The 144,179-nt window shown below is 37.8% G+C and overlaps 1 protein-coding gene across 1 annotated transcript; it reads left to right on the top strand.

Moving 5' to 3' along the window:
* Positions 1-24,508: 24,508 nt before the first annotated feature.
* TDRD3 (tudor domain containing 3) lies at positions 24,509-118,336 on the top strand. The gene is made up of 14 exons (XM_058043620.1): positions 24,509-24,659; positions 65,923-66,007; positions 69,726-69,791; positions 73,022-73,182; positions 75,268-75,409; positions 80,554-80,625; positions 81,095-81,244; positions 81,931-82,071; positions 82,972-83,128; positions 83,763-83,888; positions 92,067-92,905; positions 94,863-94,988; positions 114,208-114,344; positions 118,075-118,336. Exons 1-13 carry the CDS (start codon positions 24,619-24,621, stop codon positions 114,325-114,327), a joined length of 2,226 nt encoding a protein of 741 aa, XP_057899603.1. The 5' UTR covers positions 24,509-24,618; the 3' UTR covers positions 114,328-114,344; positions 118,075-118,336.
* Positions 118,337-144,179: the final 25,843 nt, after the last annotated feature.

The following is a 144,179-nucleotide window of genomic DNA, read 5'->3' as shown; positions in this document are numbered from 1 at the left end:
GAGTCACTCACCCCGAGAGAGAGCTCTGTATTCCCCTCAACCACTCTTGCACATGTCTTCAGTATCAGTCCTCTCCATAGCACACTGGTACTGTTTGTTATATTTTATGAGTAAATCTTCCAGCCATGGGAATTTACAATGAAAATAATCTTCACGTTGAGGACATTTCTGGTACTAGCTCTGTCCCTCATTATCCTACTTCTCTTTAAGCCTCTTAGATGTGAAACTGAAATGGTTAGTTATACGTGGTAAAACAAGGAAAATCTATTTTTATTTTCAAATGATGAAACTTTCTGGTACATTGGCTGGGACTAAACTTGAGGGTGGTAAATTTTCAGCATGGTATGTAGGGAGTTAGCTACACGACTCATTAACATTAATTCCCATCTGTAAATAATTTTGAAATACTTTAACCAGCAGGGGAGCTATTCCATTTTTTATACTTAGCTGATTGTAAAAATGTATGCTGAAACCATCTGGCCTTAGTGCTTTGTTGGACTTCAAGCTTTTAATAGCCAGTCTGATTTCTTTCGCTGAATTGGGGTTTTCTAATCCCTGGCTCAATTCTCCTTCCAAACTAGGCAATACTGTGTTGCTATTTGTTTGTCAATCAATCCCTATCTCACCAATTGAGATGAATAACAGAGTTGGTATAAAAACTTAGGAAGGCTTTGGGCCTAATTCTCATTCATGTTAAAGTTACTTTACACTACTCTGGTTGCTCATTTACTGGGTGTAAATGCAATTTACTGCCTGAGCAATATAAAGCGACTGTAACATAAATGAAAATCAGGTCCCCTATGTTCAGAGCAGCTAACAAATTCAAATTGCTGAGTACTATTTTCCCACAGGAGCCAGTGTACTAGAATTTCAATGCATATAAAGAATGCAACAAGCCAATTAAAAACGAAGATATTAAACGAGAAATTGAATGGTTATTTCTAAGGTCTGTTTAGAGACAGTTGATCCAAACAATGAGACTGACTTAGGCTGGCTGTTTCAAATATGTCAACTTCATCTAAAGTTCAGCCCTGCGTGGTGCTTGGAGATTTGCCACAGTACATGGAACAGACTATTTTTATTACTTAGAGAAGGAGGACTACATTTCAGAGGTGCATGCAGGGCTTCCTAAATTACCTGATAGCATTTCCCTCCCAGGGACTATCACTGAGATTCAACTGTTGTTAACTACTGATGCACAACAGTGTGTTTTGGTAATGGCTGAATGAGGGGATTGTGGCAGAAGTATCTTGAAACTGTATGTACAACAAATGCCAAAGCTGACACTGCTCCCTCACTGCTTTCCCCATTTCTGAAGTCATGGTTTTTATTGCCTAAAATCTGTCAAAAATGGGCTTCCTTGTAGTGCTCTGTAATGATGGTGATGATCTGAGCCGATGCTGGTGGTCCACAGGAAGGAAGATATCTGATGGCATGTAGACTGTGGAGTGCGCTACTCCAGTTTAGACAGAGGTCATCCCCATGTTCTCCTTACACCTCTTACCCCTCTCTTACACCTGCATATTCATATCAGCATGAACATCCACTTTGATGTGAAGCTCACATTCCTGTCCCTCTCCTCCTTTTCTTTTGGTCTGCTGAAGACTCTTTAGTAACCCCATACTAGTAAGGAGTTGTTCTATTGAGAAAATCACAGGCACAAGAAGACTGATTTGTGATTTGCTAATACATGAATCCATATATGCCATAATTGCCCTCTGTTCTGTTCAGTACTTCAGACCTATAAATCTGTGCCCATTCTTCTCCCACCAGCTGCTAACCAGCTGATTTCAATCCTACCTTCACCTTGCTGAAGAGCACAGGGGATGTAGTGCATGTATCATCTTATACAAAGGTTAATAGCCTTCTGTGGTTGCTAATAACAGCCTGGTTGTCTAACCTGGGGCTGTGTTGAGGTGTGCACACCACAGTCCAGATCCTTCCTCTGCTTCAGCAGCATTCTCAGATACCACGCTGTTTTTGCAGTACTCCTCACGATGAGCAGCTCCTGAGGCTGGATCCTGTGAAGGAAAACCCAGGTTGTTCCTGTCCTGAAGTAGCAGGTGTGTTCCTGTTGCACAAATAAATATTGACCAGCTTTGTACATTGAAGAATGACTTTTGTACTTTCCTAAGGACGACCTTAGAAAAGGTCTAAAATTGTGCCTAAAATTACTTCACTGATTTTTAAATGAAATGTAAAATTCAGCCTATTGCTCCCATAGTAGACAACAGGCTTTGTGTTTATGGCTGCTAATTAACAGAAACCTCTTAATCTTTGACACTGAGTGTTGTGATTTACACCATTGTAATTGATAGGGGAATATTTTCCTAGTTCTCAGTTCAGATAAATCAGTGTAAGAAGTAAAGTATTTTTGAGATGTTGCTCCTTCTACCGTAACTTTCCATTTTACCGTGAGAAAAAAAAATCTATGTAAGTGTTTTAGAGCTAAGTTGATCATCATATATTACTTAGGCAGTCATGATTAGTTTTGCAAATGTTAAAATGCTATAACATTATTTAATGTTATCGTGAATATAGGAATTTGTAGTGCCATCTATTGTTGGAAGATGTAGACTTGTAAAAGTTGATTTGCATATTCTATGGTAAAGAAGCATTAAAAATTTAATGTTTTACTGAGTTTTATTGCAAAATGAAATTGTTTATGTAATTGTGTATTTGGAATGTTTGTACTTTGCATTCTTTGAAATTTGTCAGTCTTCACAAAGAATATCTCTGAGTTTTATTTTCATTACTATCTTCCATTTGAAACCAGACTCTATTTCAGTTTAGACACTGAGTAAAAGCTTGTAGTGATTTACTGTGCAATAGGAAAGAAACCAAATTTTTGCTTGTTGAATACAGTTAAATTTGATTGGAAGATTCTTCAAAAGTGCACAGTAATTTAAGGCTGTGTTGTCATTCCTAAGCAGTGCTGGGATCTGTTTCACTGATTGAGAAACACAGGTCCACTCTCAGGCTCTTTCCTTCACATCTTTGTGGTGTTTGAAAGTAACCCTGGCCTTTACTTAGAGCAGAGCGATGTGAGGCGTGCAAGCTGTCTGTGCTGGAGGGGCTCAGGGGCTCCAAATACACCTCAGAACATCTGAATGCCATTCCTACCTTTCACCACTGATGCAAAAGGAAACCTCTGATGAGCAAAGCTGAAAGAGCAGATGTAGAGACAGGGATTTTCTCACTCTCAGCATGCTTGCGAGCTGCTGCCTTGGGAGTTGCAGCAGTGATTTTTTTCCTGAGGGAAAGGTGAGACCTGTTTTCTACCACTGTCAGAAGCCCTGAAGAATTGCCACAGCATATCTAGAGCTCTGTGGTCTCTGGCTGCCACAACAGGGGATATTTGTCTTGGTGACATTTGAATGATGATTTCTCAGTGCTATTTTCCTGTATTGCAACTGTTTGCTGCATTGCTACACTCCATAGGAAAAATCTTTGTCAAAACAGGGCCAGTTTTACTCCAGAGTGTTAATCTGCCTTGGAAATGCCTCTAGGCCACACACTTCATCACCTGGCTTTTGGGGACACTCCTGCTTTTTGGCTGCTGTTACTGTACAACAAATATCAAAAAGATTTTATCTGTGGGAAAAAGGCAGTGACTATCTACATCAATAGGTACATTTGCAGGATGCTGACATGATCAGAAAGAATACAGTCTAGCTAAACCCCCTTTATAAATGAGGCTAAAAGTCAGCTACATTGCCCATAGCCATCCATTCCAACTTGGTCTAATCCCTTACTCACTCTAATTTGGTGACGGTGTATTCCTGCCTGTCACTTCATCCTCCACTGCAATCCCCACATAGGCAGGCATTCCTTTGGCTCCACCCAAACCCCCTCAGTATATCCTGATTTTCAGACACGAGCACATCATCACCTATGCACCATTGTGCAGCTCAGCATACAAGGACCACGTGGAAAAGCAGAGAAGCAAAGCCTAAATACAGGTTTGTGGATAAAGGAATCACCCAAGAGGCAAGAGAGCACCAATTTCCAGACAAGGCTTCTTGAACAGGAATGCTTATGTTAAACTGTGTTTGTTTAAAAATACCAGCAACCTTCAGAGCAAGGACCAAAGCTTCTTCCCCCTGTTCCAGAATGCTCAGAACACTTCCTGTTTTAGCATAAGAAGATTGGGCAGTCTGTGTTTTTTCTTTTTGAATATGTTTTCTTCATAAGAACAGAAATGTAAACTTTGAAAAGTTGTTTTATTGCTTAACCACTGACAGGATTATTTTTACAAGTTAAAAATAATAATGCAAGAAGAAATAGCTGTATCACAGAATGATCAAAATAACTCTAACTGAAAAATATTCTATTTCTGTGGCAAAATGGATTTCTTATGACAAATCAGCATTGCTGTTTTTGCTTGGGGAAGTCGCTTCATAAGAAAAATATAACATTTAAATATAGAATGATTTACTTTTAAATTACAAACTGTATGTTTTAGCTTTAAATGAATGTGCAATAATCCTTCATCGCCTCACAAATATATTTTTGTTTTTCCTTCAGTTTGTAACTCACAAAATATAACATTTTGGAAATAAAACCTTCTTTTCTCTTACAGCTCTATAATAAGAATAGCAAGACACAATTCCACAGAGATATAGCTTGAGAAGTTAAGCAGTTTGAGACCTTTCAGATTGTTTTATTTTCCCCTGAAATTGATTTTGCAATCAGAAATGTCTTTGTTGTAATCTTGTTTATTTTTGAAAAATGTACATGGAATCCTATTTTCCTGAATATGGTGGAAAATAAGAAACAGGAGACACATCTTTCATCTGATAACATTTTACTCTGAATTCTCTTGTTTGGATTGCTTTCTGACTTAATTCTCTTGCTGTTTCCTGTGTTTTCCTTCTGCTGCACACACATGTATACGTAGTAATTTCAACTCTGGTCATCCATTAACACTTAGTCTGAATTTAGAACACAAGTCCTCTGGAGGAGCAGCTGAGGATTTTGGGTTTGTCTAGTTTGGAGCGAAGGAGGCTGAGGGGGGACCTCATCGCTCTCTGGAGCAGCTTCCTGCAGAGGGGAAGTGGAGAGGGATGCTCTGATCGCTTCTCCCTCCAACCCAGTGACAGGACAGAAAGGAATAGTTTCAACCTGCACCACAGGAGGTTCAGACTGGATTAGGAAGCATTTCTTCATGAGAGGGAGGTCAAACACTGGAACAGGCTTCCTAGAGAAGTGGTCCATGCCCCAAGCCTGTCAGTGTTTAAGAGGCATTTGGACAATGCCCTTAGTAGCATGCTTTAACTTTTGGTCAGTCCTGCACTGGTCAGTCAGCTGGACTGGATGATTATCCTTTTCTAAGGTTCCACTGCTCTCTGCCATCAGTAAAACAGTCAGAAATTGTACTGCTTCCTTGTTTCCCTTAAATGAAATAGCTGGCCTTGCTAACAACACAAGCTTTCTAAAATCTCTGGTCCTGTATCAGCTCAAGACCTAAGAATTATAAGCCATTCAGCTTCCTGCATAACAGCTGAATCGTGACAAAACATTAAATTTAAGCTTTTTAGTTGAGATATTTGCCTTCCTAATGTTTTTATGGCACTTGGGGCAACCAACAAGGTCAAGACTCGAGTGTGTACAATGGAGATTAATAACAAGTTATGTTGTGCCAAGTTTCAGAAAGAAAAGACTCACAGGCAAAAATGAGTTGTTAAACATGAAATAAAAAGACATGATAGTACTCTAACTACAAATTCATAACCTTTTTGAAGAAGCTTATCTACAAACTTTAACTTCATTTTTAGCAATATGTTGAAATTTTTTGCTTTGGTTTGTAGCAATAGATGAGCCACTGTCATAACTATAGAGGAACTGTTAAAAAAAAAATCTTATAAATGGCCGCAAGCAATTTAAGAAGTATAATTCCCAACTGCTTTGATGAAAAACATCTTTGCAGATTTTCAGTTGCCAAGTATTTTTAACACCATTCTGAAATTGGATAGAAGTTAGATTGAGTTGATTCTTCACTCAGAATAAAATTACAAGTCTATAAGCACATTCTAGATCTGCTAGCTCAAATAATTAGGTATCACAAGGCAAAACACAAGTCGGTGAGGAAGCTGAGTTTTATAGATCAGATGTGTTCATAACCTCTGTGGGGGCAATCCACTTGACTGAACACTGCATGTGCATAAGATCCATTAGAAACACTTCCAGATACCGTAAATATATTTTGGAATGTTTAAAGGTACTTATAGATATTGAAATGTCTAATACCATTTGCAGTATTCCTTGTATTATACAGATACAGCTTATATTGGTTCCAAAGTTCAACCATACCACCTCTTACATACTGATTTCCAAATTTCAGAGCCCTGTTTATATTTGTCAATATCTGACATCTTGAGTTGTCAGAATGCCAGCTGAAGCCATGTATGTATTCATGCTTGATTGGAGGAGATAATGGTAGAGAGCCTGAGCTGTAGAAAGAAAGAGGAAGGTACAGAAGACTGCCTTGGCTCTGCTTGGCAAGTATGATGCCCCAGCAGGGAGTCCTGGATAAGACATTAATGTCATTATGGTTATGCATTCATATCTCGACAAATGCTACTTTGTGCATACATCTTACAGATAGAAAACATGTAGGAAGAAGTGGAATTAGTTTTCAAATGTTATTGGGGTAATTTGAATTAATTTCCAACCCTTCTCTGTAATTAAAAATGAGAAATGAGGAAAACTACTAAGAATAACTTTTGAGAAATTAAAAAATTATAAGGCGTATATACATGTCCTTTGCTGGAATGTCCAGTTTTACCCACAAAGTGGCAACCAAAATCTTTCAGGTGCTTAATTTTAAAAAGTGAAGTTATATGCCCATATTTTTCTAGAATTGTGACTTTTTGAATACTCTCATTTGATACAGATCAAATTAGAGATGCTACAAAGATGATACACTAGTATGGTAGATTAGCCATGGCTAACAATCTCCTACCCTGCTGCTCTCTCCCTGCTCCTCCTCAGTGGGACAGGATTAAAAAATAACATGAAAACAACACATGGGTTAAGATGAGGGCAAGGAGATTGCTCACCAATGACTGTTGTGTGCAAAACAGACTTGATTGAGAGAAAATGAGTTAAAATTAACAATTAAAATAGAGTAGAATGATAAGAAAAATAAACAAAAACTAAAGCACTTTCCCATAATCTTCATCCACCCTCTTCTCAGGCTCCACATCATTCTTTCATTCCCAACTTGCTCCTGCCCCCAGCCTGGTGAAGAAAGAATGGGGATTGCACTCAGGCCATAAGAGCTCCTCTTTCTCAGACCTGCCTCCACTTAGATTTCCTCTGCTCCAGCATCTGCCCTTCCATGGACTGCTGTCCTTCAGGGTAAACCTGCTTCTCCATGGACTCTTCAGGGGCTGCAGACTCTAAAGGGAACAGGATCTGAGGCTAATACTTTTGCAAGGGTTTAAAGATAAAAACTCTGATATAACTTTTTATGTGAGCAAAGCTACAGATGGTGGTGCCATTTTGTGGCCATCTCCGTGGGTCTAGTTTTCAAGAGGGATATAAATTAATGGAGGTGGGAGAATTTCAACACATTGACTCAATGGTATAGCTGCCATTCCTTATGGTTTTATTTGCATGCATGAAGTTAGTTTGTTTGTTTTAAATAAATGAAGACAGAAATTATGAGCAATGAACAACTGTCTAATTCTAGTCTTGGGTAGACCTGTTACAAGGAAGGGTATTATGGAAACCCAGGAGGAAAGACACTTTGGCCTCTGAGAAAAGAAAATATGTTGAAAGCTGCAAAAGGGATGCTTACCAGCCAAAGGACTTACATAAATGCCCATGAGTAAACAATTATTCACAGTCTCTAAAGATGGCCAGTGTCAGAGCACACATTCTTTGGTGGAAGAGGACGTTTCTGCAAGATCAGCAATGGCCATTTGTTCAGTGTGGGATGGTTGTGATTGTGCTGCTATTTTGTCTATTTACTCAGAAAAGGTTAGTTTGGAGAAGTATTTTAACCAGTAATATGGTGGGACCAAAGTGCCTAAGGATCAGAATCAGACTGAGATTTCTTTAGCTACAAGGAGAGATTGTCTTTGTTGCTAGTCCATTCATTTCTTTTAATACATGATAGTGCCTTGTGAAATCCATGCACTGGAACCTTGTGGAATATCAGTGTTATCCTCCCTTTCCTCGCTCAGAGTATGCAGCCATAACGTGGCCCTCACTGAGCTTGTGACAAGGGATATCTGCTGTAGTTATATTCTACAAAAGAGAGGATAAGATGATACTGTAAGCTATCTGCCAGGTTGTAGAATTTAATTTGCAACACCAAACTTCCACAATATTGTGTTTATGTTGCAGTGTCATTTTCTGTTTAATAGAAACATTCAGAATGCTCTGGTTCCATCTGTTATAAATAGTGAAAGCTGATAAACAGTCTGCAAACACAAGATGCAGCTTTGTGGCAAATTATGTTTAGTACAGCCCCCAAACATAAAGCAAGATTTATAATTTTTGCATCGCTCTTTTTTTTATTTTTTAATTTACTCCACAGTAATTAAACTCCAGAGCTTTAAGTAGGTGCATAAATAACACTCAAAGTTTTACATTAAGTTATGGTGTGAGAAGACAGGGACAAGTGTATGTACACACACATACACATTTCACACCGTCTGCTGTAATGCAGTTAAAAGTCTTGTTATGGCTGCAGAATCTTTGATAAAACTACTTGCAAATACATTTTTTATCATATCAATAGATTTGAAAGGCAAGTCCACACACCATTATGCATTGTATGGGAAAAAAAATCTCAGTTTTCAGTTAAGAAAATGGAGATGAACCAGATGAGTAGGAACAGAATTGCAAAGGGCTCTGAGAGAATAACCAAAGATAAAACTACTGCTGTTCTCTGCTCTCACAAGAAATTGTGTGGCAGCAGAGCGAGTGAGTCACTGAGCAACACTGTTAGAAGATGTGGGTGAGCTGTTGTAGCAAAAGAAGGATCCTGGTAATGCTATTTGGGTCTGATCACTTTATCACCTGCCAAGAATGAAAATCAAACCATTATACACAGTTAAAGAAAAACTAACTTATAATGTGAAACACCTCACACAGTCTACAAAGACACTTGAAAAGACAGAGTTTTAGCAAGTTTATGTCTTCCTTTGCTCAGGCTGGATTCCAGCAGGTGACTGATGCATCCACTCAAAAAGTGGAAGAAAGATTTTTTTGCTTATTTTTGAAGCCAAGATATTTCAAAGAAATTAACTGGAGAAACCTTACTGCAGTCATTAAGACTATTGGACATTTCATCTGCTGCAGAAAATGTTTATTTTTCCAGTCAGGTTGCCCAACTTTGACTTAGCTGCCCTTTCCAGGACACTTCATACCACTTAAAACTTCTGGCTGTGTGACCAGATGATCTTATAGACTGAACCTTTTGACAGCTGAGATAAAACAGCTGCTTTTGGAAAAAACAGTAAAAAGTTCTGAGATTAGTTTTACACATTCATCTCCTCAATTATAATTGATCTTGGAGTAATTAACTGGAGACATATTCTTTAAGGCCAGAAGTATATTTCAGAAAACAATTTTTCCCAGGGTGTTATCCCTGTGCAAGACATTTCTTCCATATCCACAGCCTTAGCTGAGCTACCCATACTGCTCATATATTCACAGTTTGATATTCTCTTTTCCCCATTGTTTGAAGTATTGACTTCTCCTGTCAATACAGGATGTGGCTTTGATATGACCCTCAAACTGGAGATGAAAACAGCAAAGAAAATGTGTATATTCACAAGCTACTGGCCAATGTACCTGTTGTTTAAACCATGAACGCATTTATTCCTCACTTTTTCCTGCAATAGAGTACGTTTGGTTCCTGCAATGAAAATGCAGCATTTTAGGATTCACATGAAAAGGGGAGATTTCCTTGACCCTTAGTGTTTGGTTTGTCTGTCAGTGCTCCAGGAAAGCCAAGACTCTTGTGCCCAACATTCTGTCAGCATCTTGTTATGGGGACCCTTCACTGAGCAACCTGCTGGATCTGAGGGTGGTTTGGCTGACTTATTCAGGGACACACATGGACACCATAACAGAGGCTCCTCAGTGAGTCTTCCCTCTATTCCAGCATTTCCCTCTGATGGTGATTGCCAGCACCCATGAAGGATTCACACCAACAGTTTACAGAATAATACACTTTATTAATATAAAACTGTGACAGGTTAAGGTTCAAGGATTGCTTGTGATGGTACCTGACTGCAGAAACATGTTCAAAGTGATGCACAGATGAACTCTAATCCCCAATGAAAGTGTTCAGTACACTCAGAATGTGGTTCTTACCTGTCCCCATGAGTGAGAGGACAGGTTCAGCCCATCAACTAATCCCAGCAGTTACTGTGGAGTTTTCCCTAACTTTCCCCCACTCTCAATGTATTTTTATAGCATTTCTTTATGTTTAGGTGGAGCTTGAACAACTCTAGTCATACAGATGTTTGTTACTGGTTGGTGCAAAATTTCCTTTTTTCACTCTTCAAGTATAGCCAATAAAATTTAGACTCTTGCTCCGCTCCATGAGAGGTGGTCGTACCTTGTGGGCAGGTAACTTGGGATGCAGCTGTGTGTCGTATTTAGTTAGGCTGTAATGAACCAAGTTCATCTGAGGAGAGAGAACTCTCCAGAGCTGCTGTCCTGGCAGCAAAGACACCTTCTCCCCTCTGCCCTGACTGACAGCTGCTACGGGGTTTATCAGCTGCAAAGTGCCATCAAATTCACTTCCCTGCAAGGGTTTCCACAGAGCCTTGCCCACAGGGTTTCCACTCTGCTCCACCCTCCATTCCATCCCCATGAGCAGTGCTTATGGTTGCAGATTTGGTGTGTGGGGAATCTTGGTGGAATAGGTTTCGAGCATACTGATCACATTCCATCCAAGGAGTAGCAGCTGCATTTTGCCATATAATTTCTGTACCATTACAACTTCTGTTAGGATGTGAATGTAACTCCTCTGTTGTCTCTAATTTTACCCCCAGTCATCTTTCCACATAAGGCATATCAAATCAGAACATTTAACAGAAAGTATCCTTAATCTGGAATACAGTAAAGTGTCAAGGAAAAAGATTTTTTCAAACAGACAGAAACATACAAAAAAGGCAGGCCTCTTATCCCTCTGGCCATTATTTCTTTAAGTTCTGGTTTTAAGTGTGCATTCTTCTTATTCTTTCTTTGTGACCTTTCTCATAAGGACAGGCATTTTCTTATCTTCTTCTTCTTCTTCTTCTTCCTGGAGTCAAGTTAATTTAATTTACTGATCATATCAAAGACCTTATTCCTATGTATGTGTATTTCACTGGATTAGTTTAACTGGGTGTAAAAGAATGTTAAGTAAAGATAATAGGATGATTCCTTTGAACACAACAGGTACAAATTAAGTTGTTAACTATATTATATACCTTGCATTTCTTATCGTGGCTGATAAGCAAGCTCAATAACATTTAGCTTTGGCACAGCATGTAGCTTCATCAAGAACACAAGTCTTTGGACCAATTTTTAGTTGCAATGAAAACAAAAAAGAGGGCTGCTGATTCAGAAATTGTTTTTACCCATAGTTGTGCTTCTTCTCAATCATCTGTTCTACACCTGCCATGGGGGAAAGTCACTGTTTTATACAGGGGCTACCTACTATATTGCTGGAAATTATGGCATGGTATAGCATGAGGAACTAAAACTTGTCTATTTTGTAGAACTGGAATTTATGCTAGTTTATCATAACAGGCTGTGGTGTTAAGTGAAGTAGTTTAGTTCATGCAGGAGAGACAGGGATGGCCAAGACAAGCACAATGAATGGTTGGATGAGGTGGACATTGAGCTGTTGTCTGCTGAATAGCATTTTGTTTGTATGAATCAGCACCCTGATAAAAAATCTCTGTTCCTGTCAAATACCACATAAGGTCTTGTGCAAAGAAAGATCTGCATTTCAAGCCTAAATTACAGCATAGCTTCAGTTACACCACTGAGTTAGGCCAGCAGACCTAATTAATTAGTCATAGAGTAATGTAAACTGGAAAGAACCTTTCTCTGAAACAGATCAGCTCTGATCCACCCTTCAGAGTAGGTCTGGCAGGTTGATCAGAACACTCAGTTGAGCTTTGAGTATTTCTAAGGATGGTGGTTCCTAATGGTGGAGATAGCTGTGGCTCCTTACCCTCAGTAGGAATAATTGTTTTTTCCTCTTAGTGTTTTACTAAGAAATTCTTTTGTAGCAGTTATCTCTCACTCTTCCTCATGCTTTCACTCTGCACCTTCAAGGAGAGTTCAGCTTCATCTTCCCTACACCCCCCAAAGGGCTTTGTAGACAATGACTTCCCCAGCCTGTTCCATGCTAAACAAACTCAGTCCTTTTAAGCTTGTCCTCATAAGTCATGTACTTCAGGTTTTAATCACTGAGAGTAGATAAATGGTTTATCTAAGCTTGTGTGTTGAACGTCGTATAGAGTTCAGCCCTTGGAATTCAAGTCCTAGACATATAGCAAATTCATCTTTGTGTTCAGGAGACAGAGGACCCAAAACAAATTACAAGATTTATCTTAGATGCATGTAAATTGGCAGGAAAACCTAATATCCAAAGTGTTTGAATTAATTGCTGTGATCCTTAGATAAATTAACAGTGGTGCATTTCTATGCTTATATATGGCTTTACTTCAGAGAGGACTAAGGAATAACATTACTTTCTTCTGTCTGGTCTTCAAAAATATACACCAAATACTTTTAGTTTCTTGAGAATCTTTTTCAATTTTCTAAGGTTTAAAATCCATACCTTAAAGCCAGAAGAAGTTAATGAGTTTTATTTAATAAGTTTAGGCAACAGGAAAGTCAGGGGTTAATTGATTTGTTTGTACAGTGGGATGAGACAGATCAGAGAACTGTGGAATCAGTAAGACAACATAAAAAAGTTCTGTAGCTGGAAGAAAAATTCAAGCTAATATAATGTACACCAATTTAGCATGATAGCAATTTACAATCAAAACAGCTTATCTTGGGAATTAAGGAATTTATCACAATGCAAAGCCTTTAAATTATGACTATGTCTCTTTCTAAGAGACATTCTCCAGTCCAGTTAGAAATTATAGGTCAAGAATTACCAGGTGAAGTATTGTGACTTCTGTTATGCAATAGCTCAGAGTAAACTGTCTGCATATTTATTTCAAGTTTGAAGTCTGTGGACCTATAAAATGGAATCAAAGTGATGTGCTCCAAGGTCAATCCCCAATGCTTCCTAGACTGGAAGAAACCATTTCCTTCTGTGTTAGGTACTGCTATCCTCTCCATTTTACAAACTTCTTATCACCTGCGTTCATTATTGCAACATCTGTTCCAAAAGATGGATGTCTTATTTTGGTATTTCAACTTGGGTTGTATCTCCTATTGCAATTAACTAGATTTATTTTAGGGCAGTTTCTGACCACTAAGCATAATGAAAATGAAACCCATTAAATAATCTTGGTGGATTAGAATCCTTAATAACATTTCACTTTCAGATCCTTTGAACTTACATACTAAGTTCATCTACTGCATATGAAAATCTCCAAAACAAACAAAATCGATGCATATAACTTCAGAAGAGAACAGTGTTCCAAATCTAGGAAATAATTTGCCTCTGTAATATTGGAGACTTGTGGAAGCAGAGAAACATTTAAATCACCCATAGAAAGCTCAAAGGACAATTATGAGCTAAAGCTTCTGCACTTCATCTTTCAGTTCCTAGTCAGAAAAGCATTAGGTTTCAGTTTGACATGGTTTTCTCTAGAAAGCCCTCTCTTCTCCAATGGAACTCCTCCTGCTTTGCAGGTCTGGGCTCTTTGTTCCTGGAGCTGTTCCTTCACTGCTGTAGTATCATACCATGTGCATTCTTCTACCTTCTTACACAACAGATACTTGTAAATCTCCAATCTATTATCCTAAACCTTTTTTTTAATAGAGCATAGAAATAAGCTTTCCTTCAATAAGTGATCCTTCCTCAGCTTTCCAAAAGCAACGACTAAGTTGAGAAACGTGAAGTAAATTGCATGCATGTTCTGTAGAAATCCTCTAAACAAATAAAACTCAGAGACACTTTATAGCAGTAATAATTTCTTACTTGCAAGTGTTTCAGAAGACTCCCACAGCAGCAGGTGTTAAGGAAGTATCCATCTGTTCTTGTTTCTCTGCACAGAAGTACATTGAATAGATAAGAGTTTCTAAATGTTCAGGGTTGTCATTAAAATGGGTTAGCTGTGATCGTCACTTAAGGCATTCCTGATATTGAAATTAAAATGAAGACAATCTCTGGCTCTGTTGCAATTTGAAAATGCGATCAATGGTTCCCTGAAGAAACATCCTGTCAACTGAGTGCTTTTTAAATTATCTTCTGAAAACCACTTCAGTATTCCTGTGACTGAACTGGAAATGCTGTATCAGCAACATTACTGTTCTCTGAAAATATGGATCAAACCCCAGCTGTTGCAGATATGTTAATTGATGAATAAAGTTAAGAGATCTGAAGCCTTTATACTACACTTGAAACTTATGTTTCTATTTAAATATTGAAGGCTTTTCAGCTTTCTCCGCCAAATGCAAAAAAATTACTTGAGTCACTTCTAAGGAAGGCTTCAGAATCTCTAAACTTGAATGCTACAGTATAAAGACCAGAGGACTGGAGCTTCATCAACACAGCAGTGAAATCAGCATGAGAAAGGGGAGATGGCAAACAAGCTGTGAAAAACAACACGACAGTTTTTGTGGAGCTCCTTTGGACAAAAAATATACTGGGCAATAGAATGAATGAATCTATGATCAGCTATAAAACTTCTACACACTCCAAGGTGTTTTTATACCTTAAGTATTATATAAGCTACTACACCGTCCTATATTCAGATCAGAAGATGCATCTTGGCAAGCAGCGTGAAAGTATTAAGAATGAACTCCCTCTCTGCTCTTTCAGTATTGTACCCCACTCAACAGAAGGGAAAAAAAGAAAGTTTTTGCATGTTACACATGTAACAATTATAATATCTTTAAAGCTAAAATAATACTAACTGAGGTATTAAGGCTTTGGATTAGTTTGAGATTTGCAAAGTCTAGTAGCTTCCACCTAAGAAAAGACTAGCAGTACCTTGCTTGCCAAAGTTTGATCTCTTCATTAAGTTTTCACTTTCTATATTTCTCTGATACTTTCTCCTCTCGGGAAGGCACACTGCTTTAAGTAATTTTGCTGTTTGTATGTGAATTAGTTGGTCTGGATACTTGCAAGGGAAATATTCTCATACCTTGATGGAGCAGTTTTGGTAGTATCAACCACAACTGTTTACAGCTGAATCTATCTCCAAAGCTTCTGGATCTCAGAATCATTATGCATTTGCAATCATTAGTTAAAAAAAAAATACTGACCTTTGCATCTCCCAAAGAATCCCCTCAAACAAATAATACCTGGCCAGCCCTCAGCTGGCATGGGATATTTCCAGATTTTTAGTCCAACCCTAAATGTAGTTATCAATATAGACTTCACATTGAATTTTTGTGGTTTATGCAATCTTTTTTTATTCCTTGGTTGTTATCTTTATGGCGATTGTTGGATCTACAAAACTGTGAGTAGAGGAAACAGGGTGTTTCTTTTAGAAAATAGTTTGTTTGCAATGTTATAGCTGAGAAGTGGTAAAACTTTGAGAACAGCATTGTTATTCAGGAAAAAAAAACAAATGGCAAACCAGAAACAACCCACCCTACCACGACATGGACAACAGAGCCTGTGATATACTAATTTGTTTGATGGAAAAGTATAGATTGTGTGCTAGGATTGCTTTGGCACTCGGCATTTTGCTAAGCCACCTGCCAGGTTAAGCCACCCTAATCACGTAACCATGGCGATACTGCTGGCGTCAGCGTGAGGAACTGATTTGTGCAGCCAGCAAGGACTGGGCACCTTAATGCACTAGCTGGAGCTGTTGGGAGCTGTTTGGAAATAAATATGTAAAATAGGAATAAAAGGTTCTTTTAGATTGTTCGGTGTTTTGCTTCAGGCAATATTTGTTAGCAGCAGGCCGCCGTGTTTATCGGGCTAAGAGAACATGGTTGTGAGCACTGAAATAGATAACAAACTGCTGGTAAATAACTGCTGGTTGATTCTCCTCTGCTGCTTTGCTTTTTGTGTTTGATGGGAAACAACTGTTTCAGTTTTATCAGGAAGGGCTAGTCTATCCTTGTTCTCTGCTGAGGTAAACTGACAACTTACAGCAGTATCACAGAAAATCTGAAAATAAGAGAAGCCCAACAAAATTTGAAAGCTTTAATTAGGTTCTATAAAGATGCTCAGAGAGCTGGTCAAAGTGTTGCTACCATATATTACACCTCTTCTTCCTATCCCTCGGTTGTTTTCCAAATGCTTTTCCCACGCAGGTTTCCTGTCCTTCTCACATTTGCCTTTCATATGCCCCTCAGTTATGTGTTTTCCTAACACCTTTAATTTGCAGCTACGCTGCTCCACAAGTAATGGGTTTGTTTTTTTTTTTTCCAGAGAGGCAATGATCTGATGATATACTGTCTCCAGCATCAATGCTGGCTTAATTGATTTCTACCCCCATGTCAACAAGGCGCAGGACTGTAATGTGAATTAGACCAGAAGAGGGATCCACTTCAAAGTAAAAACTTCAGCATCCCTTCTCTCCAATTTCCCTTTTTTCAGCCAGGTGCCTGGTCCACACAGCAGCCCCACAAGCATAAGCATATGTAAACATAATTAAAGGAATGCCTCAGTGAATTTTATAGAGGGTGGAACAGAGTACTGATTATTTCTGATTTTGTGGCCAGATGAGGGAAAAAGATAAACTCATAAAATCTGTACTCACTCTCCAAGCCAAAAACCTCATTTGCAGGAGAAGAAAAGGAGAGTCCTTAGTGACCTCTCTACACATTTTTAGGCTGTGTGTACTTTGGTTTGCTTACTAGTAGCATTACTTGATATATTATTTTCATGATAAATTATTTTCATTAATGGCATCTTCTTTTACGGGTCTGAATCCCAGTTGACACAAGTAGCCCAAATTGCTGCTCTGTGCTGTGGCCCAGTTGTTGCCAATTTTTCTTCATTCTCTCAATTTTTTTATGGTCTTCCTCCACAACTTCTTCTTCTAATCTCTCATTCCTCCATTTTTTTCCCTTTTGGTAATTTTTCATGGGGATTGCCAGTTTTCAGTGGTTCACTAATCTGCCAAACAGCACTGTGCTTTCTGGAGTATATTTGTGTCTCCCAGACTGGCAACTGTTGGACTCTGTACAGGACAGCTGCTGCATTAACACATATATTCGCTTTTGTATTAAATCACAATTTTTCGTAGGCTGTGAAAAAAGTGGAGTTATGATTTTGTACTGAAATAAAGGAATGAACACTTTTAAAACAACTGTGGCTAGCAGGAGCCCACTTGAGGATATGGGGCTATGAATATTTTTAAGTACCTGAAACTCTTCACTTTGCCCTTATGGCCCCATTTCTGTACGGACTCCATTTGAAATGTCTTAACTAGTTAGGATAAATATGCTAGTCAGAGAAGTTCCAAGTGTATCTTTGCAAATAGTAAGAATTTGTTCAGGGCTCTAGCATTTCTGTTTCTTTTCATCCTTCATCTTTGAGAACAGCATAATTTAATCAAAAAGTTAGCTGAAACGTAGTCGGAAAAAGAAAATGTTGCTTTTAATAACTTAAAATATATAAAGGCTGCTTTAAGGATGATTCTGTAATTAGGTAATTCCCTTCATAATAATGCAGTTACTCAGAAATAGGGCCCAGTTCTCTCTTGAAAGAAGATTAAAAACCTGCCATGAAGATCAGATGATTCACATTCTTCTGGTTTGTTGTGTTTTACTAATAGGCAGGAAAGAAGAAGCACAAAGGGCAGAGCAACCAAAATCAACAGATACAGCAGAGATACATAAATAAGAATTAGAAAAGAAAGGAACTGAATCACTCATAAGTGAAGGTCAGCAGACAGCATGCCCAGTTATTGCACTTGATTGTTAGAAGCATTGATTTTGCTGCTCCTTGAAAATTCTTAAGAAATTTAGTTATTTTTCCAAACTGTACTGCTTTGGACCTGCAGACTCAGGGCAAGAGCAGCTGTAGGCAGAAGCTGCCACATCTGAATAAAAAAGATGCTTAACACAGTATATTTTCACTGCCAGGAAATAACAAAGAAGCATTCTTGCCTGTTTAGTGGGTATTAAATCATGGATAGAAAGTCAACTGCTTATCTGGAGCTGGCATAGATTTCCAATAACTTGCTTTTCCTCAAGCACAAACATACAACAACACTTGAGGAAAACCACAGAGTGAATCTTTTATAATCCAAAAATAATCTTTTTAGATTTCCATGAGAAAACAGCACTTATTTATTCACTTATTTTTCTCTCACCTTGCAATTAAGTCAAGTGCTGACACAGATTACTGGGTAATTTATGCCCCAAACTGTTCAACAGAGATGATGCCTTCTAGTATTGTGGACATACAAAATAAAACCTTTATGACTTTTAATAGCAAACCCAATATACAGAATTCCTGCACAGCCACATACAGGTGATGAATAGGTAATAGGTGGTGCATGTAATAGGTGGTCACACTAATCACTGTTTTGCTGCACAGCTGTGCTCTCCAATCTAATCTGTGTTTATAGTTAAGGACATATCCTGTTCGTGTACTCTGCAGGATGATGGTGTCTGTGCCTGTGTGGCTCTGACAGGCTGATCTACAGCCTCCATTACCATGGTGTTTGGGGTGTTGCTGCCCTACCCTAGAGAGTTTGGCTTAGTTTTAACAGATGTCCATGTGGCTTGAGAGGCAACCCTACAATGTTCCATCCATGCCCACCCTGCAGGTTCTTACATCCTGCAGAAAGCTCCCTGACACTGTGTGAGGTGTCCCCTTGCATGGCACTTACTCCACAAGGCCTTTAGCCTCCACAGTAAAAGTGGTGTCCCTAACTTGTCTGCTCACACATAGGCCACAATTCCTCAGCATGCAGGCAGCCCTTCACGAGCAGCTCTGCCCACTAGTGCTCGCAGGCACTGGCCTTAATTTTACTGAGACAAGCTTTCAACTTGAAAGCTGGGGAAGCATGAGGGAAGCAGAAGCCTGCAGAGAGGACCACACATTCCCTACTCGCTCTCTTCCTATTTGAGGGCATTGTCCTGTCCTGTACATAGAGGGACTGTATGGCCAGCAGCTGGCCTCCAGCAGTGTCTCCACTGTCACTGAGCTTTGTTCAGTTGCATCATGTGTACTGATTTCAGACACCAGCCAATGGGCCACTAACTTCTCCATGCAACAGCACATGCATGGCTCTGGGATAGCAGCTCTCAGGAAGCACCAAGCATGGGCTGTCCCACAGGAGAAGGAAGCCAGGAGCTGAGGCAATAGCAAAGCAGGCAGGGCAATGATCCCACCCAGAAGGGCACAGTCCCACAGTACCTGAGCAGGTGCCATGCTGGGGATCAGGGTAGGGCAGTACTCAGCGTTACAGTGGTCTGCACGGGGGGAAGCAGGTGTGAGGTCAAGTTAGCAAATTAACCCAGGGGTTCAGGATCACCAAGGCACATGGACAGGCACAGGCAGACCTAAGACAAGTCTCAAGGATGGAAGCCTGAGCTTCAATGCAGCTCCCAAACAAAGAACTGGAGGGCCCCATTAGGCTTCCCATAGCTCCTCCTCACACAGCTCTGTCCCCAGCACCCTAATCCAAGGCTACACTGCACCATATCAGAGCTGCAATGGAGGATGGGCAACCAAGCCGCAGGGAGCAGGGAAGAGGCTGCAGAGCCTCTGGTGCACTCAAAACCCTGACAACAACATGCTTATTTCCAGATTTTCATCCAGTCCAGAAGGTATCAGTCTCTTAAAAGTAATCTTGTTAGAGACAAGGCACAGCTGTTCAGGGCTGGGATGTTTACTGCAGCCCAGTAAAGTCTGCAAAGCCATATGCTGTTTGATCCTCTGCTCCCTGGCTATTTACCAAGTCAGTGTCCAGAGGGGCAATAGGTTGAGCTCTGCCAGAACGGCTGACAAACACCAGCCCTTCTGCTGGCCCACAAGGGGCCCTGAAAGCATCATAATTATATGGAATTACATTCTGCAGTACTTACTGATTCATCATACCCTAGCAATCATTGCAGTGGTTCATCTGCACTTTGAGGTCTGAACTGCTGAGATTTTGATAGGCAGCCATGCACAGAGCCAACAACAGCATCACTGTGCCATATATAAATGCCCCAATCCTGACAGCCCCAGTGCCTCGCCGAGTGTGATGCTTTTTGACTGACGTAATGCCAGTGTGAACTATACCTTTAAGATGCCTGACATACACTTAGTGATTTGCAGGAGAAAGTGGGGAGTGTGGTCAAACTGAAGGGTTCCAGAAGAGGATAGTCAGGTGGCAAAATCAATTAGAGCAGCCTGACAAAAATGTTAGCCTTAACCTTTAGTGGAAATTATCTCTCCTTGCAACACCACCTTAACTACAGTCTGTGGCTATAGGTGATGGCATTATGTCCAAGACTTCATAATCCTTTCCCACTTCCATGAAGGATGTGTACTTGCTGTTTGTCTTTCCTCCATCCCACTCCTTTCCAAGCCTCTCTCCTTCCTCCCCCTCATGAAGAAAATCTTTACTTCTGTAACTTTCCCTTCTCTTTAGTCTGTGAAAAGTCCATCTCTTCTCCAGCTGCCATATAAGAAAGACTGAGTGCTGAGTACTGTCCTTCAGATAGAACACACACAATATTTTAGCTGACATGCAACAATACATGTAGGAAAGCTAATCCTTCTGACTGCAGTCATATCAGTTCAGGACCCAGTCCATCACAGGACGTGGAGAGGCAACCACTTTTGTTGAAGCTGCAGCACACTCCTAGAAATAGAGTGACCAGAAGGAAAGGCCCTTTACATTCATTGCCCAGTAACTTTCAGCTACAGATCCAGGATAAGCAGATATTCATCTGCTTTTATGTTCAGTAAGCAGACCTGTTTCCTTCAGACAATGAAATGAAGAAAGCTTATTCTGTGGGAGAAAAAATAAAAATTGAGACCAAAACAGCCTTTTTTGCTGCTGTGGGGACCTCCTATTGGACCTGGTGTTCAGGGTCTTCACCCCAATGTTGTTGCTTTCAGCACATCAGGTTGGGTTGAATGATGCCATAACTCAGGAGTGTTACAGGTTTCTGCTCCTGCCTGTTTCTGGAAAGCATGGTCAAAAGTTTCAGCTCCCCAGGTTTGTGAGCTTACTGCTAAGCAAGAGGAGTGAGCCTGGAACTGGCAGGAGATTAAGGGAGCAAGGATGAATTAATCCAATGAATCAAGAAACCTGCAGGGCTGCTCCAAAAACTGGCTCTTGCTATTTTGCTGCGTGCTAGCTCTGTCTGTTAGAGCTGTCTCACCAGAGGTGCTCGAGTAGACCAATCTTTTCAGGTGTTTAAATTACAGAACATTGTGAAATAACCTCTTTGGCATAGATTAAGTGGTCCCAGGGCACATGGGCAGCAGTAAAACAGAGCTGCATTTTAGGAAGTTTGGACAGAAGAAGTCCATGTGGATTTTGTGGACAGTGATGCACTGATGCATCTGGAGCAACAAGCATTTTCCAGAGAAAGCTCTGAAGGCACAGAGCCCCTGACAGGAGTGCAGGGGTTTAGGTCAGTCCCTGTACAGCCTCTGGTGGTGCTCATTACCTTCAGCAATGTCATTTATTCTAAAGGTGATCAATATAGAGAATAAGCTCTAAGAATATTCTATCACAAACAGTTGGTACAGAGGGTCTTATCTGTGGGTTTCTGACTGCCTGGCAGGCACTGCATCACCTCTGTTTTGCAGTGGAACTAATTGCTCACCTCGGTGCAGCACAGCCAACAGCAGCTACACACTACAAAGCTCAGGCAGTGCCCTCTGTGAGCAGAGGAACACCCACTAATGGGGACCTCTCCTGCACAAAAGGAGGCACATGTGAATACATACACACACACATCTCAGCTTGCATATAATGAATTTATTAGAGCAGATGCCTGCAGACCTTTAAGAAGGACAACACCTACATTTCCTTTATAATAGATGGCATTTAGTGCTGTGAGGTGCAACAGCTAGCCCTATGCCAGCATAAACTGCTGGTATAATTGCCTGGTGATTTTAATGAAGATTTAAGTAAGCAAAACCTTCCATGTCTTAAACTAACACGAGGCAATGCATAAAGTCTGTAATTCTCATTATCTTCTCCTAGGTCATACTCCATCCCTTACTAATTGGTTCTATGGGCATCCCATTTTGAGTTGCAATGTTTACAACCTTTTCTTGATAATCTAATGTGCAGACAGGTCAGACTCCAAATGCAAGGTGTTTTTATTCCCATTTCTTTTGCACAGTAAGTTCTGAACTGAAACCACACTTAGCTACTAGTGCTTTTCCATGTCAGTGGCTGCTACTGTTGCAACACAGGTGTGACTTGGCCACCGACATTTCAGCGTGACTCTTCTGCTTTACAGTATGCCTCATCACTAATTCAAGAGTTTCTTAGCTACAGACATACAGTGGGTCTGATTCAAGGCTCTTGGGTTAGTTAGTTCTCCTTGACATTATTCCTTTTGCAGCTCATGTTCACCTGGAGCCTTGACATGACATAGGACTGCACAACCTCTGATAATCCACTTCCCCAACAAATAATGATCCCTCTGCTAATTTTTTTGTTGATGTTTAATGACCACCACTAGGATTAACACTTTCCTATAGCTATATTAATTATTTTGAGATTTTGCTGGCAGAAATCACATGTTAGTCTTCCATTTTTAGCTGCCTTTTTTTTTTTTTTAAGATTTTATTTTAGGTTTATGTTAAGGATCATGATGAGGAAAGTTTCAATGATATGTGTAGCATATTCAGTTGAACTTGAATTATACAGATTTTGTTTCCTTCATTTGTGTCAAGCTTTTAACAATCATCACCTTAAAGATATACGTGCTTTCTTAAAATCAGCAGCCACACAGGACACCATACCTACTTATGATAACATCTTTGCCCTAGAGTATATAATCTACAGACACAAAAGAAAATACCATGAATGAGCAGCAAAGAGTGTTGTGTGCAAAAATCCTGAGTGATTTGTACTCAGTATAGCAAAGAGAGGTTTTCAGGTGGATCAAATAATGAAACAAAAAAAAAATCAACAAAAGCAAAACTGTAAGCTTTGACTTGAAGATGCTGCATAAAAACTGAAACATCTTAAGGATGACAATAACTCATGAAGAAAAGTCCACCTTTAATAGACAAACACAGCAGGCAGACAAGTTTCAAAACCTCAGTGCTGAAAAAAACCATTCAGCATTGACAGGTTACAGAAGTAGCTGGACCTGACGCACTAATGCAAATGGTCAGTGTTTCCGCAGGGCAGCTGACCTCACCTGCAGGCAGAAACCCTGAGCACCAAGGCCTTGACAAGCATTTTCCTAACTCCTGATCTGCTCACGTTCACCTTCTGGATATTTCTCTGGATGCTGGGAACACAGAGTAAACAGGACAGTGCTCCCACCTCGCCCGTCACTGGCACCTGAGGGCACTGGTAACAGCAATAATGAAATAGTGCTATTCTGTTAAAGTATAATTCCCTTTAAAAAGGCCGATAAAAAACCCCAAAACGTTCATATCGGTGCCCAGCATTTTAGGGCAAATCATTAAAGAAAAAGCCCCAGACAACAAACCGCCAAATGTAAAAGAAACACAGGAACGGTCTTTCAAAAAGAATCATTAATGTTGGGAAAGACTATTAACAATAAGCCCAACCATTCATTAATGAGCACTGCCAAGTCTACCACTAAACCATGTCCGTAAGGATTACACTGCAGCTTTTCTGAACGCTTGCAGGGACGGTGATTCCACCACTTCCCTGGGCAGCCTGTTCCAACGCTTCACTCTTTCTGTGAAGAAGTTTTTCCTGATTGATATCCCATCTAAACCTCCTGCGGCACAAACTTGAGGCCATTTGTTACTTGGTAGAGGATGCCGAGCCCCACTTGGCCCACTTTTGCTCCTTTCAGGAAGGTGTCAAGAGGGGGAAGGTCCCCCCGAGCCTTCTGTTCTGCAGGCTGAACATCCCCAGCTCCCACAGCTGCTCCTCATGCGATGTGCGCTCCAGACTACTCTAAAAATCCCTCCTCACCCGCAACTTGCGTTTTAAGGAGGGCCTCTCCCAGAACAACGCTACTGTCAATAATACTATTCACAGACGAAACGCATTTAAACAAACCGTTCCCCGACACTACACGGCGGCAGGCCCGAGGCCGCCGCTGCCCTCACTCCTTCCCTTCCCCGCCATGGCGGCAGCAGCTTCCAGGCAGCCGCCGGTCGCGGGCTTTGTTCGTCTCTGCCTGCGCCGCCTCCGCCCCTTCCTTCCCTCCGCTCCCTCCCTTCCCCCCTTCCCTCCCTCCCCCTGGCCGGCCCGAGAGCCCGGAGAGGCCCGCGGGGCGGGGGAACGAGCGGGCCCCGCGTCCCTTCTCCCCGTCCGAGCGAGTGCCGGGGGTCTCCGTAGCGCCCGCCGGCCCCGAGTGCTGCGGGCGAGCGGCGGGGGAGGCGCCATGGCCGACCGGGCGCGGGCGGCGCTCTCTGAGTCGGGCTGGTAAGTGGGGCCGAGCTCGGCCGCGCCGCCGCCTCCGCCTCCGGGGTGACTCCGAGCGGCGGGGCGGGGTGGGCAGTGCCCCGTGTTCGAGGCGTGCGGTGCTGGGGGGCGTCCCCGCCCCAGCTCCGCTCGGAGCCCGTCGGTGGCGGGCAGGGGGCTGTGCTGCCCCCGGTGCGCTCGGGGCCTGGCGCCGGCCCGTCCCGGAGGAGAACTCCCGGCCCGTCCTGCAGAGGAGCTCCCGGCCCGTCCTGCCGGCACTGCGGGGAAGGGCTGGCGTCCCTATCCCGGGGCCACCCCGAGGTCCCTCGGGATCGGCGGCGGCCTCCCCGCCTGCCCCGGGACCGGCCTCGCCCGGAGGCCTGGCCCATGGTGCTGGGGCTGGTAATTGCACTGTGCGCCCCTTCGGTAAGGGAGGCAAGATGAAAAAGTGGAGTTAAGGCGGGGTAAATGAACCACACATGAGGCTTGAACTCGGGTACTTGTGTTTTCTACGGAGTCCCAGTCGTTGGGCACACAATGTCCATTTTGGAACAGCGTGTTTCATCGAGTTGTGCTTTTGAAATACCTGCTGCAAACACTTATTTGATAGTCTAGAGATGAGGTTGCATTGTAGGAAGTTTTTGTTTTGGTTTGGGGCTTTTTCGTTTGTTTGTTTGATTGTTTAGTTGAAGTGATTCTCTTACTAGTCAATGCTGACTTTTCTCCATAACTACTTGGAAAGTCTTTCACCAAACCTTTAGTGCTACCTGCTAAAGCACAAAGCAACTTACACAAAGTTATTTCCAGTAGTGTGTTGGGGATATTTCTGTTTTATTGTTTACATTAGTGGTTGGCCTGGATTGTGGTTTCAAGATGGAAAAGGTTAAAGTGAGTATCCTGTGATTTAGAATAGAACAAGATAATTTACTTAGGAGGGACCTATGACAATCATCTGGTCAAATCTCTTGATGACTTCAGGGCTGACCAAATCTTGGTATGTTATTAAGGGCGCTGGCCAAATACCTCTTAAACGTTTGACTGCCACCATAGGAAACCTCTTCCAGTGTTTGACCATGCCCTCAGTAAAGGAATATCCAGTTTGAACCCTCCTTGACACAGCTTTGAGCCATCCCTGTTCATCCTATCACTGGATCCAGGCACAAAAGACCAGCATCTCCCTCTCCACTTCCCCCACTCAGGAGGCTGTAGAAGCAGAGCAGTGAGGTTTGCCCCTCAGCCTCCTGTTCTCCAGTGGAGACAAGCCAAGGTCTTCAGCTGCTCCTCACAGGACATGCCAGCAGCTTTGTTGCCCTCCTCCATATTTAAGGACCTTTACATAATTTTCCAATTGTGAGCACAGCAGTCCAGGTAAGGCCATGCCAGTGCTGAATACAGTGGGATAATCACCTCCTTTAACCCCCGGAGATGCTGTGTTTGTTGGGCCAGCTTTTGCTACTTTCTGGTAATAGTAACCAGACAGAGTAATTAGGTGTCCTTTGGTATGCTTCTGGATAAGTGTATCAAGATCCAGAAATATTGTTCAAAGTGGTTCTGGGGTGCACAATCCTGTGGCTCCTGGCTGTTGCTGAATTGAAATAATCATTACTATTTTTGCTACTTTTTTATAACATTAGTTAATTTAACGGGAATATTTGACTGTGACTTGAAACTTGCCCTTATCCTTTCCTGTACTTAGACCTCTCCAAAAGTGCAAAAGTTTTCCATAAAAGTAATTTTATTTTCTTAGTTTGCTTTTCTTGCTTTCTGTTGTTGCCTATTCAATTTTTTTTCACAGTTTTCAGCTCTTGAGTTGTTTTACTGCCTTTTCAGCTGAACGAGTGCCATTGGTAAACGGCTTTCAGGTTTTTGGCAGCACAAATATGAGGTGCCTCTGAAGCAGTCTGTCCCTCTGCAGTGTTTTCTGCCCTCCTCGGGGGTACAGACTCTTGAATGGCTCTCAACAGTTGTTACTCTTGCATTCTGTAGGGTGGGAGCCAGAGGCTGGAAGTTGAAGGGGCAAGTAATGGGCTCATTATCAGGTCCACTGGAATTATGCCCTGACCCGGTTGCATTGGGAAGGGCAGTATAAAGGAGAGAGGAATTCACACATATACTTTTGAGGAATGTGAGGTGGAAAATGATTTGGGAATCTTGCTTAGCTGTGTTTATGCACTTTAGAAAAGAGTAGTAACCTGAACATCCATGCTTTGCTATTGCTCTTTCTTATGATTTTTCTCATATTATTAGATCTAAGAGTTATTTAACACATCTGTGAGTGAGCCTTCAGTGATGTTTAATGTAGCACTATGCAGCAGACTACACTGGTGATTAAATAATGTTTTGTACCAAATTGGTCGTTACTGTTGCTGTCACCTGATGTCAGAATGATAAGTTTTCTAGTACAAAAGCAAAACTGAGTTTACCTGTTAAAATCTGGCCCCACTTAAACTGCAGAAGCTCTGCATGGCATGTCAAGTAAAAAGAAAAAAAGTTGTCCTTGCTTAGCTTAAAATCTGCTAGCTTGTAAAATACTGCCTGTACTGACTGGATTTTACAGTAAGTTTCTTAAACCCTACAAGATTGGCGAGTTAAGGTAGGCACTTGTTTATGTCAGTTTCTGCAACTAGTGTTTACCTTTTGTGATTCTGAATTAAAAATAAGGTTATTTTTCAAGTAGAACAGTAATAAAGTGTAGTTAATACTGAACAGTAATTATATATTTATTCCCCTCCCTCAACCAGGTATTGCCAGAATAATCTGTTATAAAATTGTCTCTGAATTTGTAATGTTTACCTTCAGTCTATTAATTACATTTTTGTCAGCTTCTGAAAGGTAAAGTAGCCCTACCTAGTAAATGTAACAGTGGTAGGTAAAGCTGGGAGACTTTTTTTTTCTTTTTTTTGGTGATGGTGGTGTTTTTTGAAAATGAGTAAAAGGCACCTGTAGAGGCCCCTGTAGTTTGTGTGCAGAATTGTAGTTTTTCCGAAGACAAATCCCTGCAGCTCTCATTGGAAGTCAGAATTTTTTGGTGCTAGTTCTTTTTGTTATGCACTGAACTGTTCCTTGGAATGAGATATTGGCTCCAGCTAGGGGAGAGATAAGGTGTTTGTATTATGTGTCAGTGAAAAAGATATTCTGTCTTGGAACAGAAGTTCTGTATTAACTTTTTATTTAATTATCAAACATGAGGAAGGCCAAGTTGCAGAATTACCCTTTTGTATTGTTATAGTTACATTAATGAATTTCAGAACCAGTTTTCCAATGTTCTTATTAAAATATGGGCCTTAATGGAGCATGAATTAGTGAATCCAGTTTTATTACTAGAAGTGAAGTCCAGAAGAACTGCTGAATACATCCCCTTATGTAAACAATGAGTCGTAAATCACTTCTTACTGGCTTGCAACATAATTTTTTGTGGTGTATTTTTTGGTTTGTTTGTTTAAATTTCCTGGGTGGCATTTCACAAGAGAATATGAAAAGTCAAGACCTCTACAGCATTCCTAGATCTTTGCAGAACTTGGGAATTTATTACATAGAAATGCCAACATATTGTCAAAAATGAAAAATATGCCATGGCCTACAGCAGGCTTAGCCTGTGGTTCACAGATCTCGGGGCTGGTGATTGATCTCTGTAGGAAAGCAAGAGGTGCAAACTGGATAAGTAAAGATTTTTTTAATACAGCTAAATGTACTTGTGAGTTCTTTGGCAACTAGTGGAGGTTTTTTTTTTTATTGCAGTGTGATGCTGTAGAAATTAGTACCTCTATGGCAAAAAATACTGTCTTGTAAAGCATGATCTATTTTGAAGATTATGTAAACAAAGCTGTGGCTATGAAAAGTTACTCCCAGAGATGAAGGGGAAATGGAGTTGTACTAGTTGTTTGGAAAACAAAAGAATACTGCTTAACAGTCCCTGAGAAAACCTTAATATTAATGTCATTGTGGTTGTATATTCTTTGTAAGTGAAAAATGTCAAGTTGTTGTGCAACAGACTTTTAAACTGAGTTTTTGGTATTTCAGCAAGTGGGTGATGTGCTGCATACTGGGTTTAAGATTGGTTTGTTCACATGTGTCCTCTTGTAGAACTAATCATCTGATATGATCCAAACTCTAAAGCAAAAGTAGGTGTATGCCTGGAAACACAAGGAAGTTCTCAAAGGGAGAATCTAACACCACTTTCTAAGAGCACAGCAGGCATTTGGCAAAGTAGTCATTTCCAGAATTCTGCAAGATGATCTGCTTTTCCCTCATGTTTTTTTTTCCTATTCCAATAAAGTGTTTTTGGAAATCACAGCTGAAATTGGTTCCTGCATATTGAGCAAGCTCAGGCAGGAGACAAGATTTTCCTTAGACACAAGCATAACACACATCTTGTGTTTCACAGGAGAGATGCATCTGTTTTGAGATTCTTGAGACTTCTTTTGTGACAGCAAAATCTTGTGAAGTTTGGTTGGTACCATGAAATCTCAAAATGCCAGTACAAAACAAAATGCTATGTCATTGCATTTTTTATTTGTTCATGTGTATCCCTTACTGGGTGATCTGATCAGTTGGCATTCCTGCTGGGTCACCAGTAGTGGGTAGTTAGAACCTGAATTGTTCATGTCATTTTCACTCTGGAGGAGTGCAAAAGGTCCAGCATTTTGCATTCTGTTAAGGGAAACAACCCCTAGAAACTAATTCAGATGCTGTTTTCCCCCTTCTTTTTAAAGAAGATGCCAGGTGTTTGAAAAATAACTCTTACTAGCTGGAATTGTTACAAATATAATAAAGACATATAGGGCTATAATTAAAAGTTGAAAAAAAGGATGAGTAAAATAAGGAGATGGAAGGAGGTAGGGGGCTAACGTTTGGAACACTGCTGTTTGCAGAAGAGAGAACTGAAGGGAGTGAACTTGGTGAGGTTTATATAATCTGCAGGCAGGACATAAAATTAAAGTAGATCTCTTACTCACCAAATCCTACACAGTTATTGCTCACTGAATGCTGCAGCGCTAGAATTGGAAAGCACTTACTGAAGTCAGTAGCAGATTGGTTTAAAAGTAGGTGAAATTTTTGACTAAGGACCTCAACCAAAGCTTATTTGCTGAAGACAAGTGATTATCCTGTGGGATAGTATGGTTGGTTAAAAGATGAGAAATGAGGTAGATAAATGATTGCTTCATGTTGGAACAATGTTAGCAGTAGGTTTCTGCTAGGATTAAGGGGTTCATTATATTAAAAAATATTCTTAAGGAGTGACAGTACTATGGCACTGTAGCAGTTTGTTGGTCTTTGCGGATTGGTAAAATACGAACTTATCAATTACTTGCAGCAAACTCTTCCAAAGCCATTGCCCAGTTCTTTCACATGCAAGTGTAGTTCAGTTCTGGTGAATGCCAAATGATGCTCATACAGGGGAATAGAATGCAAACCTGTCTACAGAGTGATAAGCTCTAAATTTGCTGCTGTTACATATATACATGCATGAGAAGGGCAGTGGTCAGACAGCTATTGGGAATTGTTCACAAAGAATTAAATCACTGTTAGGTCATTATGTTCATTGGTGGTGTGTCAAAATCATTAACTGTGCATTAATATGATCATCCCAGCACAGCAAGGGTTTAATAGATACTGAAAAAGTGGATAAGAGATGTGGAAGATACTCTCTGCTGGAAGATACTCTGTGCTGAGAAACAGAACAATGGGGAAAGAGATGATAGAGATCTATAAAATCCATAGATCATAAAGAAATGATGAGTAGAAAGCAAGAGTAGCTGCTTTTCTTAGGACAAGAATTAGGCCACGTGGTGAATTAAACTTGCTACCTGATGAAAATCAGAGTAGCTTGTCAAGCAATGTGTAATTAAATTGTGGAACTTATTTGCCACGTGATATAGTGGAGCAGAAAAAGTGTGAGTGAGTTAAAATTGTAATTAGGCAAAGCCAGGTAGGAATAGTTGCACTGAATACTGAACTCTACAGTGAAGTTGGACTACCAGCTGTAAGATGGCTGATAGCCAGGAATTACTGTGGACACTTTATGTCTAGGTATTTGCTGTGGTTTGCATTCTTGACCTGGATCATCTGTCTCTGGCCACCCTTGACAAAAATGGGAACCGTGTCAGACAGCCCTAGACTGCGTAAGTTAAAACACCATTTATGTTCTTATTTTTATATTGTTAGGTAAAGGGTCCTCACACCATAGTTCTGAAGAAAAGGATTTTCTCCTCTTGATTGAAGATAAGGGAAGAGGGAGTGAGGATTTGGAGAGAAATGAACTGAACTGTAGAAAACAGAGTAAAAAGGCAAAGCAAGTGTGATAGTCCCCTATGTACTCCATCTCAGCTGTGATTTCCACTGCCTTGCTGTAACTCACCCTTCTGGTTTTCATCAGTTGCTGGGAGAGACTCTCCCCCCATCTTTTTATGTGAGATCTTGAATCGATTTATGCACTGTCTTGGGGAGCACAGACTTCACCTGCTGGTTTCTCTGCTAGGAAGCTAAAGCACTAATATAAGATGTTCGTGATTTATAGAATTGTTGCAACTTGGAATGAAGTTGTTGCTACTGTGAAAAAAAAAAAGGAAAGAAAAAAGCTTACTCCACTTGGAGCAGATCTAAAGTTAAAGACCTTTAGATTGCTGCAGTTCTCTTTTTAACGCCTGCCTTTTCAGTGTCCTGACTTTTCTTGGTAGAGTGTGTCTCACATTGATTCTTTCCAATCAATATGTTCCCTGGAAATGCGTAGGCTTCCCATAGCTAGTCTCCTTTTCAGAGTTCTTGGAATTTGAATGTATTGAGTCTTGTTTCAGAAGTTATTTACTTAGCATTGTAATTCTTAGGCTTAGCCTTCTTGATGGGATGCAAATACTTTGTTAGGGCAAGTGTTACTTAAAGGGCTTGACTCAGTGACATTCTAGTTTCCTTCTTTCTACCTCTTTTTGTGCTGGTGCTCTCTGAAGAGCTCATGTTAAACACTGCACATTACCTCCTGTCCACTGAGTTCCATAATACTTTCTATAAATTTTTCTGTTCTTAAACTAATTTATATCATATCATCACACAAGCAAGGTGATGGGATGGAGCTTGTTACACAATTGAGATTATTGTTCTGGCTTGATTTAGCTTTTCCCTCAGAGAAATTTTGTTTTTCAGTGTAGTGTTAATGGGATTTTGGTAGGGATTTGAGGAAAGGATAGAATTAGCAGCATGCTTGATTATTATTTGCCTTTCCAGCAAACCCAAATGAACTTCCCAATGAAAGGGTGAATTAATAACAGCAGCAGTGTGTTTAAGAAACCTCAAGTTTTCTGAAGGTCAGTATCTTACCATTTGAGCAAAAGTAGGTTCTTTTAAACTTATATTTCATGGTAATTTAAATTATTAGTCAGAATGTCAGTGTTATCTAGAATGTGGAAATTTGAGGCATTTGGAGTGGATGCTGCATATAGATGAATGGGATATCAGGAGAAAGACCTTTGCAAAGTCTTTGTGTTCTGAAATCATGTTATAAGACTCTTGAGACAGATTTTTTTTTAATCTCTTCCATTTCTGTGTACTCACACTCCCCAGACAGTAAGTACTTGAGCAGCAAGCTGGTGGGAAAGTAGCTGTTGATCTTGGAGTAAGGTACTGTTATTGTTCATACTGATAACAGTGATATTCATTAGTATTTTCTGTATATATTTTGTGCATTACTGCTGGTTAGAATACAGCTTTATATAAATAATACATGTAGGAGTACGTAGGAGTAGGAAGCTGTCCTGAAGTTTTAGTTAGAGAGAATTACACTTGGAAATATTAGATATTAAATATCCTATACATCAGTTATTTTTTTTTGTGATTGTCATAGCAATAGGATTAAAATAAATTTAAGGCTTGATTCTCCAATCTATGCATATTGTTCATACTTTCAGGAATAGTACATTTTCTACTTCTGTGGAGCAAAAGGAGCATATTTAATTCCAGTAAGAGTCTTTCTAATAGAGCTGACAGGAAGAAGTAAAGGCTCTCCAGGGGATGAATAGTATATGTGTGTTTCTAATCACTTTTTATGTTCTTAATGTAATGCATAGTCATGAGGTGTCAGATTTTAGGAGGACTGGACAGCTCTAGGACTGATGTACAACCTTTGAGCTTCTTTGCACATTTAAGGAAAAAGAAAGTGGTTTAAATAATCTTTGTACCACTGGTAAGTAATTGAAGCATGACGGGTGTTCTTGTATTGGCATCATTTTGAACCCTTGACTTTGGAAAAAGTAGCCTAGGTTTTGGAAATGACAGTGATGCCATTAACTGACAGCAAGTGAAGACTTGCTGGGAAACAGACTGCTGAACTCGCTGCTTTGGGAGGGAGTGCTGTCTGGGGGCAGTGGGCAAGACTGGCTTCTTCTTTCTTCTTGTTTGTCTCCTAGTGCTCCAGGAGCAGCTAGAGCTTCTAGTGCTGTGTCATTTCCAAAAAAAAGCTGTTGAAGAAAGCCAGAGGAGAAAAAGCCATGTGTGTTAAGACAGCTTCAAGATACTCTCTGTGGCGTGGCAGCTGTGTCTTTGGCACGGCCCCAGCCTTAGTATATTTGTGTTCAACTTAGCACTTCAGGGTGGCTGCCAGCATTTTCTTGGGAAAATGTGAGTGAGAAAGTGTTCACAGCTTGTATCTGAGAAGAAAAGAAAAAAGGAATTTTAAGAATTTTGTTACATGAGCAAAGTAAACCCTCCACAGTGTTGCGACTTTTGTATATCAAATTACTGTGGCCTGTTGGCCTGTTATGAATCATGGAGTAGCAAATCTTCTCAAGGAGCAGAAAGCTTGCAAGAGCTCTTGTCCAGCAGTTTCTGACTGCAGGGGCTGTTTCTAGCATCTGCTGTTGACAGCAGTGCTGCTTGCTGGAAGCTTAACTTATCAAAATTTGGAGTTAGTGAGGTTATCTTGGGCATATCTCTGTGTGTTACCTGGAAAAGTTTGACGTTTTTGCATCACAGCTATTACTGTTAGATAACAGTATGCCTGTGTTATCACTAAATCTCTTCTATTAAGTAGCTGTTAGAGACTCATGTTCACTTGTTTTTTTTCAGTCTGCTGAAGTTTCGCTGTGTTATATTCTTCTGCTGTTGTAAAATACAATGTGTGATCTTAGTGTTTAAATACTTACAGATGTAAATTGGGATACAGCATTAAATCACAGGCTAGAAGTGTGCATTATCCAGTACCCTTATGAAAGGCATTAATAATGTTATTCTCCTATTTAATGAGGATATGAAATCACTTAGCTCTGATATTGATGGCAGTCTACTGAATAGGTAAAATACATCTTTCAACAGGTGGATCATCTTGTTTCATGGTATTGCTTGTTAGGACGATAGAAATGGAAATTACCTTTTCTTATGGAAGCACATTTTTACTTCTTTTGTAGCTGTACTTCTTGATGTAGCTGTAATTTCTATTAGGTTCATTGTACAGTGGGAGTGTAAGAGACTTTAAAAGGCATCAGGGCAGTTAAGTTTACTCAGAGTTTCCAAGTAATACTTTTTCTTTACTTTTGTAACTGTGATACTGTGTCCAAGACAGTTTTAAATACAAAGCAGAGGTGAACTTTAAGCTACTTTTTAGAATTGAAATGCTAATGACCATTACATTTTTCCTCTTAGCTCACTTTCTGTTATAGGGCTGAAAGTACTAGCAAGTGTGAAGTTTTGAATTTAACTGTTATTTGCAGAAGAGCGTGAGGGGGGAGAATGTCGGTGAAGGAGGTGAAGAGAAGGTGGGTGATTTTCAAGGGTCTGGTTCTGACTATGCAGAGTAGTGATTTCTGAATGAGGCACACTTTGTGTGGAAGTAATGAGCTGCTGAGGAATGAGGAGAGGATCCTTATGTAAAAATATGATGCATCAAGCTGCTTTTCATTGAAAACAGAATGTGTAATGAGGACAGTCATGATTCTTGGTTTTAAAACTTACTTAAAGTTGTGTTCTTAAATTCAGATGTTAGGTACGATACACAGTCATGTGTAATACACAGGTAGGTTTTGATAGATGAGAGAATTGCAGTTCAGCTAGTGTAAGAAACAGCCTGGAATTCTGCCTTTTGGCAAATACTTGCCAAATACCTCTGCAACTTTTCACTTGAGTGCTATCTACAATTTTTGTTAAGAAATAACATGAGATTGGTTTGTAACTATGAAAATCAGAGTAAGTGAAGAAAGTGGAGGCATCATTGCTTATACTTAATATTTTAGATAAACGGGTTTGGGTTTGTTTAATAGTTAAATAATTTTTGAATATGTAGCATAAAATGATTTCAATCAATTTTTTTGTCATTAAATAGTAGTAGCTGTTTGTAGTAATCTCTTTGTTGGCCAAAGAAATCTCTCATTCTGAGTTTGGTATGAAAAATTTCTGGCGTATGTTTAAGAATTTAATTTTGAAGAATTGTCTAAAATAGAGATAATTGGTATGGAATAAGCAAATGAAGAACGAAGAACTTTAAGGTTTTTTTATGCTTAAGTTTTGTAAATCCACTGAATTCAGCCTTGATCAAATAACTATTGCAGAAATTTGCAGTTGATGCTCATTTATGATTTTGGACACTTTGGCAAAAAGATTCTTTATTTGTGATTTTTAGATGGAAAAGATTTCCTTGGAGAATGCTGCTGACAGTTCACCAGTGTGTGATTTTCTCTGGATTTGGGAATGGGGAAGAGAAGGAAAGAGAATGTCTTTCTGAACACCACATTAGTCTCTGTTCTGTTTTCTTAATTTATGTTTTAGTTCCTAACTAAACCATGCCACCATATGATCATAACATGACGAAATGGAAAAAGCTTAATTTAGTCTAGAAGAGTAATTGATGTTATGCTTTAGCTGTGGTCATATTTTCCTCATGCTGTTGTACTAGAGATGAACTTAGTGCTTTGTAACTGCATAATTCTACTCTTAAGTGTCTTGCAGTATTTTTTCTCTGTTCAGAGTAATTACTGTGTGTCAATTTGTTTGATTCTTATAATATCATAATTTTTATCTTTTAATAACAGTAATAACTGTCTGTCCCTCTCCTCCCCTCCCCAAACTTATTGACAGAACAGAAAGTAATTTTCTATCAGATGAAGTGTTTCTGTGATTGACTTGGGAAGGAAGGGAGGTGAGAGCTTCAATTAGAAGATCATTCAAAAAAAGCAGGAGAATAAAGAACATATGTTGTTCTCTGGTTACACATCATCTGGCTGGGAGGTTAGATGAATCTTGAATGCTAGAGCCCTTAATTTGAATCCTTTCTCTTCTTGAGCCTGCAATGATAAAATACTAAATTGAAAGTATTAATTAAACCCAAGAATATGAAAATAAATTGTAGGGGTGAGCTACTTCAGTACCTGATTTTTGCCTATTACTTCAAAGAACGTTTAGGTAAACAGTATGAAAAGTAATATAATTTGGTGTCTTACCACGGCAGATTTTTTTTTACACTTTAATTATAGCAGTAGTAGTGAAGAGCAATGCATATTTTCTCTTCTACAAAGTGGTCTTTAAATTTTTACTAACTTTGAAAAAATGTTTTCTCTATTACAGCTCTGTGGGCATAACTATAAACATGGTAATGAAAGAATACAGTTCATTTTTAATGAAAGAATACAGTTAGAAAAAGTATGCTCCTGATAGCACATTTAGACTGCATTTATGGATGCTTAACTTGGTTTTGCAGTCGTTTGGATGATCATCTTCACATTTTTTTACAGACCTGTACTTGGATTTAGGATGAGAATACTATTGATAACATGCTGATGATGTAGTTGTTGCCAAGCAATGTTTGTATTGTCAGGGACTTTTCAGCTTCTTACTCCACTCCACGTGCTGGTGATCACAAGGAGCTGGGATGGGACACAGCCAGGACAGCTGACCCCACTTGTGCCAAGGGATATTCCATAGGATATGGCATGTATGTACTAGGGGGAATGCTGATCAGGGTCTGCTGCTTGGGAACTGGCTGGGCCTTGGCCTATAAGTGGTGAGCAACTGCACTGTGCTTCACTTATGTATATATTAATTAATTAGAAATATATTTTTAATTATTTTTCTTCCTTTTGTGTCCTGTTAATCTATCTTTACTTCAACCCTCATATTTGACTTTTTTTCCCCCCTGCTCTTTTCCCCATTCCACTGTGGATGAAGGAATGAGCGGCTGTGTTGTGTTTAGCTACCTGCTGCTTAAATCACAACATTTCCTTTTTAGGCACCCAGTATGGGTCATAAGGGTTTGAAACAGTGGAAGATCTGACTGGAGCATGTTGAAACAAACAACAAATTACAATTTGTTGTAATTGTAAAGTTATAGAATGGCTTGGATTGGAAGGGGCCTTAATGATTACCTGCTTCCATCCAACCCCTTACCACAGGCAAGGACACATTCCACTAGACTCTAGATTGTGTCCCTCCAAATCACATCCAGCCTGGCCTTGAACACTTGTGAGGATGAAGCATCCACAGCCTCTCTGCACAGTCTCTCCCAGTGCCTCATCACAGTAAAATATTCTTTCTAATATTTCATCTTCACCTACCCTTGCCTTACAGTATTGATTTGTGTGTAGAGCTGTGTTGTATATCGACAATACTTGCTTTAAATGTCTGAGTGTATATATGTATAAGTGTCTATATGTTGTATAAGTAACAATTCTGTGCTGCTGATCGCCTCTGGGGGCTGGGCTGAGCTGTTCATTGTGCGGAGTTTTGTAGCGCTGGCTCCCGGTAACATTGTGGTTGCGAGGCTGCTGCGGTGCTTGTGCTTCCCTGCCGCCATCTCCGAGCTTCGGGAGCCATCTGCGGGAACCAGGAATAATTGCACCGTGCCCCTTCCCTCCTCAGACGCTGTGGCTGCAAGGGACACGCTCCTCCATCTTCCCCCTCTCCTCCAGGCTAACTGCAGTAGCTCTGGAGGAACTCTCAGTATCCTCGGCATGCTCAAAACAGCGTGTTCCTATTGCTATGTCTCCTGAAAGTGTTTCAGCTCGTTCAGAGTGTAACAACTATTTAAGAATATGACACAGACATTTGCCCCTGGCTTTGGGTAGCTATGGGTGGTAGTAGGGTCTGTGGGCTGGTACAGCCTAGTACAGTGGTCACCTCTAAATTTGCAATTTCACCTCAAACATGAGCAGGGAGTGAGTGTTTGATTTTTTTGGTGAGTGTGTTGTTTATCTACCTGCTGGATTAAAACACAACACTGATGAACTGCAACTCAGATATAACCTTTGGAATACCACATAGATGCAGTAGTATTTTTTTAGGAATACATTAATCTCATTAATACATTAATTTTTAGGAATACATTTTATTAGGAATACATTAATCTCTGTTGCTGTAGGGCTTTTCAGATTAATTGTAAACAAGTCTTTGTCTTCTCTTACATTGCAAGAGTGCATGCCTTCATGCTGCTTACTTTTGAGTCATATTTTGTAAATATGCTATAAATCTAGTTTTAAAGGTCTGTAGAAATGGTTATTTTAACACAAAGTAGAATAAAAGTAAACAGGACACCTTTGCAGGGTTGAAGATACTGCTCTGAATCCAGAATTTTCTGTGCTGAGTTAAAATTATGCAGTAATAGTGATAAGGATGTTTGTGTTTTAAGCATTGATGACTGCAGCTGTAAAAGAAATTACTTTTCTGCCTGGCATTTCAGTTTTGATATACTTAATTGTTTCAGTAGTGATCCTCATCTTTCATCCTTTTCTTCTAAGCAGATTGTAGCTTCTTTTTTTTGCTTGTGCCAGTTTTGATATGTAGGAGGGAGGGATGTGCCTTGGGTGTCTTGAAAAGCTAAGGTTTTTTTTAGAGCTCTTGAATTGATTCTCTAAGAGCAGTATCCATTATAGCAGCTATTCTTGTTGGTCATAAAATTCTGTTTTAAATGTTTTGAGTAAAACTGAAGGTATTTTCTTACATCTTGCTTTTTGAGTCAGCAAACACTGGGCATGCTAAGCTTTTATTATTTCTGAAATTAATATGAGGTGTCTTGAAGTAGTCCAGGTCTTTGACACTGGTATGGAAGACATGCTTTAATAACAAAATAGCAATTAATAATGTTTCCAAGTTTCATTTTGTAGTTTTATGGTTCAGTGCTGCTTTTGTGTGGTAATAAAGTAAGATTTTACAGCTTGAATTGAGAAATATTAATAGCCTCCTTCATGAGTACAGTTGATAAGCTAAATAAGGTGATTAAAAATGATCAAATTTATACTTGGTCTACTAAAGATTGAGCCTTTTGTTATTTATATGTAAGAATATTATGTTACATATCCCAGTCTCAATAAGCCAGCTTTTAAGTATTCTTGCTGGGAAAAAATGTAGAAAAGGTTCCTCTGAGAAAGTATTTTTGGGAATTAATTATTCTAGAGATGCCAGGTTTTGCTTTTTTGCTCAATATATAATTAAAAAAAAAGTTTACTTGGCCAGATTCTGAAGAGGCAATCTTAGTCCCAGCCCTTGCTCAGAGCAGGACTAATTTAAGCTAGGTCACCTTGCTCAAGGTCTTGTCTAGTTGAGCTTTGAATATCTGAAAGATGGCCTGCTGTAGTGCTTAGCCACTCTTTGGGAAAGTTTTTCTCTCTGTGTCCATTTGAGATTTCCCAGGTTTCAGCCCATGTTTCTTGCACTTTCTCATTTCACTTCACAGCACTCAGAACTGGCTTTGTCTCCTTAAGCCATGTTCAGATGGAGGGCAGGGCAACAAATTCCTCCTCTGGTCTGCTCTTCTTTGGGATGAACAGTGGTGCTCTCAGTGTCTCCTCCTATGAACACGGCCTGCAGCCTCCAAAACACCTCAGTGGCCTGACTTCAGTTTGGGGATATTCTCTCATAATGGGGACCTCTGAAACTGGACACAGAGACATTACATAGACATTCTCCCCCATAATTTATGGGGAGAGAAATAATGACATTTTTTGATTTGCTGACTAGAGTCTTGCTGCTGTAGCCCAGTATGTCCTTAGGCTTTACCACTGTATGGGGATGCTGGTTTGTGTTCAAATTGCTCTACACTGTGAAGCCCCAGAGCCGCTTTCTGTTCAGCTACTTCCTAGTGTCAGTGGTTGGAAAGAGGAGTATGGCTTGGCTCTTATTGTTGATCTCTGTGATGTTCCTTTTGGACAAGGAATTGCTTGTTCAATTTTTACTAGCATGTCATCCTCTACACTCTCCCCCCACCCCCCAAAAAAAATTCTGTTACTTTTTTTTGATGAAAAGTTGTGCATCTATTTTAAACTTCAATGTGGTCATATTAATAAAATTTTGCCATGCTTATGCCAGCACAAGCTATGCTGATGTGTAGGAAAAAAAATGTGATATACTTCTTCATTATAGAACATGCATTACATGGAAAGTCAGTAGTCTATAATAACCATCACTAGAATGACTTTTTTTGGTCTGGCTGCTCTAATTTGTGAGGTGGAGTGTGTTCAAAGTCTCTGTCCCAGAACTGTCTCTAATCAAGGGCAATAACTTATGTTTGTAGTGAAGCCTGAGAGAGTGACAGTTGTGCATAGATGATGTCTCAGAACGTTTCCCCAGCTTTTAACTACTGGGTTTTTTTGCAATGATTTCCTCAGCTAGATGTTTTCTTTCTTGTAAACTTTCGATGAACTTTTTTTGCATGGATCTGTGCAGTGTTTTCTTAAACCCATGTTAAATTTCAGCAGCCACAGAATAGTGAATAACACCTTCATATGCTATAGGAAGCACTCTTCCCAAGTTTGCTCAATTTCCCACCTGCTGACTTAGGGATGGTGAGTAGCCAATCCCTTTTTATCTCCTTAATGTCACTTTCAACTGTACGGATATGTTAAATACCTTCTTTGGTCTTTTTCATGGTGAAGAAACCTGGTCTTTCTAGTTAAGTCTACAAAAGAAAGGTGTTCTGTATTTTTGATCTGCTTTGTTACTGTCAAGTAGAGAAGGGCAGACAGGAGGGAGAGCTTAAGAAAAGCAGATGAGGAAAAGGAGAAAGAAGATGAAGGGAGATACATATTCCATCTCTGTCATTATAGAGGAGAGTACCACATGACTGAGAAAAACGTGATGTGATGCAGTTACGGTATTATTCAACTTCCTAGCCCTCAAAGAAACTTAATTTCCAGCTTATTAAGCTAAATATAGTGCATGGTAAATTACATGAAAGTTTCAAAATTGCGAATGTGTGGCCTTTGCATGGTGCCTTTTAGCCTGTCATGTACTTGTGATTTTGGGCAGAAGAGCTGGGTGTCAGAGTGACAATTTGCAGTTGAATGAGGTGGGACTTGACTTGCACAGTTCTGTGAGAACTGGTGACTGGATGTAGGTATATTCCTATGCAGAATAAAAAAGCTTAGCATTAGCATGCCACCTCTCTATGAAGATGGTATACCTATTTTACTATTTGACAGATGGAGGGTGTAACCAGTTCCAGCTCTCAGCTGAGAGGTGACTATTGCTTGAGATATCTTAACTCTGCTGCCTGCCTGCTCCCATTTTTCCACAGGATGAAGATGTACATTTCACTATGTACTTTTTAGCTTAATATTGCTTCATAAATGTTGTGGCACAGACTTGATTTCATTATTTCTTAATCAGAATATTAGAACATAAACTTTGAAACTCTTGTATTAAAGCAGTAAAGTCCAGTTTTGAGTCATAGCATCATGCGATTACTTGGCTCCATTGATGAAATGAAAACCAAGTTGAAAATAGGCTTTTCAGAGCTGTGGAAATCTGAAAGTGTGCTTGTCTTCAAGCTCCTAATACTAAACTAATTATTGCAGACTCTCCCCTTTGCCTCCCATGATGGGGCTGCTGCACTGCCCTTGGTACTCCCCAGCACCTGTGTACGATCCTGCCTTCATTTCCTTCGTGTGGCCTGTTCTAGCCCAGAACACATTTGGCTTCCTCTCACGTCCCTGTGCATTTGGCAAGCACCAGCCTGTGTTATGGCTGGTTTGGAACTCGGCGAGTGCTTCAATTGACCAGTTGATTGCTCCTGCTGGAGATGGATGACAGCCAAGTTCTGTTTCCTTTTTCCACAATGCAACTGCTAATTTGTATGTCTTGCTCCTACCAGGCAGCTGATTTCTGGGAAACTTAGGGGAAACTTAGGTGTCTTTGAGACCTCTGTTTCTTTGTCAAATTTGGCTAAAATTGGCTTGCGTGATTAGAATTCATCTGTGTGACATGGCTGCTAGACAAACTGCATAATATATAATCATTGTTTTTCTGAGACTAATTGAACTGCATTTAAAAACTTTTGGATTCGGTGACTAAAACAAAAATGAATAAACTAGACTTCATGTGAAATGGTTTATCTATTTAATCTTCGAAGTGTTTGCTCTTTCCAAATACTGAATACAAACAGAGGGGAGAGAAATTTGGCAAAAGTGCCTGTCTCTACCTTATGCTCATTAGTTTAGCAGCTGGAGTGTTTCAGTCTAGGTAAAATGGATACCAGCTCAGGCCCTGGGGATTTGAGACATGTATTCTGCCTCCTGTGCTTTGTGAATCTGCAATACACACTGCTAGGAATAGTAATTCCTCTTTGATGCCATTCCCCAATTTACATATAATCGAACTTTCTTCAAAGGTGCCTCAGGATCTCAGGCAAATTACCCCTTAGGCTTAGTGAGTCAGTCTGTAGGTTTGTTTGATTGTTTTGTTTTTTCTTCCTTTGTGTGTATTTTAGCATTTAGAGCAGGTTCAACAGAAGGAAGTGACAAAGGGTCAGATACCTAGCCCTGAAATTGTGGGGAGTTGCTATGTTTATGCAGTGCTCTAAGATGAATTCTAATTTTTGTGCACGATGTTATTTGGTGTTACAATTATCCACTGCAGTTATTCTTTGCTAGGACAACGTGCAGCTGTGGTAAAATGCTTTTTAATCCCTTCATGCTTTCAGAAGCAGATGCTAAACTCTTCATTCAAGACAGGTTGAAAGTGACCATTCCTTGAAATATTGAGGTAGATAAAATTTCAGCAGGTGCAAGAAGAATTTTATCAGAATTTGTCAAAAATGAAAATGGCTGAGGGGGATGATGTTCTCTTCTGATTTATTTTACAGAACATATACGGTTATTGGCAGATAATTATCCTGCAGAACAGGAGAGATTAATTTTTGAAGGGGACTGTTTTCATAGATTCAGCTGAACTTATCTTGATTTATTCAAAATAAGGAAGATGATGGTCCTGAGCATTATTTTTATAATTTTACAGCTTCCTAACTCTCATGATGAGGCACCATAACTGGTCCTAAGTCCAAGCAGCTGTATTCTGTTCTCCCTGGAAATCAGAATGCCGCAGTTGTGAATTTAACTTCTCTCTTTATTCTGATGCATTACTTTTGCCCTCCAACACCTCCCTCAGCTTTCAGAGATCAAGAGCAGGTGTGTATGAAGGTTTTTAGCTCTTAATACTTCAGATGGAAGTAGACTGGAATTTAACTATCTGTAAAACTTGTAAGGAAAACAGAACCTGAAGTAGTTGAGCAGGGGTGGGTGTGTATTAATGAAGGACGGCAGAATCGCTGGTAATTAGAGCTTTCAGTTAATCAGCAGTACGCTGAACAGATAACAAGAGCATGAGTCTCCTCTTAGGATGTTTTCACATTTGCTAACTTATTAGGTCCAGTCAAATAACCCTAAAGCAAAAAGAGAAAAAGGAAAAGCATTTTAAAAAAGCAGCTAGTTATCTGACCAAATGGCTGTCATACTAGTTACCTGTTCATGACAATAAACACATGCCTCATCTTGCTCCATTTTTTTCTGCATATCCTTTCTGAACTGTGCTGAAAAGACATCAGAGTGCAGAAAAATGAATTGTTTTAGTTGAAGTAATGTTAAAAAAAAAGCAGAGACAAGTTTACTTATTTTGTTGTTTTCTTCTACCTTTGTTCTTCACCCTTATTTCTCCTCTTTTTATCAGTGTCCTTTGCATTTCTGTGTACCAAAATTTGCAGTTTTCAGTTGTATGAGGAATTTAAAGAGATGTTTTTGGTCAAGGGGAAGTTGGAGATTGTAAATGCTGCTCATGGCTGGAGGTGAACATCTCAAGCCTTAGTGCCTGTAAAACACCACTCTATATCCCAAGGCTTGCTCACAAATTACCCCATTTCACCTCACTGATAACATAGGTGGAGCTATGAATACACCTGTAGTTAGTTATGTAAGTTTTGATGATATATTGCCGTTTGCCTATAGAAGATGGAGCTGGAGTTAATTCAGCCCCATTAAAAATTTCAGAATTAGGAGCAGAATGTATGAATTTAATTCATGTCAAGAATACTTGAATGTGTGTTATTGTGCAGTTTTGTGTGGAGGGACCCTTCACAGTAAATTCTGTGATTGCAGTTGTTAGCACAGAGATCAGGAATTACCCATTAATGAAACATCAGAGGAGATACAGGTGTGTGTGCAGATAGGCAGAATGTATAGCAAAGAGTGGTGAATAACCAGGTGGTGCCTGGGTGAGGAGGAAGTCTGTGAGTAAAGAGGGAGTAGTCTTGTCAAATTTGTATGGGCAAAGCAACTTTGAGATCAGCACTGTGACTCATGGCTATTTGACCAGTCTGCATGAAAGCCAAATTTTTTTGTTCTCAAACCATTAACTTCTCTTAACTTCTCACTAGTAAGCAAAGTAATAGTCTTGCCAAAGTGTAGGCAGTGACTTGAGCTTTCAAAGAGTTATGAGTAATATCAAAGAAAAGGGAGCAAATTATGTTTGTGGAGAGGGATGTGAAAATGGTCTCACGAGAAGCATTTTTTAAAATTTTATTTTTGAGCAGACAATGTCTAGATCCTTAAATCAGTAAAGACAAAATAAATAGTTGGTCATAAAGGGTAAGCCTAGGCTGAGTGTACAGCAAGACCGAAGACCTTACTGAGTTGTTTGGTTAGGCATTCACAGTTTGTCAGTGGAGTATAGGGAGGGGGGAGTGGGGTGACTTCTGTTGAATCTCTGTGTGAATTATATCAAAAGTGTTTTCCTGTGTTCAGTGTGAATTAAAGAGCTTTGGTATATGACAAATGTTTCTGAGGCGTTAAGGTCATGAACAAATTTTGTAGCATGCATAGCCGACTTCATGCCATTAATAAAATAATTGAATAGTGTGGGTCAGAATGGATATTTAAAGGCCATCTAGTCCAGCCCCCCTGCCATAAGCAGGGACATCTTCAACTAGATCAGGTTGCTCAGAGCCTCATTCATGACTTTGAATGCTTCAGGGATGGGGCATCTGCCAACCTCTCTGAGCGGCCTGTTCTCTCTAGTGTTTCCTCACCCTCACTGTAAAAAAATTGCTTGCTTATATCTAGTTGTAATCCCAACCACTTTTAGTTTAAAACCATTACCCCTCCTTGTCCTAACACAAGAAGGCCTGTTTAAAAGTTTGTCCCTATCCTTTTTATAAGCCTTTTCATGTATTGAAAGGCTGCAATAAGGTTACTCTTCTCTTCTCTTCTCCATTCTGAACAACCACAGCTCTCTCAGACTTTCCTTAGGTGAGGTTCCATCCGTCTGATAATTTTTGTGTCCCTCCTCTGGAATTGCTTCAGAAGGTCCACATCCTTCCAGTGCTGGGCTCCATACCTGGAGCAGCACTCCAGGTGGGGTCTCAGCAGAGCAGAGGGACACAATCGTCTCCTTCAGCCTGCTGGTCCTGCTTCCTTTGATGCAGCCTGGGATACCATTGGCTTTCTGGGCTCTGAACATATGCTGCCAGCTGATGTCCAGCTTTTCATCCAGCAGCACCCCAAGTCCTTCACAGCAGGGCTGCTCTCAATGCCTTCACCCCCCAGCCTGTGTTGATACTGGGGGTTGCTCCAGCCCAGGTGCAGGACCATGCACTTGGCTTTGTTGAACCTCATGAGGTTCCACAGGCCATTTCCTTGAGCTTGTCCCTCTGGATGGTATCCTCAGGTGTGTGGACTGCAGTTCCCACTCTGGTGTTGCCAGAAGGGAAAAATGGTAAACTAGATGCCGAGGTGCTTTGCCTGAGCACACAGAGTGAAGCGCTCTTTGTCTGCCTCCCTGTACGTGTTACTGAGTGTATCTCTGAAACAGTTCACTGACGCTGTCCTCGTTTTCAGACAGTGTCTGAGAAAAGACTGTTTTCCATCAGATAGGGAAGGTTAAGAAGTGAAAGGGTGGGAATTCTGACTAGGAATTAAACCAGAGCAATGGAGAGGGCTGGAGTCAGGATTTTCAGAAGTGTGGGTTGCACATTCTGTGCACATGTCTAAATTCCTATCAGAATGATAACTACTCAGGCCAAAAAAATTGTAGGTGTTTCAAGCAGGGCATTCAAAGTTAAAGCTTGTATTTTTGATACTTTTAACTAAAATCGAACTGTGCTTAATTCCATTTTGTGAAAGGTAATGTCATCTCATTTTATGGAAGCCCTTGATGGCATGTTTAAGTATTTCATATTTTTCACTTGGATCCTGTGATCACAATATCCTTACCGAAAAAAAAAAAAAAGTAGCAAAAAAAAGGCAAAAGGAAAAAAAATTCTAAGGATGGCATAATATTATATTTAGTGTGGACTGCAAATATTAGCTATTGAAGAGGAGTTACAGCATGTTGTGGTATTGCCTATGCCTGAAGTGATGTGAGTAAATACACATGAAAATACTGTTCATGAAGCCTGTCTGACATTTAATGTTTGCATTTTCTCTCTCTTCTGGATATTGTGTGTGTCTTTAGTGTACTTTTTGTGTAGTAATACATAGGCTTTGAAAACAACATGTAGCTTTTCAGTCTAACCTATTTGATAAATTATTGAGAGCTTTATTTTCCTCTTCCTGAATTTTCTATCTATATGTGAAACTTTAGTTAGAAAATCAACTTCAGAAACTTCTAGAGGCAGTGCAAAATGGAAGAATTTTTGTGGTGCACATAGGATGAAACATAGTAGAAATTGTAAGATTTTGCATTATTGCGACTGTGAACTGGCTGCATACCATTTGTTGCAAGTTTGAGTCACACAAAATAGAAGTTTATGGGGATGTCTATTAAATGAAGAAATTCAAAGCAATTTTTTTTTTAAAGCAGACACCTGAATTTGCAGACTTTCAGAGTTTTACAGTTACATGCAATATTTGCTTGTCAGGGGCCTCTTTTAATGTTGAGGTAGTCATTTACTTTTTGGTATAAAAATATTCTATACTGGACTGTGCAAGCAGTTTATGGCTACAGCTGTGTTGTTGGCTGTTGTGGTGCTGCATGTCCTTGGAGACAGTGACTTCCAGAAGGACATCATCCAGTCATCCTGATGTGCACTTTCTCCCTTTGCATATTTCTGGAGTCTATGGCAGCCATTGGTGCTCTAGGTATAAAAGTATTTCAGTGTTGGAAGCAGCTGTTTCCCTGAAATCATCCAGATCAATTTGTGATATATTCCTGAATCGAGAAGTTCAGACATTGTTGAAGGGTGGTGTAACAATGGGCAAACTTCTTGGGCAAGTCCTCTACAGAACTCACCGTAGTAGCTGTTTCTGTCTTCCTATTAGAGGAAAGAGGAGGAAGCACAAGTTTAGTTCCTCCTAAGAAGAACTTTTTCTTTAGCATTCAGGAAACTAGGAGATTTCTTAGGATTCTGAGAAGAGTTTAAATGTGTCTATACGTATTTTTAATTGCTGTTTATAAGGACAGAATTTTGTTTTCCCTAATGTTATGATTCTGCCTATTTTGGAGAAACTTTCTTTTCTGACAATACTGAAAGCTCTTCTTGCAGTTGCATTCAAGCAGTAGGTAAATATAAGCCTGTGCATTTCAAAATGTAGTACTTGTGCTCTTGTCTTGATGCCCGTTGTCAGGAATGTGCAATCTTGGAGTTATGGTCCAACAGTAGACACAAGTTTAATTCTCTGTCCAAATTTAATTGCCTAAAATTTAGATGCCTGTGTTGAGCTGGTTACTCTTATATCTCCATTAAATTTACAGAAATAATTGCCTCCAGAAGGCCATTCATCTCTTTCTAAGCTAGGTGTCCAAGATAAGAAAGATAAATTGCTGTGGTGATTGCAAATGGGGCAGTGACTCATTCCGATTCAAATATCCAGCCTACCCTCTGCAGTGAGGGTCACTGAATCTCATCAGAACTGTTCAGATGGCACTGGTTAGTTGCAGATTGCTTTTTCCTGTTTTTAACTGTGTAGGTTTTATTTTTCTCTAGATGTATTATTTTTATATTATGTATACATGCTGGAGATGTCCAAAGAGGAGGAATAAGTCTGGTGAAGGATCTGGGGTAAAAGTCTTAAGAATGGCTGAGAGAGCTGGGGTTGTTCAGCCTGGAGAGGAGGCTCAGGGGAGACCTCATAGCTCTCTACAACTTCCTGAAAGGAGGTTGTAGCAAGGTGGAGGTCAGTCTTTTCTGCCAAGTAATGAGTTGTAGGACAAGAGGAAAAACCTCAGTTTCTTCCCAGGGGAGGTTTAGGATATTAGGAAAAACTTTCTTCACAGAAAGGGTGATTAAGACTTGGAGTAGGCTGCTCAGGAAAGAGGTTGAGTCTCCATCCCTGGAGGTTTTTAAAAGATATGTAGATGTGATACTCAGGGATATGTTTTAGTAGTGGACTTAGCAGTGCTTCATTAATAGTTGGACTTGATGATCTTAAAAGTCTTTTCCAACTGAAAAGGTTCTATAAATTTTTTCTTGGAGTGCAAGGCTTCTCTTTGTGCATTTGAAGCTCTGGAGTTCCTGTTATTTGCTTCATCTTTGGTACTGGAGGATCAGTTCAGAGGGGCAGTGGTAGTTCATAAAATGTTCCTTTTCATCTGAGCCATTTTTATAGTAGTATTTGTTTTCTAGGTTGGTTAGCCATAGTTAAGATGGATATATGATACAGTCCAGTGATTTAATTTTTTTTACCATAGTGTACAATATTAATTGGTTTTGCTTTTTAATTATGTTTTTAATTATAGCATCAAATGCAATATATCACTGTATATAAAATAAATGTGCTTTTCTGTGTGGCATTTCCTTGGAGCACGTGGAGGAAGCTAACAGACTATGGACTGTGGTTTTGTGTATGTGATCTTTGCAGTATTTTTGAATGCAGGGTATAATAAATACATTGCTTCAAATGTTTAGTTGTTGATTAAAAAGACTCCAGATTTGCTCATAAAAATACTCACTTTTTGTCTCTGAATGCTTTCCACCTCAAATTCAATTTTCCCTGTAGTACTTTAGTGAGGCAGAGATGTTGTTATCGCTCTTTTATGGACGGCAGCTGTGGCAGAGGCTTTGCTTTTGCATTGTGAGTGCAGTGGGCAGCGTGCCCATGTGAGCCGGGTGCCAGGTCCTGCCGGTGCCAGGGCTCAGCCTGCTACCTGCCAGGCAGGTGCCAGTGCTGGGTGAGCTGGGGGCTGCCAGGTGTCACACAGCTCCCTGGCTGCTGGAGCTGCTGCTGTCCCGTTGCTGCTGCTAGCTACCTCCACAGACAGCTCCTTGACTTGAGCACATGAAGATTTCAGGGTCCTTGTTCTTGGAGTACCTTAATTTTTGGCATGTTTCTGTTATTTCTGAATACTCCAGTTCCCCAAGGAAGCCAAAATCTTCAGTCTGAACTGCATTTTTTTTACATGACTTGTTGATTACAATGAGCTGGTAAATAAATTTCTTTTTAAAGTAGCAAACTTTGAAAACTACAGCTATTTATACAAAGAAAGCATTTTTTACAAACATAGGCTCTTTTCATTTGTAAAAAGCCATGTTAGCATTCTTTTGTGTTTAGACTTAAAGCATGACAGCTTGCTTATTGGGTTTGTCTGGCAAGGTTTTGGTGGCAGGGGGCTACAGGGGTGGCTTCTGTAAGAAGCTGCCAGAAGCTTCCCCCACGTGCATAGAGCCAATGTCAGGCGGCTCCGGGACACTCGCACTGCTGGCCAAGGCCGAGCCCGTCGGGGGCAGTGGCAGCACCAGCATTCATCAGTTAAGCAGGGGGAAAGTTACTGTGCCAGAGCAAATGCTCTCTGACTGAGCATTCTCACTCCAGAGAGAGGAGTGAGAACGTGTGACAGAAACAGCTCTCCAAGGTAGATGCACATCAACGCAGATGCAGTCATTCTCGATCAGCAGCTAAACTTTTAAACTTAAGATCTATTGGGCGGAGGAGTGAGAGGTGTCGGGAAAGGGAATTGGCATCCAGTAGGAAGAGGTGGAAGCCGGGACACTCTTTCCTTAAACATCGTGACTGAGCTTTTTAAGATGTATGATTTAATTTGTGAAAAATGTTTTTCGTGGTGTCTGGGAGTTTTGCTTATTTATGGTTTGAATTCTTTTTCTGATGTACTAGCTTAGTTTTGTCTAGGAAATTTTTCTCAATATGTTGAGGTTCTCAGATGTGACTACTTCTATGCTTAGTGTGTCTTGGTTTTATGGATCGAGGAATCTTCATGAATGCTGCATCTGTGGGTAAAATCGGGATACTCTGCTTTGCCATAACATGTTATTTTCTACTTAGCAGAAGGAGAATAATATTAGTATATAGCTGCATATCTCCAAAGCTATTGAAGTATGCTGAAAATGAATTTGTGTTTAATTTATACCCTTGCTGTTTTAGTAGGATGAGAATCAAACACACCTTTGCTCTAACACAGCTTGGAGTAACAAGTGAGCATTTTTCTTCATGGGTTGCAACAGGGCGAGTTAGAACCAGCATATTTCATAAATCTTGATTAAAAAGCTTGACAAATGTATTTAAGAAGGTTTGGAAGCCCCTGTACTTCCAGTTAAAAGCAGGCACCTCCTGGAAGTTTACAGGGTCTAGGATTGGGGAAATGGTGCTGAAATTGCTTAACAAGCTTAGTGTTTGTACAAGCTAAAGTATTTTCTTTGCAGAAATATATTGCTTTGTTCAATGAAGGAAAGGAATGAATTTACCTTTTGTAGCTAAAGGTGGTTGTAGCTGCTTGAACTACCTGCAAGCTGCTCTTTTGATGGCAAAAGCATACCATGTCTATAGAAAGGATTGTGACTGCCACTGAGAGGTTCCAGATAATCTTTGCCCTGAATTTCACTACTGCAGATAGACAGTTTCCTTTTTTTTTCCCTGGGAAAGATATATTCATTCTTCTCTATTGTACTGGTACAGTCACCTGAATTAGTCATAGCAAAAATTTTGCTGTAAGATGCTGCCAGCAGCTACTTGGCTGCCATCCCACAACAAGAACAGACTGCATTCAAGTTCTGATGCCAAATCATGTGTAGGTTAACCTTTGTAACCCATCTCAAATCAACACGTGCTGTCTTTGGGGAATAGATCTGGTCTATTTATAGGAAAACTCTGTCTGTATTCGATAGCTTGCATGCAAACTATGCAATTAAATCCTCTAGCAGTTGTTGCTGAGAGGCTTCCCCACTGTGAGGCAATGTCTGTGAGAAACTACCCTTGTAGAAACTAAACCCTTTTTTTACATTAAGATTCTGCATGATTGAGTCATTGAATATGGAAGTATCAGTGAGGTGTCTGTCGCTGAAATAGTGTCATGTGCAGGGACAAGTTGTGGTTCCTGTCTGTTCACTTCCATCTGGCATGTGACATGAGTGGCAACACCGAAGTGAAAGATGTGACCTGTGATCTGGGACATCGTGCGAGGAGAGGACTCTGAGCACTGGCACTGTAAGCTGACATCAGTGAAACTTGAGATGCCAGACTTGAATGCCAGTGCTTAGCACAGAGTAAAGCTCCAGCCCCTGGCAACTAGCACAGAGGGAAAGTTGAAATGACCGGTGTTCTCCAAAACCTTGAACAGTAGGACAAATCTTTTAAGGCAAAGCTTGGTGAATATTTTGTGTTGTGATTTTGGTTTTTTCCTTTCTGTAAACTTACATTAATTAGGGATCAGAAATATGCTTTTCTTTCCAGAAGATAATTTTTTATGTCCTATTATGTTAAAGACGCATCAGAGGGAACAGATTAAAACAGGGGTCTTAGTCTATGAAGTCCTCTTCCTTTCTCATTTTGTGTCTTTGATCTATTCATCTGCATTATCTCCATCCAGGATAAAGTTAAAATTATGTTCCTGTAGTTGGGTAACAAGATTACCTCCAAAATGCCTGCTTTTTACTTTATGTAAAACTGAATGATTCACACTTCACACTTCTGTAAATGTGGCAGCAGAAGAACATTGTGAGAAAAGATTAGTGGGCTTCAGCTATTGTTACTGCTCCTTTAGTTTTTTTTCCCTGTAAAAATGAGAATCTTGAAACACTCAGGCTAACATGGTGTTCTGTAAACAGTTTAATAATTTTCAGTGTTTTTATAGACAAACATAATAGGATGACAACCAACTGCAAACAAATTTAAGAAGTAAGGCAAGACAAGTTTTGACACGGAAAAAAACAATGCTGTCTTGTTCATTTAATGAAACTTTGTGTGGGTTTTTTTAGGTACTTAAGAGAAAATGTAGTTTATATACAGTAGACACAATTGCTTGTGAGATGGGGTATTACTTACAGTATGAGACAATGTCTAACCTGAAGGGTTGCAAACACTTCAGCAGCAAGTCTTAAGAATTTAAAATTAACGTCAAAAATGGTCTGGAATAGAAGAGAAACAAATGTATTTCAGTAGGCTTAATGCAGATTTTTTTGTGGGTGTAGGTAGGAGTAGTCACCTGCATATCATAAGGATTCATGAGAAGCAGTTCTGCAGGAAAATATTTTGAGGGTTCTTTTTTTATATTTTGTTATATATGTAGAAAGTATGATGCAGTATCATGCTGTTGAATGGGGTATAAAAAGCAGCTGTGCTGGTTGTTAGTTATGGTATTTGTAAGATGCATTAAAAGGTTCTTTCAGCTTGGGCAGTGCTGTAAGGCATTAGCTGGAGTTGGTGTCCAGTCTGGGTGCAGCACTGCGTGAAGCTGTGTGGGTGGGGAGAAGGGGAGAAAAAGAAGTCTAAGTAGAGATCTAGAAAATAACATGACCTTCTAGGGAAAGGCTGAAAGATAGGGGTAGTTTAGTTGAAAAAGAGAAGCCTAAGAAATTCAAGTGTTCAAATATTTAACAACTATAGTATCTTCTCATAGATATCTGTAATACTTGAAGGGCAGTAATGCTTGAGGTGTGACCCAGGAACGAACATTTGATTTCTGTACCTAATTCTGCATCATCTTCTACAAAATACCTTTGGATAAATTTATTTTGCTTGTATGGTTAATGTGTGTCCAATTCTGAAAATTGAGTAGATCAATTGCTGTATGACTTAAAGGCTAGAATGTAAATTCTGTATCTAAGAGTGTAATAATACTGCAGTGACATGGAGAATGGTGTACTTTTAGGGGAATATATTTATGTTGTGGATCTTCTCTCTCAGAATGTTTTCAACTACCCACTTGAAAACTGTCAGGTCATATCTTGGTCATAAAGCCCTGGTATCTTGCATGCCATCTTGCATATTATTATATAAGATCAGCTCCCTTTTTTTTTTTTTTTTTTTTTTTTTCTTTGCAGTATTGTAGTTTAAGAATAAGAACTGTAAACCCATGGAGAAGAGCAAGATGAAAAAGGGAAAGAAATAGAAATGAAAAACAGTGATTAACTCATGGATGTGTTTATGTTGGAGCTGTTTTTCCTTTGTCTGAATTTTGATTTGTTAATGGAATTTAATTTTCGTGCCATGCTTTAATGTTTCAAATTTTTAAATGTTTCCTTTTGTTTTGGCAGAGAACTAATTGTTGTCTTATGATAGACTTGGCTTTCCTATGCAGTGGAATGCCAGAAGCATCACAGCCTCACTTTGTACCTTGTAATAATAATTTAGGATAAACACTATAATTGCTGAATTTACCTTCATTTTATAAGCTGGAAAAGCGTAGTTATAAATTACATGAATTTAGAAGGCAGTACCGTCAGCTTGAGTACAGGAGGAAAAGAGAAACACTACTACATTCATTTAAAAATGAAATAACCAAGGTGGTTCTGGAAGTATGGATTGACAAATCTGTTTATGAAGATGCAACCCAGAATCTGACAGTAAGATAATGACTTAATTGTATGGTTTTATGCCAAATTAAGAGGTTTTTTTGGTAATTTTTATGTCATCAGGCTACTGCTGGTAGTACTTAATTACTTGATAGCCTTGCTTTCATCTTCCTCTGCATCCTAATTTTAATTTTGCCTTATCTTGTGCCTTGAGTAAGAGAACAGTTTCTGTGGATGACAAACTTGTATTGGGTTAAGTTTTTCAGTGCTGACATCTAATTAGAGATATCAGAGATGGTGATGTTCGGGGTGCTGTGTGTCATCCAACTGCAGACTTCTATCGTTTCATTAATTAAGTGGTAGTGGGAACTTAACTTGGGATGACTGATGGTGTTGGTAGACTGCAATGAATTGCTGTGTTCCTGCCAGGGACTGAGCAAAGTCACCTCAAAAGATCCAGCCAACTGGAATCTCCAAATATCAATTGCAAAATTGCATTCAGATTCTCAAAAGTAATTTTTATAAGACTTTAGAACTTGTAATTGGGACTCTTGAGGGAGAAGAGAACAAATCAATATTCTTAACAGAAAAACTCAATTTCCTACATTTATCTATGTGATGGTTTCTTACACATCTGGTTTAGTGTTGGAGGAATTACTGATTCTCCATGACTTCCCAATTCATTCATTAGTTAATCAAAATACATGCTAAGTTTACAGTAAATCACCACTTCATTGTTTCTGCATGTTGTGTATTTGTTGTGTACATGGTTTCATACCTTGTTGTGTATGCTGAGAGCTGGTCTTGGTGAATTCTTGTCTGGCTTTCCCTAAGAAGCTGAGGACTGTAATCTGTCGTATAATCAGCTTGGTTACACAGAGGCCACACAGTTATCAGCTGTTTGCTCTATGTTTTAAAAAGGGTGGTGAGCTGGCACATTACACTAGAAAAGAGTTGTAACATTTGAAAGCATATGCATTGCACCTATTCTGAAGCAACAGTGCAAACAACAGCACTTCATGCTCTCAGGAGGATGGAAGGCCTGACACCCAGAGCGTTAAATGTATTCTGAACTGGGGTTTGGTATCTTTGTCTCTCTTCTGGTGTTAGCAACAGACTCTACATTTCTCTGGTAATTAAATGTAGAATGTATGTGTTAATTAGGTTATTTGTTAAAGGATTGCCAATTCTGTTTATGGACACTAAACAGCTTTTGATCTAAGGTATGAGAAAACTGACCTGAAGGGCCAACAACATCATCTATGAAATTGTGCCAGAATTCCAGTAGGTTTTAAACCAGTGGAAATATAAATAAATGTAAGTATGTAAAGCCAGCATGGAAGTAAGAATAAAGTGTGTTAACCAATGGAGGAATAACTTCAGGATTTTTAAAACTAAGCCTATGTTTTTGCATCTTAAAATGTAATATGTTAATGTGTAATATGTATAAGGGTTGCAAATTGCATTGAGTTCTTGAAATATTCTAAGATATCTCTGAAAGTTGTCCTAATTAAAACTTCTGCTTCTAGATTAGATCATCTGTAGATTTACTTAGCTATGTCTTGGAAGATGTCTGTGGATGGAGGTTCTGCAACTAGTCAGGAGAATCTGTGCTGCGCAGTGTGACCTGTGGTGGAAGTCTGTGTTAAAAATTAAGCAACTTGAATTTTTATAATAGAAAGTTACATGCAGCAACAGTGTTACTTAGTAATTATTTGATTTACTTTGTTTCATAATGTTGTGTCTTATATTATTTTCAAAACAGATCCTAGTATTCTTTGTGATTTGGACTTCTACTGAGCCATGACTTACTGTCCAGAATGACATATTTTTCATTATATATTTTTCATTAATAACTAAGTTATTAATGAAAAATATATATTTTTCATTAAAAACTAAATTAGAGCTCAGCATTGTACACATTGTGTGAACTTTTTTTCCGTTCTCATTGTGCAGTGCTTTGTGTTTATTAATGTTGAAATTCATCTGACAGCTTATCCTGTGGTCATAGAGTGCACTAAGCTATAGATTTTTGTGTCATCTAAGACTGTATAATCATCACCAATTACTACCTTGCTGTCCAGTCCTTAGCCTTAAAATTTGTGGTATTCTGTACAAACCAGAGGAATATATCCAGTGTTAACTAATCCTCTAGAAGAGAAACCATTGTGTTCATACCCTTCCTTTCCCATGTTTTAGTATGTGAGAAAGGATTCTTCTCTCTTCTTGTGCCTAAATTTGTTTTCTTTAAAAACTTTTGTTGAAAGGTCTGGCCAAAGCTATTTCAGCAAGTCTTTCTACCCTCTCCTCCTTGCATCCTTCTGCTCTCCACTCTTTCTCTTAATTTTTTAGGGAACTCTAATAGCAGTGGGTGAGACACCTTCTATCTGCCAGAAATACCTTCCCCCTAAAGCCCAAAAGGTTTTCATGAGGCTACAAATTTTAGTCTTTGTTATAGCTTATATGAGTTTGTTCGTGTGTGTCTCTGTAAATCCTAGGATTTCATGTGATCAACATGTCTGATGTTCTGTTCTTTTCCATTCTTCTGGTAGAGGTGTTCATTTAAAGCGTGTCAGCGGTTCTGGATTTTGGCTGCTGTGGAGCTATTGGGTAAACATTTGCTGATCCCAGTGGGATTTGCTGTTACTGCTGTGTATATTCTAAGGCCTTTTATATTGTAATATCAATTTGAGAAACTTGCTTAGATGTGTATTTGAATGAGAACTTTAGTTTGGAGAACTTCCAAATCTCTTTAGAGATTTAGTTTAGAAAGAATAATAAAACCCCCCCAAACAACTAAAAACCCAAAGAAAACCAACTTACATAATAGAACTGTTTTTTATCAATCCTTTTGGCACTCATTCATTTGTCATCCTTGTCACCTGTCAGATTTTTCTACCTGCCTTCAAGTCTTTATTACTAACTTTTAGCAAATGAATCCTCCAGAATATTTTGTTCAGTCTTTCTTTTGACTTCTTTTTTGCTTAATTGATATAATTTATCTCCCTTTTTCCTTTGAAAAACATCCTTTAATATTTTTGTTTTAAATATAAAATCCAGTACCTCTTTACTGTTTTGTCTAAGCTATCAGTAATAATGGCCTTTGAATAGATGTCTTTGGGAAGACAAAAAAATCTGAAAATATGTTTATTTCATAATGAAATAATAATTCCTTACCATTTAAATATATTTTTTATTATCAAAGTTTCTGATTTGTCCTGGGCTTTTGATGTTTTTTTGAACTTGTTTAACCAACTCATTCACTTGAAGATTCTGTATATAACCATGTGGTGAAGTGAGAGCTATATACATTTTTGATCTTCACCTTGAAAGAGTGTGTAGCCACTGAGCAGAACAGGGATTTCAGTTTGACTCGGGCACTCCTTGTCTTACATACGTGGTGGTGAAATAAGTAACTCCTGTGCCTGCATTCCGATGTGATTGATGATTATGGCTGCACTGTGGAACTTGGTTGGTTACTTCCAGCAGAGAAAGTTATGCTCTGTGTCTGCTGTGTTAATTCAGGGCTCAAGAAGTGGAAATAAAGTAATGAGTGAGATGGGCAAAAGTTCCTTCTAGACTGATGCTAAGCAGCTGGGTGATTTCATCTTCTATTTGGGGGAAGGTCTGTTTTCTCTCTTCCTTTCAGTCTCCTTCCTTCCCTACCTTCCTACCTCGTGCTTTGGATTTTGCCATCTTTAATATCAAAAATCTATCGTTTGTCAGGTACATTTTGAGTGTAAATTACCTGTCAAAGTATTTATCAGTAGCTTTTGCAGTTGTTTTAAGGTGGAAAATTTAGTGGCTCCTTACTTATGTAGTAGTTACCTTTGCATATACTTACAGTGCTGCTAGTTCAATTTAAAACTATATCACAAATAAGACCTAAAATTGCAGCAGTACAGTTTTTAAAAACCTATCACATGTAGATTTGAGATCTCAATTTGTAGCTTTTTTCCTGACTTTCAGTGATTTCTCACGCTGTTTAGAGATGCCAATGAAGAGATAAACATTGCATCACTTAGTGAAGTCCATCTAATTTAAGCTTTTTGAAAGCATAAGGAAGTAATCTTACTGTCTGTGCAGCCCTTTTAGAGAGTGTTCTGCTTAGTAGTTCCTTGTCAGTTTAAGACAGGCTTTTCCAAATGTTACAATTTTTCTCCCTTTCCCAGCTGTCTGCTTGTAGAAGAATTGCAGGTGTCCTGAAACCGGCTTCTTGTAGACCTGTGTTGTGAGACATTCTCCAGTTTCTAGGATTTCTGACTCTGGGTCAGGGCTTTGCAAGTGATTATTTTGAATTCTTCTGTTGGGAACTGGAATTCTAAAGGAAGGTTGATTCTGGTTTTCAGTTTTATGTACATAGCTTAGGTAATGCGTGTGGTGAGTGAAGTATATTGCATTTGTGAAAGAGCAAGTGGAGAGTGTGAGGTTTTTGATGGTGATGTTATTAGAGATGTGTCATATGGTTGTAAAGGTAAACAAGCTTTATGTTTTATTCAAGAACCAAACTTTCCCTTGTTAAAGATGTGCTGCCAGCCTCATACTCTTACGTATTCCCAGCAGTAGGAATTTTATAGAACAAAATAGACTTTAAAAGAGCACACATCGCACTATGAGAGGTGCGACTGTAAAGACTTCACTAAGGCAGCTGTTAAAATGTCTTAAAGTTCATGTTCTGTGTGCAAGAACTTGATTCAGAGTATGCTTCAAACCTGTTGTTTGATGCTTCATGTTTGGAACAGAGTAATTTCAGAAAGGCTGTGGGGGGAACCCCAAAATAATACAAGTTTTAGTAATTAAAAAGAGAAGGGTGGTGTGTGGGGTGGATTTAGAGAAGTGTGAGTGTGACTGACTGTCAGGCTAACCCAATAATAGACTTACAGTTCTCCTTGCATGTCAAACATATTAAAGATTAATTCTAAAACGGTCACTGTTTATTCCTGCTTTTGTATGACAATAGTCCTTGTCCTTTGGAAATGGATAAGAGGCTGGTTTTACAAAGGTGATTAAAAAATCATAATAGAAATTTGACTTGGAAGCCCTTGAGGGATTGCTGGGGTGCTCTCTGACACTGAGCAGAAACCTGCTTACCACCAAATTCTGTCTCAGGACTACTGACCCAGGGTTAAGGCACCTCTCCTCTCCAGTGTTAGTGTAGGAGAGGCAGAAAAGGCTCCTTGTTAGGGAGAGCAGTTCCATCTGGGCTCTTTGCCTCTCCTGTGTTGGTAGGAGGGCAAGGAAGCGGCTCCACATCAAGATGGGGTAGGCTGGCTGAGGAGCAGGGGGTTCCTGAAGGAGAAGCACCGTGGGTGCTTGTGTGGGGCCTCACTATCAGCTGCTGGACTACTGCTGCTTATGCAGTGAAATAATGTTTGCAGTGCTTGTGCATGTGTTTAGAACTGTTGTGCTTCTGAGTTATTTGGTCTTTATCCCATTCCTACTGAAAGTGTCGGGTAAGTGTAAGCCAGGAAGAAGCTAATGCATTGGTGTTAAGTACTGCACTTTGGGGTTTTGTTTTTGTTTTGTTTTTTCTCCTTTTCCTTGGCACTGAATATTTGCTGTGATTTCTTTAGGTCAGGATCTTACTGTCAAAATAGATTTTAGTGCTAATTAACTTTTATTTGCTTTCTCACATTAAAAAAAAAGGTGGGGGCAGTAACGACATTCATTCTGCTTCTATTATGGTATGTAAAAAAAATGCCAACCTTTTTTATTTGTTCTAAAAATACATTGACTTTCTTAGTTCATGTTTTTTATTGAAAGTCAAATGTCATAGACATCTGAGAGAAGTTTAGGCCTTAAGTTTTGTCAGCTAAACATCTGAGAACATGAGCTTGTGAATGTATATTTTATGAGCTCCTTTCTGGGGTTTCAGCTTGGCTTGGGCTGGAGGCTGCACTTAAGGAAGTGGTGTATTCCCAGGAGTGAAAAATTAGGTAGCTGAGATGCAAGTTTAACTGCCTGGGGAACCAAGATGATGTAGTGGCTGCGCACCAGTTTTAGAAATGTCAGTAATATTTTAAAGATATGCTGAAATACTTCGGTACCTCTTCACCTGCATGCTAACCGAGTTGCAACCAAAATTCTGTATTTCTCAGAGTGCTTTTTGTATTATTCAAATTGGCTTTTGCTAGCATAAGTGCACTTAAAACTTAGTGGATTTTTAATAATGATACAGTACAGTCCATTCTGTTATTTTAAAATTTTGGTTTGCATCTTGAGGAGTGAAATAGAGAAACAGTTTAGATGAAGTTCCTGTAAGGCAATTATCAGAGTAGTTTGACTGTACTAGAAAGAATGGCTATGGATGCTTCACTGTCAAAACCTGAGACTACGTGAAAACATCTTCTGGGTCATGCTTGATTTGATACTGTCATGAAAAACCTGGGTGAAATACTGTGCTCAAACAGGAGATAAAGCTCCTTAAAACTGCAAAGCTGTGAGTGCTCAGGTCAGAGTTCAGTGTGTTATTAACAAATTGAAAAAGTGATAGGGAAACAAAAATACAGTTTATAGCAATAGTCATTGTTGTATGTGCAAAACACATGAGGAAGATACACCAAATGTACGACAAGAGCAAGATGTAGGAAATAAATCTTTAAATGCAACTGCAAAATGAAATGACATTTCTTGGTGTGAGAATATTGATAGTAAAATTGCCAAGAATGCCACTTGAATCTAGGTTTGTCATTCCTTGCAGATGTTTGCCTTGTGGATAAAGGAACAATTGACTCTAATTTTGCCCATTTAGTTCTTTAAACTAAAAGCTCAGAAGCTGAAGGGAAGAACAGTGTCAGTTGCTTCCCAGTAATAGTTACACAGGTTAAAGGAAACACTTTATTGGTGATCTGATTTTTGTATTTGAATAATAATGCCTTAAAATGTGGTTTGTTTTTCTTTTTTAAACAGCTGTAGTGGATAGCTCCTTAGTGAAATTTCTAACGTTTTTTGTAATTCCTTTACACAACTGAAATTCAGCAAAACATTTTGAAGCCCTATTAAGAGAACGCCCAAGTTTTTGATAGCTGGTGTGCAGTTTTTCTGTTGTGGAGCAACACTGACATCCAGTGGTAGTTGTGTACTACTGCAGCCTTTTAAGATCCTCTTTGCTTAATTGCTTCGAGTGTTCTCTTTTTTATTGAGGCGTTATCCAGTAAGAAAAATTTGAAAGCTTTCTGCGATTTTTTTCCTTTTGAAAACCTTACCATTTTATAGCATGATTGTATAAATCTGCTTCTGTAGCAAAGATACGTAAGGAACATTCTGATTTTTGCATAAACACAATGAAAATAGCTATATCAAATTTGCTATAAAACTCATTGATTTGTGTGGCTGGCAGTGAATTAGAAGTGGTAGTGCAGTTTGAGTTTGATAATATCACAGTGATTCTGGAAAAGTTGGGAATCTGAAATGGATAAATTTTATAGAACATATTTATTTATATTAATTTTCCTTATTTGCTTCTTCTGTTAAACAAAGCTTCTACTTAATAAGATGTTAATTCTAGAGATAGTTGAAGAAAATTACAGAGGATTTATAGAAAAATTATGTGATAGAAAAAGGATGGAAGATTAAAGATTTGTGTGCATGAACTGTTAATTACAAAGAGAGAAAAGATGCTTTTCAAGAAAGCTGCTCATGACAAATAAATATTATTAGGAGAGTTGTTTACCTGCTGGATTTAATTGGAGAATAAGGCTCTCATTTAAAACCTTTCTGTGTGTGTGTATACACATGCGTGTTTGTCTGCAGATGAAGTGTTTGATCCAGCAGTATAGAGCAGACAAAAAATGCATCTTACTTTGATACTGCCAATTTCTTCAGTGTTTCAGACATAGGTAATAGAGTAGCACTACACAAATCTGTCTATTCAGGCCACATCAGGTGTAATTTGTTCTTTATGAAGTAAAGCAGAACGTAAAGGGAGAGAAGTAGAGGCATAGGCAAGATTGGTACTATGGTTATATCCCATAGCAGTGGGAAATACGGAAGAGGAGAATGCACACCTATAATGTACAAAAGTGGGTTATTAAATTGATGTTATACTTGATATGAAGGAGCAGTGGGAAAACAGCTCTGCCTGTCACTGATGTAATATTTTTTTTTGTGTATTACAAAGGAAGAATTACTGAAATCTGTTTTCCATAGAAGCTGGTTGAGAACATTTTGACAGAAAAACTGCAGATTTGGATTTATATGTGAAAGATTCATGTAGAAAATACTGATTCATTACTAATGGCTTTGTTTTAATGTCTCATTTGAAGGTGGGAATGCAGGTACTTTCTAGGAGGTGTTTTTTCTGACAAAAGCTGTTGCTAAGCGGATTGTACTGCTTCATGTCTCAGATGAATGAACCTGGAGTGGGGGGAGGAATAGGTGAGATATCCCTCAGGTTTCAGCAAGCGTAATGCAAAAGAATTGCAGTAGAAACATTTATTTTCCTTTCTCTTCTGATCTTCTTTCTCTTGAAAATGTTTCAGAAATAACCATCTCAACCATTTGTGGAAGCTTTGTACCCATTTGGTTGAAAACTCTGATTTTTTTTTTTTTCTTCTAATTTATATTAATGTTCCAAGGCCACAGAATCCCTGTGTGACTCCTGCAGCATTACTTACTAAAATTCCCTTGAAATCAATGTAGTAGTTTTCATGACTTCAATATGCAACTTTTAAGATTGTTTTAAAATGTGTGAGAAAGAAGTGTAGTGAGTGCTTTATTTCTTGGAAACTAAAGGTAATTTTGGTGCGTCTTAGTTTGGTTACCAGTCCTTATGGTGAGAGGTTATGTTGTGGGGTGTGTGTTGTAGGGTTTTTTTGGTGTCATTGTAAGGTGTCAGTGGTCAGCCACTGGCTTGCTTTGGACTTCTTGGAGAGCTTTGTGGAGCTTGGCTGCTGGCTCCCTATGCTTCTCACCCATTTATTTTACCTTTTATTTATTTGCTGTTTCACATTAAGCAGAAGTGCTTAATTCTGAAATGTTTGTTTACAGAAGGAAAAAAGGGAAATTTGTTGACTGTGGCAGCAGCATTTCTGTGCCAGGTTATTCCCAGTGTCTCCTTTATTTATAAAGGAGAGTTGGGGAAGATGGCTTGGAATGGGGGTGTGGGGAGCAAGGGTTGACAGACACTGCTTGTACAGCACCAGCACAGCCAGGTAGGTCTTGGGAATTGGGGGATTTATGGACACTTCCAGCAGTGTGATCTGGTTCATGTGAGGTTTAGGATTGCTCCCAACCACTTGGAATAGGAAGTGTCTTGGATTAATGTAATAGGATCACGCTGTAGGTGACCTTTTGGTACCGAAGGTCGTGGCATTTTGCAAAACAGACAGAACAGGTAGTGCAGGTGATGTGAGGTGCTTGAGTGAATGTAACAGAGACACAGAGCTGCAGGGCTGTTCTCTTGGACTCCAGAGCAGGTTTTTACTGGGTTTGGTTTTGTTCAGGGTCAGTTTGTTTTTTCCCCTCCTTCATTGATCTAATACAGAGAACAAAGAATTGAGCAGCCCTATGCTGTAAAGGTTCTACCTTCAGCATATCTCATGCCTTCATTAAGAACAGATAGAAAAAGGGAATCTGATTCCTTCAGAGTCTGGAAAAAGCTCAGACTTAATAATCCTTATGTTGTCGAGGGAAGGATTATGCCATCTGAAGAGGTAGCTTTATCTATTTTGACTCCCTTTTCATACTTGAGTGAGGTAGATGTATTTTTTTCTGTATAAATACATTTATTTTAAAATAAATTTAATAAAAGTATTTTTTTAAATTTTCTTAAATAATATGTGGGCCTGTAGCAGGAAATACTCAAAGCTAAAACTTTGCCAGTTCTTATAGGAGACTGTACAAACAGGAGTAAATAAAATAGTTTATTTTAAATAAGTTTCTATAAATTTGTTAAGAAAATATAAACACATTTGGAGTACTCATTGCTATATGAAGTAGTCTGTATAAGAATGTTATTATGGCAAAATGGAAAAGACTGACTTGATATACAATGGTTTCAAGCTTTTGTTACAGCAGGAGAGATCTGCTTTGGCTGAATCTGGTGTACAATGTCTCCTGGTTGCAATTTGCTTCCTGGCCAATTTCTGACCATTTTTTACTAAATCTATAGTTTTGCATCCTGTTGCACAGAGACAGCACCTGACACATTACTGGAAAGCTCTTTTTTTCTCTGTTGAAGTTTGTTATCAAAATTTGGCTGACAGAATTGTTGATTTGATCTTTTTTTTCTTTAAAGTAATCTTGATCCTGATCTTTTGCATTTGCCTAATTTATACTTTTATATAATGAGCACCTATAATAACCAAACCAACCAACCCTGAACAATAAAGTACCTCCCCTACATTGATATTCACAGTTTTTTTTTTTTTGAAAACTCTTAAAACAACCAAGTCAGTCAGGTTTTTGCTAAAAAGCTTTGATGTTTGCTTAAATCAACCTAACAGATGTCCTCAGTAGTATTTTATGATTGATGTTTCTGTGAGGTTGGCAGAGATTTTGGTCAGATAGGCAATGTTTTTGCTAAGTGCTGTTGCTTAAATTAGCACAAGTCAAAAATTAGTGGTCTTCTCCCATGAGATTCTCTTTATCCTTCTGTCTCAAAAGCTTTCCTAAATAACAAGACAAACTAAATTGAAAAGTTATATGTAAATTTATACATAAAAAGTTATAAACTGAAAATTTTGACTAAACCAGAGTGTTGTTTTGATAGCTGTGATTCAGTCTTCTTCAGTTTGAGGTGCAAAAGTAAAACATGACTCAGCAGTGAATTTTGTAATAGAAGAATTAATCTTGTCTTATGTAGAGAAAGTTTAATTGTAGGTCAGATTCTTGTTTAGTCGTTCTTTAAAAATGTTTTTTTTCTTTCTGGAAAATGGTAGCGCTTATGTTGAAGTACTGGGCTTAAATAACTGTAAGAGAATTGCAGTCCCTCTGGCTTTAGTAGAATGAAGAATGACTTCATTTGCATTTGGAGCAGTAAAGGAAAAATCCTTCCATGACTTAGCCAACAGTCTAAAACTCAGCTTATGGATTTTGTACTCCCTTAGCCCCTGCTGTTCTGCTTATGCTCAGTTTTACGCTGAAGATGGCAGAAGGCAAACTAGTAGAGTTTGATACTGCTCTTTCTAGGAAGTCTGTTGGTGTAATTAAGCTGCAGTTGAAGCCTCGAGAGCAGGATAGTCTGGATGTATCTGTTTCCCCTGGCACAGAGTGGGAATGCTGTTCTGCTTTACCTTCTGACTCCAGCTAATGAGAGCTGCTAATGCACAGGAGTTGCACAAAGCTTCCCATATCATAGTACTGAAGCTTAGAATTACTCAGCTGGGAAATCCTCTATTCCCATGCAAAGCAACACATCTTGCTACCTTATTCTTCTCAAGCATTTGTCTTTTATTAAAAAAATAGAATTGTTTCTTCATATGCTTCTATACATATGCATACTTTTTTTTGCCATCCGAATTGTTTAATTATTGGCTTTTCTTCTTTTTGGTGATGGTGGGCTAGAGACTCAGGATTTGCTAGATTCCATTGTCTGACATGAGCAGATAAATCCCATCAAGTGTCTGGGTTAGAGCACAGCTGGGAGCAGTAATTAGTCTTGGAACACTGGCAGGACTGGAAAGGGCAATGTTAAAGTCACCAGGGCTGGAATCAGAAAGGTCTGTCAAGTGTACTTCCCTTCAAGTATTTTTTTGCCTTGTTTGTATGTTACACTGTGCATGTTATTTTCTTCAAAGCGAAGTATTTCTTGAAGCACCCAGGAATATTTATTTTTGATATTTTTAGTGTTTGTTACTCTTTGTTTCTTAAATCATTCTTTTATTATTTGGGAAAAGGTGATTTCTTGGTGAGTAGTTATTTAAATGTAGAGGAGGACCTGTGTTTCAGACTGGATGTCTATCAATTATGTAATGGTTGCTGTGATGTATTTGAATAAAATGAAGAGCTGTGAAGAAGAAGGCAGGTTGCCAGCTACATAAAATTGAAAACTGGAACTGCAGATGGGGTAGAGTAGGCAAAGTGAACAACAAATGTCACAATTTCTGATCACTCAAGTTAAAACTATCCTTTTTTAAAGTTTTTTTTTTGAAGGCTAGAATAGGTCAACCCTCTAAAATGGATTCACGTATTCAATTCAAAACTTAGTGTTCAAAACTTATTGTATACTTACAGAATTTTTGCAGAAAGACACTGATCCTGTGCTACCACCATCAGTGTAAGGAAAATACTTACGTTAAGTAATTTTTCATTAATTTTTGCATCTATGCTTTACCAATACAAAAGATAGGAACTAAAGACAATCTCATAGACAGAAGAAATGTTTGTCTCATTGATACATCATGTGATATTCCTTTTTTTTTCCTTTCACAGGTGTCTTTCAGATGAAGGAATTGAAGCTTGCTTAAGTTCATCTGAAAAAGTTAATACGAATGATATTATCCTAGTTGCCCTTAATGTAAGTCATGGTAGTGAAAATGTTTTTTCTGAGAAATCATGTTAAAAATGATAGAGGCAATGGCTCAAATATAGGTTTGTGTGTCTAATTAAGTGTGCTATTGTCAGTGTGATTTCTGTAAAGGACAGTGTACCTCTCTCCTTGCCTGTATGAATTGTGAGTTTTATTTGGAAAAAAATCTATTCCAAACTGAAAAACTTGTAGGAGAAAAATTGAACAGATTTAGCAGTCGGAAAATATTTATTTTGTTTATGAAATGTAAAACTAAAGTCAAACTATAAGCATGAATACAACCAGAAGTGCTGCAGTAATGACATGAGTGTGAAATTTTAGTAGAAGTTTGTTGGGTTTAAAAACACACTCTTACTTTGACTTCTGGACATGATGCTCTTAAAGCACATTCAGACTACATATCCAGTGTACATATTTATGTAACTAAAACCTGGCTTTTTTTCTTTACTATAGAAATCTGGATTAGTACTCATAATTTTGGCAAAAAATTAACAAGCAATGTATGAGATAGCACAACATCTTCAAAGCAATATACCATAATATTTTTTAAGGATATGAGAAAAGTGTGCATGTGAATCCCTGTTTTTCAGAATTCTAGTATATACATTGTTGGTAATCATTAATAAGTCTGCTGCCTTTCTTAGTTCATGTATTTGCTATTTTATTTTAACATATCAAATCCATACTCAGATGTTTTAAATGGTTTAATATGAACTGTACTTTATTTGGTTTAATATAAACTTTGTAATAACTATATGTAGTTTCAAGGGGGAAAACAGTGTAGTTGAGTGCTTAAGAGAAAAGTATTCTTCCTTTCTGAAATTAGAAAGAATAAAATAATGAAATTATGTGGGAGTTGTTGGAGATTATTTTGTTCCCCCTCAAGATTTAACCACTAGATGGTTTTGGATGATACTCTGAAAAAGAGGGTCCCCTCTGCTCCTTTCACTTATTCTTTAAAGCATGTGTTCAGTCACTCATGTATACAGGCACCAGTTCATGTAAGGAATATGAAAAGAATTAAAGCAAAATTATATGCAAAGATGCAAAGAATGTAATACAAAACATGCAGAAGGCAAGCATTTGATTCCTGGACCAGGGCAGCATGTCCGTATATTTGGGAATGCATTGCTGCTTTATACAAAACCTAAATAAAGTATTTGTGAGTTGCTGGGTATTACCCTGCATGTAATCATATACTGGAATGAGTACTGACATGATCATTTGTGACTGTGTTGGTATTTCAGGTTTGACAGATACTAAAATAAACCAGGGATGTTGCACAAGTACTCCAAAACAGAATTAATGGCTTATCACTTTTAATCATTAAGTCAGGTTTTTTTGTGCCCAAAAGATTACTTATCTGTTGAGTATGTAGAGGGTAGCAGTGTGTCTTTAATGGCAGGATAATAGTGAATTTATGTTCCACTTCCTACAAATTCTTCCTTGACTGCTCCAGAAGAAATCCAGAAGTCAGCTGACCTGTTTTACCTTTTTTTGAATGTGTATGTGTGAATTGCTTAAATAAGTATGAAGTAGACATAAGTGTGTATCTTCAGTCCTTGAAATGTTTTTATTTTGTCTAAGAACTTAAAAAGTATTTGTGAAAGTTGTCTACCATTCCTGCTACTCTGATGGGAAGCTGGAGATTTCAGCAAGGGCAAGTTCTGCCTGAACAACCCAGTAACCTTCTGTAATGGGGTGACTGCATCAGTGGGCAAGGGGAGGGCTACAGATGTAATTTATCTGGCCTTCTGTAAAGCCTTTGACACAGTCCCTGAGAATATCCTTCTTTCTAAACTGGAGAAAGATGGATTTAATGAATGCTAGAGGCATAAGAAAGTAATTGGGTAGTTGGACAGTCCCATCCAGAGAGTAGTGATTAATGGCTCAGAGTCCCAATGGACATCAGTGACAAGTGGTGTCCCTCAGGGATCTGTACTGGGACCAGTGTCGCTAAATATCTTCATTAATGACATAGATGAAGGGTCCAAGTACACCCTCAGCAAATTTTCAGATGACTTCAAGCTGAGTGGTGCAGTTGACACACCTGAAGGACAGGATGCCATTCAGAGGGACGTGGACAAGCTCAAGATGTGGGTGCATCAGAATCTCATGAGATTCCAGGACCAAGTGCAAGGTGCTGCACCTGGCTGGGGCAAGCACCAGTGTCAGCACAGGCTGGGGATGCAGAGATGGAGAGCAGCCCTGCTGAGAAGGACTTGGGGTGCTGCTGGATGAGAGGCTGGACATGACCCAGCCATGTGCACTCACTGCCCAGAACAGAAAGCCAGATGTGTCCTGGGCTGCGTCCAAAGCAGTGTGGGCAGCAGGGCCAGGGAGGGGATTCTGCCCCTGTGCTCTGGTGAGAACCACCTGCAGTGCTGTACCATGCTCTGGGGTCCCAGTGCAGGGAGGACATGGAGCTGTTACAGCAAGTCCAGAGGAGGGACACCAAGATGATCAGAGAGATGGACCATCTCTCCTGTGAGTAAAGGCTTGGGATGGTTCAGCCTGGAAAAGAAAAGGTTTAGGGGTGACCTAATTGTGCCTTCCCAGTGCCTAAAGGAAGCTTAGGAGGGAGATGGAGAAAGAGACTTTTTACAAGGACATGTAATGAAAGAACAAGGGGGAATAGCTTCAATCTGAGAGTAGGTTTAGGCTGGATATGAGGAGGAAGTTCTTTACTGTGTGTGGTGAGGCTCTAGCATGGATTGCTCAGAGAAGTCATGGATGCCCCATCCCTGGAAGTGTCTAAGGGTTTGTTGGATGGGCTGTAAGCAATATTGTCTTACCAGAAGGTGTACCCTGCCCATAGGAGGGGATAGGAATTAGATGTTTTTTAAGGTCCCTTTCAACCCAAACCATTCTAGAATGATTCTGTCGACCACACAGGAGCCTGTGTGCTATTCCGAGACATAGAAGTGACAGATGAGTTTCCCAAGTTGTGAAAAACAGATTTTTCTCAGATTGAAAAACTGAAAGTACTTCCTTGTCATTACCTGGCTATCTTGTGCAACAGAGAGAGGATTGGGCATTTATTCCCTCTATATACTCAGTAAATATGCTAAAAGTGCATTCTTATGATTGTTTTCTAATTTGTAATTTACCAGTGTTTCTCACTGAAAACCAGAATAAATCATTTACAATATTTTGGATACTAAGATAGAGTCCCGCTCAGTTTTAGATCAGGGTGCCAGAACAGTAGGCCATTGACATATATTAATGGCAAAATATGGTTCAAGTTCTTGTAGTAATTACATGCAGCACATTTTCTTTTAAAGGAGTTGTTTATGATCATAATAAGTAAGGATTTGTGGATGTAAAAAGACAGGAACTAAAAATACTTTTCTCTAAGTGCCAGATGGAGAGCAAAGATGGATGTTTTACCTCTGTGAAGCCTCACAGCTATGTTTAACCATTAAACATTGCATAGCCATTTGGTTTTGTTTATTTAAAAGCATTTTAATCAATGTTGAAACTGTTAATTTCATTAATTAAAACAAGAATATAATTTAAAAAGCAAAAGGATTTCTTTTGTAAACTCTTGAGTTGTTGAATTTTTTATCACACAAAGAGGTGGATTTCTGTTGAATATATAATTGTCATGATGGAAAAAATGCTATTTTTATTCCTATGTTACAGGGGATTTTTTTTAAGTGCATATTTTAAGTTAATATTGTCTTGTCTTCTGTAATCATTTCAGACAGATTTAAGAACGATTGGCAAGAAATTCCTCCCCAGTGACATCAATGGTGGAAAGGTGGAAAAGGTAGACAGTATTTTTACTTCACTTTTCTGTATTCTGTGATTTCTGTGTTATGACAGCCTTCTGTGGCACATTAGTCTGGTTTTGTCATTACTTCACGTACAAAAATCCCCAATATTTGAATCTATTATAGTGTAAAAATGTGAACATAAGCTCCATAGAAGAGGACTTTCTGAGTTTCATTTCAACAACTTTGAAATGATTAAATAAAAATCTGAACAATCCTGGCAACTTCATTTGTTGCTGGAAAGTCATTAAACTTGTTTAGTCTTGACATTGTATCAGAATTTCATTTTTTCCCCTCATTATCCTGAGAGGGCAAGAAAGCAGGTCAGAAATAAATCGAAGTAGAGGTTTGATTCTGATACACAGTGATACATGTTTATGCTGGGTTACTTGCCTACTGGCATCCATGACTACAGCTATGCACTTTATGTGATTTTCCTATGGTTGTGTATCCCACAAGTCATGTGGATAAAACATGTTATATGGGGTAACACTTTGTGCTAGAGAAGAGCATTATACTTGAAACTTGGGTGTGCTAGATTTTAATGCATGTTGTGTGTTTAGGTAAAAATGAAATTTGTCCCCTTCTGTATACCCTTCCTGTTTTGTTCCTTAGAACAAAACAATTCAGAGATGGGTAAAGGAAGGAATTTTGTTTTAAACCTAGCAGTGGTTCTCACTTCAATTCTTTACCCCTTACTTCAAGTATTGATAGTCTATCACTGATGTGAAAGATCTGGGGAAACATATTTCTTTTACTGTTGAAATTCAGATAGTGGTAAGTTAAGATGGGTTTGTTTTAAGAAAGCCAGATTGCTGAGAGAGGCTGCTAAGAGCTGTTAGGATTTGTTTATTTTGTTGTCTAAATGGAGTAGTCACTGTTGCAAGCACAGACTTCTACTAGAAAAAGGCACAAACATTATTGCCATTTATGCAAAGCACACTTTAGAGAGAGGCCATTGCAGGATCATATATTTTAGCAAGGCAGCAGTCAGTGCATGCAGTATATTATTTAGCAAATGCGAATAGTTTTAACTTTATCTATATTCATAGATCTTTAGAAAATTATTCTAAAAAAAACCCCAAACCAGACACTTGCAAACTGTTTCCTGGAGGGTGATAATCCTTCAGGATTTGGGAACAATTACACAAAAAAAAATCTGCTTGAGAAGGACTCCTATTTATAATTTTTACCTCAAGCTATTAGATAGTATGCTGAATCCTTGCTCTCTTAACAGTAATTTCCTTTTTTTGAGTCAAATAAGGTGAATCTGACTCCTTAATCAGTGCTGCTGCTTAGCTTTCAATGCATGCAAATGCATTATGTTATAGAGCTGTGTGTTTACAAAAAAAATAATATTTGCTTTATGGGAGAGGAACAACTTCTTAGTATAATCTCCCCATGGAAAGTAGTAATTTGTTGTTCAGAAATTCTTCCTCTCAGCCAAGACTAATATCAGTATTGCTTATTTATATCTTGAGAACCTATGATGTATTTCCATCTTGCATAGAAAATAACTTCATTTATTTAAAAAATAACTTTTTATGCCTATTGTATAATAGGCAAATATTTGCATAAAAGCTTTCCTTGTATGAAGCACGGGTATTTGACCACTGTAGATGATCAACTTCAGTCATTAATACACAGAGCTATTTCACTCATTCATTTAATATCTGTGGGTTAGAAAAAAATCAATATTACCAGCATTAACCACAAGATGGCCACATTTACATAGGATTTGGGAAAACTGAATCCTTCCATTTCTATCTGGATGACTACACCACAGAGATCCGTTAAGTATTTTTGAAGGAATTGAAGTGCAAAGAGGACTATAAAGTTACAACATATAATTTAATAGCTGCTACATTTAAGGTGTTATTGGTTTTCTTTTGAGAACTTGTGTCATTACAATGGAAACATTAACTGCAGGAGAAGCATTCAGAAAGGATTAAAGTTGTGATCTCAGTTGCTTTCTGAGTACTGGCAAATTCATGGTAAGCAGTTGAAAACATAAGGTGCCAGCAATTTAATTCCTGTTAAAGGTTACTCACATACTTCCCCATTTCTGTTTCATTGTTTTTTTGATTGTGGATTTTTGTTTCATACAGCCTTTTAATTTTTTTTTTTCAAAATTATGATTGGATTTGTGACTCCATTTAAAACTGATTGGCATTGAAAAAAGACTCTTTCAGTGAGAGTGTTTGCTACATCAGATCTTCTACTGCCATCATAGTAAAGCTACTGTGCTCCTGTTCTCTTACTTATTAATTTCTCTTCTTTTTATATATACTTACCTACTGGGTATCTGCTCTCATTTTGTGTTCTTCTGGCTGCCTATTCTGTTTCTTCAAGGTTAGAAGCTGATGGACTGTGCACTTTTTCATCTTCTTGCTGTTATTTAGGAGTTAGAGATCAGTTGAGCAGCCACAGACAATTTTATTTTCAGACAAATTAAAATGACTTAGCTGTAGCTGAAATGTGATAAGTGGTTGAGATGATTGGTTTGGGCCTTGGTTTTTCAGGTGGATTTATTTTGCTTTATTTTGGTGTTTTTTGTTTGCTGTGGGGTTTTGGGGTTTATTATGGTTTTTTTGTTGTTGTTTTTTTTTTTTTTGTTTGGTTCTTTTTAGTAATAATTTTTATTGTTTGTAACATAGATTATGGTATGTCTAGTAGGGTATCCATTTTTTGCATAATCAGTAGACAAGTGACATCCCTTCAGTTTGTTATGTTTTGATTGGACCATTGTTCAAGGAAGCTAAATTCTTAGTTGCAGTTTACAAAGCAGTTGTACTTGAAATTTCCTCTTGATCCAAACAGAGAGTTTTCTCAGCTTTTTTTTTTTTTTTTTGTTCTTTAGAAGACTTTGTCAGTGAAAGTCATCCTGCAGTGAAATCTTATCTGGACTCCATGCTATGTTTGAAGCGACAGAATCTGTGTTTTTGTTTGTTTGCCTCCTACTCTGTTTTCATTCACTTTTATTTTATAATCTGTATCTCAGAGATCTGTGAAGCATCACAACTGTTTCTCTGTAAAACCCATTTTTATCATGTTTTAGAACACAGAGTACATGAGTGATAGAAATTCAACATGACTGCCTGATCAAATTACACTTTTCTTTGCCTGGGGGCATCTGTTGGTATGTCTAGATATTGCAGTGTAATATCTAGACATTATTTTGCTTAACAGTGCTAACAATTTTGTCTTTTCTGTTTGACTTACCTAGCTGGAAGGGCCATGTGTCCTGCAAATACAGAAAATTCGCAATGTTGCTGCACCAAAGGATAATGAAGAATCTCAGGCTGCTCCCAGAATGCTGCGTTTACAGATGACTGATGGACACACAAGCTGCACAGCTATAGAATACAGTAGCATGTCAAAAATAAGGTGAACAGCTTCCTTTTCCATCTTTTCCTTTGCTACTTAAATGTCCTTGAAATAATGGAAGTGTCCTTAGTAATTTATGAAAATATTGCTCTGCAAAAGAGGCTTCCTTTCTGGATTTGTATATAAAGGAGAAATTTAAATTCAGTATGTAAAGGTACATGTGAATGTAATTTACAGTTCTGTTTATGCTGAACTACATAACAGAAGAAAGTGGATTTTGCAGCCGTCTACTGAGTTGTGGTTTCACAACACACAGCATTTTGGGGGCGTGTGTAAACTTGGGTCAAATTCCCAATTTTCAGTTGTAGCAGATCTTTTACCTTAACTTTGTAGCAGGAATGCCACAGGCTTGACACTCCTAACCCAGTGCAACTAATGCTGCTTAACCATGGGCAGGTCTTTAACTTGGATATTTCTTCAGTTAAAAGTGAAGGGTAAGAGAGGTGATTACTGCTGGACATGGGGATGCTTTGTGTTTTTGGTTATGGAGGTGCTGAAAACAATCTCTGGTATTTAGTCTGCAGAGTCATGGTGTGCTCTGCACTTTTCTAGTTCAGGTAATTTTGGTTTAAAAAAAAAAACCCTTCTTCTGTCTTTCTCTGCTAGCTGCAGCAGTTAGATATAGATATATACCTAATTTTTGAATGTCATCTTTAAGAGTTAAACTGTTCCTTCTGAGCAGGAGCCAGCTTGCAGTTTAGAGCGATGCTGTCAGAACATTTAATGGTATTTTAATTTTAGCTTGAGCCAGCAGAACTTGGAATATCATATTCCAATGCAAATATAAAGAAAGCAATAAAGGAAGGCAAACAGACTCTTGTGTAAGTAGATTCTAGATCACAAAATGTTTGAAGATAAATACCCAGTACAAGACATAATTTGAAAGCTTTTTGATAAAATCTCAAAAATGTTAGAGAACTCATCGCTCTAGTAATATTGTGAACGCTTGTTTATACGTAACATTTAAAGACTTATGTTATATGTAATTTTTTCAAGTCGGATGTTAGATTATTAAACTGTAATAATATCCTGTTTCAGTACATAATGTTACTTAAAATAAATAAAAATCACAATTTTCTTTTATAGTATAGGTTTCTCATGACTGTAGTTTTCATTTATCCCTTTCCCCTTGCCTCATTTTAAATTTTTTTCTGTATTTCTTTCATGTCTGTTTTCTGATTGTCCATTTTTTTGCCTTCATCAGAATAATCCAAACATCCATTAACATTGCTATGTTTAAACGGCACTGGTTCTGTAATTGGCTGACTCCATTATGAATTTTCCTCACCGTGTGGTATGGGCCCATGATTGCAACAGTAGCTCTAGCATATTTTAAAGAGATTGTTGTCTCTCAGTTGAAAGGTTTTAACTGGCTGTGTCCTGTTTCTCACAAACAGAAGCAGTTTCTAGATTGCACTGCTTATCATATCTTTCAATTGCATGTTGGAAGTACATGATTCTTTTATGCTTCTGCTGTTGCTTTTCCTAGGATAGATTCACGTGAGAAGAGGATGAGTTGGCTCCATGTTGGAGCTGGTGACAGGAAGTATTCATATGTTTTAAAATTATAGAGTAGTGAGAGAAGAAGCACTACAAGATGCATAGGTTTAATATTTATTCTAGTATACTCCTAGCTCTTAGTAATGTGTAGAAAGGTTCCTTTCTAACCACTCTATGTGTCTACTAAGTTAAATGTCTGAAAAAAAAATAGAGATGATTAACTATTTGGAAATCCACTCTTAACTGTAAATGTGAGGAACCTGCCTCAAATCAGTTGTCTGAGAATATTATCTGATACTCAAAACAAATCATAAGCTTAGTTCAGTATTGTGAAATTAGATATTAACCAAACAGGCAATTTACCTGTATTTATCTCTGTTAGAATCTAATTTGCAGTATGGCATTTTTGTATAATGGGTGGGAAGTGTTTCAATAAAGCTATTGAAAAGTACGGTGCTTTTTGATGCTAATTTTTTATTATGGCAAATGAAAATGTTGGAATTATAGTAAGAGTAGTTTTTTATATGTTTGTGACAGAATATTAATAAATCTATTTGAATTTTTTGACTTTGTTTCTACCTCTAGCCTGAACACTCCACCTGGAACAAAAATTAAGCTTTCAGGAATTGTTGAAGTGAGAAATGGATTTTTGCTGTTGGATGACAGTAACACAGCAGTTCTTGGAGGTGAAGTGGAGCATCTTATAGAAAAGTGGGAATTACAAAGGGTGAGGTAACACCACTAGAAATGCTTGTCTTACAAGTTGCATATTACATTCAAAAATGTCAAGCTTATTCTGTTGATTGTGAACTTTTGTATAATAAACTTTTAGAACTGTACTGTCCAAGTAGTTTTAGGGATGCAGCCAAATGTATGCTAGTAGGTCATATGTATAATGTTGCAAATTCAAAAATTACAAGTGATCTTTGCATGGGAACTGATTCCTTTCTGCAGGGATATATTAAATTTATGTTGCTAAATAGTCATGGGTGGTATTATGTTGATAGTCATGGCTTTCTTAAACATTGTGCTTGTTACCAAAATACTATGGAGTTCTGCCTTTTACAGTTACTGTCTTCAGACTGTGTCTTTTTGAGGCAAAAATAATAGAATAAATGTACAGAGAGCCTTGAAGTTGGTAACGTTTGGAATGAGCCCTGTACCCCAAATTTCATCAGTACTTTAGGTGAATTGTGGTTACAAAGTCAAATTGAAGATTTAAAATTCTTCCAACAAGGCATAAAAATATGTAAGCTCCTTTACTTTGGTTTCTGTCCCAGTAGAACAAAAGTGGCTGCAGGAATATTTTTTGAAACATTTTCTCACAAACAGGTGCAAGTTCCTAGGGCAGGATTTGTGACCCTACTACCATTAGTCCCAAATATTTGCCAGATTAACTATCACTACTACAACCACGCACATCTCTGTATTTTTACACAAACATCTCTGAAAGAGAATAGCTGCTTATGGACATGATGGTTAGTTCTGTAGGAAGTACTCATTTCATTGTTGTTTCTGCCAAGTTGGGCTCAGTAATTTTTGTTAGAGCTAGCCTTCTTTGGTGTTTGATTGGACTTCATAATTTCCAGCAAACTGAGCCAAAATTAATTTGAATTTTAGAGTTATGCATTCTAGTAGATTCTGTTTGTCATCCTTCAGCCTTTATAGCTAAAATTAAGGGTTTTTTTTAAAACACAAAAGCATTCCTGGTTTTAAATGAAGCTTAAAGAAGGTTCCGGCAGAACCATCCCATTTCGTGATTTTTATTCTTACTTAGCATTAAGTCTTGTGAGTTCTCTTTTCAGTAAAGAAGGTAGATGGGGCAGAAGAGAGAACACAGAGCTAACACTTTCTTAAGAATTCACAAGACAAGAATAGAACTGGTTTGCTTTCTTGGTGACATTTTAAATAGTCTGTTTTCATATTTCTTCTACCTGGACTTCAACAGATAAATTTTGCTTATACTTCATAATTGGTTTTTGAAATCATTGTCAATAAATAACTTGGAACAGACTCTTATTTACATAAATAAAAGAAAAAGGCAAAGCATTTAATAACCAAAGGTGTGCTGCTGACTACAACTTTCAGCACCTGTTAGCCAGCTCTCTTGGCTGTATGCAGTATGTGTAACAGAGTGGTAGCTGTCACTGATTTGCTCTGGTAAGATGCAGGAAGTTAACTATTGCCTGCTGCTATCCCCTCAGTGCCCTGGTTCTCAAACTTTTGGAGTTTGTCAGAGTATTTTCTTTTTCTTGTTGACCAGCTCATAGCACGTGAACGTGGCCATGTCAGAAAAGCTATGGGTGACAAGGAATCAGTTTGGACAGGTGAACCATGACCACTGGAAATTGTAGTTCCAGTTCTATATCCAGACTGACAGCTAGACAGATAGGGCTCAAACAAATCTGTAGAAGCCAGATGCTACATGGTAGCAGTTTCCCTATGAACTTGATGCTTCAATCCTGTTCAGAAGGGTTTGCAGAAGAGTAGAGCTGACAAATAAATATAATTGCTAAACTATCTGAGAGGTGATAGGAACATTGCCACTCCTTGTCTAATCTTGTCATAGAAGCTTAAATAAAATGCTGGATTGTGTTTGCATAAAAAGACATAAAACTTTTATTTGTGTGACTATTTCAAATTACTTGTTTTGAAGCTAGTTTTTTATTTTTGATGGCAGTTTTATATGTTGTCTCCACTAGGAAGTCTAAGATGTGTTAATTTGGCTTCCTCTGTAGGTGATGAAGTAAGGAGGTTTTATACTTAGCATAAAGTTAATGTTATTAAGCCAAATAGCATGAAACTTTAGAATAAAAGTTGTCTATTCTGTCTTAAGATATTGCCCTTGCACCTACTTGTCAGTTTCTACTTGTTCAATTGTATTGCTGTTTTGTTCCATTCAGAGCAGTGTTTGAAATTGCTTTCAGGAGGAATCAAGTTTTAGTAATAAAAGACTCATAATACAAAGTAGCATATGTGGAGTGAATGCAGTATTATCACACTGCATGAAGAATAAATGTGCTCTAGTAGTTTCAATTTTATCATAAGGTAAATTCTTGCCTGGGAATTTCAGGTCATTTTAACTGTCCCTATTTAAGAGACAGTAAATAAATAAGAAAGGAGTGTAAATGAGACTGCTACTGTGAGATTTGCCTTTCTAGACTGTTTGGAAATATGAGGCGAAGCGTTGTGGACATCTTTAAGAAAAAATACACTTCCAAATAATTACTGCTTTGTGGTGTTGCTCATTGCTTTGTGATGTTCTGGTGGTGACTGATGTTCCAAACATGAAGGATCAGTATCTGTATGATGTTGCTGGTACCCTTCTTATGTGGGAAGAGTATTTTGTATTGCTATTAAATAAAACAGCAGACAATATGTAAGTGAAGTCTGAAGCAAATCTGCTGAGGTTATTGGTGAGACTGTTTGGTAGGGTCTTAAATTTTTAACACTTAGAGTTACAGTTCATCTAAAAGTAAAGCTGTTTAGTATGCGTCAAGATTTTTCTGTTTCGGTGAAGGTGAGGCTAAATACTGAGATTACAACATGGGAAAAGAAGTGGTTTTAGGTATACTTCAAAATACATGTATAAAGAAAGACAAAGGTACAATAATACATAATATCTACCAATCTTATTTTGTAAACCTTAGTTTCTTAAGAGATTCTCTAGGAAATATATTTTTAGTGTCATGATGCAAGTAGAGCAAAAAAGGTAAAAGAAGTACACTATATGTATTTATAACAAAGTTTATTGTTAATGGTAGTTACTGCTGGGTTATGAGGAAATTTAATTGTAAGTTACAGAAGATTGTGTGTATTGCCAGTTTGCTTTTCATTTGGTGCCATGTGAAACCTGGTTTCTAAAGCAGCTGCTCTCACTTCTCAGCAGAGAGTGCTCCTTTAGAAGAAGGTTTCAGATTTCAGATCATTAGAATTCTTTCATTGTGGATAACAATTCTATGCAATAAATTGTTATGATTCAAAATTCATGTAGGTGACTGTTAGTAAATAGGCAGTCAGTTTATAAGGGCTTTTTTGGCGTTTGTCCAATGGCACATTTGAGCAGTAGATTTGGAACAGTCTTTTTTCTTCTATGTGATTTCTTGATTCTGATTTGGTATGGTAAAAAAGAAAAAAGTGTAAATTCAGCTTGCTCTTCCTGATTATAGGACACGAGGAATTAATCCGATGCTTGAGTTCTTGGCTAGCCTATAATTATTTCTTTTAATTATAATTTGATTCAGTATGGGAGTTCATTCCAAAATTGCCTGCATTTCTCTAGGTACAAACAAGCAAACAAACAGAAATGCCAGAGTGGTTCAGGGTTTATTGCACCTGGAGTTCCTGCTCTGGGGAAGTGAAGTGGCTTGGCCATGAAATCCTTGTTCTACGTGCTGCTTCAGTTAATAGCTACAGGGAGGTGCGAGCATGCTGCAGTCATGAGCCCTTGGTTAGCTCGTATTTCTAAGGCAGCATTTTAACTGAACTGGTTGAAACTAAAGCACAAAAATTTTATGATTTCTGCACTTCTAAGTGCTTTTTTTGAATAATTTATTGAATACTTGATCAGTGTTTTTTGCTCTAAGGTATGAGAAAAAGGATTATTCTTTTTCTTCAACCTTGAAAGGAATTAATAGCTATAAATGATTTAGAAAACAGTCTTTGGCTCCTGAATAAAAGTAGTTAACTTGAAAGGAATAGACCAAAAGCTTTAATTTGGGTATGTATTAGCTAAATTAATCTATTACTTAGTTTAAGAAATTCTCAGATAACATAGTGGCCTAAAGCTTGTGTTTATACTCCGTTTCTCACATGATGGATTAAAATCAATTCTACATCAGGTTAATAAATATATAGGTAAATGTCATATATAGCCTTAAGTAATTAAGGCTGTCTCTGACAACAGAGAATGTATGTAGTCATGCATGCATGTCTGTTGGGAGAAAAGGACAGGAACAAATTAAGCTGATAAAAAAGATACATGATAGGAAATGCAATTTTAACAGCATTGAGGACCTGTTCTTTTTTTTCTTAGTACACAGCATTTTGTTTCCAGCAGTGGCAAAAAGGAGATTGTTTTTAGGGAGAGATCACAGTCTGAGCACTTATACGGCCTTGCCATGCAGAATTACTGTATTATATCAGGGGATACAATTCTGATTAGTCCTTTCTGTGTTTGCTTATGCACGGGGATGATGAATTTCACATAATGGTTGAGGATGGAGGTCATCTGGTTAATGAAGGCCACCTACAGCCAATTGTCCAGGACAGTGTCCTGGCAGCTTTTGAGTATCTCTAAGGATGGGGACTCCCCAGCCTCCCTGTCTCAGTCACTCTCACAGTCAAATAAGTGTTGTGTGATGGAGGGAATCTCCTATGATTCAGTTTCTGTCCACTGTCTCTGTCATCTTACTGGGCACCACTGAAAAGAGCTTGTCTCCATCATGCAGATTGATAAGTTCCCCCTGAACCTTCCCTTTCTAGGCTGAATTGGTCCAATCCCTTTTTAAAGGTGCTGTGTGCCTTTACAATCTCTACTGGCTGGAATTTCATTGGACATTGTATGAAAAAACATCTGCTGCCTAAATGTGTTGTGCTTTGTGCTATTAGTGTAGATTTTGATGTATAACTGAATTTTCTACATGTGCTCTATGTGCCTTAGTAATTATGCTAAATTCCATAATTTTCTTTGTTCCTGTGCCTCTCCTTCAACCCTCTTCTTAACTTAGGTGACCCAAGATTTAAAAATATTAATTTCTTTTCTGCTGCAAATACCCATTTTGCAAGTTTCATGTTCTTTCTGAAATAGAGACACTTATCATATAATCTGTTTCCTGTTTGCAATTTATTAATTATCAATTTTCTTTACAGAGTTTGGCAAAACACAATAGGAGTAACATTGGAACAGAAGGTGGCCCTCCTCCTTTTGTACCTTTTGGGCAGGTATAGTGTACTTTGTCGCTTCATAAAAGTACCTGTATTATATCTATGTACCTTGTTCCAGTTAGGTAAAGGCTGTCAAAACACCTTAGATCTTGATAACCTGGATATAAAAAATGTGCCTGTTAAAAAACAAAACCAAAACTATGTTAATCCTGTCTCTTTGTTATGCCTGTTTCCAGTAACATTTTTCCTCTCAATTTCAAACTCAACTTTATTTAGTGTATGGAGCCTTTGATTTTGCTAGTGAGACTGTGTCAGCACTTTTGCAGTCTCTCCTTAAATGCCAAAGAATTTGGCAAGGATCAGCAAATTTCCAAGAATCGTTGTGATTGCATCATGATGTCTAGTTTCATCATGATGCGTATTCTTTATCTGAGGGTCTGCTACTGTAATGGAATAAAACTTGGGTGGGTGTTTTTCAGATGAGAGCAGGCAGAAGAATAATTAAACATTTCTTTTGTGTTTTCAGAAATGTGCATCTTATGTGCAAGTGGATAGCAGAGATCTTGATCGCAGAAAGACTCTGCAAATGACAAATACTGTAAAACCTGTTGCGGACAATGATGAATTTGAAAAGCAGAGAACAGCTGCTATTGCAGAAGTAGCAAAGAGCAAAGAGGTTAGAATGCATGTGTTGCAGCATTTTACTTACCATGATTGATCTTTTCTTGTCAAGTATTTGTCTCTTAAACGACAACTGCTTTCTGATATTTGCCTGCGTATAATTCTACCCCTGTATCTTTAAAAAGATGAATCAGACTTAGAGTCCTTTTGATTTGATGACTATGTTCTTATTTTAATAAAGGTACTAAATGTATCATAATGTTTTATTGTAGATACGATTTTGCTACCACTACTATAAAATGAAGGGTGTACAATTTTGCTAATAAGATTTAAGTAATAAATGCAGGTTATCAATTTTCATCTGTTCTTTTTAATTCTCAAAACCCCCATAATTCGCTAAACTCAGTCTGAAAAAATAGCCAGGAAATTTAGTTCTAATGTGTCAGGTTTTTATGTTCTCCTTTGGTCTTCTTTTTAGTTTATTTCTCAAAGTGCTTAGTAAGTTGTAACAGCTAGAATTATATACCCATTTTACATCCTCATTTGGGCACAGGGGAAAAAACTCCTGACTAATAAATTCATCTTTTTCTCTGTGTATGTAAATTATTACTTTATTTGTTGACCCAGACCATAATAAAAAAACTCAAAAAACCCACTGCAGCAAAAGTTTCTACTTTTTCTACTAGCTAAATATTTTCATTATTTCTGTTTGCTGAAATGTTATTTTGTGCTTATCTAAAGACGAAGACATTTGGAGGAGGTGGTGGTAGTAGCAGAAGCAATCTCAGTGTGAGTGCTGGAGGGAATCGAAACAGGGAACTGTTCCAGAAAGAGAAGATAGCAAAACCAGAGGGGAAGAATGAAGGCGTCTACCGAGAACTGGTAAGATGGAAGACTTGAATGGAGTCTTGAATGTGTAAGATTAAAAACAAAACCCCAAATATAACAAGAAAAAAATCAAAATACCTTGAGGAATGATGACTTTCCTTTCAATTACTTTTCAGGTCTGCTTAGAAAACTTTGTGCTTTTGTACCTTACTGAGCTAGCTATGAGTTTCACTGTGATTCTGGGCTAAAATTTAAGTATGTATCTCAGAGGTTAGATTCCATTAGGCTTGGGATTTTGTGGGTTTTTTGCAGGGTCTTGATATGGCTATTTTTGAACCTGTAGACAGAGTGTTATATTCATGGGATTCCAGTTAAGAATGTTTTTGATGGCAGCTGTTGAAGTAAATGGGTGACTGGTATGATTTTGGTGCAGGTGCAATGTTTTTTCTGTACTTAATGCTTTTTGATTCCTGTTTTGACTTTTTGTCATCATGCTCTATGCAGTTTGGAATAATGGAGCCTGCATTTCTGCACAAGTAGATTGTTTGCATTTCTTTGCTTTCTTCTGTAAAACCTTTAGCCAATTATGTTTTATCCGTATTTTAAGAAGTAAGTGGGTTTTGTGTTGTCTGCAAAAGCTTTGAAGGGGTTCAAATTGGAACAGATGGCTAGTTTTGATGCCCATATTATTTTGAGATATTTCTTTTAGTTTTCATATAGACTAGGAGAATTTGAGCTTGAAGGCCTGTAGTAGTAGAACTGGAAACTAATGAATTAAAAATCATACTATTAAAAAAAATCCCTTGATTACCTGCTTCTTTTGAGCTTATATGCAGAGGTTTTATATAAAACTAAAATATTGTTTCAATTAAAAATAAAAGAAAAATTAATGTAAAATCTGGTGTGTTTATAGAGTATTGTATTTATTATTTTTGTTTGTACCTTTTATTTCAGGTTGATGAAAAGGCTCTAAAACACATAACAGAGATGGGTTTTAGCAAAGAAGCAGCAAGACAGGCACTTATGGATAACAGTAACAGCCTGGAGGCAGCATTAAATTTTCTTCTGAACAACAGTAAACAGAAACCCATTCAGGGACCACCACCTAGAGGTAAATCTTGCAAAGAGATGCTTTAAAATTGTTTACAAGCAAAAAAATTTGTGTGGGGTGGATTACTAATGTAGTTATAGAAGGACATATTTGCATGTTTTCTTCCTGCAAGTTAGAATGCATTGCAAACCTGAAAGCAAATCCCTAAGAAAGACTTCTGTGTATTACATTCTTGTCAGAATTTTTGAGTTGGAACTCAGATGTAATTAGCTTTAAATGGGAAATGTGTGTCCTGGAATCACAGAAGAACATGGGCTGGAAGGGACATTAAAGATCATCTTATTGCACCTCCCCCACACCCAGCTCCCAGACAGAGAGGCCACCCACGACACCAGCTTGCTCAGGGCCCCATCCAGCGTGCCCTTGAACACTTCCAAGGACAGAGCATCCGCTGCTTCTCTGGACAACCTGTTCCAGTGCCTCATCACCCTCATAGTAAAGAACTTTTTCATCACATCCAATCTAAATCTCTCCAGTTTGTAGTTTAAAATTGTTCTCCCTTGTCTTATCACTGCCTTTCTGTTACAGAATTTTTTAAAGACAGAAAATACAAACATTTTGTAAAGCAAATGAAGGCATGTTTGTGCTTTTTAATTTTTATTGCCCATTCTCAAAAAGCCTTTCATGCTTACAGGTAAGGGGAAGGGCCGAGGCCGAATAAGACCTGAAGATGAAGAAGAGCTAGGAAATGCCAGACCATCTGCACCAAGCACACTGTTTGATTTCTTGGAATCCAAAATGGGTACTCTAACAGTAGAGGGTGAGTTACTGAAATTAATGTATCTAGAACAAATGTTGGATAGTGTAGATTCATTTTTCCTAACTCTAGTCATCCAAAAGTTGATTCCTAGAACTTCCTCCTTGGAGAATTATTCCTCTCAAGAAAGGCCAAATAAGTTGCTCAGTGGTGATTAGATGTTTTAAAGTTGGTAACTTGAAATGAGGTGACATAAACCACAATTTGTTAATCTGACTGGATTCTTCCTGAATCGTGAATCTTTATTTATGACATCATAAGTCTTCACTGTATTTATCAAAAATCAAAATATTCAAATAAGTAACTTTTAAATACACCAGCATTCTGCATTAGCTGATGCAGTTTTGTAAACTGGTGAGGTAGTGAATATAACCACATTTTCAGAAAGAAGATATTTCAGATATTTCTTGGCAACTCATTTTACTTACCAAAGATGCACTGGATTTCTTACGATGAGCAGAAATGAAAAAAGTGGTAGTGTTTTTGGCTTACACTGCAAACATTGATTTTGCTTTGGATACATTTTGTGCTTATATTGAGATATTACAGAAGGCTTTTATGTTTGTCTGAAAGACATTTAAAGGAAAATAAAAGAAATTATCCCTGAGGGTTATATAAATTTCTTATTGTCAAGGTAATAGTAGTTTATCAAGACTTGTGAAATGAGTGAATTGCTTTTTTAAAATGATAGTACTGATTGCTTAGGGATACTTATGATCCTTTGGTTTTAGTGCATGTATGTAGACAATAAAGCATAGTGTTATGTGAGTAAAAAGCTAGATATATTTATTACATTTACTTCAGTTTATAATCTTCAATATTGTGTTTTAAAGATAAATACACATCACTTTTATGAGTTTTTTTCTTTTTAAATGAAAATAAATGATTATATAAATGTCATAAGAAGAAAAACATAATTCTGTTAAAACTTTTTAAAGGTTTTATACTCCTTGAGTTACTGAAGGTTCTGCCATATTTCCTGCCATGACACACAGGGTTTTTGTTTTTATGGTTTTATCACTATGTTGGTTTTTCTCACTTTATCTGAGTAATCAATATGTAATCCAGTGTACTATTCCTGAACCATACTTTCCTTAAAAAAATCCAAACCTAACTTGTTAGCATTTTTGAAGAGTTCAGAAAGTGTTGAGATTATTTTGTGAAATTCTTTTCAATCTTTCTGCCTTTTTCTTTTCTGAAAAAAATAGATGTTGTACTTTGTAAGGCTTTGAAGTGGTTGCTTAGTTTCATGTTCTTAGCTTTTATTTTCCTTGCTGAGTATAGCCCATAGGATTGCATCTCTGTTTTTATGCCAGGTTTTAGTTTTGCTTTCAGAGTCTTTTAAATGGATATTTCAAGAAATACATAGGCATGTGGTTTTTTTTTTACTTTCAAAAGTGATTTTTTTACTTGCCAAATTGGAGAAAAACTCTGCAGTCTGATGAATTCAAACACATCCTTAAAATCATATATTAAAAGTTAATTTTCTGCCATTTGATTCCCTCTGCCTTTGAAAATAATTTCAGTTAAATTCTTAATTATTACTTGTCTTAAGTTCCACTCAAACTGAGATGACAGGAGTTTTAGAAGTATTTGCTGAGTGATCTGTCTGCAGTGACCATACTTGGCACTGTGAACTCTTCAGTCATGAAGTCTGCATCCAAATGTCTGCAGAAAACAGGATATATATATATATATATATATATATATATATATATATATATATATATATATATATAGTACCTCCTATATATATGTATATATGTATAGTACCTCCTAAATTTAATTTGACCCTGTCATCTATGAGCAGTAGAGAAACATATTTTCACTTAGAATTAGAAAAGTATTTGGTCAGAATTGAAATGCACATTGGACAAACTGATGGAAACAACTCAAATATGTAATGTTACTAAGCTAAGAATGTCTCTTCATTGATTTTCCTGCACGGTATTACACTAAGGAGTGCCCAGGCTGGCAGGTTTTTCTCCATTTTTTTTCACCAAGCACTGTATTATACCACATATAAAAGAAGATAGATAGATTGTTCTGCAGTATTTCTGGCACCTTGCTGTCCTGCATGGTCTCTAAAATGTCATATTGTTTTTTAGGTATTGAGAAAGAAAGAGTTTTTTATAGGGACAGTGGTTTGGAATATATGAGCAAGTCCCTACTATTACATGTTTGTGTATGGTCAGGAGCAGATGATTACCTGGAATGGCCATATTTATCTTTATTGCGAGCATTAAAGTCCTATACACTTGAGACAGAGTATAATTCCTTCGAAGTGACTGGAAGTCGTTGTACAATCCAAAAAGCAAAAGGCGTTTTTGCTGAACTGTTTTTTAATATTTTTTAATCCGGTACTACGCCACATTTTCTTCAAAATCTTACGTGATCTGGGGAAAGTGTCTGAAAAAAAGAAGCCTTTCTCTTTTCAAGTACACAGAAGATTGATTTGCTTTGTGCACCCCTCCTTGTTTTTCTTATCTACTGTTTCTAATTACACCTGAAACCTTAGTAGTGTGGAGAATTTCTAAATTCACTTCTGGCTGGGTGGTTCTATTTCTGAACAGGAACTGCAGAACTGTTGTTGAATTTTTTTCTTTGATTTGGTACTTTTTCATACTTGCGTTTAGACCAAGTAGAAGAATATTTGAGTCTAAATACCTTTGAAATTTTTTTGGGAGGTACTTGGATTCCTTTTAAAAATGAAGACAGCACATTAAGTTTCTTGTTGTTAGCTTTTTTTTTTTTTTTTATATAGAAGTTACAAGAAAGCATGTTAATGTTTTGCCCCATAAATGATATCTTGTGAGGTTTTTATGTTTTGTCTCCTCTTTTCCATTAAGGAAATACTGTTTTAAGTAATTACAGCTATCAAAAGTATGAAATACCTGACTCCATGATCTGCTAGCTCTTTAATTGTAAAACACGGCATACTTTAAACATACTTTATTTAAATAAAATGCAAAGAATTAAAGCAAGCATATCCTTAACTTAAACTGCATATTTGTTTATTTATTTATTTATTTATTTATTTATTACTGGGAATAGTTGGTGTTGGTGGCACCTACAAAACTATTTCGATGTTGAAATTAAGTAATTTGAATTTTGGTGAGAGAAACCTCCTGACTGCAAGAGATAACACAAATAGAAGACAAAATTGCTTTCAATTAGCTGCCTGTGCTTGTACTTGGTTAATTTCTGCTACTGAACACAAAAGATTTTTTCCATTAATCTCCTTATTGTTTTCTTTTGTTATGAGGAACAACTCATCTATCTTTGCCAGCTTAAATAAGTACACACAAGGATTATCAGAGAGAATAAGATGATACCAAGAGCACTGGCTATAGTATTAATGAATAATGAACATTATTCTTTATCTAGTCCCAAGTAAATTAAACGTTTGAAATAAATTGGTAATGTAATACAATGTAATTAAAAATATTTGTTTCATTTTGTGGTCACACAATTTATTTGAATATATGGGAGTGAGGGTGCGTTGCAGGGAAAAAAAGAGTCTTACTTTTTGGACTTAAAAGAAATTTGTAACATTTGAAATCTGTCATGCAGTAGCCATGTTTTCAACAAGCACGGAATGCTATGGACAAGAGATCCAAATTGAATAATAGCCATATTTCTTATTCAGCCTTTCTTCTAAAAATGGAATTTTAATCACAGCTAATTGTGACTATCAAGAAAATCACCTTTATTTGTTGTATTGGTATGTTAGCATTGTTAGCATTCATGATATATGTTACAAGGCTTGTACTTTTATTTTGCCTTTAAATGTAAAAGGGACAAATTCAGTAAATTTCATACATTTTTAAAGAATGATAAAAAATTGTCAGTTTTTTGTTAAGAGTCCTTTAATCCAGTTAGTTAAAGTTTGTAGTGAACACAATGCAAAATGTTGTGGATTGGATTTTTTTGTTCACTTCTTTATTATACCTCTTCTCAGCTTGTATTTGGTTTGTTTCAACAGAAACATGCACTCAGGTCCCTGTTCCTCAGTGTTGCTACATTTTAGAAAGAATTATATTGAAATTGATTTAATTTGACAAAGCTATTGGGTAATAGGAATTTTACTTCATGACACGAAGTGTGTGCAAATGTATCACTAATTATCTTCTAATTTTTAAATCTTTTGATCAGTATGAGATAGAACATGCCCTAGAGGTAGCTGTCTCAAAGATATACTTCCATGCAGTTACACAAAAGTATTATTCAGTCTGAGAGGAGAAACCCAAAACATTGCCAGCAGTGTGCGAGGGCCACGCTCATCAAATTTAGCTGCGTTATTAAACATGTTAAAATCCACAGGAAAGGACCACAGGAAGCAGTACTTTTTAAATTCCATTGTGTACTGAGCAGTGCTTTATGAATTGTGTTGGCTGGGATTTCCAAGTGCAGCAGGTCCTGCAGGTTCCTTGTAATCAGGGGAATGTGATTGGTCTGTAGGATCCTCTTGCGTCAGTCATCACACACAAAGGCCAAAGTGAGTGAGTGAGGGAGGGTTCCAGGTGACAAACGCTACTTGTCATCTCAGAACTTCCGAGTAGATGACAAGAACCTTATCATTAATTTTTACATGTATTTTTTTCCACACCATGTTCCCAAATCTCTGGTTGCAACAATGATGACTGGATTAACCTATCCCACTGTTGGAGAGTAGCTTACTACATCTTCTTGTTACAATCCAAATTAATATTTGTTATAGCCCTGTAGGAGGCATTACTTTTCTGGGAACAGTTGCTAATGGTTTGTTGGAGTTGAGGCAGGAAGTAGAAGCAGTTGTGGTAGACAACTTGTGAACGAGATCCCTTGATGCTTTTTTTGATCCTTATTTCTCATAAAGAAACTTTAGAATCCCTTCATTTTTTGGTGATCAGACCAGACAGCACAAATACATGAAGAACCACTATTATTATCATCTCCTGGCTTTTTTTTGTTGGCTACTGTTGACAAAGTAACATTTACTGCTACTTGGCAGTTTCCATTTGCAAGTGACTTGTGCTTCAATGTCAATCAATCAGTTAATGTGTCCTGCTCATTTAAGGCTGATGTGTATGATGCAGTCCCCAGGGAAGCTTTTGCACAAGAACTGCACCTCTGTAAAAAACATGAATTTATGGGATTTTGCATATCTTAAGCTTAAACTAAAAAAAGTCAGGTGTTTCATGTCAGCCTTTGTATGCCACAGTAAAGAGACCTAGAAAAAAATAACCTCGTTCACTGTTTTGAAATTCTCTAGTCACTTTACCTGCAGTCTAACACATTATTTGAACTTTCCATTACTATTAAAAAAAAAATCTGTAATCAAAGGATGCAACACACTTTCAAATCAGCTTGTTGCTTTTATGTTATGATCACATTATCTTGTGTAGACAATAGCTAAAATTACTCATTTCAAGTTACAAAATTGAATAGAAATTTCAGTAAACTCTATTGAATTATCGAAGAATATATCTATGTTCTGAGTTTTCCTTGAGGCTTTAACTAAACTGTAACTGCTTTGCATGCATTTTTGTAGAGTACTTGTACCTTGTATGTACTAAGTACGGTCACTACCTATCTCAGCTCAGGAAATGTTTATTTATTTAGAAAAAGAGCAAAGGACAGCCCTTAGGCGGAAATGTTTTAAGTCAAACCTAATATCCTGCCATCTAGGAAAGTATTACCATGTCCAATCTAGCAATTTAGTCATGAACCCATTCCTGTTTTTTTTTTTTCTGTTGGAACAGTGACTTTAATTAATTTAATGTTACAGAATATTAAATACGATGATTTATAAGTGAATTAAGTTAGAGTTTTATACACATTTTTCTGTAATGGTGTGTACAAGGGAGTAAACATTTAGGGGTCATCGAACTGTTCAGTCATTTTATGTGTAATTAACATTAGGAATAGACCTAAGAGCTTAGGTTGGGTATAGGAAGAGTGGAAGCCTGAGCATGTTACTACCAGGAGAGAAGAGGTGTAAATTAAGAATGTTGTGAACAAAGACTGTTAATTAATTAATTAATTTGGAAGTTAACTCTTTCGAGATGATAGAAAGTCTGTAAGATTGGTATTATACAGATGTGGAAAAGTGTAATGAAGCTATTTAGTGAAAAGTTACAGATGTAAAGAAAAACAGTACTTTCATATCTCATTTGTAAAGAAGAAATAACGAGGTACTTCTAATTTTAAAGGTGTTATTCTAACAAAACAAAATTAATTATACAAGATTTAAAGTCATCTTTGCATTTTTAAAAAGAAAATGCATATTTATGAAACTCTTGTTTCTGAGTAGTATGTATTTACATTTAATGCATTAAAAATGTGGTGGTTTTCAGAGTACTATATTATAGAGTATTTTTTTTAAGATGTATTTTTACCAAGATCATGTTCAAGCTAAGCTTTTTATTTGCTTATGCCATGTAAAAAACCAAAAACACTAGGTAATTTTAGTAAAGCAAATGTGACTTCTATAAGTTATGCTACATCAAATATATGTAAAAATTGAGCTAGATTCTTATTGGCTTATTTAGTAAATTAAATTGATAAAAATTCTGTGAGCTACTGCTAATCATGTGATGCTTGAAAAGTTTTTTATTAAAAAATAAACCAGGTAAAATTTACATTTTAATTTTAACTTGCCATCTTGCATGTAGTTATGAAAGTTGATGCATTTGCTGTCAGCTATCAGTGTTCATTGTTTCTAGTGCTAGCATTCCTTTCCATGGGAATGTGTGAGAGCCTGACTGCACAGTCCCACCAGGCCCACGCACACACCAGGCTCATGGACACAAGCAAGAAAAGAACACCTTTGCAACTGCCCACATGGCACAAAATTGCTCATGTAAACATGAATCCCTTTAATGGGTTTATGTTTTCCTTTTCCATCAGCTTTAAAGTGTGCTGGCAGATCTCATACCTAGCCACCAACACACACACACCCCCATGTCAGTCTGTCCTGGCCAGGAGAGCCCTGACCTGTGGTACCCACTTCACCTCTGGCCCAGCCTGTTGGCTGCTACAGCCTGGAGCTGGTAGGAGGTTACATGGATGTGCTTTGTACAGCTCTGGCCACTGTGTGAGCCCAGACCTGGCATCTCCTGGCAGATGGCCTTCGAGACCCCTTTGGTCTCTCTCACTGTTCCTTGTCCCAGCTACCAGCTTATCCTACCTCAAATTTGCCAGTTTAAAAACATGTCCCCTCACATACACTACAGGGAATTTAGAAAGAGAATTTTATAAGGAGATGAGACAGGTTACAGTGGTCACATGCAGGACTGTATTCACCAGGAACCTACTTATTTGCAGCTCTCCTGTTTAATCTTGTTTCTTCTGTATTTTCCCCTGGGTTTATCTTCATTTCTCCCCTCCTTTTGCTCTTCACCTAAACAACCCCATTGAAAATTTCATGTTTGCCTAAAAAGCTCATAATTCCATAAAAAGTTCCACAGATATCCACAGTTCTCTTCCTCTCCAGCAGGCCATAGCATGTTTCCTCTCTTTACTTATATTCATGATAATCTTGTCTTTATTCTCATCAGTTAAGAGTTCTGGTTGAAGCTCCTAAAGGTGGTGCTTGAGAAGGTCCTGTTATGGCTCACTGATCAGAGTCTCCAGAGTCCTGGGCTTTGCTACTATTCCTGCTATCTACATTTTGCCAGCTCTGTTCATTTTATCACTTCAGATTCTTGCCTTTTCTCTTTTTTCCTGAATAACTGTTAACAAGGTATTTTTACAGAAGGTTTCAATTCAGATTATAAGTATTCCCTTTTCCTCCTAATTTTCCTCTCTTCTCCTTTATCCACCTTGGAATTCTGTTTTTCTCTCTTAAAGGGCTCTTACTTGAGTGGGTTGTTGATGTCCATAGGGAGGAACGAGTTATCTCCTGGAAATTTATGCCTGGCTTTTCTCTTGCTTATAGGTGTTTTGGTTCTGAGTACAGCCCAGAGTACTGTAATTCTGGGCTGTACTTAGAACCAAATTCTGATAATTAGGAATTGCAGTTCAAATGTGTCTGGTAAATTCTCTGTGTGTACCTTTCCATTTCACAAAGTTGCATACATTTCTGAAGAATACTGTTGCTTTATCTCATTTAAGGCTGCTGTGTATGAAGTCTGAAACAGTATTTCTAAAATGTATTTGTGTGAAATATGTTAATTGGAATAATTTTTTTCTTTGTAGAACCAAAATTGCAATTTCAGCCAACACATCAAGTACAGCACAAAGTTATGAATACAGAACAGAATGGCATCAAAGAGAATCATTCAAGACACGTTTCTCGCAATGACATGAGACAACCAAGGAATGAGAAACCTCCTCGTTTTCAAAAGGATTTTCAGAATTCAAGGCAGGCTTTGGAAAGTGGTGGGTTACCAAGAAACAGAGGTCCTGAAAGGCACAGCTCTTTAGAACACTGGACAGATGAAAAAAATAAAAGTGACAGACATTATCCTAGAAATGACAGGTCAAAGGATTTGGGTTATCCCATAACCACTCACCAGAGTGATATTACTTTCAAAAAAAGGGATAACAACATGCAAAACAGAGTAGGAAAAGGAGTGTCTTTCTCAGAATTCAAGGAAAATTCTGCTGCTCAAGATGTAACAGACAACAATAACCAGAAACGTGGGAAAAGGGAAAACCAAACACACAATTCAGAAAATTTTTGTGATAGGAAGGCACGAACAATAAGTAATGAAGCCTTTATGGTAAAACGTGAGCAACATTTTGGTGTTAATAATGATTACCAAAATCCAAGTAGGACTGATAATTTCAGTGCTGTACCAAATGGAGATACTGAGCATCATCAGAAAGGAAGACGAGTAGGACCTATCAAATCGTCAGGACCCACTGTGATCCCATCTTTTGATGATAAAATGTTGTATTACAACACTGGTCCCAAAAAGAGAACTGGGCCCATCAAACCAGAGAAAATACTGGAACCATCGAGTCACATGGAGTATGGAAAAAGTTGGAGACCAGGGGATGAATGCTTTGCTCTTTATTGGGAAGACAACAAGGTATGCCTTTGCTAAATGAGAATTATCTCAAATTGTACCTCTAATGCTCTCTTACGTGTGTGTGGGAGATATTTAGCACACTACCACTGGGACATGGCCTTTGTTCATAGGTGTGCAGTGTGCTTCTCGCCTAGCTCCGTGCTCTGTTTTTTATATTTATGATGTATGTCAGTTGCATTCACTGCACAAAATTTTCAAGTCCCTAAATCAAGTCCTTGTTTCTGTCATGTACATGGAGTTTAGGGTGTCTTAAGTTCCTTACTGAAGCATTTGACTTAAGTGCTGAAAATTTGAAGGGATGAATGAGGATCTAGGTGCTCATATTCTTTGCTGAGGAACAAAAACAATAAAAACTGTGCTATCTAGAATATCTATAATGGTAGATGTGAAATACCTTTTTCTGGAACAAGTCAGCACACGACCTTTAGCAGACAAAGAAAGAATAAAGTCTGCAGGAATGGGGCTGTAAAAAGCCTGCCAGTTTTCTTTCAATCATTACAGAACAGAAACAGCAAAAGGCTTAATTTTGTTTAGCTCTTGTATGCTATCAGGTAAAGAATTTATGGACAAATTAATTATGCTGCATGATAGATTTGTATTACTGATTTTTAAAAGTTTAAATACTTTATTTTCAGCTCTTTTCCCCATTAATGAGATTTCTCTTGCAGGAGGACATTTTGCTTTCTTCTCCTTTGCTAAGAAAGTTTTAGGCTGTTTTCTTTGATTTGTCATCGCCTGTTCAAGAGTTGTCTGCCACTCTGCATTGGTAGTTTCTTTGGGTTTTACCCCTTTCTGATAATCTGACAACTACCTTAAATATTGTTGTTCTTTAAGTACTTTTAAAGAATTTTTTAAAAGTTTATTATATTTATTATAAGTGTTTTCTTTTTTTTTTGTCTGCATTAACTCAGCAGCATAACTTTATTTTTCTCTTTTCTGCTGGTATGACTAAAACCAACAATAAACCATGCAGGATTTTTTGGTAGTGGCAACCCCATTGTCAGGTGACTGCCTTAAATAGGAATAGCTTGAGTGGATGGATTAGTGTGAAGTATAATGGCATATTACTGAATTATTTCCTATTTTCAGAGTACTTGCATTACTCTGAAATGAGATCTTGAAGTTTTTAAAAGTGCAAACCTTGCAAGATAAGTACATATGTCGTAATCCCAGACTGTTACGTATTCAGCAGATTAGAAGGTGTGTTTTGGGTAGTAATTGGTTTCTTGATAGTGCAAGTAAATGCTACTACTCACTTCTAAGAGTGAGTAGTAGCATTTACTTACACTATCAAGAAACCATCACATTTACATTTTATCATTATGTGATGATAAAATACAGTACTGAGCCTTACCATTTAGGAGGCTGTGATTTTTTTTTTGTGTTCAGTCAGATAAAATTGATTTAATACGTTCAAGAAAGTACATTTGCATAAATGTAAAAACCCAAGTTTTGTGTTTAGAAAAAGGACTTTATGAAGAGGCAGTTTTATCGTATTTTCATCATATTTTATCATGTTTTATTGTGTGATAACATAGGTGTGCAAGTACACACATACAAGCCATATCAGTATATGGCTAATAAGTACTTACAGATGTATATTTTAAGCAAACATTTTACAATAGCATTTCTCTGTATACAGCAGTATTTGTGTTAGTGATTAATTTGTTCTGCTTTCAGGGAGATAAAAATGGGTCTTTTAAATGGTCGGTCTACTTAAATAAGCTGTGTATCTTCTCAATGAATACTCTAAAAATGTTCTGCCATGTCCTTGATGTCTGCCATGTGGAATTTTAAGATACCCGATTTCATATCTATAACAAATTTAAAGCAAAATATAATGCTTACTATGACTAAGTATGTATACACACACAGAGACATATATGAAAAGGAAGTTGTTAAGAATTTGTGGTATTTCTGGTTGTATTTTGTGACCTTTGAAAATTTCTCTTTTAAGTTCTACCGGGCAGAAATTGAAGCTCTCCATTCTTCTGGGACAACTGCCGTTGTTAAATTCAGTGATTATGGAAATTATGAAGAGGTGCTTCTCAGCAACATCAGGCCTGTTCATGCAGACACATGGGTATGTGATAACAAATTGTATTAAAAAATACCAACTACGTAGTCTGTACAAAATATGTAACTCTTAACTAATTAATGCCTACTCACGCAAAGAATGCTACCTACATGTTTAGATAAATAGTTGCAAAGTACACGCACAAAATCTCTGATTTTACTTCTCTATATGAAACCTGATAGACATGTATCATGATGTGGTATTCTTCCTGTATAATAAATTTCAATTGTATTGTTTGAAAATGAATAATTGATCTGTCAACCAAACAGTTTTATGCATGTTTTCTCTCTTAAAAGTTGTTACTTATTCTATTCAACCCAATTTTTTGTTTTATTTCATGTACATTGTATGTTGTTCTGTAAGGGTTAGGAAACAGTCATTTAAAACATGTTCTGAAGCTTTTCACTACATGTGTATGTATGACTAAAAATACACATCTGTATCCCTTTATTTTGTATCATGATTTTATTCTTGTTTCAATGATTTCTTCTTTGCCAAATACTGTAGTGGTCATGTATGCATCAAAATCTGTTTTATGAAGTTTAGAATGTATTAGCCTTATGGAAGTTGGAAATTTTAAAAGGCTTTATTAGTGAATGTCATGGAAGCAGAGATACATTTCAATTAAAACAAATGTCAGGAATGCACAATTCTTTGCTGTTTACTCTTACTATAAAAGGCTGCACAAAAAATATTCATTTGCATATTGATTCCTTAATGATGAGTTGACTGTGCTTATTTTAAGTTCTTACTTTTGGGTCATAGAACCATGTTACTATTGCTGCAGAGGCTGAACAGTCAGCTCTTGTTTCCCAGTGCTCTTTTAACAAGCATTGTTGCCTGTAGCTCTCAGATGCCTGTGAGATGGCCTTTTTGTACTTAAAAAGACACCTGAAACTCCTCCCAGCTGATGCATTGCTGTTTGTATGAAAATTTACCCTTTATCCTGCCTTCTTTTTGTCCTACACTCTGGCCTGTAAGATGCTAGTTACTTATGGTATGATTGTATTATTTTAACCCTTTTTCTGGGTTAATAATCAGACTTTTCTTCATTTGATTACAGTTTTGAGGAGTGGCTTTTATTTTACTTTAAGCCACTGAATGTTAGCTCTCACAGTGTAAGAACTTGGCCTAATATTAAGACTAAGTTGATCCTGGTAGTGAGGTGCCATTTCCTACTTGATCCTAGTAGTGAGGTGGTCATTTTCCCTGCCTCTTCTGCCTATGTCTGACCATGTGTTCTTCCTCATCCCTCTCCTCCCATGTTGGATTGTCAGTCATGTAGCCACAGGATGAAATTGAATTAAATGAACCACATTTTTGTTCCCCCAGGTTGTCTTACTTTATTTCAGAGTTAGTTTGTTAAAGCTGAGGCAAGGGTGGGACAGTGTATGGAGAGGCGATTCTGACAGTAAGTACCATAGTCCTGACATCATGCTGCCTCCTGATTGAGTCATTGAGGCTTCCTCTGTGATTACTGGAGACAAAAGAGGAATTTCCAAGGACTTTCAGTCCATTCAAAAGTGAAAAATACCTTTCTCAAGGTTCTTATTTTCTCTCAAGGTAGCCTAGTTACATAAATTCAAACAATGACATTTCAGACAGTTACAGTTACACAAGATGAATGCCAATCAACATCTTCACAGTAAACATCATTTAAATGAGTTGTTTTCTGACAAATTGCTCTTTTGTTGCTAGAAGGTCCTTGAAGCTGTAGGATATTTGCAGAAGAAAGTTGATTAGGACCTACTTCTTTGTTTTTGGGTGCTAAGCGTAATCCTCATTATGCATTTGCAGTTCTTAATCACCCATTGATACTCAGCTTTGTCTTTTAAGCTGAACACTGTTGGCCATTTTTCTTTGTCTCAGTGTTCTTATTATGTATAAATCTAGATAGCATGCATAAATGCAAAACAAAGTTATAATGCTGCTTAGTTCTTTGACTTAAGATTCAAGTAACTTGGGTATATTTCCTCTTTACTAGAGAACAAAACAGATTTTAAAGTAACTTCAATAATTACTTTTCTTTCACTGATCAATGCTACTGGCCCCAAGGAGCATGTATTACTGGAAATATTGTGCTGATTTTTATTTCAGTTGTTCCACATAATTTCCAGATAGTGAAGCAAAGTCCCTTTTGCAGTTGCTTGGGTCCATCAATGCTTTTAAACATCACCTCCTAAGGGCACTGGAGCAGGCAATCCCCAAAAGTCTGAAGACAAGCAGGCGAGGCAGAAGGCTGGCTTGGCTGAACAGCAGTATAGCAAAAAAGAAGGTGTATGCCCAGTGGAAACAGGGTCAGGTGGCATGGGAGGAGTACAGAGATGCTGCTTGCCACTGTAGGAAGAAAATGTATGCAGCTGAAACTCAGTTGGAGTTGATGCTGCCAGAAATGTGGGGGGCCATATAAAAGAGGGTTTTTTCAAATATATTAATGGCAATAGGCAGTGTAAAAATAACATCAGCCCATTACAGGATGAGGATGGTCTCCTTACAAACAGGAACAGGGACAAGCAGAGGTGTTTAAGACATTCTTTGCCTCCATCTTCAGCATGGGTGATGGACCAAGGGAGTCTCAGTGCCCTGAGCTGGAAAACCATGATTGAGAATCATCAACTCACAGTTTACTCTGGAATTGTGTGAGATCTGCTTGTCCAGCTGGATCCGTACAAATCTATGGAGCCTGATGGGATTCATCCAAGAATCCTCAAAAAGCTGGCTGATGTAATCACAAAACCTGTCACAATGATTTTTGAGTGGTCTTGGTAATCTGGAGAGGTCCCAGCTGACTGGAAGCTGACCAGCTCTATCCCAGTTTTCAAGGGGGTCAAGGGGAACCCTGGAAACTACAGACCTCTCAGTCTCACTTCAGTGCCTGGTAAAATAATGGAAAAGATTATTCTGGGAGATATTGGAAAACACCTGGAGACTAATGCACTCATCAGTCACAGCCAACACAGCTTTGTGTGAGGAGAGTCCTCCTTGTCAAACTTGATTTCCTTCTATGACAGGGTAGCCCACCTAGCTGACCTAACAAAGACTGTTGATGTAATTTTTTTGGATTTCAGTAAAGCTTTTGATGCTGTCTCTCACACTATGCTCCTGGACAAAATATCCAGCCCAGAGCTTGATAATCACATTCTTGGGTCAGGTGCAAAGGGTTGTAGTGAACAGGGTGACATCAGAGTTTTGGGGACTGGTCACTAGTGGGGTTCTGCAGGCTCCATACTCAGCCTCTGTGCCCTTCAACACCTTCATTAACAACTTAGACGTAGGTCTCAAAGGAGTCAGTTTGCCAATGACACCAAATTGGGAGCAGCTGTCAACTCTCTTGAAGGCAGAGATGCTCTTCAGAGGGACTCAGACAAATCAGAGGGCTTGGCAGTCACCAAATGTTTGAGGTTTAACAAGGACAAGTGCTGGATTTTCCACCTTGGATGGGGCAACCCTGATGGCGTGTGTACGCTAGGTAATGAGGGGCTGGAAGCAGTGCTGCAGAAAGGGACCTGGGGATCCTGTCAGTGGCAAGTTGAGTCATCACTGTGCCCTGGCGGCCAGGAGAGCCAGCTGTGTCCTGGGGGCATCAAATACAGCATCAACCACTCAAAGGAGGGGATTGTCCCGCTCTGCTCTGCACTGGTGTGGCCTCACCTCGAGTGCTGTGTGCAGTTTGGGACACCACAATATGGGAAAGACATGAAGCTATTTGAGAGCATCCAGAGGAGGCAGCAAGCATGGTGAAGGGCATTGAGGGGAAGCCTTGTGAGGAGTGGCTGAGGTAATTGAGTTTGTTCAGCCTGGAGGAGACTGAGGGCAGACCTTGTTGACCTTCAGCATCTTTATGAAGGGAAGGTACCTATGTCTTCACTCCTGCGACCAGTGACAGGACGCAAGGAAGTGGCATGAAATAGCATGATTCAGGGGAGGATATCAGGAAAAGGTTTTACACTCAGAGAACACTGGAACAGGCTCCCCAGGGAAGAGGTCACAGCACCAAGCCTGACAGAGTTCAAGAAGCATTTGCACAGTGCACTCATGCACATGGTGTGACTCTTGGGATGTCCTGTGCAGGGCCAGGAGTTGGACTGCTAAATTGTCAGTCCCTTCCATTTAGCATATTCTCTGATTACACAATTCTTGATCTCAGATATCTGTACTGAAAACTTGTAGAAATACACTATATGTGAGTTCTAATTCAGACTCCTTTTTGAAAGAGTTGCTAATACTGAGAGAAGATTTAGTGAACTCTTATCAAGACGTAAATGTCTAAGAAGTGATTATTCTTTATTGTTTCAGTACTGTTTGTTTAGGACTCATGTTGAATTTCATTTTTTGTCCAACAAATACAAATGGATAAAAGTATACCACTGGGAGGAAGAAAAAAAAGCAAAGCAAAATGCTGCTTGGCTAGTCACTTGCAATAACAGCCAAAGTACCACAGTGACCTTATTTTGATGACATTACATATTTATGAGGTGCTTATTTAAGCACCTCAGCTTCTGCTCTGCTTTTGGCAACCTTTATAAGTGATTTTTGGTTTGTTTGGTTTTTTTGGTGGGTTTTTTGCTTTGTTTTGTTATCTTAACTGTAGATCAACTCTGCCTCATATTTTCAAAATACATTGTGCTTACCACCTAATGAAAAAAGTATAATAATTGATCGTGTACTGTCCATTATGCAGTTTGCTTAGAGTTCTTGTAAGTTTTCAGTCTGTCTGATACCTTACATGCAGCTATTTATCTTTCTGATGGCTAGAAGATAAAGCTGAGTTTTACATTAGGTAAACCAAAAAGGTAGTGGGGATTTTTTTTCAATAATCACGTACAATACCAATATAAATACATTTAAGAACACTAGAACTGCTTATTGTTTTTCTTAGAGCCTGAAAATATGTCCTAGGTATGGAATTCATAGATATTTTTAATGATAAAACATTTGGGTTCCACTATTCTAGAGTTCTTATGTATGTAACACTACAATACTGTATTCCAATAGTTCCCTCAATGTAGCAGGGGTCACTTAAAGTATTTTAATCCAAATAAAAAGAAAAAGTCACTGAAATGCTATTGTAGAAATAAGAACTGCTTGTTTTTTCTTCTTGTAAATGATGTAAAATTATAATAACAACTGAAAAGCATTGGAAGGACCTTCCTGAATCACTTAATAATTTGTTCTGTTGAAAAAAAATAAAGTCAAGATAATACTTTAAACTCTAAGTCTTAATTTTATTCTCTATTTTGTAGGATATTTTTCTCTTAATAAATTATGAAAATGTGCAGTCTAAGTGTTTATCTTGTGACATTTTTCCCCAAAGCTAAATAAGTCTTTGCTTTGTTTTCCATTCTGTTTCCTTAGTAATGTCAGTCTTTTTTCCACCCTCTTTATGCTACAATTACCTTTTTTTTGTTTGCTACTGCTGTATGAAGGAAATAAAAATCATAGTGTACCCTATGTATGTATGTAGTTTCACTTACATATGTTATGGCCTTAACTGCTTGTTCTCTAAACAAGCTGGAATTCTTACAGATTCTTGAGTACAATTATTTTAATTCCTTAAGAATTCCAATTATGAAGTGAAACCTATAGTTTAGCTTAGTTCCTCTTCCTGCAGTATCTTGCACTGGATTTCTGCATAACGATAAAAGAACGCAAAAATTATTATTAAGACATAAATATTATACATATTCCTGATTTTTCTAGATTTTCTTTTGTTCTGTGGAGACTGAAAATTCATTTAGCAGGTTTTCTCAGCTCATTCCTCCGGTAAGGAATGAGCTGAGGAAGGAAAATAACAGGATTGTGGATTGCAGTTAATTCTTGCTGGCAGACAGTTCAGAGTTCAAGTTCGATAACATTGTATCTTGTCACGGAGCTTTGAGAGCTTTTGTGTCTGTTGAATTACCTTAAACTGTAATTCAGGGCTTGATCATAGCTTTCCATTTCAGGTAAGTGAAGAGGTAAACTCCTCTTAGTTTTCTGAAGGTGTTTGTACCTCCCTCAGCAGTGTAAAGAGCAGTGCTGAAAACCACTAAATGGTAAAGGTTTACAGCTGCTTCTTTAAGCTGGAGAAGGCTTTTGCCTTCCTGTTTTATGGAGGTGTTAAACCCATTCAAATGTCTTTATGACAGACTAATAACTACTTGAAAGATTGGGTGCTGTTTCTTCATGGCTCTTAGGCCTGGATGCCCTTGGCATCCACGCTGTGGTCTTTTTGTGTTGTGCGTAAAGCAGGAAATCTTTCCCACTGAGTAGTTAAGTAGGTGCAGTAGATAAATGTGTCCTGGTTGGATCTCTTATATACCTTCTGTCCTCATTGACTACACAAAACCCAAGGCTGATAAAAGACAGTGGTACAGTCTACTTAATTGGTTATAAGATTCCTGTAGAAAAAATGTCCCTGAGTATTGCATCAGAGAAGACCTTGATGTCTTTAATTCTTTGGCTTCTGTACTGTTAGGAAAATCTCTAGAATAATTTTACAGCTCAAAATAATTCAATGACTCAATCCATTAAATGAAGGATGAGTGTTTTGGACTACTCATCTTCCTGAGTGATAGTGGACATTTGTTGAAATTAATCTAAAACATTACTAGTGTGACTTTAGTTTCCAGAAAAGGCTATTTTTTGGCTTTAAGAAAGCACTTGAGCTGTAGGCAGTAGTTTTGTTGGGATGTGCCTTACTTTCTATCTTGTCAAGTTGGTGATTTCTCTGTCCTCCTAGACTGAAAAAATGCTTTTCATAGTCTAACTTAAACTTTTATTTCTTACCTGAGACTTTTTGTACTCACTGGAAATATTGTCTTAAATTCCATTGCATCTTTTACAGTACACCATCATACATGCCCTACACACAGTTTAACCTTCAGGCTCTCTCAGGATAATTCTTTATGTAATTATTTATTTCCCCAGCCTTCTTTTAAGGGGAATTATTTTGAGATGAACTTTTTGAAAACCACTTACCCTGATCAACTGCTAGTAAATGGTTTTCTTTAGCAACTTATCCTCTGAGAAGCTGCATAGTTTTTCAGGCTTCAACTTGTTGTATGCATGTTGGAATAGAGATAGACGTTCACAATTTAGCTATTCCTCTGAAAGTTACTAGCCCTTAGCTGAAACTAACATTGAAAGGTGGTTAAAGAACTGACATTGAAAGGTGGTTAAAGAACAGCATTTTACTTTTTAATAAACTAAAAGTAGGCAAATTTCAATTGAGGAGGTAATTTCTACCAAGTGGGCATAAACCAGGGGCTTTCAATTTTATGGTTGTATGATTAGGCATTGTAAAATATATTTGAGTCTTCACCTTGAGCATTTCATATTAATCAGACTAGGAAATATTGCTACTAATCATTACCAGCTCTGCAATTCAGATTAAGGACATATTCTTAGGTTTTACAATTATTGAAAATAGTTGTGGCAGTTAAAGCTGGACTCTTGGAACATTACACTATTCTTCTTCTTCTCCTCTTGTTATTAATTGTAATTGCATATAATGACAGGTTATTATTTGGAGACTGCATATGGGCTCCTTCCTTGGGTTATTTTGAGACTGTTTCTCACTAAATATCTTCCTTTAACCTGAGTTGCAATTTTGTTTTGAGATAGTTTTTGATCCTGCTCTAGTGTGATTAAAGTTCTTCAAAATCTCATTTTGAGAATTCTGAAAGATTCTTTGCTTGGATTTCTCTATATTGCCTGTGTTGAGATTGAATATGTTGAGTAAAAGAAGTTAATTGTGTAAAATTATCTGGGCTGTTCTTGCCGTCACTGTTTCTCTCCTGATTTCCCTGTCTTCTTCACTTTCCCATGTTCTGAGTTTGTCCACATTTCATATATTAATTAAAAGGATTTTAATTAAAGAGGAAATGAGAGGAATTGGTGTAGTATTCCTGACCAGCTGCTTTATAAGGAAGGGAGACATGATACTGTTTGTTTGGTATTGCAGAATAGAAGTGATGATGAATATAATCTGTGGAGTATGTGGGGTACGTGTGTGTAAGATTACATATATATACATACATATGAGTAACATTCCAGATCTTACTCATGGGTATGTATACAGCACATGTTCAATAGATATGTTACTTAATGTACTGAAGATTCCTTATACAAGAATGGTTAATATCTGCAATGCTTAAGCATTTTTCCTCCTTGTTTGATAACCTGCAGGTGTTGTCAGTAATAATGTCTAGAAAAATAAGTCTTTTATAATATAAGAACTAAAAAAAGAAGTTTTTTTAACTGTGAAAGTAGTTTTTTTTTCAGCAAGGTGATCTGTTTTTCTTCATAAATGCTAGAACATAGAAAATTACTCTTTTAGGCTGTTTTTTGGGGGGATAAGGGGAGAAGGAGGGAGGTTGGGGGAGTTCAGTTGTATGTTTTTTGTGAGTTCTATTTTTTGGTGTTGAAGATATGTTTGCCAAAGGGGAACACATGTTTCTTTAATGAGAGTGAGTTGGTTAATAAAAAAGCAATAAATATATGATGGCTATACAGAGGGACTTTTTATCCATGTTTTTTGTATTTAATGAGTATGTCACACATATTGAACATCAAACATGGTAGGTGTTTGATAACTAACTTTCCAACTTGGAACATTTGATTATGCAGGCAGATATTAGAGACTATCTCAGTGCTCAGTTCAGATTCTCCTATGCTTATGAAGCCTATTTATAATTGGTCTTTTCTTTTTGTAGGGCTTTTTTGGTTTTGGTGTTTTGTTTTGTTTTTTCTTCCTTTGATACCTAATTGGAAGTGTTGCTTCTGACTTCTTAGTGAAAATCTTGAGAGCTTATTTCATGCAGGCTCAAGTTGATAAAATCTTTTGCAGCAAAAGTTTGCATAGTTATGTAATGGTTTCCTATTTGAATTTATTCCTTCATCTCTTTTCTGATGTGTTTATTTTTGTTCTTCTCTAGACTATATGTTCTCATATAGGACATCCACTGGGGGTCACAAGGCATACAGGAGCAAATGAAAGCAGTGGTGTTTAGTTATTGCCATACTCTTCATTCCTTTCTTGACAGAGCTCCCCCAGTGTCCTGTTTCAATGTAGGACACTGCTGAAGAATGTTCTTGAATGTTGTACAACTGACAGTAAAATTTTACAAGATATTGGATGCTGTATTGCACTAAGCCAGGCACAATTTTACAATTGGATGCAGGCTTGTGGGGTTTCTCTTCTTGCTTGCGTTCCTTCCTGACCTATTCCAGTCTCACTTCTTTTCCCTGTACGGATAATCAGCCTCTTTTTGATGATGTCAGACACATGTTAGGTTACATCAGCAGTCCTCACAGCTGGGCATTTTGAGGCTCATGTGATGGAAATCACATCATAAATCACAGAGTTTCATCAGTGTCTAGGGAGAGGAGTGAAGCTGAGTCCCCACTGAGAGAGCTGAATCTTCCACAAGTTCAGGCCAGTTGAAGGAGAGAGTTGCTAAATATAAGTTCATCACTCAGCCTGGAAATGGACTTCCTTCCATATCAAAGTGGGAAGGGAAATACTTGTGAATGTGAGTAAATTGGTGCTATGGGGTTAATATGTAGTAGTTTTATTTTCACACCTGGAAAGTTTTTTTAGTTTTTTTTTACTTTGTTCCTAACTTATTGTGTAGATGTAAAAATTCCTGGAGATTGGACATTACAGTTTTAGGATAATAGAATTGCTTAGGTTAGAAAAGGTCTTGAAGATCATCAAGTAAAATCATTAGTCTGGCACTGTCAAGCCCACCACTAAACCATATCCCAAAGTTCCACATCTACAGGTCTTCTAAATACTTCTAGAGATGGTGGCTCAGCCTCTTCCCTAGACAGACTGCTCCAAGGCCTGACAAAGGCTTTTGTGAAGATACTTTTCCTTATATCCCATCTAAGCCTCCCTTAGCACAACTTGAGGTGATCTGCTCTTGTTACTCGTCACTTGGGAGAGGAGCCTGAGCCCCACCTTGCTACAACCTCCTTCAAAGTAACTGTGGAGAGTGATAAGGTTTCCCCTCAGCCTCATTTTTTCCAGGCTAAATACAACCCCAGCTTCTTAGGATGCTTCTCATAGGACTTGCGCTCCAGACCTTTCACCAGCCCTGTTGCCCTTCTGTGCCCATGCTCCAGCACCTCAGTGTCTTTTTTGGAATGCAGAGCCCAGACTGGACAAAGCACTCAAGGTTTGGCCTGACCAGTGCCCAGTACAGGGGGACAATCACTGCTGTGGCCCTGCTGGCCGCACTATTGGCCCTCTTGTCCACCTGGGCACAGCTGGATCGTGTTCAGCCACTGTCTGTAGCCAGCACACCCCGGGGTGCCTTTTCCACTGAGCAGATTTCCAGCCACTCTGCCTCCAGCCTGTGGAGCTGCCTGCAGCTGTTGTGACCCAAGTGCAGGACCTGGCACTTGGCCTTGTTGAACCTCTTAAAATCTGCCTCAGCCCATTGATCCAGCCCATCCAGATCCTTTGTAGAGTCCTTCTACCCTCCAGCAGATCAACACTCCCACCCAACTGAGAGTGCACTTGATCCCCTTGTCCAGATCACTGATAAGTATATAAAGCAGAACTGGTCCCAGTACTGACCCCGGGGAGCACTGTTTGTGACCAGCCACCAACTGTTCTGTCCTGTAGCAGTATAAAACGTTCCTAGTGTTTATAAGCATATTTTGCCCATCATCATCTTTTGAACCTACTGTAGAACTTGCAGAATGATGTGGTGTATTTTTTTAAAGTCATGATTATTAGCTAAAATATAGGCTAAAATATTGGCAAATTTTATTTTAAAATATAAAGCATACAAGATACAAGAAATATAGAGGTCCTGACTTTCAAGTTAAGATACTCTCTTTTTTATGGGTCTGTTCTGTGTTGTCTCATAGGCAGATTCTGTTTCAAGTTTCTTAAATTGCTGCGTCCCTGCACTACCTAGTGCAGTTTTGTTTCAGTTTTTAATTGGGTGTTGTTTTATATATATTTCTTTTGAACTTTTCTGTATATTTATGGAAATAAATTTTGCCATGTTTAACTTTCTAATTTAGTTTGTGTGCGGTCAGTCATTCACAAGCAATTCACATAGGTGTTTGTTTACTAAGTATACGCCTCTGTCTCTGTGTGGCCTTTGGGATTTGTATGTCAAATTCTGTCATGGCTGAGGTTGTGCACATGGCCTTCTTTTTCACATAAAGTGTCACCAAAGCTCTCTTATTTGCTGTTAAGATTTTTGATAGTGAGTTTTCCTAACAGGAAAGCATTCGATAATTTCTCATGACATCACTGAGTGCTTTCTTTCTCAAATTTATGTTGGCAGGGCATTCTGTTTACATGCTAAAACAGGTTCAGCAATACAGCATATGCTTCCCCCTACTTCCACCCTTCAATGGGCTCATAGAAGGTTTTTCTCACAAGTGAAATTGAGTGTTGATTTTTTCCCCCCAGTCTATGCAGTATTCTTTTTTGCTATACTTTAGGACTGTCTTTATTATCAGCCTGGCAAAAACACTTCCAGTTTGTGGTTTTTTTCTGGATGAATGCAGAAAACCTGATGTGCCTGTTGGTTCTGTGTTAATTTATATAGAATGTCTTACTTTAGTGTATCAACTTTTCTTTTAGAAATTGAAAGTAAACCTTTAAATATTTATCATTTGATATTGCTCAGTGAAGAAGCTTTTCACTGGTGAAAGGGATATGGTCTGAATGGCTTAAATATGTACTTGTAAGGAATTCTTAACATCCGTGGCTTTTCCTGTATTGAGAACACAGTGACAAATTTACAGGAAAGTGTGTCCATTTCCACACAAACTGCACAGTAAGAGTTGCATGTTTATTTCCATGTGTGCCAGAGGGAATGACTGCAAGTATGAATAAACTGTGCAATACCCTTAAGGGGAACCAATAAGCCAGCAATATGCCTGTGGGAAAATCATGCCCCAGGCTTACATTATTGTAGTTTTATGGAAATGTATTCAAAAAATTGTTTATGTAGAAAACGATTAAGTGTTTTGTTTCCACAGCTGAAACAATGAAGTACAAAGAAATGTCTGATTACAAGTTAACTATTTAAGTTATTGTTGCTTTTAGTTGTTTCAGATTAAGTATGTAATTATTTTCCTTGCTCATCCATTTATTTTGCATTTCTTGATTTTTTTTCTGAAAAATTACCAATTTTCTACTGCTTTCTTTCTAAAGTTTATTGTTTCACTCATAACTCAAGATGTGTATTGTTTTAGCAGAATCATTTAAAAATTAGCTGGTTTTGAAGCTCAGGTTCTTTATATTTTCTACAGAGGAAAATTAGATAATTCTAATTAAAATTAATAGTGTATATTAAATTTTTCAGGATTACCAAATAATTTTATTATAAATCTAGTACCTTTAATTGATGTGTAATAAGGCATTAGTTGAAAAATTACTGGCCCTGACAGTACTTATAGAATATATAGAATACATATTATATTATTTAAAAAATTTATAGTATTTATAGTATTTCTAGAATTTTACAAAAACTGGCCAAGAAAATACAAAATTTTGGTTATATTTGGTTAATGAAACATTTGGTTAACATTTGGTTAACCTTTGGTTAATGAAAATCAACAGAAAATATTTATTATCATTAATTTATTTCAGATGCTAAAGAGAAAACTATTCAGAGAAGGGTCATCTTGAAATTATTATTTGGAACATGGGAAAACAACAGTTATTATGGGATAGTTCCACGCCACTTAGTTTGACATACATAGTTAGGAGCATATTTGCTTGTGGCCTATCTGTGTTCAGTGGAGAAAAAGACATATCCTCATAAGGATAATTTCCTTTTTCTAAGTGTAAATAAGGGTAACAATGGGTATATGTTTTACTGGTTTTCTATTTATTTTTTAAATGCCATTACAGCAAGTTTGTTGTAAGGTCAGTAGCTGTTGAAATTGACTGCTATTTCATTAGGGAAATATTTACTGGTTTTCTCTCTTGGATAAAAGGCTTTGTACAGAGCTTATTTGTGTAGTACATCAAAATCTCATAGAATTTGCGAAGCAGTGAAGGAGAAAGACATCACTAGTACAGTAGATTAAAACATTTTGTGAAGGGGTAGGGATTATTCTGGCTGCATATAGAATGGCAACAAAAAATAATTTTGTAGTTGCAGTTCAAAATCACAGAGTGTTTTTAGTACATGATACAGTACCACACAGAAACTCAATTTTATGCATCTGTGGACAATTTAATTTCCTTAATTGTTGCCATGATACATTTAACATTTCCATTTCTGCCACTACTGTTTTACCTAATACATAATTTTACTGGAGCGAAGCTAGGGCTAAAAACTTCAACAAAGCTATTGATGGCCGAGACACAAATGTCAAACCAGAGTTAGCTATGGAGGACTGTACATGCAGCAAAAATGGTTTTATACTCACATATCTGTACTAATTACCTAAGGCTTGCAAAGTCCTGTATGCAGTGAGGTGCTTACTGGGTCATGAGGTTCACTTGTGTACCCTTTAGATCCTTTACAGTTGTTCATCCTGCATGTTCTTTACAGACAGAAGATAAGGCAGTAATAGGGCTAAGAGTTTATATTAAGATCTGATGTCAGTGAGGGGTTGGCTGTATGCAGATCTCGAACCCCCCTTGCTCTTCTCATTCAAGTTCTTCAGGAATGAGAATGCCCATAGGCCCAGTCTAATATAGATGTGTTGTACGCTGGGGGGAAAAAAGTGAGCATCTGCAGACTTACAAAGGTTACTCTGGGAGAAGATTACTCTGTGAAAGGAATGGATATTTTAGGTAAGAAGCCTGTCTTGTGAAGAAAATTGATGAAGAACAAATATGTTGAATTATTCTGTAATAGACACTTCAAAAAAAAGTCAGTACTTGATTGAGACCCTTGAAAAATCTACATTAGTCATACTTCCCCTTTTACTTAAAATTTTTACACATCATTTGATAGTAATTTCTGAAATTACTGCCTAAAGCCACTATAAAGTTGTATAACAAACCCTTTCCCCCCCTCACAAAATCCTGCTTTACTCTTAGTTATTACGGAATTCAAAGAATCTATTTAAATATTCTAATAAAGTAGAAGATCCAGAGAATACTGTAAACACTTCAGCAAATTAATTTTTTTCCTTGCAAATATGGGTTATTTAATATATTACATATAAAATAATTAAAAATTAATGACATTTAGCTATTTCTAGAGTACTTGTGAATTTTTCAATGTGGCCATAGCATGAGTTTTCTCTGCTTTATTTTTTTTTAATTCATCTGGATAATCTTGCAGTCTGTTTTTGATTGATCCAAGCACTGGTAAGTAGAAAATGCAAAAACCAAAACAAGTATTCAAGGAGCTCAACACTGGATGATTAGGCAAAAGAAGCAAAATCTGAGAAAGGAATTTAACCAAGAAAAAAGAGATCACTTGGTGTTTTAACAGCAGGAGACAGCTGTTGCCTGAAGAGTGGGCAGTGCAAAGAGGCATTAAATCTGGATCAGGAAATGGAATTTGAAATGGACATGAAAGAAAAAGTCATTTTACAAGGAAGCCAACACTCTCTTTGTACTGAACCAGCAAGTTCCCCATGCATTCAGTGTGTGGGTGAAGTTAAAACTACAGCTTAACTGAAACAGAGGCTTTACACTACCTAAATGGAAAATATCTTCTGCTTTCTTTCTTTGCCTTCTATCTCCTCTTTGTCCCACAGTCCCTGGCCCACACTGCTTCTACATGCTGCTTCTTCATGCCTCCCTGCACAGGCTTGGGTGTTCATCCCTTAATAGCCCACAGAGAGCTATAATTGAAAAGCTTCAGCAGAAGGCCCCAGTGAATGGAGCAGAATTTTCTATCTGTAAGCAGTAATAGACAGAGGTAACTACTTTGTAAGTGGCAGAAGTGCAGGAGCTGATCAGCTGTGACTTGCTACTGCTTCCTAAATATGTGTGAGCACAGCATTCAGCACAGCTTTTGTGTCAATGCTTAAGTTCTGTCTGGTTCTTTACTGTAATCCTTCTATTCATTCTCAGAAGTTATTTATGTATGAAATACTTACTTCACATGACTGTGTTTTAAACATAAGTCTCTAAACAGTTCTTTTGAATGCAATGAAAGAAGTTTGCAGTTGAAATTCAGAGAGAAAGCTTTTAATGAAATATAAATTTACTCTGCTCTAATATTGTTCATTTGAAGAATAAATTGGTTGGTGAAGTATGTTAAATGCTGGATTTATAACTGTATTCTGCACCTACAAAATCCATTGACTTTTTATATAAAAGCAGGCTGGTAGTCACTCGTCTGGATGGAAGTTACTTGCTCTTTCACTAAGCTCAGCTGGTCGAATATGGTGGTGGTACAAGCTCTTCAGAGTATATAGGTCCAAAATATAAGCACTGGCTGTGCATATGTTCCCATTTTACCCTTCTTTAGTTGTCACTGTTTTTATGAGATGGAAAGAAGCCATCAAAAGTTCTCGCTTTTCTTATGAGGTAGAAAGAAAACATCAAAAGTAACAGCAGGGTTTTACAGCAAAACTTTGAATGGAAGATGAATTTTCAAATTACTTATTCTTCCCTGTTTGTCCTCTTTTTTTAAATACCTAAAGAATGCTGGCATGTTCCATCCTCTCTCTCTTCATTCTAATCTGTTAGTGCAGAAATAATTCTTTGTGCTTTTCATTGTTTGCATTGTGAACCTTTCCTTGCTTTTTCCTATGGGTCTGCCAGTTTCTCCTGTCTTTAGCAGTTGTGCTTAGTGCTGTCATTTAATCTGTGTTCATAGTCTGAGGTAGGCATTGTGTAAGTACTAACAGAGTCCTCGATGCTGGAATTTTAGATAAATAATGGAAAATAAGATGAAGTATGGAGATAATAAAATACATAAATTTTTAGAGCAGCATACTAATATAAAGCACCTACTGAAATAGAAGGAGAATAAAGATGCTCTAAGAGAGATTTGTGGTCACCTTTGCTTTATAAAATGTAGTCTAGATCTTATATGGATAAGAATAATTTAGAATGAGTCACAAGCAACTGATAAATTGAAAGCAAGCAGTGAGAAAGACTGGAAAAGTAGAGTTAATAGCAAGATGAGTGACCTAACTGCAGTTACAATGGAGGAAGTATAGACATTTAAAATTTTTGGTTGAAGAACAGAAAAACAAGGAAGTGAACATAAGATACACAAAGTTTTGCCTACAAAGAGTGCATGCTGTTCCAGAAAATGGCAGTTTTTAGTAGTGTGGATAAATTTTAAAATAAAATGAGATAAAAGTCCATAAAATGGTATTAATTGTTTCTTTAAGGTAGTAAGAAATTTCTTTAAAATAGAAAAAAGGATAAATAGGCTGTGCCTGCTTTGCTTGAACAAGACTGAGAGTAAAATCTTCCCAATGCAGGCAGGGTGTCCAGAGGAGGGAGCCAGGCTCTTCTCGGTGGTCCAGCCAATAGAACAAGAGTCAATGGGCAGAAACTGAAGCACAGGAAGTTCCACCTGAATATGAGAAAGAACTTCATTATTGTGCAAGTGACTGCACACAGGAACAGATTGTCCAGAGTCGTTGTGGACTCTCCCTCGCTGGAGAAATTCAAGAACTGTCTGGACACAATCCTGTGCAGTGTGCTCTAGGATGACCCTGCCTGAGCAGGAGGCTGGACCAGATGACCCCCAGTGGGTCCCTTCCAACCTTTATCTGTTCTGTAATTCTGTGGAAATAAAATGGCAATAAATGGTGAAAGATCAGCTGTAGTGAATTGAGGGTCAATGATTAAGAAATGATGACAGAAAAGCAATTCAGTTACTTCTAAAGTAAGAAATTTTTAATAAAGATGACTTGGCAAATTGTTAATTCAGAGAACATTAGATCCATTTAGGATCAAATGTGAATAGGTAAGATCCAAGAAATGACAGTGTGTCATCTGACGAGACAATGGCAGAATTCAACAGGACAGTCAGTAATTGTGTGGAGCCACTGTGCATAGAAAGGAATCAGGGAACATTTGAAAGGTGTTCTGTAACTTGGTTTTTTATTACAATTTGCTGCACTGCTCGCATCCACATTTTTTAGATCCTCAAGAAAGTGAATGTGATTTCACATTTCACTCTTGACTGTTGCAGTAAAATTTCTTAATTTGGAATGCATGCACGTGAAGCTTTTCATTCACTGTGTAAAGACAATTACACCGAAATAGAAGTGTATAATACAGATACTGGTTTTAATTTGGCTTTACTGAGTTCAAAGGATCAACAACATTAACTTTGAGATTTGATGAAGATTTGCTGCTGTAGAAATTTGCTCTGATGTGCTTACCCTCCGAAAGAGGTTGGTTGTTACAGTTGAGATGGTATACACTGAACTATTTAAATTCTGTGCTATTTTCAGCTATTCATGTTTCTCAGGGTACACTGAAAGGTATACTCTGAACGGGTGTACTGAAAGGTATTTAGACCACTTTAGGCATTTAGCTTACTTTTTAACATTTGCTGCTAGTGCAGCTTGCATTGTCAGTGATGGGAGATGATCTCATATACTAAGTTAAGTGTTTGAACTTGGGCTAGCAATATTGCAGAGTGTGGGGACTTTTGTGTTAGACATCTAATGCTCTATTGATTTTTTTTTTTTTGATAATCAGTGTCTCTGAACCTCTTTATATGAGAGAATTTATAGTACCACAGGTGGTAAAAGAAGTACACTGGGAAAGGTGTTATGGCAGAACTCTGTTTCTTGGCCTTCAGCTACAGTGAAACTAAGAGATATAAATCAGTTATGCTGTATTTAGTGCTGAAAATCTGCTTTCTTCCACAGTTGTTTCAGGCTCTCTGTAGTAATGCTTTATCTGGAAATATAGCTGTGACCACAGATGTGCCCTCTAAATAGGAGACCTTACCAAGAGGAATGTGGTTGTTTGTAACTGTTACTTTAAAAATGCATGTTTATTCATATTCATGCTAATTCAGAAAGAGAAGTTTCTTGAGCAAGATCTCACTTTTCACAACAGAAAGAAACTTAAGCTGTAGGTTTTCCTTTCTGTTGCTTAAAGTGAAATATTTTACTGCTTTGACTTGCTTAATCTGTTATGTGCATGCTGCACTCTGGCAGTTCCTGGGTGTTGGAATTGTTGATAAACTTCTAATGAACCATTCAATGCTCTTGCTTTGTGTTGCTTTATGTTCCTATGTTGTGAATAAAAGGGATTGAGAGTTACATATCCAGTACTTTTTCCCAAAAGCTAATTTCTTCCAGCAAGTTCCCACTAGACCTGGTGTCTGATACAGTATAAAGATATTAAAGAAATAAAATCAAACCTGCTTTTCTGAGACAGTATTTGACAATCATACTCATTCTTGGGAGCTTTTTTATTTTTTTCAGGCTACAATTTTTTCTTTAATATAAACTCTTACACTCTTAAATTTTTTCTCTCTCTTCAGTGTGTACCACATTGAGATATTCCACTAGATGAATGTTTTTCCATTCGATATTTCTTGACCAAAATAAATATGTAGTTATTTTTATCTTTGTAAGTAATTCTCCAGTATTTTGATTATTTTAAAATTTATTATTTTTTCACCTCTGAATACTTTGTGAATATCTTTCTGATTTGAAGATGCCTAGGAGTAACTGAATATTGCAGACATTTACTTCCCCTTTCATTATTCAGAGCATATATTTATTATTGCACATAGAAAATACATCTCTAAATTGTTCACTCTACTTGTAGGCTTTTTTCATTATTACTGCATCATAGATTTTTGTCTAGTATTTCAGATGTGTTTATTAAGCATGCATATTTCCAGATGCCATTCCTTGTAATTGTATTTCCTAATTATTTTATTTCATTCCACACACATTTGTGAACTCCTGAAAGTTGATATTTCTCTTGATCTGGCAGGTTATTGAGGTTATTTTGCTTCTTGAGTTTGTTGCCTGTATGACTCTTGAAAAATAATTTTTATTTAATAAATTTGATTTTTTCTTCCCTGCAAATATTTAATCACTTCTGTTGCCCTGGGGATTGAGTTTTGAGATTTGTCTGCTTGATGTTGTTAGCTTTCCTAGGTTTGAGAAGCCCACTTCCATCCTTCACTTATTTTAGTAAGTGGTCATGGGCACAGAAGCAGCAGTTGCTATGTGTGCATGGATTCACCCCTCCGTGTATATGTCTGTATGTGGTGTGTGTTTGTATGTGTGCTAATACCAACTCATGCATCATGCATTTCCCACCTCTTTCGTTTAAAACAATGCTGTCTACCCACAGGAGGAGGAGGAAGAGACGTATGAGCAAACTCTAGAATTCCGCAGAGGAGGTGATGGTCAGCCACGGCGGTCCACACGACCCACTCAACAATTTTATCAACCCCCCCGAGCTAGAAACTGATTAATAAGAAAAGAAAGGTAAATATAAGGTACCAGTGTTTTATGTATTGGCTTAGATTTCAAGATAAACAAATCTGGATTGCTCTATATTTTTCTTAGGGATATTGGTATATTTATGATAGAAGTTGGATATCTCTGTTTCTCTGAATTTTGTGTCTTAGGAGGACTTAATATATCTGTGGGAAGAGGGAAAGCAATAAAAACACTTCAACAAATAGCTTTTGGCTTTTGCTTTATGTCAAGACTCATATAATCTCAGAAAGTTTTTTCCTGATGCTTTTTCACCTGAGAGCAGCAGCAGCAGCAAGATTCTCTGACTCACATCCATTTGAAGCAAGCTTATTTGAAGGAAGTGGCTGCAGTCCCTGCTGAGCTCAGGACTGTCTAGCTCTGTCCAAGGTCCCATATTCTAATTTTTATTAGCCATTTATGTGAATAAATATCCTTTCTGCCATTGTGCTTGCATGAGAAGGAGAAATATAAAATCTGTGAGTTCACCATTAAATAGGGAGGTGAACAGACAATGAATATTTATGATACTCCGAATCTTGGGGATAGATTTGTACCTATACTTTATTAATTACCAGAAATTAAGGGATTATATATCTTCCTTAGAAAAGATACCTGCTACATACATTAATACATTTTAAAATGTCAGCCAGATTAAACAGTTGCAGTAATTTCACTGAACAAATCTCATAAACTGTGCTGCTTTCATTTCACTGGTTGATATTCTAAATCCTTAATACACAAAAGATGGTCTAAAGTCTATCCTGACTAAAGAAAGCTTTGATAAGTCACTAATATTTGATGTGCACCCATAGCATGTCTTTATCTTGAATCTGATTTTTCTTTTTACTAGCCAGTTTGTTTTTGCCAATCTCTTTTTTGTTCTTTTCATTACTCTAGTCTTCCACATTTTGTTGGCTTAACACATGCAGCTGATCTTAGTACCTTTTGATATTTCTGACATGCAACATATGATTCTACTTTTTAGAGTATATGTTAAAATGTATTTTTCATTTATGGCAGTATTGGCAATGTAAGAGAGGTGATAATTGTTATATTTTTGCCAGTATAACTTGAATTTCTTTTTTAAGTGCCTGTATCAATCACTATTAGTAAACATGTCCTGAGACAGTTCATGCACAAATTATTCTGGAATATGCACTGAGCAGAGTTTTAAACAGCACAGCTGGCCCTGAGCAGTGTCAGGGTGATCAGTTGAATGAGAGATGTGAAGTGTACACAGCAGTCAAAGCCAGGGGATTTTTTTTTGTTTCTTAGGTAATATTTTTGGTATTTCTCTAATTTTACAGTATAAATCTGGAAAACTCTACTTAGCTTTGGTCAGCTATGAGGCACCAGGGAGAGTGGCAGTAATGCCTTTATCTCAAGAACAAGTTACTTGTTGGTGGATAAGGAACAACCTCTCTAAGGCACAGATGATTTTTCCTTACAGGTGTTCCTATACTTTATTTTAAAGATTATAATGGGGTCCTGCTTTAAATAGACAGCAGATCTGATATCAAAACTTACCTGGCACAGAAGACAAGTCTTCACAGCTTTTCCTTTTCCTTAGGCTTTCCCAAAAATAAGTGGTTGGTGTAATCAATTCTTCACTGGTTTTAAATGGAGGCAGAAAATCAAACCCAGTCCTTTTCTAAATTGTTTTCAGTTTACCTGGGCTTGTACGACAATGTAGCTTTAATGTCTTGACATGTAAAAGTTCCGGAATATTAAATGTCTCTTTCTATATGGATTCTGCCTCATTTACATTTCTTAGATCTTTTGAGAGCATGGCATAGGGTTCTTATTTCAAGTTTTTAATAACCTGTTAAATGAAAACAGAATTTATTGGGGAAGTTTTACAGGATCTGTTAGCGTTCAAAAACACATTATCACGGGGGATTATATGCGGTGCTTTTTATTAAGAGCTCTGGGAATTGGGGTATATTCAACCCAAATCTGACTCCGACCATACATCCGAAATGATCATGTTTTATACTCTATCATTACATAACTTTCATGTTAACTATTAAACTTATATTGTTCTATTGTATACATAAAATTTAGCCCCTCTCTGAATTTCCAACATATTCTTATGGTTATATAATAATTACATTTAATTACTAAACAATCATCACATCTAACAATTATATAATTTATAATACTGCTTACGCAGGTGCAGTTGATCTGGGAAAGCACAAAGCCTAACATTTTAGATTCTATCTTTAACTTTTTCCAGGGTTCCACTATCAGATCCAGTGAGACATAATTTTACCACAACTTTCCACTGCAGGATGCTTTACCTCTTCAACAGATTTTTTATTAGTGAGACCTTCACTTACTTAAAAGGAGTATCTCTCTATTGTGTTAAGTAACTTAATGTCTTTTTCCTAAAGAGATGGAAAACCATTGATGATTCTTATTTTATATTATAAATTGGTAAATTCCATAGAATTTTAATGTTGTAGTTTGTAACATTTAAAATTCCAAGGTATCTTGTTCTCAAAGGCAACCTAAGCAATACTAAAACTGGAGTTTGCTGGCTATATTTGTATTGAGTATGCTAGGGATGTATCAAAGATGAAGCATGAGGTCCATACAGTCAAAGTGTCAATTCAAACCCAAAACCTTTTAGATCTAGCTATATAATCTTATATCACTTGTGTCAACTGCAGTGGTGCAGCAATGCAGAAATGAGGCTGTACTGCTTCCTGGATTAGTGTTCAGTACACTCATTCAGGTATTGCATTTGGGCATGCACACCTGGAGTAGCTATTACCAAATAATCAGTTCAAAATCTTTATCTGTACTTCAAGGGGTCTTAAGTGGAAGAAGGTTCAAGATTTTAAAATTCTGAGTTGTTTTTTAAAAGTGGAATTTGGATCAATGCAGCTGTTCAGTCTGGGGAAGAGCCTAAAGGGATCTTATTGCAGTATTTCAGTTTTTAAAAGGGGACTTCTAAAAAAGATGGAGAAGGATGAACTCTGCAGATTTGCAGGAAGTCTTGACCTAATGATTTTTATGAAGACAGATAGATAAAGTAAAAGTATGGGATAGTCAGTACCTCACTGGGGTTGCAGTTGACATAAACATTATCATTTACTAATATCCAGCAGTGTGAGGTGGAGAACACTAAGTCAGCATTTTAAGTCAGTCAGGGGGAATTTTATGTGGGTATGAATCAAATACTAGGTTTAACAGGTCTGTAAAATAAGATACTCCTCCTAGAGAGGCACAATACAAGAATTAGAATCTAACAATAATAAAAATACATCCTGAGGTTACACTTTCTAAGTAGAATGTAGAGTGTTTTGAAGGGCCAGAACTTTTTTAGGAGATTGAAAGAACCTATGAGTGTGTATCTGTAAGTGCTTGGTCCTTATATGCTTTTTAGATCTTTCTTCAATTCATGACAGAACTAATCAACACCTTGCCACCTTTGCTATAAAATCTGTATTGAAATCCTTAACAATTGAGAAATTGTGGTTTTGTGAGAGAGAGGTCTAAACCAGAAAGTGTTCTTTGTATTGGACCGATCATATTTATTGCATTGAAGTGCAGCCTTCTGATTTATTCTTTTAAAGAATTGTGTCTCTGTAAGTACTGAAAAGCAGATATTCACTCTTTTGGAGGAAGAAAATGAAGTGACAGTGAAGCCTATGTTGCAGATCCCAGGGATGGGGGGTGCTTATGGTTTCTTGAGTGCCAATACTTTTTGTCCTTACCTGTTGTATTTTAGTTTTTTCATTTAGAAACCTTCTTGGAGTCGGGGGGAATTCACTGGCAGCTCCCAACTTGCTGAACACTTCTTCTAGAAGAAATTTTGGGGTTTTCCAAGCAGCAGGATGGAACAAAGAACGCTCATGTGAGCAGAAGGAATTTGGACCTGACACCACAAAAGACTTTTTTAAAGTTCTTAGTTAAATGAAGCTGAATACTTTTTACATATGAAAGAGGCAAATTGTCATTGCTACCATCAATAAAACCACAGTGCACTATTCTATTCTTTGCCTTGTATTCTTTTTACTGAGCCTCCATTGTTAGTTAACATAATAATGTATCATGATTTTTTCTTAATTTTTAACTGATTTTACTTCTAATATTGCTTCTAGTAAAGTAAAATTAAAGCATATTTTCTCAAAAGCTGATAGGGTTGGGCATTTCATTTAGATTTTTGGTTAGTATTAGTGAAACATGTTAAAAAAATTCAGCTAATTGTACAGTAAAATTCTGAATAGGCTTTTGACTATGTTTTTTTTTTTGTTTATTTTCCAAAGTTGCTGAAAGACAAATTATAGATTTGCTTATTGTGTTTTTCATGATCTGTGACCAGAGGGTCAAACAGGAGAAAGAAAGAAAATAATCAGTTTCAATAGTAATTTTCTAAGTAATTTGAGGTAAATATGTTCTTTATAGGAATATTTATATTAAAGAAATAGAAACATTTCTAAAAGGTACAGAAAAGTAATTTAAACAAAAAATACTGCACATTGGTATTTTAAGCATAAATATGTGTATAAATACACACGTGCGAGCTGTTGGATAGTAGGTACTAACTTTCTTGTAATTTTAAACTATGCTTCCATTGCATCATATTGCTAGAATTTTTTCAGTTGTCATTGATGTTTGAAAGAATCTTATGTCAAACTACTTTTCATTCTAAGCTGTATCTTTGAACCTTATGTGATTATGACAAATAGTTGAAATTTCACTGTTTCTTTGGCTGAGAAGCACTCAAAATCTAGGTAACCTGGAAATCCCTTCTAAGCTTTATGCTGATCATTTAAGACTGAAATAGCACATGTGTTTTGAGGTAGTTTTGTAGAGATAGAATTATACCTGAGAGATGTATTGATGGTATAAATTGTACAGCTAATTCTGCTGTATTTCTCTCTGAGTGCTCATACAAAACTGTTTGAATAGAACCTTGTTTATTTGGATGATAAGAAGTTTTATATTGAGGATGTAATTGAATGTATCTGCAGTACAGAACGTGGATTATTGTCTGGATGCAATCAAATCTTACCAATCACATACATTTTTGCAGAATAGTAAGCAACCAAATGTTTTGCTGTCTTAATGGATCCTAAGCAGCTTCTTCATAATTACGATGAACCTTACTAATAATTCTAAAGACTTTTGGAAGTTTTAAACATGAGCTGTTCAGTGTTAAAGTTCCTCACTATCAACTAATGCACAACAAGTTTTATGAAGTTTGTTAGATTTCCATTAGAAACCACTTTACAAATAGTATAAAACATCCTGGTCAGTTCTGCTAAATTGTACCAGCAATAAATAAACTGTAGATCTAATACATTGCATGTTGAATACTTTACTTCCAGAATTATTGCTAAGACCACTGACAGCAGCTATTCAGCTTCATTAAGAAATGCAGCCTTAGCATTGTTTTAAAAAGCAGTTTTGACTTTTCTTTGCAAGGAGGATGTGCATTAAACAAGCCCTACAGTCAGTGTACCAAAGCAACTTCTGAAATTAAAATAACTTTTATGTTCTTTTGGGCTTTCATTCTTGCTGTGAACTAAATCATAAAATAAAGAAAATTACAGTCTGATTTAGTGAACTTTAAAAAATAATGCCTATTTATGAAATTTTAAGACTCTACAAATACAAAGCAGCATTCCTCTCTAGTGGCTGTGGCATTCTGAGATTATGACATGTATGTGCAGCTGTAGGCAAATGAGATATTCTTGAGAATGTTGTTTTTCTTTGTGAAACATTAAAGACTATTTCCTGGTCTTTTTAAGGGGGCTGTGTATCTAGAAAGCCAGAGTAAGCAAACAGCTCCAGAGTCTTCTTTGAAAAGTCATGTAGTCTTCGTATGATTACTTTCTGCTTTGGCTTCAATTGAAATAATATATGCTGAAAGTTCTGCCTTTCAGGATCTGAAGAACTGTTGTTTGAATAGTTAAAAAGTTACTGCATCAACCTGTTTTGAAAAGCAAGAATTCATATATTCATGCTTATTGATTTCTGTATCTGGAAACAACATGCCAATAAACTAGGTAGGTATATAAATTATATTCTCCATTTGCATAGTCCAACAAAACAAAAAATACAATAATTTGCCAGTCATACTGTAGTAAAGTTTTCATGCACAAGAACAACATTAATTTATTTGGTTTTTGTGTTCAGAAGAAATTACTGTATCTAGATAGGTCTTCAAAACTGATGTAAAAGTTAACTTCCAGTTCATCAAAAGCAACAGCAAAAGCAAGCTCCTGAACTTGATGTGGCCACATTTGTGTGGTTAAAGGGAGAAAGGTGATAAGGGGCACTAGATCCTGGTGATGCGCACTGTTTATTTACTAGCTTGATTTGTGGCTCTGTATTGGAGTGTTCTTGGCTAGCTGTTGCTAAGACAAACCTGCCACAGAGGAAGTTTGCCCTTTGCAACGTGGACATGAGCCAACCTTTGCTTCTTGACCTGTGAACCAGTAGGTCCCTGGTTCATGGCTTTGCTTTGCTAGGATTACAGATAGGGCTTTTGAGAATTTCTTTGTTGAAATTAGGAGTGCAATGCAGATGAGGTGTTTTTATTGCCTTGGATTTGTGTATAACATCTTTACTGAATGAACAAAATCAGAATTTCTTGTTTAAATTATTCTAAAACTTATATGCCAAGTTGGTAATACTATCATTGGCTAGGATTTTTTTTCTCCTTTATATTATTGAGAGATAAAATAATTTTGAAACAAAAAGTGGAAATGATGTGGTTTTATCTTACAGGTTTTCAGAATTTTGTATTAAAATATGATTGAAATTTTCATGTTTGCATTTAAAATTTTTCCTTGGTCTAACATCTTCTGATAGATACTCACATGTATATTTTAATATAGCTTTTTGTCACTAGCAGGTATTTCCTTTTTAAGTCTTTGGCAGCAACTCTGCAAAGCATTTTGAGGATTGCTTGTCAAGGTCTCTTTCCCAAGAAACACTACTGGAATTTTCTCTGTGGAATCTCTTGGCTTGAGCCTTATGCAGATGAAACTTGTTGGGAATATGGCTTTCCAAAGCAGTATTAACAACATAATATATTTTCATTGGGATGCAAAATGTTGATATCACAGGAAAGACAAATCTTATGTATAACATGTACTTGGCATTAGATACATGAAGATTTAGCTTGAAGTAAATCTGAGGGATTTCTTTTGAAAGAAAGAGGGATTTCTTTTGAAAGAAAGAACTCCCAAACAGCCAAAGTAGCTAATGAATGTTGGTAGCTGAAATAATCTGGTAGTGTGGGGTGTACAGTCCCTTTTAGCATTATGGTTGGAACGAGCAGTATGGTTGAAACTGGATATTTTTCTCTATTTTCCTATAGAGAAAAATATCGAGTGCTTTTATGCAGACACAGGAATGTATCATTTGCAGTAATTCTCTATAGATACATTATTGAAGAACAATTCTATTTCAGCTGTCTTTTCATCACATGGCTTGATCCAACTCTAGTAAAATGCTGTAACTTTCTTGAAAGTAGTGTAAGCCTGAATAATGAATGATCAATTGCACAATTAAGTTCAGTTTAGCTTTCTGCTTTCTGTAAAACTATTGGTGTATTCTCTTGGGTTTTTTGCCTCTTATTGTAGGACAGCAGCTAAACCATGGAAGGTACTCCAAACTTGTAGGCACTGACCTTCTCACTGCATTGTATGCACGTTAAAAACTTTGTGGTGCTATCCTTAAAAAGAGTGGTAAAGACTCATAATTACTCTTATTTTCAGTATTTACTTCATATCATTTGCTTTATGTTGGCCTGTTCTGGCTTTAAATTGCGATTTTGTTCTGAGAATGATTCAAAATAATGTAAAGGAATAGAAATTATATCAATACTTAATTTTCCCAGAAGACTGAGAGGCCATAAAAAGTCAGTTTCCATGCAAGCACATGGGCTGTTGATGGGCAAAATTATGTCCTGGAAATTATGATGTTATGAGTGAAACTAAAATCTAGTATATATTGAAAAAAAAATCTTACATGTATTTGAGTAAACAGGAATGGGGAGGAAAATGATTAAGTATATAAGACCAACAGAGAACTGTAGATTGTGTAAAAAAAAATGGCAATTGCTTCTATGGAAAATGTTTATAGTCATTTCATATTGCCTTGCAATTTTTCATGCAACTTGACTACTTCTATCATAAATGAATTCATAGGTAAGTTTCGTGCAGAAGATATTAATGTAATTTTCAGACTGTTTAGTTTGTCATGGGATCTTGAATGCTTTACATTTATACCATGTGTTTCTAAACTGCAAAGGTTAAAGAAAATAAATAATATTTTATATTTGTTTTATAGTCAAAATAATCCCAGGCATATTTTGTTAGTCATTTGATGAATGGCTGTGCCTCTGCTAAAACAGCTATAATCTAAATTGACTGCACAGATTTAGGTCTCAATCTAACTGTATTTGTGCTGAATATTTTTCTGTAGCTATTTCGCAAAGGAACTTGTTTACAATAATAATAAAAGTGAAAAGCAGAATAAAGAAGGAATGCTTATCATTTCAATAGGCCATGAAGGAAACCGTGGGGTTTTATTCACTGGGGGACTAGAATAGCATATGCAAAGCTCATGTTCCATGTACTATTTGAATGCAAAATGGCTTTCTTCAAAATTGATATTTTAATTTTTTTTCCTCAGTCTGCTAACTAAAAAATATTTTAGCCCAGCATAATTCATGGGATAAGACAGGTCATCTACTCTGACATTTCACTGCTCTTGCTGTATCAGTGTTATGATCAAATGCTCCCAATAATAGATACTCTTGATGGCCAGGTACTGTGTTTTTTATTTCAATTTATTGCATTAAAATTTTTAGCAAAACTTGAATTAACTTTGTACACGGCAAAGATGAGACATGCTGTATTGACTTTCATCACAAGTAGGATCTCAGTTTCCATGTACTCCAGTGCAGAAACGACAATAGAATTCAGTTATGCTGCTCCATTTTGCTTAGTTGCGTTAACTTTGATCTCTCATTTTCAAAAAGAAAATAAATTCATACAGCTGTACATAAGTCACTGAAATGGACTGAGTTTAAAACAAGAAGCTGATGCCTATTACATCTTTAGAAAAAACCAGAAAATTGTGAGAGTTGTGAAATTTGAAAACTTGCCATGCATATCAGCCAAGAACCTTTATGCTCTCTGTATGTGGAATTGGACAATTTTTTCCAAGATAATGAAGACCAATTCCTATATAGAATAATTGTATTTGAAAACAATTTATTCCTGTATTTCAGTCTCTGTATCCTGTGAGGAACCTGGTTTTCATTGCCTCTGGCACTTTAGCTTTCTCACGGCACTTTACAAAAAGCCAGACAATATTTGGGAGTATCAGATGAATATTGATAGAGAAGTTAAGATACTGATGTTGGTGTGTGAGTTCCTCCAAACTTAATGTGAGAAGCTGTACTCTGGAAGATGTGAAAGAAGCTGTGACACTGTGGTTAAATAGCTGTAAAAAGTGAATGTAGTATCATTAATGCATCATTAATGTGTTGCAAAGTGCAGTTGTGCACACTGGAACAAGGACAAGGCAGGGGGAAAAATAACTTTTAATGATGATATGGTAACAGTTTTTTCCAAATAGAGTTTGCCATGGGCTGAAAAGTACTTAGCACCTTGAAATGCAGATACTAATGGGCAGAAAGAACCATGTTTGCCTGACATACTGGCGAGATGTTGTTGCTTTCTAGTAGCCCAATAAAACCAGTCAGCCACAAGATTATTTATTTTCTCTTTATATTGGTGGTAAGAGATAGCAGTAGCTTTATATTATTGTTCCCTTGATACAACTGGAGACCACTCTTTTAGTAAGGGCAGCCCATGTAGTCTCTTTTCGACTAAGTGTGGGTCTTATGCTGAAGGCCAGCCAATCTGTGTAACTGAATTTATGTACTTGTCTGACCAAAGCCTTGACGTCTCCTCCTGTAATTTTTCTACCACCTGCAGTGGACAAAACATTATTAAATGATGAGTCACTCTGTTTCTTTGTTATGTGCAATTATGGTCTGTTTAGGCAACAAGTTCCCATGGAGTCCGTGTATCTCGCCAGAGAATGTGTGTCTGAAGTGTTTCGGCCACAATGTTCATTTGGGCCATTTCTGATCTGCACTCTGTAAACTGTTAACCACTGCATTTTTTTTTTACTTTTCCCTAAGTAACATAACCTACAACATACCTACAACTTTAGCCTAATCTAGTACAGAATACCAATGATACTTGGTTTAGATTTTGTATGTTGGTTTTTTTTTTGTGAAAAAACCATCTACTGCTTCACAGGAAAGTATTCTACTTTGGGGTGTACTGGGCAGGAGTAATACTACTATGTACTTTTGTCTCAGATCCTTTCATCAAAGGCTGCTTATCACTGCTACTTAGCATTTTAATATCGTATTTTTAAGGCAATTTTCACTTTGATCACATAGGATGTAGACTTTTATCCAGATATATTTTCGGCATAGCAAATAGCACTCTCCTGAGTCCTTTTCATATGAGGTCTTTGTTAAGTTTTTTTATGGACATTGATTAACTTATTCTTTTGATAAAGTTCCTTAGCTCTTGAAAGCACTTAGCTCTAATGCCCTATTACTTCTATTACCATATTGTTCCAGAATTTAATTCCCCAGAAGGCTAAAAATCTTCTAATTACAGTCGAAAATTATTCAATTATACACACTTGTGCTTGTGTCACTGTTGACCTTCACATGATGAGAGCTCTCATCTGACCCTTGAGGTATTTTTCTGGACTGTCCTGAATGACAGCGTGGAAGAACAATATTCTGTGAATCATGCTCAATAGCCATTTGCAGTGTGGTAGCACACTGTCACAGCAGGTTCTGTGATTCACATGGTCCTTCATGCTTATAATGCATGCAGCAATTTCTGTTCACTAGTATATATCTCCACTGAATTGATTAATTCTTTAAACTTATAGTCTTGCGTGCCCTTCTAGCAGGAAGGGAAAAAGACTCTGTGGCGTTACAGCAGATTAGATGGGACCTCAGGAAGTGCATGTCTAGGTCAGCCTCCTACTCAGAACCACGTCAGCTAAAAGATCAAATAAGGCTCACTGCTCATTGCTCAGGGCTTCATCCACTCAGGCCTCGGAAACATTCAGGCATGTGGAGGCATGGCTTTCTGTGCTCCAGTGTTTGACTCACTGCCCTCTGGGGAAAGAATCTTTCCTTTACATACATGAGTCTTGTCTTACTTCAGGGTGTGGTGGTTGTCTTTTGTCACCCTGCTGTGCACCTCTCTGGAAAGCCTGGCTCTATCCTGATAAATCTCCCTGTGGGAAACAGGTCCCCGAACAGCTGTGATCTCTAGGCTGAACAGGCCTCTCCTCTGACCGCTGCAGTGGCCCTCCCCTAAACTCTTTCCAAGTTATTGATGTCTTCCTTGTATTTTCAAACCCAAAATTGTATGTGATATTCTAGTAGGGTCTAATGAGGCCTGAGTAAAGGAGGATGACATCCTTTATCTACTGTCTGTGCTCTTCTTCACACAGCTCAGAATACTGTTGGCCTCCCTTGCTGCCAGAGATACCATTGGCTCGTGTTCCACTTAGTGTCTACCGATATCCACAGGTCTTTTTTTCACAGAGTCCTCTCCCAGCCTGTACAATTGAAAGGGGTTCCTCCTTGCCAGGTATTGAACCTTTTATTTGTCCTTTGTTTAATGAGATTCCTCTCAGCCCATTCCTCCAGCCTGTCTTGGTCCATCCAAATGGTAGCCCTGTCTTTGAGCATATTGTTTGTTCTCTCAGCCTGCCTCCAGTTTGGTTCCCTCCAGCAAACTTTAACAGCAAACACTCCACTGCCTCTTTCAGGTCATTGATAAAGATGTTGAATGGGACATATTCCAGGGCAGTCCCCTGTGGCACTGCTGTTGTTACTGGTATCCAGGCCAGTAGGTTTATATTGACCTTCTGCAGACACATAGCATATCAGCACTCAGTGACCAGAGATCACAAAGGAACATTGGTAGGACAAAACTAAGTTGATGTTCTAACAAGAGGTAATCAAGTAGTTGGGGCTCAGTCTGTGCTGCAGAAGGCAAGTGAAACCTTCTGCTCAGTATGGCAGATCTGCAGTAAGACCCTGAGGCAGGGATTACCTGTTACTACAGCATACCATGTGCTATTTTCTATTCTAATTTCAGCTTCTGTGAGTCTTTTTTTCTTATGTTAAAATGTCTTGTCTTGTAAAATATTAGGAGTATCCAAACCCAGGCTATTTTAAAAATTATTCAAAGTAAGGAAGGATAAGGGTGTAATTGTGATGGAAAGAATTACTTGGATTGTTCAGTCTCTAAGCCTGGCTGATCTGGCTGCTACTGTGAATTTGCTCTGACATGTTTCTAAAGTACTTTGACTGATACTGCTTGTATGCCAGGTGACTGTCATTCAACAGAACAAAACAGTGCTCTGCTGGCAAATATTGGAGTTCTGCTGATGTTTCTTGATGGGTTGTTGACCTGAGTGGTGGTTAAACTCCACCTTGAAAGAGTGAGCACACAAACTTGGACAGTAGCAACTGAGCCTACGGTAGAAGAGGCTACTTATTCTGTTGTTGATGTTGCCAGTATGAAGCAACTTTTAAAATCCTAAATATACTCTTTGGAATGGTTTGAAGTAGGGCAGGATAGACGTCCACTGATGGGGATATGTAATGTGATCTGGTAGGACCCAGAAGCAAAGTACTCTAGTGCTGTCAGAATAAAATCTCTCAGCTAGCTACTTCTGTTTCCAGTGTGGAATAGAAATTAGTGTCTTGGACAATGTCAGGACCAGGGGTAGCCTTGGGCACAAGTTTAACAAAGTCTGATGAGCATTGACTTGGCAGCAGAGAAGCTGGGTTAATTTGTCTATTCCCAGCAGTGGAACCTGAAGAGCAGGGAGCTCCAAACTGCCTCCAAAGAAAGTTGAAACTGTACAAATCATGAGGGTAGGCATATCCTGAAGTACCCATTTAATGAAAAATAAATGCTTGTTTCCTCCAGGATTTGCTCTGATGGGTGTGTTTTATTGCCAGCAGTTACTAGCAGGCACTGTAACATATATATCTGTTTATTGTAAAGCTTGGAATAGACTGTGCTGGTCACAGGGTAATCTCAAAGATTGGAATATATAATTTTTTATTAGTTTATCACATCACTTTAAGTACATCTCTTACTCTCTATTTGCCTGTGGCCTGCAGAATTGAAGCATTACCTGAGGATTTATGCGAGAATAAACTTTTAAGAGCCTACATTTATTGAACCTTTTTTAGTCCAGTTCCTCTAGCTGCTTATTTGAGTGTTACAAATATGGAAGTTGTTAGCATATTTAAAACTTTACTTTGCATGGAGGTTCATATTGCATGTTCATTTATTGTGAGCTATGATATGCTGTGAATAGAAATAACCCCAAATACTGTCTGAAAGTCAACATCAATATGTGTTTAATTGAAGGAATTACGAAGGAGAGACCTCAGCTGTGCTTGGCAAGTTCAAAAATTACTTCCAGTTTATCTAATGCCACGTAATATGAAATGAACAAGATCAAATTATAATGCTATGGTTCATTGGGTGCATTTGATTAAGATCATTGTTCATTCACCTAAGAGCTGTCATTTAATACTTATATTGTTGGAGAAATGCACAGTTTGGAACCAAGTGCTGCTTACCTTTCAAAAGAAGAGCTATTTCTAGAACATAGTTCCCCATGAATATCTTAGCACAGGTAAACATGACCCTGGACTACATTGAAATATATTCTCTGCCTAATAACCTTTTCCTTCCTGAGTAGTTATATTGGTAGAAATCCTCATACTGCAAAGTCTTATCATAATTTTGAGAGTCATTCCCTTTCCCTTATGGAAACAGATTAAGGTAGTATAAACACTATGACTGTACCAGTGCAGGCAAAGCAGAGTAATTTTTATTAGTGTCCTTGTGACATGTATCTGTGTCCTCTGTCATATCAGCACCTGGCTCTGCTCTTGAGAGTGTGTTGGGTGATGTTTGAAACAGCTGGCTCACCAGCTCCAGGGAGCATTAGGGATACCCCGTCCCCGGTGGTGGGTGCCTCTGCCCTGTGGGAAGACAAGGCTTTGTGCTACTCTGCAATGCAGACTATTCCTTTAAATACCTGTAAGTCCTAAAGGCTTTTTAATCATAGTGCAGGAAAACTGCAGTATTAGGCTATGGTGTGACAGGAAAAACATACCAAAAAAAGAATGTCAAAACTGCAAATAAACATCTATCTCAAAAATGGTTTATGAACTCTGCAGATACATTGTTGAAATCATCACTTCTTACATGACAATAAAACTTTTGCTTTCAGAAATAACATTTACTTGGGATAGTGGGTTCTAGCATCAGTTTTAACACTGATTATGCTCTGGTTTCATATCTTTGGTTTTGAATTGTGGCTTCTCTGATACTCTGGGTAATTCTGATGTTCACTATGATTTATAAGTAATTTTCTTCTTCCTAGGGTATAACATTTCTCTTCCTGCTCATATCCCTTTTCAGGCTTAGATATGTTAAAGATAGTGAAAATTTAGGTTTGTCCAAGATATAAAGAAATATGGATTAGAAATTTTCTTATCTATATAGTAAAAAATTCTGAAAGAAGATCTGAATGGCTTTTGTACTCCTCAACTTAAGAGAGGTCAACTTGAATGACAAGAAGCTCATGGAATTTATATGTTGATCTTGATTAGTGCAAAGATTGCATTTCTATAGTGCAAGATAGATAAGCAGATAAAAGACAGATAATTTTTTTCCTAAAGCAAGCAAAGAAACAAATCAATCCCCCAAAACCCAAAATGAAACTACACCAATTTCCTGCAATGTCCTTGTGTGGCTTCTCCTTGCTTTTTTGACTTTTAAAATATATATTCTAATAAAACATTTGAAATTACATTTCTGTGCTCAAAACACAGTAAAAAGATGTCACTGACTATGAATGTTGATAGATTCACTATGTAAGCTTATAAAACCAGAAATGTTTTACCTCTGATCTTTTACTTACAAAATGACTGCTCATATGAGAAGCACTGTATTGAGAATTTATTTTTAAATGTTTAATTAGGAAGTGCTTAATCCAAACCTACAAAACTCCTTTCTTTTTCCCCCAAGATACATGGAAAATTGACAAAATGCTCCTCATTCTAGTGCATGTTTTGAGGGGTAGAAGAAAGGGTTACTCACATTCATTTGGACAGAAAGCACTTAAAGTCAGGCAAATACATAGGTTTTGCCTCAAACTTCTCAACACAATGTTCTTCACATTTCCATCTTTGAGGGAAGGGGAATTAATGGACTTTCTAAAGTCAGTGACAAATTGATCCTAATTCTTCAGTAGTATTTATGTGGAGAATATCTAAACTGCTGTCTCTGATGTGTGTTCTTCAAAGTGCTTATGTTGATTACTTGGATTTTCAGCACCTCTTCACAGTTTTGTTATTCTCTGGTAATTACTTTGAGAAACATCCAGGCAACCTTTCAAACTGAATCCCTTCTGTTCTAAATGAAAAATGTCTAAATTGAAGTTTCTCAGATTGTGCAGAAATTTAGGAATACAGCTTGTTCATTAGGGATAATTTCAAGCAGATGCTACTTACAGTGATGGAGAGGAATATGTCTGGCAGCTGCAATTTCCTTTTTGCTTCAGATGATTTGTTTCTGTAATGGCTTCGTAAAGGCATCTCACTTCTAGAAAAAAACTTCTTTGAAATAGAAGGTACAAAAACATGGAAAAAATTCAATTGGATTTATTTCCAATTTCAGTTATATTTGCCTTTTTCAATAAATGCAATATGTTAAGCCTCTGTCCATACTGGCTAAAATTGTATTGTGTTATGTTTCAACCAGGAGTGCCCATGATTCAGTCTGTAGCCTTGGTGTGTTTGTGTCTATTGCTGTATTAGAAAGCTCCCAAATCCTTGTGTATTCTATGGTTTATGGCTCATCTAGAAGTTGTCATCATTGCATCAGTTAAAATACAGTAATTTTTTTATTGGCTTATATTTCAAGGACATTTTGTGTCCTTTGCCATCATTAATAAAGAGATTGTTGTTGATTTACAGACTTGGATTTAAGTAGCAAATTTAACAGTTTCTTTGGAAATGTGAGATGGAAGCACTGACCTACAGAGTGTAACTACAAGGCTACATTGAGGGCCATCCCTTCTTCCTCCCTGCCTTTTATCCCAGGGATACAAAATTAATAGTGCACGCCAGCACTTTGGATATTCCGACAACAAAGAAACAATCCTCAAAACATCCACATGGAGCTTATTTGTTGTAGGGTGCGCAGTTTTGGGGAGAAGACCTTGACTTTTCACAGGGAAGTTTTGGCATAAGTTGTTACAGCCTGAGTGAAGCTCTTGAGCTCTGAACAGAGTTCTGTGAATTCACAGGTGGAAGCAGCTCTGGCAATGTGCTTGGCATTGGCTGCCAGCCAGGGACCATGTAAGAGCAGGGTGGTTTGTGACTCCTGGTGTTGGTACAGCCCTTACCATGGGAACTAAGCAGTGGGTTGTGTTGGAAGGCTCTACGTTCCCTGGCTGTTCTCTTGCAGGGCAGAAGGTCCTGGTGGATGGCCACAAGGCAGCTCTTACAAGAGATTTCTGGGAATTTCCTGCTTTGCACTCTCCGTGTTTGTGTCATGGACTTGTTAGTCTGAGAGCCCAGAGGAGGCAGTGGAGGCTGACTGGCTTTGCAGAGTGGTTTACCCTCCTAAAGTGATGTGCCTTTCTGTGAAAGGCAAGACTGGACCAGGGGCAGTAATGGACAAAATGGCAGCACATGAATAAATACACATGAGAGAATGTCTTTATGTCCAGCTGAGGTGTATACTTCTGTGTTGGGGTGTCAGTTTGAGTGGTCAGTATTTACATAGGACATTTTATTTTCTTGCCTTTTTTTTTTTTTTTAAACACTGATTCTATTTGTGTAGTGATTTAAAGAAAGTGATTTAATCAAATGTAATTGCTAGTTGCTTTTTCAATCCTGTGTTTAAGATTGTTCTCTTTTCTAGTAATGGAGCAGTAAATCTTACTGTGAGTGTGTTTATTTAGCTTTTCTATTATTAGTTCCAGGAAACAGATATAGTTTGGATAATTTGCAGGTTTTCTGTTACACAGAATTTTGCCTTTCTCTATATTCCTTCTCTTTCTATTCTTAGAAGGTACTTCTTGCAGAACATTGCAGAAGTTTCTGGTTAAATGGATTGCAAGGATTAAATATTTTTGTCCTATTTCCATTTTTATTGCACAAGGAATCTATTAATCTGTATTTTTATTGGTTTATAAAATAGAGTGAAATTCAACTACAAAGGACTGCTTTTCCCAGTGTCTCTCTTGTTTTCATATAAAAATTGTTTCTCTCTTCCAATTTTCTTTTATATTGCAGGGAAAACCTTTCCTTTTGTTTAATATGTCTTTTCTTGTCTGCATTTGAAGGGAGATAATTTAATAAATTTTGGAGTCAGAATCAAGTCACGCAAATGGAATTGAGTAATCCTGAGAGAAGATTTGCTAAGTCGATTGTATTAATGTGACTATCCAAGTTGCTATGAGTTTCCAGACATTTAATTAGTACCTCTGGCAGCATACTCTTTTCAGCTTTAGGTATCATTTTCTGCTCTTCAAAATATCCGTAGTGACTTCAGTGCTTAAGAGGTGAAGCTGAACTCCAGCTCCTCTCTTTCTCACCAGGGTTCTGCCTTTGCAGATAATTTGATTTCTCTTTGGAAACCTGACTCTTTGGGGAGCAGGGCAGCCATCAGGTATATAAATCTGCACATGGCAATGCTTGTTAGTCTGGGGAACACAGCATACAGAGTTCTGTGGTTAGAACAGAAAAGTGAGATGTTCACTTTCATTTGGATCACCCTGCTGCCAAATGTACCATTGTGTTTCCTCCATGCAGCAATGCTGGTTGGACACTACCTGGATTCATCCTGTCCTGGTGGCTTCAGCAGCAAGTTGTTGTAGGGCTTTTGTGTGTAAGAGTCATGTGTACACAGAGACAGTGAAAAAAAAAAAAAAAAAAAAAACACTGATTGTGGAACTTAGTTTGAATTGATATCTATGGGGTTTAGGGTGGCAGATGTGCAGGTCAAGATCCAATGCCTAACGTGACACACAGAGATCACATTATTAATAAATTTGGAGGTTAATTTGATAGAAAATAAAATACATGAATGTACAAAGAATGTACAAAGAATTTCATCAGATGGGAGTAATATTTCCAGGAATTCCTGTGAACAAAAGTCCCCCAGAACTAGGAGGTGATGCCAATATTATTTAAAGAGCCTTATAACAATGATGACTACTAAAGGCAGAAGTTTCTAAGAGCATTAGGAAAAAAGAAATAAGTGAAGTCTGTGTGTGAGAGGGAGGTTTGCTTACTCATATTAATAAAGTGAGGATTACACATGTCCTTAATGTCTGCGAGTGGAGTCAGGGTTCTGGGTGCTGGGCTTGGACTGCTTGCTTTCCATTCTTTCTTCTTTTCTTCTCCTTCTCCCTCTCCTGACACTTTGCTATGTGAAAACTTCATATTTATGTGAAAACCCCCTGATTCTTGTGGAGCCTTGTCAGATTTACCTGTGCTAAAGAAGGACACTTAACCTGCAATCTGTGTTTGGGGCAGTACCAGACGACTATAAAGGACAGTCCTAGGTTGAATCAGGAGAGTGGCATGTGGCTTCTTCCCTTGGAGGGGGAAAATATGGGAGGATTTCCCATTATCTGGGAAATTTTTTCCAGGGCTGGATCATCAAGAGCTACCAGCTCTTGCCATCTCCTTCCATGTACTGGCAGTTGTCCACAGACTGAGGCTGTACCATCATGCCTGAAAGGAGAATTGCATGATCATTCCTTCCCATTCCAGGTCCATCACTGGTATTGCCATTCCTGAGCTATCCAATTGATACAGAAACTGATGAGATTGACCTCTGATCAAGCCCATCTACTCTTCCTTATTGCTAACAGCTGCTGGTTGAGCATGCCCTTAGACATGGCTGGGCAGAACCTCAGTGTGAAACCTGCAGATCTGACCTTCAGTTTCAGACAGTGCGGCTGTGATTCAGTCAGCTGGTGCAAGCCAGTGTTGTTGCTCCTTGGTTGGGGATTTCTGTTGGGTTTGTTTGTTTGTTTGTTTTCTCCCTTTGGATGTACAGCAGGACTTAGCTCTCTTCCAGTTTGTCAAGTTCTCCAATTCTAATGGAGAATGAGGACAGATTGAATGTAATTATGATTTTGTGAAAAGAAAGTTAGTTTCTTTGAAGATGTACTTAGTAGAAATACCTTTTCCCCCCATCTTCTTCTCCCCCCCTCGCCCCTACCCTGGCCTCTGTTAGAGTGGGGGAAAAATCTCCAGACTTGAAACTTTCATTAATCTGGTGGTTAATAGGAAGTAGAACCAATTTATACAAACTAAAATGCAATCAAAGTGGCCAGAGTAATGAGTAATGAGTGTGTGATGACAGGAATAGCAGCAGCTCCTGTCCTATGTAACAATTATAGCAGCAGTTCTTGTTCTGCCTAACAGCTCCTGGGAAAGGGAGACCTTAAGTGGGTGCAAGGGCACAGGAATCTGCAATATACGGGGAGTGTTCACAGCAGTGGATAAATTAAAATCTTCCTGCTGTGATATCTATAACTAGCTCTGAAATGGATTATCCTTTTAGGGATAATCATCATTAACTAATGAGAAGCATGAGATTCCTAAGACTATATAACTATTCTAGTTTGGTTTGAATTAAGATGAGAAGCATTTGTGAAAGCTGGAGGTGATTAAGTACAAGGTAACTATGTCTTGGATTTTAGCCCTGCAGGAGTGACTAAGGAGAGCTCCTGAACCCTGAGTCTGAAGGTAGAGGTGAATTTTCTCTGAAAGAGATACAAGTGACCTTAGAACAATTTACCTTAGAAAATCTGTCTGGGTGTTCCCAAAGGGAATCTGGAAATGAGATTGTTACAGTTGGATTGGATGCTGGGCCTAAGGATGGCAGCAGTAGAGGTAGAAATTCAGCTGAAACTGTACCTACACAACAGACCACCAGAAGTCTCCAGACTCAAAGGCGTTTCACTTCTAGGAAGGGAAATTTCTACACATTTGAGACAGAATCATAGAAATCCTTTAAATATTGAGGAAAATGTCTGGAATTTCTGAATAACACAAATGGACTTAATTGACAATAGATTGAAAGTATAGATGTCTAAATACTTATTTGACAAATGTCGATCATCCATTTAGGAAAGAAAAAAAGAGTTTTTAACAAGGAATAAGTCTCATGTAAATTCAGTCTCTCATGTTTGGGCAAAAACTGCATTTATCTTCCAGCTATTCTGTTTTTTTTTGGTATTCCATTTCTCAGAGAGGGCTTCATTCTCCATGAACTATCCCTGAAGCTGTTCTTGCTTGTGGGTACTCACCCCTATATTTTTTATTTCTTGTGTTGGAATTTAGAAGAAATGAAGAACTGCTTTTCGTGGGCTTGTTTTGTTGTGTTTGTTTGCTTGTTTTTAAGAAAGATCCACTCAGCTGAATGATGCCTAAGGAGTTATCTTCTGGGCTAGGAGAAATACACAGGTGCTGAATCTGAGCTCTCTTTTCTCTTTGCTGTTATCTGAAAGTGGAGGGCAATTCATTACTCTTTGCCTGTCTCTACACAGTCAGGTCTTTTCATCTTGTGTCGTTGTTACCTATGGAATGAAGACAACCAGAGAAGGCAAAGCAGAAGCTGTGCTGCCACTTGGCAGTGGCCAGTGAGCTGTTCCCTTGTGCAGGGATCTCTGCAAAATAACCTTCCCAGGCTGCAAGTAAGGGCCATGTAGACCCTCCATCTGATTTAAAGAGTTCAACAGGGTTTTTGTGAGAAGCTGATTTTAATTGCCTAATAATTTGAACAGGGACATAGTGATTCTTGTGTCATTGGATCATTAACTGAATGCAACAACAAATTAATATAAATTGGTTATGAATACATGGAGGCGGAAAATTAGGAGTTACCTAAAATATCTTTGAAACAGCCCAGCCAAACACTCAAGTTCATTCTGAACCCTGTGAAATTTTCCAAGGACTACCACGGACCCCCAAGTGTCTTGAAGGTTATGGATACACTTAATCTTGATTCTACAGCTTAACACTACAGTCTATTGTGCTGTTCTTATCTCAGGAGTGTTCTAGCCACTCTCCCTTCCTGGCAGTGGGTTTCAGCTTCAAGGTCTGCACAATTCAGTGTAATTCCTGATAGCTATTTGGTCTCCACCCCTTGCCTTGGTTCAGCTGAATCCCTGGATGTCAGATGAGGACATAGTAACCACAGCCTTGTTTCTGCCAGCACCTTCTTTCATCCTATCCATGTTGGTCTTGGAGGACCTAATGTTTTTGTACTCCCCGGGTGTCTAATTCCTAACCCCATTTTTATTTAATTCTAAGACTACTGGCTAGATCACTTCTCCCATTACACAGACCCCTGACTGCTCCCTGTCCAGATTAACAATGTGTCAGAAGTTTGGCTTTCCCCCTTGTTGTTCCAAACACAAATCCTAGTCACAACTCTGACCATTACCTGAATATCCTGATTTTGTAAGTTGGTTCCTTGAGTACAGTGACTGTGACTGGAGAGACTGATCTGTCCCAGAGTTACTGGTCCCTGTTGGTGTTGTAGGTCATCTTAGCTCTGTGTACTGTGGATTGACTAGGAAATGGATTTCTTCCATTCCAGCCTTATAAAAACCTAAGCTCTCAGACAAACAATTTCATGTTTTCTTGGTGAGGATCAGGGTCAAAACTGTTATTATCAAAAATCAGGTATTCTCTATTCTCTCTGATGTGTATATTTTACCAATCCATAGCAGATCTCCAGTTCCTCCTATCTCAAGCCATTAGAGTTTCTGTGTAAGGCTAGAGTTAGAATTATGAGGTAGTTATAACCATGAAGGTATAGAATCATACAATGATTTGGGTGGAAAGGACCTTAAAGATCCTCTAGATCCAAATCCCCTGCCATGGGTGGGGACCTTCCACTAGACCAGATTGCTCAAAGCCTGATCCAGCCTGGCCTTGAACGCTTACAGGAATGGAGCAGGGAGAAGGAAAGTGTACATGGGTTCCTCTGGCTGCACTGAAGGTGTGAGACTTTGCACTTAAGAGTTTCAGATCACTCTCCAGATCTTCTTTCTTCACAGCAATGTAGGTTTTCACCTTTGTGTCTATGTTTAGATGTGCACACAACTTCCAGCTTCTTCAGAATCTAAATGCAAGTGTATGTTTGTTTTTTTTTTTTTCTTTTTTCTTTTTTCTTTTTTTTTTTTTTTTTTTTTGTGAATTTTCTCTGTTGGGTTAAAGAAGGAGGAAACACACCTATTGCATGAAGAGTAGGAAAGGACTTATCAAAATGAAGAATTCACTCTCACTTGGGACCACAGTGGGCTGGAAGTTCGATCTACTCAGAGTGCCAGAATAGGGAGCATACAACCTCTCCTGTTGTACCTGGGATGGACAACAACCAGTGTAATTGCTTAACAGTCAGGGTTGGGATTAAGTTTAGGGATACCAGGTTCTGAAGTGATTGATTTATTTCTGGATTTTGCAAGTTTTGCAGGGGTAAGTTGTAATTGTGTTCTGGTAAGGCAGAGTTACCTCTGGGATGCTGTTATAAGGTGAGGGTTATGTTTGGGTTGGGAACAACATGGCATAAAACCTCACATCTGCTGAAATACTGAGGTATCCTGAGGGAGAAAAGGACACTAAAGAGAAGTGAGCTGAAATCAGATAGGAAAATGAAATTAAATTCTTTCAGATTTGCATGTGCCACTTCAGCTCAATTTATGCATTTCCTTAAAACTAAATAACCACCATAGGTTAAGGGTATTTTCCAATTAGCAGTCCTTGTGCATTTAACCAACCATCTGTAAATGGATGCAGAGGTCATATGCAAGCTACACAAAACACACTGAATCTCTCCACTCTTGGCCTGGCAGAAGCTTTAGAATAATGTTTGTTTTGAAAAAAAAGCATAATTTTTTCCTTCATCCTTTATGCAAGAGAAAAACAAAGACAAGTTTGAAAGAATGAAATAGAAGGCTTAATAAAATCCTAGTAGGCTTAATAAAATCCACGTGGAGACTGAGAAAAATCTCAGGTAGCTCACTCCAGGGATGAAGTTTGCCTGTTCTACAATGAATGGTGACTTTTCTACCTCTGCTTTGCCTCCTCTGAAAGAACTGTGCAATTGTTTTTCTTCCCATGCTGTGTAGTGTATATAGTATGATTACATTTCGTCATACAATGAGATTCCACATTGTTATCATTTCATTCTGATGTGGTTTGTTTTTTAATCACATCCCTTTACCTTTTCTGAATCAATATCCAATCACTGTTGCTTTAGGGGGAAAAAATAGCAATTCATTAAGGCTTACCTGAAAGAAGAGTAGGAGTTTTATCTCAGTAATGTGCATGACAAAGCTTAATGAATCATTTAAATATTTTTCATTATTTTCCACCTCTTATGCAATGGAAATATCATTTTGGAGTTGACAGAGAGCAAGGTAGCAGGACTAAACTAGAAAACCCATTTATAAAACAATTTTTACAGGGCATCCTATCTAAATAGGTAATTTTCCCATTCTTGAGAAGGTCAATCTTACTGATGTTAATTTAGCAACCACCAGCACATGTTTTTTTCATGGTTTGAAAAAAACATGAAAGTCTTTCAGTTCTTGTGTAAGAGAATGTCTCAGTGTTCTGAATTATCATAACTGTTGAATTAGTGGTGTTTGGCTTTATCCCCAGCTGTTTTCTGTGCATAAATGGATGCTTTCAGCTATCCAATGAGAGAAGGATTTTTTCCTTCTATAGTCAAGGTGGACCCAGTGTCCTTCAAGTAGTACACAGGTAAAGGATGGGCAGCAATGGACACAAGCTGCATCAACGGAAATCTTAACTGACATTAGGGAAAAAAATTACAGGCAATCAGATATTGGAAGATGTTGCCTCAAGAAAGTGTGGAAGATGTTTGAAAACTCTCTGAACTCAATTGGAAAAGGCCCTGAGCTACTTTATCTAATGGCAAAGATTCCCCTGTTGCATGGTCAGACCTGATGACCTCCTTAGGTCTCTTTCAAATTAAATTAGTGTATGATACTCACCAAGAAATAATCAAGATGCCTGTGCTAAGAACTGACCTTATCAGGCAGTATTGCCCCTATTTCAGTCAGCAAATTGCTTTACCTGATAAAAAGTGCAGCATTTTCTAAGTCTAGAGCTGTTACCTGTAGCATTGTCAAAGTTGATGTAAGTGGTCTGTATCTCCTTAGTCATTGCTAGTAATGTGCAAATTAGTGTCTTTATCCTACCACATCTGTTTTTTGCAACTCTCTGGGGAGGGAACTGATAAAGATGGTAATTTTTCTTCAGCTGGATGAATCTAGGCTGTACTGTCACATATTTGTGGAAATAGACAGGGGAGATTCAGCCTGAGACTAGTGAAAATCTCAGTTCTTCAGCTTATAAAAATACCAAAAACCAGTAAAACCTCCTTACCATAGTTTCCCTCTGCTTTTAAAATTGCCTTTTTCACACAGCAAATTTTGATCTAGCAGTGGAACCCAGGTTAGCAACGGGGACGATTCATGTCTTCTGGGCATTTTCTGCAAAGTTTAGTTCAATTTTCTAAAAGACAAGAAAAATAAGGAGACTGGAGACTGACTAGCAGTTGAGGCCATTTCACATACATGTTTGCAGAAATAAAATTATAAGACTCGAGGGATCAGTCTGACAAAATATAAAATTATGTGCATTGCTATACATTTCCATTTAAAACTAGGAATAATTTTAAAAAATGAAGCTAGGTGGAAGTAAAATAGTAATGAGTTGATCACTCTACGCTGTAAATTCTTGAAGCATAGCCTAATGTGTAAGCAACCATAACCTTTGGGGAAAAGAAATAGGGCACCCAAGGCTTTCTTGCCCTTGTCTGGGTTTTGTGGTTTGGCAGGGGAGAGAAGCTGTAGAGAGAAAATCTTGTAAGCTGAGTCCACGCATTTATTTTTAGTTTTATTTGAGGCATTTACTAATGGCAAAATGTCCTTGAGGTTAGGAAGAGGGGTTTTTTTTCCTTGGCACAGACAAGTTTCTGCATTCCAATTTTGTTGTGATGTGTTCTTTCCAATTAATAATAAAGCATTTTGAGAGGAAACAAGGGAAAGCAATGAGACTGGGGAGGCCAAGTTATTAACCCAGTGTTATTTCGCCCTTATAAGCAACAATTATAGTCTAGAGCACACAGGTACCATTAAGTTCACCCCTTAGACCACAGCCAATTCCTTTCTACTACAGATTTTCTCTCCTATAAACTCTGTGAGTTAAAATTATTTCAAAATCCAAAAACTTGCAGGAAAGTGGTGCTAGGGTGACTGGGGAATGGAGAATCACTCCTTCAGAACAAGTTAAAGGAAGCGTTTGTTCAGGCAGCAAGAGAAGGTCTGACTGCATAGTAGAAATATATCCAGGGCAAAAGCTAGGAATCAAGAGTTAGAAAAGAATGGTAAAAAGTGAGTCAGATGTATTTTTTATCCATGGATAAAGCTAAATTAGACTCTAGAAGAAGGTTCCTGGCCTCCAGGAGGGCACAGGCTTAGGATGAATTTGCTGAAGGTGAAATAGCTTGGTTGACTCCATTAGAAGACACCGACCTTGATTCAGGAGATCCTGCTAATCCATATCCAGGGGAATTACAGAAGGTTTCAGAGCTGTGTGTGACTTTTCTTACCTTTCTCCAGAATCTTTTGCAGTTTAAAGAAGTTTCAGTCACTATGAGAGATTTTTCTTGCCTTTGATACACAGACAATTATTCGTTCTGCGGGGAATGTGATTTAAGCAGTAAAATGGCGTTCACAGGTGATACAAAATGCAAAATTGTACTTTGTTTTGACAAAAAGCTTTTCAGGAGGTTCATTTGACTAAATCAGTCATTGTCTCTAGACCTAAGATAATTTCCTACTTTTTTCCTGAAAATTCCAGATTACTTTTAAAGTACTTTAACAATATAGAGAGAATCCTATTTGTCAGTCTCACTGAGAGTGAGCTTGTGTAAGTTTCTGAGTTTGTAATTTTTGTTATCCTCTTTTCCTTCTTGCCTCCTGGCCTTTCAATAGGAAAATGTGTTTCCATGGATGTACTATAGAATGACTTTTTCTACTTTTAAGCTGATTTTGAATTGATGAATGTGATCATATCACTGTTTATCTTGCAGTAGCTTTTCCTGGCATGCAGCTTGCTACCTTTTGATTAATTTCTTCATCTCCTGGGATGCAAGTATGCATTTATGAACTTTGTGTTGAAAACCTGTCACGAACTTGATTTTTCTTCTGCTTTCTAATCCTTAATTAAGCATATTGACATATTGTTAGTAGGGATGATAGCCTCCTGTCAAATAGCCAGCAACAGCACTGATTTTGCTGTTATATTTATTTATGAGGCATCACTTTGTTCACTGAAATCTTTGTAAATTAGGAGGAACTGATCTCTTTCCATGCAGAGAAATTGTACCATTCCCATTCTGATTCAGAGAGAATCTGGCTCAGAAGTAGCTACGGGTGACCTCAAAAGTTTGGAGAAAATTAGTAGGTGAACTTGGTAAGTTTCTTAAAGGACTTTAAGAGTAAATGAAACACACCAGGGCAGATTCTCAGCTGGTGTAAATTGCTATCACTCCACTGAAGTGGGTATAGCAAAAGCAGTTTAACCAGCTGACAGTCCCTCAGGTGTGCCTTTCTTTCTTGTTTTGCTGCTGATTTTGAAATGAGAGGACTCCAAGTGAACCTTTGGACCAAATGATTTTGTTGGGGTTGGAGCAGGTCACAGATAAAATAAAAGTACAGATCAAATCCAAGCTTTTTCCACATGAGTTATGCCCTAATCATGGCTTCATGCATTCTCAGAATTTGATTCCCTGCAGCCTTTCCCCTGCTTCTGCCTGCCCCTGATCTGGAATTAAATTGTTATCAGAATCACTGTAGCGTATGTTGTATTCCTGTGTATATCAAATAAAAGTTGGAAACTTGGCCTAATCAGGCCTGGGAATAATCTTGTCTACCACAGAGCACTTTCTGAGAGCCAGCAGTTCATCCAGTGAAAGCACCAGCATCTCCCAAATGCTCCTACAAACAGGAATGCATCTTAATATTAATAAAGCGGTGAAGTATTAAGGCAACATATGCTGTAACTGTGCAGCCTGCAAGTGAGTTAACTCCTTCTAAGAGTCCTGATCAGATTTCCTGGTGATGAAGCAATGCTGTGCTTTGTCAGATGACTGCCTCCTCATTATCCAACATGGCATTGTGGGGTTTGTGGCATACTTTGTTATGTTTGAAACATAAAGGTGAGGATTTTTTTCTTAAAAGAGAAACCAACAAAACCAAACATAATTATTTTTGTCTTTGCTGGAAAACATTTTAAAAATGATGCTGCTAACTACTCAAATTAAAGTCTTAATTATATGGGTTCTGGCAAAACTGTTCTATTTGCCAAAAAATGGAGAATTTTGGATAAATTAAATTAGCCTCTAGAATACTTTTTTAAAAAGTAAGTTCATACTTTAATGTTTTTTCATGTAAATAGTTTATAAAATGTAAATACATACCTGAATTAGTACCCTGTTTCTCCACTTGGTGTGAGAAATGTTTCAGCAGGTGTTTCAGTAGTTCTCTGTTTGCAGCAGGGCAGTCTGAGCCTCAGGTGTGTAGTGAACTGCTTCCTTCTGCTGATTGCCGTTTGTAGGGGCAGGGCAGCTCTGAGCGCAGACCCCACAACAGGTAAAGCCAAAACATCATTCAGGAGCATGTGACAACATGATTTCACCAGGTCCTGCTGAATTTTGGGAGGAAAGATGTTCAAATTCCAGGTTGGTCCTTAAAGGCCCAAACCCCTCTATGCCCCATCTCCCTTCCTTGGTCACAAGCACATGAGAGGTGTGTTCAGTAATGTAATGCAGTTAAATGTTTTTAATTTTTGGCCTCGGTTCAATGGTGGGACACAGAGTCTGTGTGTGTGCACGTGCTCGTTTCCTGCTGGGTCTGATAGCAGAACAGGGCTAAGTTCCCTTCCTGCTCAAGCAGAGAGGTTACCCTGTAAAATGAATCAGACAGATTTTATTGTGAGATTAATGTAAGAATTAACTATCCTGTGTGATCTCTTTTTTAGAAAATGCATGTATTTACCTTAATTTCTGTTTTAAATACTCTTTTATTAGAATATAATATTTTATTAGAAGTGTTTACTGTCTATATTAAAGTACTCTTCTATTAAAGTGGGAAGCTATGCAGTATAGCCATCCCAGAATAGCTATTAATTACTCTGTAAACTAAAGCTATGGGCAGGAGTGTTGTGGGCATGTGGCGAGCACATTATAAGAAATAGAAACTTCATTTTATACAGCGAAGTAAGGCTTTTTTCCCCTCTATAAATTGATTTTTTTATTAATTTTTTTGGGGTTTGGTTTAGTTTAGAACAGATGATTGTAGAAATATGATTTTTAATGTATTCTAGTTTAATATTAATAAATTGATACAATGCTGATGTAACCATTCATTTTTCACAATTATTGACATCAGTGAAAGAAAAACTTCTTTATTCTTTCTCTGTAATTACAGTGATCACACTATTTTATTTTTCCTGTATTGTGAGCATTTAAGCATTGAACAGCTTGTTTCAACCTTTGAAATTCAAGCCTTAATGAAATATTTAAGTACAACCAGTTTTAGTTCTTGCTGAATGGAAAATAATGAAAGTGCAGAACAAAACCATATTTTTCCTCTGACTTCCTAGTAATTAGTCTTTGCCTTCTTTTTGAAACACCAACGTTCTGCCTATTTGCTCTTAGAATTTAACAACATTTTCAGTGCTTTGCAAAAAATTGCAAATTGAGACAGGCCTAGTTTCTTCATAGTTTTTTGCATTTTAGAAATATACCATTAAGGAATAATTTAACATGCTTTTCTCCTTTGTAAACCATGCAATTTAAACTGCAAGAGAGGTTTTCTTCTGTTGACACTTGAATATACTTGTACTTTATGTTGAAATCAAGAGGCTGTCTGCATGAGGGCTGAGCACTAAAAGTTTTGTGATGTATGCTAGTGGAAAGGTTTATATTCTGAAGTAACTAAAGAACCAAGAGATCAAACAAATCTGTGGAATTATAGGAGAAAATCTTAGGAAAACAGCATGCCTCCAAACACCTGAAAAGCAAACCATCTCAGATTCTGTTTCCTTGACCTAGTTTGTCCTTGGATATTTAGACACAAACCCCCCTTCTCAAAGTCAGCATGAGGCAGAATGAAATTGAGTGGGAACAGATTGAGCAGTCAGAAGTATGAAATTTGCTCTGAGATAAAGTATCCTCATAGGAGCGCTCCTCCCTTGGGCTATGGACACTGTAAATTTACCTGGTAATGCCAGCTGACTGAAATGGTCCCTTGGTATTTCTTGTGGAGGCTTCCCTTGCTGCTGGAGATCTCTCTTGTGGCTTAGGATCTCAATTTAGGCTTCATTAAGTGCCCTGACACAAGAAGGATAAGAGCTGATCCATGCTTTGATCAATGCTGATCAATGTTGGCATTAATCCACAGGCACTTCTAACAAAAAAGTTCTATTTTCTCTGATGCTGTTCTGACTCATTACAGTTAATGGCCTTTCCTGAGAAATGCAGCAGTGGTTATTAAGAGATGAGGTGAGGACTCAGAAATGAACCAGAGGAGAGCTGGCTGGCTGTGCTTTGAAACTCTTGTAGTATTTACGTAGTTACACACCTATGCAGC

The sequence above is a fragment of the Melospiza georgiana genome, chromosome 2 (genome assembly GCF_028018845.1).
Source record: "Melospiza georgiana isolate bMelGeo1 chromosome 2, bMelGeo1.pri, whole genome shotgun sequence".
NCBI lineage: Eukaryota > Metazoa > Chordata > Aves > Passeriformes > Passerellidae > Melospiza > Melospiza georgiana.
Note: the sequence above shows the minus strand (reverse complement) of the source record. Positions and strands in the feature narration are given on the sequence as shown.

Coding starts and splice junctions, on each gene's coding strand:
- TDRD3 (XM_058043620.1), top strand. CDS start 24,619: ATGGCCGACCGGGCGCGGGCGGCGCTCTCTGAGTCGGGCTG. Junction 24,660..65,922: donor GCGCTCTCTGAGTCGGGCTG/GTAAGTGGGGCC, acceptor TTCCTTTCACAG/GTGTCTTTCAGATGAAGGAA. Junction 69,792..73,021: donor ATGGTGGAAAGGTGGAAAAG/GTAGACAGTATT, acceptor TGACTTACCTAG/CTGGAAGGGCCATGTGTCCT.